General features: G+C 38.8%; 1 long non-coding RNA gene and 1 pseudogene across 1 annotated transcript; one reads left to right on the forward strand and one right to left on the reverse strand.

Moving 5' to 3' along the window:
- Positions 1-8,225: 8,225 nt before the first annotated feature.
- On the reverse strand, positions 8,226-97,417 carry LOC122050672 (annotated as a pseudogene).
- A 26,974-nt stretch (positions 97,418-124,391) lies between these two features.
- On the forward strand, positions 124,392-125,366 carry LOC122054041. The gene is made up of 4 exons (XR_006132531.1): positions 124,392-124,778; positions 124,870-124,976; positions 125,063-125,128; positions 125,323-125,366. It is a non-coding gene; the product is annotated as an uncharacterized LOC122054041 (long non-coding RNA).
- Positions 125,367-144,179: the final 18,813 nt, after the last annotated feature.

A 144,179-nucleotide genomic window follows, 5' to 3' on the forward strand; every position in this document is an offset into this window, starting at 1 on the left:
AAATATCAGAGAAAATTTCTAAGTTAAGAATAACTTTTGGAAAATTTCTAAGTTTTCACCATAAAAAAAAAATTTCTAAGCCCAAAATTTTATGCAAGAAAATTGATAATATTAAAAAAAAATTCTATGCATTTATTTATTTATTTATTTTATTCTAATACTTTTATCAGAAAGTTTTAAATTTCTATTTCAATATATCAAAACTTCTTAAATCACACTTTTTCAGATTTAAAGTAAATAATATTAAACATGCAGAAAATTCTTTTGACGAAATATTTGGTAAAAGATCTTTTAAACATGTTTCAAGTTTGCAAGATTCGTTTGACAAAGTATTTTGTAACTTGTAAGACTCTTGTGACAATACTTTTATTTGGCAACATTCTTTCAGCAAAATAATAGGTAAAAATGTTTCAGCAATTTTTCTGTTTTACAAGATTCATTTGACAAAAGATTTTTTAATTCAAAAATTTTTTCCGACGATATAAAAAATTCTTTCGGCAATGTGCAAGATTCGTTCAAAAAAATATTTTGTAGTTTGCAGGAATTTTTTAACAAAAATTCTAATTTGCAGGAGTCTATTAATAATAGATTTCTTAATCTAAAAAACTTTTTCGAAGATTCAATTTCTGATTCGAAAAAATCTTCAGGCAATTTTTCGATTGATTGAACCAATTGATCAGAAGTTCGAGTCCATACCTGACTTACCTTTTCGATAGTTGATTCTCCCCCTGTCGAGTTGCTTTCTTCCGAAGTTTCTCCCCCTTCATCGTTGCTCATCTGGGATGGGCTTGCTTCGGGATGGAATTCGACCATTGAGTTTGTTGGGGTTGTCTCAGTAATTTCTTCCGTCTCGGATTCTTCTGATGACGGCACGATGTCTATTGAGGAGACGGTTTCAACCGGTTCTTCGTAGAGCTTTAAGAACTTTTCCCAAATTTCTTTCGCGGTTTTGTACTATCCGACTCTGTCAAAATCTTTAGTTGGTATTGCGCTTAGAATGTGAAATTCTGTCCGACCGTTTGCCATTGACTCGTCACGTTGCTTCTTGTTCCAGAGGCGTAGATCGAGTCTTTCTCCGTTCGTGTTCTTCGGTTTTTCATAACCAAATTTTAATATTAAAGAAATACCAAAATCTGAATTAAGGTATACCTCTATTTTTTGTTTCCAGATGGAAAACTCCCCCTCGAATGCAGGTGGGTAGTCGTTAGCTTCGACCATCGTTTTGTTGCTTCAGGTGGCGGTTAGTCCTGCTGAGGCGTCTCGGCTCTGATACCACTTGTAGGACCGTTGGGCTAGCTAGGAGAGGGTTGTTGGATAGTCCTGTAAACACAAAAAGCAAACAACAACCTTCCTCGAACTCTTTAAGCTAACACTTGCATAAATAGATTAAGCAGTAAATTAAAAGCATAAAATAAGAGGCACGAGTGTTTACTTCGTTACAACTAATGTGGTTGTTAATCCAAGGAAGATTAAGCCCAATATCAATCTCCTTTAGGCGGAGAAGCCTCTTACAGTGTTGGCGTACAAAAAGAAAGAAGCTCAACTAAAATTCTAAAGCGCACAAGCGTTGGATTTACAGTTCTGAGTTCGTTGAAAAGCTTCTGGACCAAGGCTATATTTATAGCCTTGATCGGGGCGCCCTGGGGAGTTAAAACTTTATCCCCCAATGTTCAGATCGTATAAATTGCGATCCTAGTCAAAATCAAGGTCCGAGTGCCCAGAGGGGTTCCGAGCGCCCCGGAGGGCTCCGGGTGCCCCGGAGCCCAAAGTCAACAGGTGTCGACTTTTTCATCCGGGACCTCTTCTCTGGTTCAGTCCCACCTCTGGCCGGTTCTTCTCCTCCGGATCCGCTCGCTTGGGTGATCTCTGCCATCCGGAAAAGAGCTCACCCGAACCCAACTTCCGGTCTTCTCGAGCGGGCTTCCCTCCGACTTCTCGTCCCTCGGAATTGCCGCGTGTTTCCTTCTCGTCCGCCGGAGTACTCATCCGCAGTATTCGTCCCTCGGACGCACCGCATGCAGTCCTTGTCGCTAGCTGCGTCTCTTGCTCCTCGAGCAATCTTCCGCTCTGACTTTCGTCCCTCGGAACCACCGCACGCTTCCTTCTCGTCCGCCGATGTACTCTTCCGCAGCACCTCGTCCCTCGGACTGCCGCCCTTCTCGCTAGCTGCGTCTTCCGCTCGACTACCTGTGCTCCTAAGCTCCTGCACACTTAGACATCAGGTTATAAACACACATGACCTAACTTAACTTGTTGATCACACCAAAACAACCTTGGGGTTCCAACAATCTCCCCCTTTTTGGTGTGATCAACCCAAGTTAAGATAAGGTTAAAATAGACATTAAATAAAATTACTTAATTTAAAATTTAAGTGTAAAAAGATAGAAAAGATAAAAAAATTAAATCTATCTTCCTCCCCCTAGACTTATACTTTCCCTTCTCCCCTTTTGATCACAAAAAAAATGGGGTTTCAAGAAAAACAATCTAAGGGTTAAAGACTTAGAAAAAAATTATTTAAAGAAAATATTTCTAAGTTAATAAAAATTTCTAGGTAAAAAAATATTTCCAAGTCATTAAGACCTTTTTTTAGCAAATTTTGAGAACTTTGAAAATTTTACAATAATTTTCACAACAACAATATCAAAATATCAGAGAAAATTTCTAAGTTAAGAATAACTTTTGGAAAATTTCTATGTTTTCACTATAAAAAATATTTTTCTAAGCCCAAAATTTTATGCAAGAAAATTTAAGAAAATTGATAATATTAAAAAAAATTTCTATGCATTTATTTATTTATTTTATTCTAATACTTTTATCAGAAAGTTTTAAATTTCCATTTCAATATATCATAACTTCTTAAATCACACTTTTTCAGATTTAAAGTAAATAATATTTAACTTGCAGAAAATTCTTTTGACGAAATATTTGGTAAAAGATCTTTTAAATATGTTTTAAGTTTGCAAGATTCGTTTGATAAAGTATTTTATAACTTGCTAGAATCTTGTGATAATACTTTTATTTAGCAACATTCTTTCAGCAAAATAATAGGTAAAAAATCATTCAGCAATTTTTTTGTTTTACAAGATTCGTTTGAAAAAAGATTTTTTAATTCCAAATTTTTTTCCTACGATATAAAAAATTCTTTCGGCAATGTGCAAGATTCGTTCGAAAAAATATTTTGCAGTTTGCAGGAATTTTTTAACAAAAATTCTAATTTGCAGGAGTCTATTAATAATAGATTTCTTAATCTAAAAATCTTTTTCGAAGATTCAATTTCTGATTCGAAAAAATCTTCACGCAATTTTTCGATTGATTGAACCAATTGATCAGAAGTTCGAGCCCATACCCGACTTACCTTTTCGATAGTTGATTCTCCCCCTGTCGAGTTGCTTTCTTCCGAAGTTTCTCCCCCTTCATCGTTGCTCATTCGGGATGGGCTTGCTTCGGGATGGAATTCGACCATTGAGTTTGTTGGGGCTGTCTCGGTAATTTCTTCCGTCTCGGATTCTTCTGATGACGGCTCGATGTCTATTGAGGAGACGGCTTCAACCGGTTCTTCGTAGAGCTTTAAGAACTTTTCTCAAATTCTTTCGCGCTTTTGTACTCTCCGACTCTGTCGAAATCTTTAGTTGGTATTGCGCTTAGAATGTGAAATTCTGCCCGACCGTTTGCCATTGACTCGTCACGTTGCTTCTTGTTCCAGAGGCGTAGATCGAGTCTTTCTTCGTTCGTGTTCTTCAGTTCTTCATAACCAAATTTTAATATTAAAGAAATACCAAAATCTGAATTAAGGTTTACCTCCATTTTTTGTTTTCAGATAGAAAACTCCCCCTCGAATACAGGTGGATAGTCGTTAGCTTTGGCTATCGTTTTGTTGCTTCAGACGATGATTAGTCCTTCTGAGGCGTCTCGGCTCTGATACCACTTGGTGAACCATTGGGCCGGCTAGGAGAGGGTTGTTGGATAGTCCTGTAAACACAAAAAGCAAACAACAACCTTCCTCGAATTCTTTAAGCTAACACTTGCATAAATAGATTAAGCAGTAAATTAAAAGCATAAAATAAAAGGCACGAGTGTTTACTTGGTTACAACCGATGTGGTTGTTAATCCAAGGAAGATTAAGCCCAATATTAATCTCCTTCAGGCGGAGAATCCTCTTACAACGTTGACGTACAAAAAGAAAGAAGCTCAACTAAAACCCTAAAGCGCACAAGCGTTGGATTTACAGTTCTGAGTTCGTTGAAAAGCTTCTGGACCAAGACTATATTTATAGCCTTGGTCGGGGCGCCCCGAAGGGTTCCGGGCGCCCTGGGGGGATAAAATTTTATCCCCCAACGTTCAGATCGTGTAAATCGTGATCCTGGTCAAAATCAAGGTCTGGGCGCCCGGAGGGGTTCTGGGCGCCCCGGAGCCCAAAGTCTACAGGTGTCGACTTTTTCGTCCGGGACCTCTACTCTGGTTCAGTCCCGCCTCGGTCCGGTTCTTCTCCTCCGGATCCGCTCGCTTGGGTGATCTCTGCCATCCGAAAAAGGGCTCACCCGAACCCAACTTCCGGTCTTCTCAAGCGGGCTTCCCTCCGGCTTCTCGTCCCTCGGAATTACCGTGTGTTTCCTTCTCGTCCTCCGGCGTACTCATCTGCAGTATTCGTCCCTCGGACGCACCGCATGCCGTCCTTGTCGCTAGCTGCGTCTCTTGCTCCTCGAGCAATCTTCCGCTCCGGCTTTCATCCCTCGGAACCACCTCACGCTTCCTTCTCGTCCGCCGATGTACTTTTCCGCAGCACCTCGTCCCTCGGACTGCCGTCCTTCTCCCTAGCTGCATCTTCCGCTCGACTACCTGTGCTCCTAAGCTCCTGCACAATTAGACACAAGGTTATAAACACACAGGACCTAATTTAACTTGTTGATCACACCAAAACAACCTTGGGGTACCAACAATCTCCCTCTTTTTGGTGTGATCAACCCAAGTTAAGCTAGGGTTAAAATAGACATTAAATAAAATTACTTAATTTAAAATTTAAGTGCAAAAAGATAGAAAAGATAAAAAAATTAAATCTATCTTCCTCCTGTAGACTTATACTTTCCCTTCTCCCCCTTTGATCACAAAAAAAATGGGGTTTCAAGAAAAATAATCTAAGGGTTAAAGACTTAGAAAAAAAAATATTTAAAGAAAATATTTCTAAGTCAAGGAAAATTTCTAGGTAAAAAAAATTTCCAAGTCATTAAGACCTTTTTTTAGCAAATTTTGAGAACTTTGAAAATTTTGCAATAATTTTCACAACAACAATCTCAAAATGTCATGCCCCAGAGGAGTCTCTGTCCGAGAAAATTTCGACAGCATCTCCCCTGTACGGTGGACAATCTGAAACTTTCTACATCCTCATATACCTCAGCCACAGGCGGCTGGAATAATAACAATAAATAAAAACATTCACCACACAGTTTATAATGGTAACATCACAATACTACACTGACTCGAAATCCACCCTACTCCACTACACTCGTAAAACTCAAATCCGACGAAACTCACCTCTTCTACCGTCCAGGCAGGCCTGTAGTAAAAACATATCGAATAGAACATCCATCAATATCAAAAGAAAAACATACGATGTCCAAGTATCCAAATATCCAAGTGCACACATAAGCAAATAAAAAACCAAACCAAATGGTAGATAAATCCTCGAGGTCTGCAGGGATCTAGCACTACGTGCAGTGAGGACTAGCGACTGAAACTCCCTCCGGACAGCATCAACCTGAAAATAACAACAATGGAGGCGGGGTGAGTCCAACACTCAGCAGGTACAATTGATATGCAAAGTAAAGAAATAACACCTAACACTAATCATGCGTACAGTCTCCTGATATAAGAAAGATAAAAATATGCATCTGAAGTAAACAGGAGAGGAACTGTACTAACCAGGACTTGTGTATAAGGACAAACAGTCCGAGTGGTATAGGAATCCTGTATGCATGTCAAACATAGGTATCCAAACAATATGCAGCATATAAATGCAGCAAGCACAAACACAAACAATAAATGCATCATGCATATGATGCCAATGATGCGTCCTGGTCACCCCTGACGCCAGTCGATCATCTCACACATAATAGTGAGGCCGAGTGGGTAGGGCTGTGACAACCGTGCACTCTGTCGTCACTACTCCTGATGAGTGACCGAGTGGACGGTACACCTATCCTCCTACCCCAAATCATAAATGGGGAAGCGCAATGCTCTCATCTCCCGGTACTCAAAGACGGGGAGGAATCCCTGCCGGATAACACGTTGTGTCACACTACCTATGAGCGGACCAACGGTGCCTAACAGAGTCCCTGCTGCAACACACTCAGTCTGAATCGACCACTAACCCATGAGTGGTGGTGTGTGCAGATCCATGTAACTGGCGATGTGCTCAATAATAATGGAGCGGACTATCGCACAGCATGCAATCATGCAAATGGTGCATGGCACGAACCACAAAATATCCTGACTTAATCCACATGTATATAAAAATGCATCATAGGTCCACGAATCAAAACAATCCAAAGGTACACGGAAGGTATAAAACCTAGGTCCTGAACATGGTAAAGCATGGTATATCACTACCCCCTATAAGCATGTATAAACAGGTAAAATATACATGAGATGAAAACCAATCAATAAATCAAGCATGTACCAAGATTTGGGTAGTGATTAATCGAAACAGATAAGAAACACAATTAATGCAACATGTTAATTTCATTACTAAGCATATCAAAGACAAAAAGTCAAAAGTACCCGCCTCCAATAAGAAAAGGTCCACTCCGAAATAGATCCCTCGTCGAGTCACCGTCTCGAATCAAAGTCCTGTACCAATCAATATACATATTTTTTTTATTTAGCTAAATTCATAAGAATTTAAATAGCTAAATAAAATCCACGAAACTAAATTAGGGAAAACCCTAATCCACATAACCATCTGCCTACCTAAATTAAATATAACAATTGTCTAGGGTTAATTATCTTAACCCTCGTTCCATTTTAAACCAAACCAATCTACATCAGGGATCCATTATCCATAAACAATTATAAGATCCAAATCCAGATAACCAAATAAATCTACACAAACCTAATGATCAAATAATTATAAATAAATTATGTGTCAACTCATACTTCATCACATATATATTCAATCACCCAATCCTTACCTTAATCTGAAACCTCAGCGGTTGTTCCACCGTAAGACAACGTGCTGCCAAACGAAGTAATTGCTGCTGAAAATCCTCCACACTGACAGGATCACAATAAAAACCCACAGCAACAATTAAATACCCTAGACAACCAATTAGGGCAGCATCCATACCTCTGTAATCTGAGCCCCAAATCAACACTTGCCGGCCAAGACTCATCAGGTTCTGGTGTCACTGCTTGAATCTGTGAGCGGAGAAAGAAGAACAACAGATCGGCAGTGGAAGCTAAGCCGCGGGAGGGAAAAAGAAAACCGATCACCACAGATTTTGAGGAGAAGCCAAGGCTCGGAACTAGGGCACAAATGAAACCCGGCCACCGTCGCTAGGGCATAGAAAAGGTGGCACCGAAAGATGGGTGACGTCGCTGGAATGTTTCGTGCGGGAAGAAAGAAATCGGGCAGAGGCTAAGGAGGCTTGCGCGCTCGGAGAGGTAGAAGAAGAGGTAAGAGCCCAAGCTTATACGCGAGGGATGGGAATGAACCGCCGCTTGTGGCGGTTAGGGCAAGGAGAAGGCCGCGAGATCGGCGTCGGGGAGAAGAGATGAGGAAGAAGTGAAGATCGGCTCGGGAGAGGAGAGGGGATGAAGAATCGCCTCGAGCGGTTAGGGCTCGGAGGCGTCGGGCGCGCGAAGAGGAAGAAGTCGGCACGCGGGTTCAGCGTCGGAGAAAATCGGAGACAAAGAAGAAAAAAGAAAAAGAAAAGGAAAAGGAAAAATTTAAACTTTTCTTCATTAAAACAGGGTAGCCTAAACAGGCTTTTCTGGACCCCGTTTTCATCCCCGTTAACTCGTCCATACGAGCTCCGAAAAATTCCCGAAAAATTTCTAAAAATTTCGAAAAATTCCCTTATTAATATTCACCTATTTCCGGTATTTTACATTCTCCCCCACTAATAAAAAATTTGGTCCCCAAATTTCATTTCTACCATCAGCAAGTACTAACAACAGATATAAAGTATAAATGCTGAACGGTAAACAAATCACATATCTCAAGTGAAAAGATGGGGATATCGAGCTCGGATAGTATCCTCGAGCTCCCAAGTAGCCTCCTCGTCCGAATGATGCTGCCATCCGACTTTAACCAGCCGGATAGTCTTGTTCCACAACTGACGCTCTTTCCGATCGAGAATCCGTACCGGAACCTTCTCATAAGAAATGTCAGGCTGAAGGGGAACTGGGATATCTGTCAGCACATGCGTCGGACCAGGTACGTATCTTCTCAGCATAGATACGTGGAATACATCGTGAACGCTTGCCAAAGACGGCGATAGTGCCAACCAGTAAACTACTGCTCCAATCCTTTCCGAGATCTTGAAAGGCCCAATGTATCATGGAGCTGGCTTACCTCTGAGGTCAAATCTCTTCACCCCTTTCATGGGTGAAACTTGCAAAAATACATGGTCGCCAACAGAGAACTCTAGTGGTCTGCGTCTCCGATCAGCATAACTCTTCTGGTGATACTGTGCCTCTGACATCCTCCGTCTGATAGTACGGACCAACTCTGCATCTTGCTGAACTCTATGAGGTCCCAACAACTGGGCCTCTCCAACCTCATCCCAGAGGACGGGTGTCCGACAAGGTCTACCATACAACGCCTCAAACGGTGCCATCTGGATAGCCGAATGAAAGCTGTTGTTGTAAGCAACCTCTACTAACGGCAGATGGTCCTCCCAACTGCCTCCGAAGTCCATAACACATGACCTCAGCAGGTCCTCTAAAGTCTGAATGGTCCGCTCTGACTGTCCATCTGTCTATGGATAGAAGGCTGTACTAAATCGGAGCTGCATGCCCAAGGCCTGCTGCAGACTCTGCCAGAAACGAGACGTGAACCGGGGGTCTCTATCCGAAGTAATAGTCAACGGAACATCACGTGATTTGATGATCTCCCGGCAAAACAGATCTACCAATCAATCCAGGAAATCAGTCCTCTGGATCGCTAAGAAGTGCGCGAATTTGGTTAATCGATCAACGATTACCCAAATCGCGTCATGGCCTCGTCGTGTCCTCAGCAACCCTACCACAAGTCCATGGTAATGTGATCCCACTTCCACTCAGGAATAGGAATCCGCTGAAGTAACCCTGCAGGTCTCTGGTGTTCAGCCTTCACCTGCTGACAGACAAGACATCTAGCTACGAAATCCGTGACGTCTTTCTTCATGTCGTTCCACCAGTAGGAATGCCTCAAGTCTCGATACATACGGGTCCCTCCCGGATGGATCGCAAATCGAGAGCGATGAGCCTCCTGAAGTAGCTCCTGTAAGACCGGACGAGACTGAAGTACGCATAATCTGCCTCGGAAGTGTATAACACCTTCCTCGTCTCGTGTGAACTCAGTCTGTTGCCGGAAGCTATCTGGCTGCAAATAAACTACAAATACTGATCAGTAGCCTAGGGCTCTCGGATCCTCGTCCTGATCGACGACTGAGCAACCATGGTAACCAGAGTACTATGCTCTGTCTGTCCTTACCCCTCAAGGCCCAAATCGGATAAACCTTAAATCAAGTCTGTGACCACAACTCGGTGGCAAGCTAAAGTCCCTCCGGACTTCTTGCTAAGCGCTTCGGCAACCACATTAGCTCTCCCCGGGTGATAGCTAATGGTACAATCATAATCCTTCAGGAACTCCATCCATCTCCTCTGTCGGAGATTAAGTTCCTTCTAAGTAACCAGATATTTGAGACTCTTATGGTCAGTGAGAATCTCAAATGTAACGCCATATAAATAATGTCACCAAATCTTCATGGCAGAAATAATGGTGACTTGCTCAGATCATGTACAAGGTAGATCTTCTCATGCTCCTTCAACCGACGAGAAGCATAGGAGACTACCATATCGTGCTGCATCAGAACAGCGCTCAAACCCTGAATAGATGCGTCGGTGCAGAGGACATATCCGTCCTCTCCAGAAGGTAAAAATTCAAAATCGGAGCCGACACTAGTCTCCGCTTCAGCTCCTAGAAGCTGGTCTTGTCATCTTCAGTCCAAGTGAACTTCACGCCTTTCCAGGTCAGGCGTGTCAGTGACATAACTATCCGAGAGAAACCCTCAACGTATCTCCGGAAATATCGAGCCAAACAAAGGAAGTTGCGAGCCTCTTCTATAGACTCCGTCTACTTCCAACGGTAACAACCTCAATCTCCTGTGAAACCACGGTATACTCCTACTGGTGACCGTGTGTCTCAAACATCTCACAGAAGACAATCAAAATACGCGCTACTGATCTTCACATCTAGACGTTTCCATCGAAACATCTCTAGAACTATGTAAAGATGATGTGCGTGATACCCCTCAGATCAGGAATAAAACACCACGTCGTCAACAACGATAACGAATTCTGATCCAATATCCTAGGGATACCCAAGTCATCTAGTCCATGGAAACATCTAAGGCTCCACAAGCCCTAATGGTAAAACCAATACACATAATGTCCGTATCACAGACATTCCCAATCCATAAGATCCTCGACAATAAACAGATCTGATCACCAACGATATAAATCACCAAAGAATAGATCCTCCAGTGTGAGAGCAACGCTCCATCACAGAAAATACCATATATGTGGGAGCAACGCTCTACCACAATAAATCCTCAATATGTGTCTACAATATATATAAGGGAGCAATTCTTCACTACAAGAAATCCACAATATATGGGAGCAGCGCTCCACCAAAAACAGTCCATAATATGTGGGACCTACGCTCCACCACAACCATCTAAAATATGTGGGAGCGACACTCTACCACAAACAAACATAAGTGCCTAAAGCACCCTACTATCTAGCCAGAGACTGCATGAGGTCGCTCTACCACAGACAATCCATAAATGACCAAGATATCTAACTATCCAACTAGAGTCTGTACAAGATCACATTACTACATATTACTGTGGCAGCCAAAGGTATAATAATCCAGCAATCACATCAAACTCATCGTCAAATCTATCAACATCGTAGTGAGTCACCCACTGATAAAAATATGGGTTGACAGGGTAATCTAACAAATGACATAATGCAAACACTCTACATCCTGCATTCAACATAAGTAGAATCATGCTGCTACCAACAATACACCTGGCACACTTGCTCACACAACATATGTATGATCAACATAATCCTCCAATTATTATACATCAAACTCACACACACAGGTATAAATCAGTGTGATACCTGTTGGTGCAACCTTAAGGTCAAGGTTGACCTGGTTGACCTGACTCGAGTTGACCTGACTCGAGTTATGTTTTGATGTTTGACGATATTTGACGAGAAGAGAGTTGTATTCTTGATGTTTGACAAGAATAGGTGTTTGGGAGATTGTAGGTGCAACCTTAGGTCAAGGTTGACCTAGTTGACCTGATTCGGGAAAAGTCCAAGCAGGTAGTTTGGCACACGGAAAGTCCAAGTATGGAGACTTGGCACGCGGAAAGTCCAAACAGGGAGTTTGGCACGGGGAAAAGTCCTGGTGAGTGAAGCCAGGCAGTCGGAGAAGTCCTGGTGAGTGAAGCCAGGCAGTCGGGAAATCCTGGTGAGTGAAGCCAGGTGAAAATCCTAGTGAGTGAAGCTAGGTGAAAGGGAAAACCCTGGTTAGTGAAGCCAGGTAAAAGTCCTAGTGAGTGAAGCTAGGAAGTTTGGAAGTCCTGGTGAGTTAAGCCGGGCAAGGGAAAATCCAGATGGATCAAGGGTGATCGGACATCTGGTGTTGGGAAGTCCAAGTAGATCAAGGGAGTGATCGGATACTTGGCACGAAGAAGAAAGTCCAAGTGGGTCAAAGGGATTGACCGGACACTTGGTGGGGAGTCTTAGCAGGTCAAGGGAGTGACCGGATGCTAAGCATGATGTACCAATAGGTCAGGGTTGACCGGATATTGGTTTGGAAGGTTTGGGACTTGGTTTGGGCAAAAACCAAGCTCGATCGGCTTGCAGATCGATCAGTTGATACGTTAGGTATCCGATCGGTCCGGGACCGATCGATAACAAATGTAAGGCACGATCGATTCGGAGCTACCGATCGGTCCGGGACCGATCGGATGGAGCTCGATCGGTCCGCAAGACCGATCAGTATTCCTCAGCGCTACTGACGATCATCTGACGGTCCTCGGACCGAGGAACCAATAAGCCTCGATCGGTCCAGACCGATCGTGCCATACCGATTGGTCCCCACGACCGATCGAGCACGATCGAGCTAGCGGAGTTCGAGAAAGCGCCGATCGATCCGTGGACCGATCGGGCACACTCGATCGGCCGATCGGCACTAGCCGCTATGACGCAACCGCTATATTCCTTCGTGTTTTCTTCGCAGTATAAAAGAAGCTACGGGCTTCGCTGTGCTACTTCTTCATTCTTAGAACTTCTGTTCTTGTGCTCTAGAGCTTTTGCTCTTACCGCTATCGAGCTGTTGAGCTCCTGGTGCTCAAGCTTCGCGTGAGCTTCTCGATGGATTCTCGTCAGCTGCTGCTGGTGTGAAGCTGCTGCTTCATCACTCCAGTCAACAAGAAAGGCAAGCAAGTGTTTCATATTGTCTTTTGCTTTCTTGTATCTGTTGTACTCCTATCTTGCTTGTGCAAGAAACATTGTGGCGAGGTTTCTCCACCCAGAAGGAGTATATTGTATTAGCCGGTTCTCCGGGGACTCATCCACCGACGGATTGGTAGGCTTCGTCCATCTTACGGACACGCCGAGGAGTAGGAGTTCATCTCCGAACCTCGTTACATCCATCGAGTTTGAGGTTTGATCTTCTCACCGTTTCCTTTCTACTGTTTTATTTCCGCTGCGCTAACACGTTTTGTAGAAAGAAACGACGATTTGGGGTCGGCTATTCACACCCCCCTCTCTAGCCTCCGTACGAAGGATCCTAACAATACCTCCAACAATACCTACCGAACCCCGTGTGCATATATCAACATGGGTATAATCGACAATACACCTCAAACCACCTCACATGGCATATATACACCTATGCCAAGAGTATAATCAACGTAATACTTCCAACAAAGCATACTAAACCCAGGTGCACTCAAAATCAAACAAAATAAAAAAAATACCTCAGATACCACATCAAACCCATATGTACTTATCACAACATCGATGTAATCGACAAAATACTTCCAATTAAGACACTCAAACACATGCGCACATACTACGACACAGATTAAATCGATAAGATATATCAAGAAAAATATCTAAACTCATGTGCACATCCCACAACATAAATTAGATCGACAAGATACCTCCATCAAAATACCACAGATGTACTTATACCACAACTCGGATTTAATCGATAAGATATCTTCAATAATACATTCAGATACATACATCGAACTACATAACTATGAATCACAAGGAACCCACAACCATATGAGAACATGGATACATATACTACTCGCAAATGGGCAGTCTACCATAGGACTCCTACAACACATAACAATCATAATATACATGCAACATAGACATGCAAAATCAGCATACCAGCTCAATCAAAGAGACCAACCTTATGCTACCAACACTCATGGTTTTCGGGTATATCTAAACAAAATTCATGCATATGTATCAAGCATGAATACATCAATCAAAAGCAACCCAAAATAAAGCAGCCTAATCATCCAGTAACAACCCTGCTCTAGGTTCAAAGGAACTAATATCGGACAAGGAAGATATACACACCATGGTATAACATTGCAAGTCAATGTCGTACACTACCAAGACTATATCTAATGGGGAAAATTTATCATCTTAAATCCAAATGTACTCTCCCAGTATACACTAGTAACGATTGTATCCCATAAGTGTTAAGCAATTAGCTCTACACTTCCTTACATCAGCGGGGTCACATATCCCAATGCACTTTCTGAGTCATCCAACCGGGTATATACAGTCCATGGTCAAAGTCTTCATGGAATAGGATACATTGATCCTCTATAAACTATCCAAGCCGACAATGGTATATGGCTAAATCAATCCTTTCCACCTGATCACCAACTATAATCATCAAACCTGTGAACATCAAACATGACACTCACTATGTCACCATCAACGACAACCCAAATAATAAATCATCAAAATAGTTATCCACTAATAGATCATCAAACAACCACATAACATTTACTCTCATAAATCATTAGAAATCAACACATCACAATATCTGATCTCCCAATATTCCTCAACCTCAAATCATTCTCAACAATGATCAAACATGATAACTCCCCAAATGACCAATTTTTATCGTATCGAATACCCTAATATCCAAAAAAAAAATATGAGTATAAAAACTTTACTGGCTAAGTCAACAGGAATATGTAGGTATCATCCATTAGCCAGCTAACAATAGCAGAGGCTGGTATGTGCCTCCAACTCCTACTAGTAGTAACAGAAACTAAAACTACTGGTGGTATGATATGAAAAATCACCAGAGACTATAATCCTTGATCTCTATTAGGGTCGACCATGATCAGTGGCTAACCCATCACATGTAATATGGCTACAACAACCAGACAGGTAATAAAGATAAAGTGCTAATAGATGTCATAACTATCATAAAATAAACATCATACCTATTTTCCGTCTGGAGATGTTCCATCGCTGTCCAGTCCCCAACTTCTGACCTCAAAATTCCGAATGAGAAAATCGCCGGAAATCCATATAAATCCGAAACGGAAATCCGAAACATAACCATATCGAAAATTCGAAAATGCCCAGTTTGACTCGCAAACCAAGCTAACCAAATATCCAGAATACCAACAACAGGTATCCGATAAATCTCCAGCACACCAAAAGCAGGTATCATAACCCGCTCTGATACCAATAAATTGGTATCAGATAAATCTCGAAAATCCATAATACAAAAATCCAACAAGTATTGCCAAACTTGGCGCTCTGATACCAAATAAATAAATTGGTATCAAGTTATCCCAAACATCCAAAATATGAAAACAAAAGATCGTATAACTGTGCTCTGATACCACTAAATTGTCACGCCCCAGAGGAGTCCCTGTCCGAGAAAATTTCGACAGCGTCTCCCCTGTACGGTGGACAATCTGAAACTTTCAACATCCTCATATACCTCAGCCACAGGCGGCTGGAATAATAACAATAAATAAAAACATTCACCACGCAGTTTATAATGGTAACATCACAATACTACACTGACTCGAAATCCACCCTACTCCACTACACTCGCAAAACTCAAATCCGACGAAACTCACCTCTTATGTCGTCCAGGCAGGCCTGTAGTAAAAACATATCGAATAGAACATCCATCAATATCAAAAGAAAAACATACGATGTCCAAGTATCCAAATATCCAAGTACACACATAAGCAAATAAAAAAACCAAACCAAATGATAGATAAATCCTCGAGGTCTGCAGGGATTTAGCACTACGTGCAGTGAGTACTAGCGACTGAAACTCCCTCCGGACAGCATCAACCTGAAAATAACAACAATGGAGACGGGGTGAGTCCAACACTCAGGAGGTACAATTGATATGCAAAGTAAAGAAATAACACCTAACACTAATCATGCGTACAGTCTCCTGATATAAGAAAGATAAAAATATGCATCTGAAGTAAACAGGAGAGGAACTGTACTAACCAGGACTTGTGTATAAAGACAAACAGTCCGAGTGGTATAGGAATCCTGTATGCATGTCAAACATAGGTATCCAAATAATATGCAGCATATAAATGCAGCAAGCACAAACACAAACAATAAATGCATCATGCATATGATGCCAATGATGCGTCCTGGTCATCCCTGACGTCAGTCGATCATCTCACACACAATAGTGAGGCCGAGTGGGTAGAGCTGTGACAACCGTGCACTCTGTCGTCACTACTCCTGATGAGTGACCGAGTGGACGGGATGCTGTCGGAGTACACCTATCCTCCTACCCCAAATCATAAAGGGGGAGCGCAATGCTCTCATCTCCCGGTACTCAAAGACGGGGAGGAATCCCTACCAGATAACACGTTGTGTCACACTACCCATGAGCGGACCAACGGTGCCTAACAGAGTCCCTGCTGCAACACACTCAGCCTGAATTGACCACTAACCCATGAGTGGTGGTGTGTGCAGATCCATGTAACTGGCGATGTGCTCAATAATAATGGAGCGGACTATCGCACAGCATGCAATCATGCAAATGGTGCATGGCACTAACCACAAAATATCCTGACCTAATCCACATGTATATAAAAATGCATCATAGGTCCACGAATCAAAACAATCCAAAGGTACACAGAAGGTATAAAACCTAAGTCCTGAACATGGTAAAGCATGGTATATCACTACCCCCTATAAGCTTGTATAAACAGGTAAAATATACATGAGATGCAAACCAATCAATAAATCAAGCATGTACCAAGATTTGGGTAGTGATTAACCGAAACAGATAAGAAACACAATTAATGCAACATGTTAATTTCATTACTAAGCATATCAAAGACAAAAAGTCAAAAGTACCCGCCTCCAATAAGAAAAGGTCCACTCCGAAATAGATCCCTCGTCGAGTCACCGTCTCGAATCAAAGTCCTGTACCAATCAATATACATATTTTTTTTATTTAGCTAAATTCATAAGAATTTAAATAGCTAAATAAAATCCACGAAACTAAATTAGGGAAAACCCTAATCCACATAACCATTTGCCTACCTAAATTAAATATAACAATTGTCTAGGGTTAATTATCTTAACCCTCGTTCCATTTTAAACCAAACCAATCTACATCAGGGATCCATTATCCATAAACAATTATAAGATCCAAATCCAGATAACCAAATAAATCTACACAAACCTAATGATCAAATAATTATAAATAAATTATGTGTCAACTCATACTTCATCACATATATATTCAATCACCCAATCCTTACCTTAATCTGAAACCTCAGCGGTTGTTCCACCGTAAGATAACGTGCTGCCAAACGAAGTAATTGCTGCTGAAAATCCTCCACACTAACAGGATCACAATAAAAACCCACAGCAACAATTAAATACCCTAGACAACCAATTAGGGCAGCATCCATACCTCTGTAATCTGAGCCCCAAATCAACACTTGCCGGCCAAGACTCATCAGGTTCTGGTGTCACTGCTTGAATCTGTGAGCGGAGAAAGAAGAACAACAGATCGACAGTGGAAGCTAAGCCGCGGGAGGGAAAAAGAAAACCGATCACCACAGATTTTGAGGAGAAGCCAAGGCTCGGAACTAGGGCACAAATGAAACCCGGCCACCGTCGCTAGGGCACAGAAAAGGTGGCACCGTGAGATGGGTGTCGCGGCTGAGGCTGGGCAAAGAGGCGACGTCGCTGGACTACTTCGTGCGGGAAGAAAGAAATCAGGGCAGAGGCTAGGGCAGGAGGGAGGTCGGCGGTGTCTCGTCGGAGGGGTAGCCGGCCACAGTGCTAGGGCACAACCCAATCGGCACTAGCGTTGCTGGACGGTGTCGACCGAGAGCAGTGGGGAAGGTCGGCTGCCGGCGCTCGAAAGAGGAGGAGAATCGGGTGGTGGCTCGACCGGCTCGGCAGAGAAGGAGAGAAAGATGAGAAGAGGGAAGAAGTGAAGATCGGCTCGGGAGAGGAGAGGGGATGAAGAATCGCCTCGAGCGATTAGGGCTCGGAGGCGTCGGGCGCGCGAAGAGGAAGAAGTCGGCACGCGGGTTCAGCGTCGGAGAAAACCGGAGAAAAAGAAGAAAAAAGAAAAAGAAAAGGAAAAGGAAAAATTAAAACTTTTCCTCATTAAAACAGGGTAGCCTAAACAGGCTTTTCCGGACCCCGTTTTCATCCCCGTTAACTCGTCCATACGAGCTCCGAAAAATTCTCGAAAAATTTCTAAAAATTCCGGAAAATTCCCTTATTAATATTCGCCTATTTCCGGTATTTTACACAAAATATCAGAGAAAATTTCTAAATTAAGAATAACTTTTGGAAAATTTCTAAGTTTTCACCCTAAAAAATATTTTTCTAAACCCAAAATTTTATGCAAGAAAATTTAAGAAAATTGATAATATTAAAAAAAAATTCTATGCATTTATTTATTTATTTTATTCTAATACTTTTATCAGAAAATTTTAAATTTCCATTTCAATATATCATAACTTCTTAAATCACACTTTTTCATATTTAAAGTAAATAATATTAAACATGCAGAAAATTCTTTTGACGAAATTTTTGGTAAAAGATCTTTTAAACATGTTTCAAGTTTGCAAGATTCGTTTGACAAAGTATTTTGTAACTTGCAAGACTCTTGTGACAATACTTTTATTTGGCAACATTCTTTCAGCAAAAAATAGGTAAAAAATGTTTCGACAATTTTTCTGTTTTACAAGATTCGTTTGACAAAAGATTTTTTAATTCGAAATCTTTTTCTGACGATATAAAAAATTCTTTTGGCAATGTGCAAGATTCGTTCGAAAAAATATTTTGTAGTTTGCAGGAATTTTTTAACAAAAATTCTAATTTGCAGGATTCTATTAATAATAGATTTCTTAATCTAAAATCCTTTTTTGAAGATTCAATTTCTGATTCGAAAAAATCTTCAGGCAATTTTTCGATTGATTGAACCAATTGATCAGAAGTTCGAGTCCATACCTGACTTACCTTTTCGATAGTTGATTCTCCCCCTGTCGAGTTGCTTTCTTCCGAAGTTTCTCCCCCTTCATCGTTGCTCATCCGGGATGGGCTTGCTTCGGGATGGAATTCGACCATTGAGTTTGTTGGGGCTGTCTCGGTAATTTCTTCCGTCTCGGATTCTTCTGATGACGGTTGAAAAGACGGCTTCAACCGGTTCTTCATAGATCTTTAAGAACTTTTCCCAAAGTTCTTTCGCGCTTTTGTACTCTCTGACTTTGTCGAAATCTTTAGTTGGTATTGCGCTTAGAATGTGAAATTCTGCCCGACCGTTTGCCATTGACTCGTTACGTTGCTTCTTGTTCCAGAGGCGTAGATCGAGTCTTTCTCCGTTCGTGTTCTTCGGTTCTTCATAACCAAATTTTAATATTAAAGAAATACCAAAATCTGAATTAAGGTATACCTCCATTTTTTGTTTCCAGATGGAAAACTCCCCCTCGAATGCAGGTGGGTAGTCCTTTGCTTCGGCCATCGTTTTGTTGCTTCAGACGGCGGTTATCCCTTCTGAGGCGTCTTGGCTCTGATACCACTTGTAGGACCGTTGGGCCGGCTAGGAAAGGGTTGTTGGATAGTCCTGTAAATACAAAAAGCAAACAACAACCTTCCTCGAACTCTTTAAGCTAACACTTGCATTAATAGATTAAGCAGTAAATTAAAAGCATAAAATAAGAGGCACGAGTGTTTACTTAGTTACAACCGATGTGGTTGTTAATCCAAGGAAGATTAACCCCAATATCAATCTCCTTCAGGCGGAGAAGCCTCTTACAACATTGACGTACAAAAAGAAAGAAGCTCAACTAAAACTCTAAAGCGCACAAGCATTGGATTTACAGTTCTGAGTTCGTTGAAAAGCTTCTGTACTAAGGCTATATTTATAGCCTTGGTCGGGGCGCCCCGAAGGGTTCCGGGCGACCTGGGGGAATAAAACTTTATCCCCCAACGTTCAGATTGCGTAAATCGCGATCCTGGTCAAAATCAAGGTCCGGGCGCCCGGAGTGGTTCCGGGCACCCCGGAGGGCTCCGAGTGTCTCGGACTGCTCCGGGCGCCTCGGAGCCCAAAGTCAACAGGTGTTGACTTTTTCGTCCGGGACCTCTTCTCTGGTTCAGTCCCGCCTCTGTCCGGTTCTTCTCCTCCGGATCCTCTCGCTTGGGTGATCTCTGCCATCCGGAAAAGGGCTCACCCGAACCCAACTTCCGGTCTTCTTGAGCGGGCTTCCCTCCGACTTCTCGTCCCTCGGAATTGCCGCGTGTTTCCTTCTCGTCCGCCGGCGTACTCATCCGTAGTCTTCGTCCCTCGGACGCACCACATGCCGTCCTTCTCGCTAGCTGCGTCTCTTGCTTCTCGAGCAATCTTCCGCTCCGGCTTTCGTCCCTCGGAACCACCGCACGCTTCCTTCTCGTCCGTCGATGTACTCTTCCGCAGCACCTCGTCCCTCGGACTGCCGTCCTTCTCGCTAGCTGCGTCTTCCGCTCGACTACCTGTGCTCCTAAGCTCCTGCACACTTAGACACAAGGTTATAAACACATAGGACCTAACTTAACTTGTTGATCACACCAAAACAACCTTGGGGTTCCAACAGTTAGCACACTGAGTAATTATTACTTAGAAGATTGTTATACCTTACATAGCTACTCTATAGAACGAATTAGAGATATCAATAACTTTCCTTTGTCCTAGATTAAATTATTTACATCAATATGAATATTTCTAATCCCTCATAATGACTATTATGTCATGAGCATATTCAACATCTCCAATCAACATAATTATTCATAATTACATTTTATGTATTAAACAAAGATGTAACTAGTACAAGTGAATAAATGTCACAGATGTAAATTAATCTTAATCTCCCTTTTTTGCTAGAATCTATTTATTCTAATCAATCACTTTCCTAGTTATGCTTCATAGACTGAATCATCTATAGCCAATAGAAAATATGCTAATGTAGCATACATTGATCAGAACTTCAAGTAGACAGCTAAATAGTCACTTAGGGCAAGTTTGAGATTAACTTTATCTCAAGGGTCTTACATGATAGAGAAGAAGAGATCCACTCTCCTACTACCCTTCTTGTCGCTATAGCACATGTGGTATGAATCACATGCTACGATATTATTCTCTTTACTAAAAAGAGCGCATATTATTTTTTATAAAAATCTAACATTGTACAGATTTCAATCTAGACATACCTAATGTCTAATCTTGAATTTAACGTATGAATCCTGAATTCAACATATGAATTTCAATTTGGATCTAAACAGAATCAATAAATGGTGGATACATTTACTCCAATCATTACATAAATGATCTCAACTTGACACAATTATCAAGGCAGCCTTAACTTATGAGTATGTCTCTATTAGGGGTGTAAATGAACCAAGCCGCTCGCGAGCTATTCGAAACTCAATTCGATAAAAGCTCGTTTGAGCTCGTTTAATGAGGCTCGTTAAGATAAACAAACCAAGCTCAAGCTTCGCAATATTCGGCTCGTTAGCTCGTGAACACGTTCGTTAAGCTCATTAAGAAACTTTTAAATAAAAAAATAATAGTTTTAATATTAAATTTATAGATTTTACACTTTATTTATGAAAAATATAGACAAATATATTAAATTTATTTATTATAATAAAATTATAAATTTTAATAATAATATTATAATTATCTCTAAATATATAATTTAGTTTTTAATGAATATTTAAATTTATGATTTTTATTTATTAATCTCGTTTAGGCTCGATAAAAGCTCGAATAAGCTCGTGAGCCATGAATATATTCATTAAATAAAGCTCGAGCTCGGCTCGATTATAAACGAGCCCAGCTCAAACATTCAAGAGTTCGGCTCGGCTCGACTCGATTACACTCCTAGTCTCTATTCATAGCTACATAACTTGTCCCATAAGCAACGATCTTACCTCTATTTATAGTTAATAAATAGAGATGATTATCCATGTGAGTAGACTAATCTCAATCCGCCAACATGCTTATCGAGACTTTATTCAAATGTGACAAAGACATATACATTGAATAGATCATGACATTTTTATTTATCTAAATGTCTTTACAATAAGTTAGATTCTTCGAAGTTCCAAAGACTTCACATGCCCTTGAAATGACTCTTTAGTCAATGTCTTAGTAAAAGAATCGACAACATATTACGTGTAGGGATGTACTCAAGAACTATCTTTTTCTTATCAACACTATCCCTTATAAAATTATACTTAATTTCTATATGCTTGCCTTTACTATGATATTTGGAATCTTTGGAAAAAGTTATAGTAGCTTGACTATCATAGTATAGTATAACAGGACTCCCACTATTCTCAGCAATCTTCAGATGCTTTAGGAACCTTCTTAACTAGACAACCTCTTGCATAGCCACTACATAAGCCACATACTCAACTTTCATTATCAACAGGGCTACACAAGCCTGCTTCTTTTTGTTCCATGAAATGACGCCACCATTCAGCAAGAAGGTATAGCCAGATGTGAACTTTCTGTCATTAAGGTCCTCCGCCCAATCTACATCTATATAGCCACTCAGGCTCATATCTGATCCTTGGAAACAGAGGCAATAATTCGCTATCCCTTTGAGATATTTGATTATCCTCTTCATCGCTTTCTAATATCTTGATCCTCGATTTGATTAGAAACAACTAACTAAGCCAACAACATATCTTATATCAGGACGAGTACACAACATAGTATACATTAAACTACCAATAGCACTAACATATGATTTTTTTTCTTCATTTGACTATTTCTTCAAGGGTCTTGGGATATATACTTTTGCTCAAAACAATATCTCTCACTACATGTGTCTATGCAATGTTGCAATCTGATATATTGAAGTGTTGTAGCATCTTAGTGATATAAGCCTCTTGAGGCAAACTTAAAAGTCTTTTCGATCGATTTTTAATGATCTTCACTCTTAATATGTACTCTGCTTCTCCCATATCTATTTTGTCATATTATGATGAAAGCCATGATTTGACTTCTATCACACACATTATGTCATTTCCAGCTATTAGCATATCATCAACATATAATGATAAAATGACGAACTTTTCTTTTCTCTTTCTTAGGTAAATACAATGATCCTCATTGATCATTTCAAAATCGTAAGATAAAATGATTTCATTAAATCTTATGTTCCATTGTCTTGACGCTTGTTTTAGCCCATATATAGACTTCTTAAGTCTACATAGTCTATTCTGTTGGCCTTCAACAATGTAACCTTCTGGCCATACCATATAGATTTCTTTATCAAGATTACTATTAAGGAAAGCTATTTTTACATCCATCTAATGTAATTCTATGTCAAATTATGCTACTATAGCTAGGATGATACGTATTGACATAAACTTCACAAGTGGGGAGAATGTCTCTTCAAAATCAATACCCTTCATTTGAGTATATCCTTTTGCAACTAAACGAGTTTTGTATCGATTAATCGATCCATCTGTTTTTCTCTTTACTTTGAGAATCCACTTATTCAAAGTTTTGAAGCTGTAACTTGAGAAATTCATAATCTAGAGACCAGTTTTGGTTATGAGTTTGACCTTTTGAATCTAGTTGCTGAAATGTGAAATGCATAGCTTAATTATACTTTAGAGAACTTTTGGATAATGTTAGTAACACTATTAAATTCTTGAAGATACTTGAAAGTTGAGTCATCAAAAGAGTGAGAGGCAAGGAAAAGTGTGTTTGAAGCTGAAATCGTTGCTCTGGTAATTGGGTTCATTGCTGGTGTGAGATTGGTTTTGTTTAAAGTTGGACTATAACGAGCTGGTTAGGAACTAATAAAGCTGTACATGCCTATTTAAGTGAAGTAAACATGGTGAATTGTGTTTGGCCACACTTTATCATTATTTCAATTACTTCCTCTACAAGATATTCTTTGATGCACACCAAGTGGTTAACTAATCAGGTTTATTCTTCCAATATTCTCACTCTCTCATTGTTTTCTTTTCTTTCAATCATTTTGTTTGCTCCACTTAGTATCTTTTTGACTACATTGCAATTCATAATAAATCCTTTTGATTCATGTATGCTATATTTTATAATGGCGGAGAATAAGAAAATAAGAAAGCTTATGATAGTGAAATGTTGTGAGTGACATTGGGTGAGCTTCACTTATACATGTTTGAGTGTGAGAGTTAGAATAGGTGAATACCTTGTGAGATTACATCTTGCTTAATTCTTCAATTGGATTGAAATCACCATGCTTACTGATTATTATTTGGATTGAATTCATGATTGTTTGTGATCTTTAGATGATCTTAGTTAAATTTCTTTTATGATCCTCCTAGTATTGCTATGGAATTATTGTGGAGATGAATTTTAGTTCTTTCTTCTATTTTGTTTGCTTGTTCAGAACGAACAAGAATAAGTGTGGGGGGATTTGATAACCATGATTTTCTCATAATATTTTAATTCATAAACGCATGCTTTTATGATTTTCTCATAGGTTAAACTCATATTTACATCACATTTCATGAATTACATTTATTCTTAGACTTAATTGTAAACTATCTCATTATTGCTACATATGATGCTAATATTTGGATATATTCTTTGTAGGCATCAAAGGGGTAAAGACTTGATCGGATCATACCATATTTGTGTTCAAATTTAGGGCTAATTGAAGAGATCAAGCTCTGAAGTAATATGGGCCGTCCATTCAAGATTAAGAGAGATCTGAGCCATCCATCAAGGATCTGGTCCATCCAAGCCAAGGGAGAGTAGATCAGGACCTTTGATCAAGATCAACACCTTTGGACCAGATTTTGAGCAACTTCCACCATTGGATAGATACAGAGAAATCTCAACCGTTGATTCAGATCTCAAATCTGATTGAAATGAGAAGCTATAGTGCTAGCTTAAGGCGTTAATTTCTACATTGTACTTGTGTCAAAAACAGAGGGGCGTGATCCTCTCCAACAATCCTCTTCCTTCCGATCCATCGCCGACGGTCAAGAGAGGTAAAGGACGCCCCTTCTGTAAAATACTAGAAAATAGGCGAATATTAATAAGGGAATTTTCCGGAATTTTTGGAAATTTTTCGGGAATTTTTCGGAGCTCGTATGGACGGGTTAACGGGGATAAAAACGGGGCCCGGAAAAGCCTGTTTAGGTTACCCCATTTAAATGAGGAAAAGTTGAATTTTTCTTAATTCTTTTCCTTTATTTTATTTTCCTTTTTCCTTTATTTTTCGTCGGTTCCTCTGTTTCTCCTCCCCGAAAACCGCCTGCGCCCTCTTCCCTTCTCTCACGCCGAAGCCCTAATCTCCCTGCCCTAGCCACCCGGCGCCGCCGACCGCCGACCGCCGACTACCGCAGTCTCCGCCGGCCATCCCGTGCCTTAGCCAAGCTTCCTCCTGCCGAGGCTGCGCCCTAGCATCCTCTCCTGCCACCACAGCGAGCGCCGGAGCCGATCCCTAGCAGCGTCGCCGCCACTCCGACCCGACGCCACTGTCGCCGGCGACGCACGGAGCAGCGCCTCACCTCTGGTGCCCCAGCATCGACCACCACAGTGTATCGAGGCCTAACGCTGATTTCCTCTCCTCCGACACCCTCTGCCCTCGTCCAGCCGCGTGCCCTAGCCGGAAAACCACGACCACCAGCACTCTACGGTGGCCACAGCTTTGCATACTTCAGCCCTAGCCACTGCCTATTTCTTGAAGTGGTGCCGACACTGACTTCTTCTTCTCTGTGCCACTGTTTTCCCTTTGTGCTACACTGCCCTTCCAGCTCTGGATCTCAGCCTCGGGTTGCTGTGAAGTGCAGACAGTGAGTAAGGTGATCAGACCCCCCAAGGTGAGCCTTGATTTGGTCTTGCATGGTTGAGCATGTACACACTGTGAATTAGACGTTTGATTTGTCTAGGTGCTGATTTGAAAGGGCTGACTGGCTAGGCAATGGTTCCACCTCGCTCCGGATAGGATTATTGGCAGCAACTTTGTCTACTGTGCTGCAACAGCGAATCTTCTCCAGCTGTGATTTGAGGTGAAAATGTGTTTTATGTATGAATCGATACGTACCTAATTTGGTTATAGGATGATACATTGATGGCGGATCCTTGTTGTTTCTCCTTGTCAAGTAGTATTCGTTTGATCTGTGTTGGATTACAGATCCAAGCAGTGACACCAGAACCTGTTGAGTCTTGGCCAGCAAGTGTTGATTTTGGGGCTCAGATTACGGAGGTATGAGTTGGGTTCTGGGTTAGATTTATGTGATTGTTGATTAGGGTTTGTGCCCTAATCTAGTGTAGGAGATTTTTATTTAGCTATTTATTAGGTATGTGATGAGTTATGATTTAGGGTTTTGCCTAGATAGTTTTAAGGATTCTATTTAGCAAATCATTGGAATTTTAGCTAAATAAAATATATCTCTGTTGGTATTACAGGACCTTGACGCGAGACGAGTTTCTCGACGTCCGCATTTGGATTGATTGGACCTTTCTATTTTCGGAGGCGAGTACTTTTGACTTATTGTCTTTGATATGCTTAGTAATTAAATTAACAAGATGTATTAATTGTGTTTCTTACTTGTTTCGGTTAATCACTGCCCAATACATGCTACCTGTTGATTGATTGTTTGTTTACATCTTGTATGGATATGTACCTGATTCCACATGCTCATGGGTAGTGATATAACCATATTTTACCATGTCAGGACCTAGGTTGGATACCTTATATGATCAGATACCTTGATATGATTCATTTGCTTTGGTGCACATTATGATATGTCCAGAGATTGGTTTAGTATATTACCATGTTTAGTGACATGCACCATTCGCATGATTGCATCTTGAGTGATTGATTGCTCCTTTATTGTCGAGCACTTTGCCGTTTCATCACTGTTTGGTGCTCCGTGGTAGTGGGACACGCGTGGTAGCACGTCGGTTTGGCTCTTCGGTGCTCCGTTGGTCCGCTCATGGGTAGTGTGACGCAGTGTAGCACGTTAGAGATCCCTCCCGTAACAGGGAGTTGAGAGCATTGCGCTCCCCATTTATGATTTGGGGTAGGAGTACGTATGTACTCCGGCAAGATCCCGCCCACTCGATCACTCATCGGAGTAGTGTTGCGAGTGCACGGTTGTCACGACCCTACCCACTCGGTCCCACCGTTGATGTGAGTTGACTGGCGTCAGGGTGACCATGACATTGGCATCATATGCATGATGCATTTATTGTTGTGTTTGTGTTTGTTGCACTTATATGCACATTGCTTGGATACCTTGATTGACATGCATACGGGTCTTCTATACCTTTCGGTTTGTCCTTTTACCGGGTCTGGTTAGTACAGATTCTCTCCTGTCTTCTTTGGTTTGTAGTTACCTTTATCTTTATCAGGGACGCATGATTAGTGCTAGGTGTTATTTCTTTACTTTGCATATCAACCTGAGTGTTGGACTCACCCGCCTCCATTGTTGTTATTTTCGGGTTGATGCTGTCGGAGTTCCATCGCTAGTCCCACTGCACGTAGTGCTACTCCCTCTGGTTTTGAGTTGTTTCATTTTAGCTTTTTCGCAGACTTTATTTTAGTTTTGTTTTGGACTTACATATGGATATTGTATGGAATCTTTCCGTTGGATGGACTTTTAGTATGATTTGGATTTACTCTACTACATGCCTGCCTGGACGGCAGAAGAGGTAAGAAAAATCGGATTTGGGCTTTACGAGTGTAGTTGAGTAGGGTTGATTTCGAGTCAGAGTATTACTATGTTGTTTATTTTATTAATTGCGTGGTTGTGACAGCCAAAGGCTGAATACATATATAAACTGCGTGGTGATTGATTTTATTTACTGTTATTATTCCAGCCGCCTGTGGTTGAGTATTTAGTGCTTGTAGAAAATTTTGATTGTCCGCCGTACAGGGGAGATGTTGCCGAAATTTTCTCGGACAGGGACTCTTCTGGGGGCGTGACAATTTAGTGGTATCAGAGCACAGGTTTATGATCTTTGTTTTCGTATTTCGGGATATTTGGGATAACCTGATACCAATTTATTTGGTATCAGAGCGCCAAAGTTTGGCGATACTTGGTGGGTTTCCGTGTGTTGGATTTTCGAGATTTATCTGATACAAATTTATTTGGTATCAGAGCGCCGAGGTTGGCGATACTTGTTTGATTTTTCGTGTTACGGATTTTCGAGATTTGACTGATACCAATTTAATGGTATCAGAGTGGATTATGATACCTGCTTTTGGTATCCTGGATTTTTGGGATTAGCCAAGTTTGCGAGGCAAACTGGGTAGTTATTTTGGATTGCATGGATTTTTCCATTACGATTGTGTTTGGAACTTCCGTTTCGGATTTATATGGATTTCCGGTGTTGTTCTCGATCGGAACTTTTGAGGTCAAGTTGGGGACTGACAGCGACGGAACATCTCCCGACGGCATATAGGTATGATGTTTAATTTCTTAGTTTATGACAGGTATTAGCATTCTTTATTTAGTACCTGTTTGATTGTTGTAGCACATATTACATGTGATGGGTTAGCCATTGAGCATGGTTGATCTTAATAGAGATCAAGGATTATAGTCTCTGGTGATTTTTCTTATCATACTACCAGTAATTTTAGCTTCTACTACTACTAGTAGGAGATGGAGGCACATACCAGCCTTTGCTATTGTTAGCTAGGTAGTGGATGATACCTAGATATTCCTGTTGACTTAGCAAGTAGAGTTTTTATACTCATATCTTTTGGATATTAGGGTACCCGATACGATGAAAATTGTTCATTGGGGAGTTATCTTGTTTGATCATTGTTGGGAATGGTTTGAGGTTGAGGGATATTGTGAGATCAGATATTGTGATATGTTGATTTCTAATGATTTATAAGAGTAAATGTTATGTGGTTGTCTGATGATCAATTATTAGATAATTATTTTGATGATCTATTAGTGGATAACTATTCTGATGATTTATATTTGGGTTGTCGTTGATGGTGACTTAGTGAGTGTCATTTATGATATTCACAGGTTTGATGATTATGGTTGGTAATCAGATTATAATTGGGTGCTGGAGAGTTTACGGTTGAATGTGCCTATGAGATTTTAATAAACCTGGTTGGTTATGGATAGTTAACAGGATGATATTAAAAAAAAATGATATATGCTTCCTCTGATATGGGACTATGTGGATAAATAATGATTGATGTTTTGAATGCTAACTTGTCCTCATGGGGAATAGAGATTTATTCATCTGATATAGCGTGGGCTGATGTTTTTGAGGATGAAGATGAGAGTGTCTTGATGTTCTTAAATTCTGACTTTTTCTTTTGGGTCGTACACATTTATACATATGATATTATGTGGTTGGATATACCTTAGTTGCTTGTGGAGGATTAAGGTATTCTTGATTAGTTAGTAGATGAATGATTTAGTTTTGTTGGTTGATCAGTAGAGGATTGTCATACTCTATTTTTAGAGGTTCGAACCTTTAGGTTATTTGTGCTTAGTTATGTATCTAGAGCACATTTGAGTACATGTTTTGTACTGACGTGAAAATGACTGATGTAGCCATATATCATTGTCGGCTTGGATATGTTATTAAGGATTGATGTATCCTGTTCCATGAAGACCTTGACCATGGACTGTATATACCTGGTGGGATACAATCGTTACTAGTGTATACTGGGAGAGTACAATTGGATTTATGATGATAAAATTTTCCCTATTAGATATAGTCTTGGTGGTGTATGACATTGACTGGCAATGTTATACCACGGTGTGTATATTTTTCTTGTCCGGTACCAGTTCCTTTGAACCTAGAGCAGGGTTGTTACTGGATGATTAGGCTACTTTATTTTGGGTTGCTTTTGATTGATGTATTCATGCTTGATACATATGCATGAATTTTGTTTAGATATACCGGTAACCCATGAGTGTTGGTAGCATAGGATTGGTCTCTTTGATTGAGCTGGTGTGCTGATTTTGCATGTCTATGTTACATGTATATTATGATTGTTATGTGTTGTAGGAGTCATGTGGTAGACTGCCCATTGGCAAGTAGTATATGTATCCATGTTCTGATATGATTTGAAGGTTTCTTGTGGATCATAGATATGTAGTTCGGTGTATGTATCTGGATTTATTATTGAAGATATCTCGTCAAATTAAATCCGAGTTGTAGTATAAGTACATCGGTGGTGTTTTGATGGAGGCATTTTGTCGATTTAATCTGAGTTATGATATGTACATATGTGTTTGGTGTGGTATCTGAGGTATCTTGTTGATTATGTTTGATATGTGAGTGCACCTGGGTTTAGTATGCTTTATTGGAAGTATATGTTGGTTATACTCTTGGCATAGGTGAAGATATGTCATGTGAGTGTTGTTTGAGGTGTATTGTTGATTTTACCTACTTTGATTTTGCACACGTGTTCGGTATGTATTGTTGGAGGTATCATACTGAATATACCTGAGTTGTGAGTATGTTTGGTGTATAATAATTGGAGGTTATTGTTGATCATACATATGTTGTGTGAGCATGTGTGCTAGGTGTATTTTTGGTAGCAGTATGATGATTCTACTTATACTGAATGCAGAATGTGGAGTGACTGCATTATGTCATTTGTTGGATTAACCCATCAATTAATTTTCCTATCAGTGGATGACCCACTAAGATGCTGATAGAGTTGGTGATGGATTTGATTAGTTACTAGGTTGTTATAGCCTAGGCTAACCACAGTGAATTGTGGTAGAGAGATCTTGTACAGCCTCTAGCTGGATAGTAGGTGCCTTGGGGTACTTATGTATTATTTTGTGGTGGAGCGTTGCTCCCACATATCACGGATTGCTGGTAGCGGAGCATTGCTCCTATATTTAATGCAGATACATATTTCATATTATTTGTGGTGGAGTGTTACTCCCACATATTGAGGATTTCTTGTGGTAGAGCGTTGCTCCCACATATGTGGTGTTTCCTGTGATGGAGCGTTGCTCTCACCCTGGAGGATTTATTCTTTGGTGATTTATGTCATTGATGATCAGATTTTTCGATTTATTATTGGAGATCTTATGGATAGGAATGTCTGTGATACGGACATTATGTATCTTGGTTTTTGTCATATAGGCTTACAGTGCCTTAGATGTTTTCAGGGACTCGATGATCGTGGTATGTCGAGGATGTTTGGATAGGTGTCCATTATCTTTGTGGACGATGTTGTGATCTATTACGGATCCGAGGTGAGTCACGTACACTACCTTTGCATAGATCTAGAGATGATTCGACGAGAACATTTATATGTGATTATCAGTAGTGCTGGTTTGGATTGTCTTTTGTTATGATGTTTGGGACACACGGTCACCAGTAGGAGTGTACCGTGGTTCCACAGGAGATAGAGGTTGTTGCCGTTAGGAGCAGCCGAAATCAGTGTAGGAGATCCGCAGTCTTTTGTGACTCGCAGGATATTACAGACCTTTTGTTGAGGGTTTTTTCCGCATAGCTATGCTACTTTCACGCGTGACCATGAAAGGCGTGAAGTTTACTTGGACTGAGGATTGCAAGACCAGCTTCTAGGAGCTGAAGCGGAGACTAGTGTCGGCTTTGATTTTTGGTTTTTACCTTCGGAAGAGGACGAATTTGTCCTCTACACCGACGCGTCTCTACAGGGTATGGGTGCTGTTCTGGTGCAGCACGGTAGAGTATTCTTATATGCTTCTCGATAGTTGAGGGAGCCTGAGAAGAAAATACTCAGTTCATGATCTGGAGTTGGCCGCTGTTATTTTTGTCCTGAAGATTTGGCGACAGTACCTGTATGATATTACATTGAGATTCTCACTGACCATCGGAGTCTCAAATATCTGTTCACTCAGAAGGAACTTAATCTTCGACAGAGGAGATAAATGGAGTTCCTGAAGGATTTTGATTGTACCATTAGCTATCACCTGGGAAAAGCTAATGTGGTTGCCGATACACTTAGCTAGAGGTCCAGAGGGACTTTAGCTTGCCACCGAGTTGTGGTCACAGACTTGATTCAGGGTTTATCCGAGTTAGACATTGAGGAGCAGGGTTAGACCGAGCAGGGTATTCTTGTTACCCTGGATGCTCAGTCGTCGATCAGGACGAGAATCCGTGAGGCCCAGTTGTTGGGACCTCATAGAGTTCAGCAGGATGCAGAGTTGGTCCGTACTATCATACGGAGGATGTCAGAGGCGCAGGATCGCCAGAAGAGTTATGCTGATCGGAGACGCAGACCACTAGAGTTCTCTGTTGGCGACCATGTATTTCTACGAGTTTCACCCACGAAAGGGGTGAAGAGATTTGGCCTCAGAGGTAAGCTAGCTCCACGATACATTGGTCCCTTCGAGATCTTGGAGAGGATCGGAGCGATAGCTTACCGGTGGCACTACCACCGTCCTGTCGCGTGCACGATGTATTTCACGTATCTATGCCGAGGAGATATGTACCCGATCGGACGCATGTCTGGCAGATATCCGTTCAGTTCAGCCTACATTACCTATGAGGAGGTTCGATACGGATTCTCGACCGGAAGGAGCGTCAGTTGCGGAACAAGACTATCCGGCTTGTTAAGGTCGGATGGTAGTATCTTTCGGACGAGGAGGCTACTTGGGAGCTCGAGGACACTATCCGAGCTCGATATCCCCATCTTTTCACTTGAGGTATGTGATTTATTTACCGTTCAGCATTTATACTCTATATATGTTGTTGGTACTTGCTGATGGTAGATAATGAAATTTGGGGACCAAATTTTTATTAGTGGGGGAGAATGTAAAATACTGGAAAATAGGCGAATATTAATAAGGGAATTTTCCAGAATTTTTGGAAATTTTTCGGGAATTTTTCGGAGCTCGTATGGACGGGTTAACGGGGATAAAAACGGGGCCCGGAAAAGCCTGTTTAGGTTACCCCATTTAAATGAGGAAAAGTTGAATTTTTCTTAATTCTTTTCCTTTATTTTATTTTCCTTTTTCCTTTATTTTTCGCCGGTTCCTCTGTTTCTCCTCCCCGAAAACCGCCTGCGCCCTCTTCCCTTCTCTCACGCCGAAGCCCTAATCTCCCTGCCCTAGCCACCCGGCGCCGCCGACCGCCGACCGCCGACTACCGCAGTCTCCGCCGGCCATCCCGTGCCTTAGCCAAGCTTCCTCCTGCCGAGGCTGCGCCCTAGCATCCTCTCCTGCCACCACAGCGAGCGCCGGAGCCGATCCCTAGCAGCGTCGCCGCCACTCCGACCCGACGCCACTGTCGCCGGCGTCGCACGGAGCAGCGCCTCACCTCTGGTGCCCCAGCATCGACCACCACAGTGTAGCGAGGCCTAACGCTGATTTCCTCTCCTCCGACACCCTCTGCCCTCGTCCAGCCGCATGCCCTAGCCGGAAAACCACGACCACCAGCACTCTCCGGTGGCCACAGCTTTGCATACTTCAGCCCTAGCCACTGCCTATTTCTTGAAGTGGTGCCGACACTGACTTCTTCTTCTCTGTGCCACTGTTTTCCCTTTGTGCTACACTGCCCTTCCAGCTCTGGATCTCAGCCTCGGGTTGCTGTGAAGTGCAGACAGTGAGTAAGGTGATCAGACCCCCCAAGGTGAGCCTTGATTTGGTCTTGCATGGTTGAGCATGTACACACTGTGAATTAGACGTTTGATTTGTCTAGGTGCTGATTTGAAAGGGCTGACTGGCTAGGCAATGGTTCCACCTCGCTCCGGATAGGATTATTGGCAGCAACTTTGTCTACTGTGCTGCAACAGCGAATCTTCTCCAGCTGTGATTTGAGGTGAAAATGTGTTTTATGTATGAATTGATACGTACCTAATTTGGTTATAGGATGATACATTGATGGCGGATCCTTGTTGTTTCTCCTTGTCAAGTAGTATTCGTTTGATCTGTGTTGGATTACAGATCCAAGCAGTGACACCAGAACCTGTTGAGTCTTGGCCAGCAAGTGTTGATTTTGGGGCTCAGATTACGGAGGTATGAGTTGGGTTCTGGGTTAGATTTATGTGATTGTTGATTAGGGTTTGTGCCCTAATCTAGTGTAGGAGATTTTTATTTAGCTATTTTGTCACGCCCCCAGAGGAGACCCTGTCCGAGAAAATTTCGGCAACATCTCCCCTGTACGGTGGACAATCTGAAACTTTTCTACATCTCATGTACCTCAGCCACAGGCGGCTGGAATAATAACAAGAAATAAAAACAATCACCACACAGTTTATATATATATATTCAGCCTCTGGCTGTCACAGCCACGCAGTATATAACAGTAAACAACAATAGTACTCTGACTCGAAATCCACCCTACTCAACTACACTCGTAAAGCTCAAAACCGACGAACTCACCTCTTCTGCCGTCCAGGCAGGCATGTAGTAGAATAAAAACCAAAATCCAAATCCATCGATATAATAAAATCTATACCATGTCCATAAGTAAATAAATCCAGAACATAACAAGTTCAAATAGTCTAGAACAGAAAAGGAAACCAAACGAAAAACCAATCACATCCTCGAGGTCTGCAGGGACCAGCAACTGGAACTCTCTCCTGACAGCATCAACCTGAAAATATCAACAATGGAGGCGGGGTGAGTCCAACACTCAGCAGGTACAATTGATATGCAAAGTAAAGAAACAACACCTAGCACTAATCATGCGTACAGTCTCCTGATAAGAAAGATAAAAATAACTACAAACCGAAGAAGACAGGAGAGAATCTGTACTAACCAGGACCCGGTAAAAGGACAAATAGTCCGAAAGATATAGAAGACCTGTATGTATGTCAATCAAGGTATCCAAGCAATGTGCAGCATATAAGTGCAACAAACACAAACACAAACAGTAAATGCATCATGCATATGATGCCAATGTCATGGTCACCCCTGACGCCAGTCAGCCAACTCACAACAACAGTGGGACCGAGTGGGTAGGGCTGTGACAACCGTGCACTCTGCAACACTACTCCTGATGAGTGATCGAGTGGACGGGATGCTGTCGGAGTACATACATACTCCTACCCCAAATCATAAATGGGGGAGCTCAATGCTCTCATCTCCCGGTACACTATGACGGGGAGGAATCTCTAACGTGCTACACGCTGTGTCACACTACCCCTGAGCGGATCAACGGAGCACCGGAAGAGTCAAACTGACGTGCTACCACGCTGTATCTCGCTACCCATGAGCGTCACAACGGAGCACCGAACAGTGATGAAACTGGCAATGTGCTCGACAATAATGGAGCAAATCTATCGCACAGCATGCGATCATGCAAATGGTGCATGTCACTAAGCATGGTAATATACTAAACCAACCTCTGGACATATAATAATGGGCATCATAATGAATAGATCATATCAAGATATACAGATCAATAAGGTATCAAACCTAGGTCCTGAACATGTGAAACATGGTTATATCACTACCCATGAGCATGATAGATCGGATACAAGATCAATACGAGATGCAATCAAACAATCAATCAAACAGGTAACATGTAGTGGGCAGTGATTAACCGAAACAAATAGGAAACACAATTAATGCAACATATTATTTTCATTACTAAGCATATCAAAGACAATAAGTCAAAAGTACCCGCCTCCAATAGAAAAGGTCCAATCCGAAATTGATCCCTCGTTGAGACACCGTCTCGAATCAATGTCCTGTACCAATCAATATATATATATTTTTATTTAGCTAAAATTCATAAGAATTTAAATAGCTAAATAAAATCCACGAGACTAAATTAGGGAAAACCCTAATTAACATAACCAATTGCCTACCCCAAAATTAAATCTAACCCAGATATAACCTAATACCCTATACAAAATTATACAGCATGGAACATCCTCCATAGGAACCCAACCAAATTCACTAAACATGCTCACCTAAGTGTACGAAATATGATCAGATTCCTCAGCTCCAACAACAGCTTAATCCCGTTGACACCAAACCTAGATATCAATCAACCACATCTGTGAGTTATTTCTGCATCCAACCAGTGATCAAATACAAAAAACAACAAAGGTAAGCTGCTTACCTCACTCACCAGCAAGGGGAAAACCTAGGGCACGGCAGTGAAGAACAAATTAGGGCTCGGCAGATTTAGGGCAAGGAGCTAGGCTGCGATCAACCAAACAGCGCACAAGGGAGGCTGCAGTGGCCGATTGCTGATCCAGAGCACAAAAGAGGGCAGCAAGGCAGTGTTAGGGCACGGAAACAAGCAGTCTCCAGTGATGGTCGGCACTGCTCGGTCTGTGGCCGGCGGCAAGAGGTGAGGGGATGTGTCGGCGGCGGTGCTAGGGCATGGCGACGGCGGCTGACGCTGAGAAACCGGTGCCGGCAGTGGCGTCGGGGCTGAGTCTAGGGCACAGGCCGGAGATGGGTGTCGCGGTGGCCGGCGTTGTTTCGGTCCAGAGAGGATGAGGAAGAAGACTTCGGTCGGGGTGACTCGTCGGACCAGAGAAGAGAGGTCTCTGCTCGGCTGTGCTCACGCGTCGCCGGCACTTGGACAGGGAGGAGGAAGGGGGTCCCGGTGTGCGGCGAGGAAGAGCGGCAGTATGGCTCGCGGCTCGTTAGGGCACAACAGAAGAGAGTCGGCGTCGGCAGAGGAGAAGAAGAAGAAGAGGTTGTGCGCGCTCGGGAAGGAAGAAGAGGTAATGGCCGAGGCTTATACGCGAGGGAGGGAGAAGGAAAACGGCTCGACGGTTAGGGCTCCGAAGGAGAAGCCGCGCGGCGGCGTCGGGGAGAAGAAGGAAGGGGTGCGGGGAGGCTCGGGTTCGGCGACAAAAGCAAGGGAAAAGAAATAAAGAAATAAAAAGGAAAAGGATATATAAATATAATCTTTTCCTCGCTTAAATCGGGTAGCCTAAATAGGCTTTTTCGGACCCCGTTCTTGTCCCCGTTAACTCGTCCAAACGAGCTCCGAAAAATTCCCGAAAAATTTTCAAAAATTCCGAAAAATTCCCTTATTAATATTCGCCTATTTCCGGTATTTTACATATTTATTAGGTATGTGATGAGTTATGATTTAGGGTTTTGCCTAGATAGTTTTAAGGATTCTATTTAGCAAATCATTGGAATTTTAGCTAAATAAAATATATCTCTGTTGGTATTACAGGACCTTGATGCGAGACGAGTTTCTCGACGTCCGCATTTGGATTGATTGGACCTTTCTATTTTCGGAGGCGGGTACTTTTGACTTATTGTCTTTGATATGCTTAGTAATTAAATTAACAAGATGCATTAATTGTGTTTCTTACTTGTTTCGGTTAATCACTGCCCAATACATGCTACCTGTTGATTGATTGTTTGTTTACATCTTGTATGGATATGTACCTGATTCCACATGCTCATGGGTAGTGATATAACCATATTTTACCATGTCAGGACCTAGGTTGGATACCTTATATGATCAGATATCTTGATATGATTCATTTGCTTTGGTGCACATTATGATATGTCCAGAGATTGGTTTAGTATATTACCATGTTTAGTGACATGCACCATTCGCATGATTGCATCTTGAGTGATTGATTGCTCCTTTATTGTCGAGCACTTGCCGTTCATCATCGTGCTCGTATGGGTAGCGGGACACGGCGTGGTACGTCGGCTTGGCTCTTCCGTGCTGGTCATGGGTAGTGTGACGCGTGTAGCACGTTAGAGATCCCTCCACGTCATAGCGAGTTGAGCTGCCCCATTTATGATTTGGGGTAGGAACGTGTACTCCGACAAGCATCCCACTCGATCACTCATCGGTAGTGTTGCGAGTGCTTGTCACCCTCGGTCCCACCGATGTGAGTCGCGTGGGTGACCATGACATTGGCATCATATGCATGATGCATTTATTGTTGTGTTTGTGTTTGTTGCACTTATATGCCGCATGCTTGGATACCTTGATTGACATGCATATGTGTCTTCTATACCTTCTGTTTGTCCTTTTAGGTCTGGTTAGCTGATTCTCTCTTGTCTTCTTTTTAGTTACCTTTATCTTTATCGGAGAGCATGATTAGTGCTAGGTGTTATTTCTTTACTTTGCATATCAACTGTACTCGCCGAGTGTTGGACTCACCCCGCCCATTGTTGTTATTTTCGGTTGATTTGTCGGAGGGAGTTCCGATCGCTAGTCCCCTAGTGCTACTCCATTCTTGGTTTTTGAGTTGTTTCATTTTAGCTTTTCGCTATCAGACTTTATTTTAGTTTTGTTTTGGACTTACATATGGATATTGTATGGAATCTTTTTGTTGGATGGACTTTTAGTATGATTTGGATTTACTCTACTACATGCCTGCCTGGACGGCAGAAGAGGTAAGAAAAATCGGATTTGGGCTTTACGAGTGTAGTTGAGTAGGGTTGATTTCGAGTCAGAGTATTACTTTATTTACTGTTATTATTCCAGCCGCCTGTGGCTGAGTATTTAGTGCTTGTAGAAAATTTTGATTGTCCGCCGTACAGGGGAGATGCTGCCGAAATTTTCTCGGACAGGGACTCTTCTGGGGGCGTGACACCTTCCTCCAGTCATCATCCACCTGTCACTAGCCGGCGATGCCACCTAAACCATCTGAACACTAATTCTGCCATGACTTCGTGCAAAGAAGAAGAAGCAGGGAAAAGGAGAAGCAAGCGGATTTGATCTGGTTTCTTTATCTCTCTGCCGACGATTTTCTTCCTTGAAGCTTGGAATGCATCCAATTGGATAGGAGTGTTTGCTTCTACTTCCATTGGTTCTTTATTGCTACTACTGATTATGACATTTCTGAATTGAACACCGATGCTGTCACTGGATAGGAATCGATCATTTGAATTGATCGATTCTTCACTGATTTGAGAGTGCTCGGGATTCTCCAGCTCACCTTGGTTTATCACTTCTTCCGGATTTTATCACTGCAATCTTGTTTTTTTTTCCAATTTCCAACTCAATTCTATTTTCTTGCTTGTTCAGTTTAGTTAGGGTTAGATGAAGGTTTGGATCTATTTTCTAATCTTTAATTCATTTGAATGCTTGTTAGCTCCACTGATGGAGATTTGAATATGTTTTGATATTATCCAATTGCAAGAATCTGAATTGTTTGATTTGATCTTGTTTTGTTCTTGTTTAGTTCTTGTTTAGTTTTCAATCTGTTTGGATCTATTAATGGTATAATCCATGGCATAAAGTGACATTATGTTGTGAGTTCATGATTAATAGATAGATAGGATTTCTTTTATTGCATTAGATTTAGTTTCACACTTGTCTTACTATTTCGTTCCTTAGTTTAATTCCGTTGATGATGATTTTCATAGCGTATTGAATGGTAACAATACGTTGTGGATTCATTGTCGATGATTAGTTATGATTTCCTTAAATTGCATTAGGTTTAGTCTCATTATTTACTTTACTCTTCATTTGTTAGTTTAAGAACTCAACTCAACTCCAAAACTCCATGTTCTAATAAATTGATCCTAAGATTTAATCATTGTTTACATTCCTTGAGAGAGGCGATCTGCGCCATTCCCTATTCTTCATTAGGTTAGAGGGGTTTAGTGATTATTTGATGTCAATTCATGACAAAATTAGGTTTTTCAAGGTCCATGATGGCACAGAGCAATTTACCAATCTCTTATTGGGGGGATGCGTTATTGACTGTAGTCTATGTCCTTAATCGTGTTCCAACAAAATCCGTGGTTAGCACCCTATACAAACTTTGAACAGGGAGACAACCTGTCCTTAGTCATCTTAGGCCATGGGGTTGTGCTGCGTATGTTAGAGATTCCTCACACAAGTACGACAAGTTAGGTCCGCTGGGAAAGAAGTGTATCTTCATCAGATACTCTGAACACTCCAAAGGATATATGTTCCTAGGAGAATATACGGACGACACAATAACTAAGATTGAATCTTGTGATGCCATGTTTCTCAAGAATAATTTTACTAAGGGAGGAGAAATCGATCGAGGCTACACCTTTTATGAGATGGATGAGCCTAGTGGTATAGTCGAGCCTCATAACGGGATTCAAGACTTGGTTATGGATCTTGGTCTTATTGGGAGTGTTCCATATGAAGGTGGGGAGGCTTTCTCCTCGTAGGAGTGAACGGGGAAATATACCTCATCGTCGTTTCCCGATTGAGAATAAGATTTTCATTGTGACTCCAAAGCACGATGATGAACCAAGAACCTTTAGAGAGGCTCTCAAGGGTTCTGAAAAAGACCGGTGGTTAATGGCTATATAGGAAGAAATCAATCAACAAAAGTCAACAAGGTTTGAGACTTAGTTGACTTACCTAAGGGTCGAAAGGTTATTGGGAACAAGTGGGTTATCAAAATCAAGAGGAAGGCCGATCGATCGATTGAGAGATATAAAGCTCGTCTAGTAGCTAAGGGTTACATACAAACAAAGGACATTGACTACGAGGAGACTTTCTCCCCAATAGTCAAATTTATATTGATTCGTTTACTTTTAGTGATTGTCGCTAGTTTAGATCTAGAGTTATACCAGATGGACGTTAAGACCCCTTTCCTTAATGGAAGTTTGAATGAGGAGATTTACATGGAACCACCCTCTGAGTTCGTTTTAGTAGGTCAAGAAGATAAGGGTTATTGATTTTAAAAGTCGATATATAGCCTAAAGCAATCATCCAGGCAGTGGTACCTAAGATTTTATGAGGAGGTGATATCTTATGGTTTTACAATGGTAAAGGATATATATACATATATATATATATATATATATATATATATATATATATATATATAATGTTTTGTGATATAATAGATATGTCAGGCAAGTAAGATCGACTCTATCACACGAGTGACTACCTTCAAGAGTGGGGATAAGACAGTTTCTAATTGTAAGAGATTCTGAAAGTAGCCTTGCTAGAACTTAAGTCGCCTTGATATGTGTTTAGGATGAGGTCATGTGTGATATGATCGGCATGGGCATAGTCACATCTATATTGCCTGTAAGAAGCCAAGTTTGAGATCTTAGATGTCACCTGCAAATTTTGATATGTCTTTGAGGTACTCTCTCAGAGATCTCTGGGCAGAGTCTTATGTATAGACTGAGTCCTATACTTGCACAATATTAAGGAAAACTGACATATGCCCTTCTAAGAGATGGGGAATTAATATTGTGACACATGTTCCATAGCACGTGTGATATGATGACTGGGATAGTGGGAGCCATATTATAAGAGACAATAACTCTATATCCCCGAACCCCACTGTGTGAAATCCGAAATCCCATAGGTGGGATTTCTTGTGTCCTTATTACTTTTGGCTATTTCTTGATGCCATGATTCAGTGTTTGCTACGTTAGCCTGTTTACCGATGACTCGAAAGATAAATTGAGGTATGAGGGACAGATCTAAGAAAGCAGCTGAGTTGAGATTAATAGACTTAAGTTTGGAAAAAGAAAGACCAATTAACAATACATCAACATATAATATTCACTGACTAGTCTTTTATGTTTATCTATGTAGAGATTAAAACATATTAGTGAATATAAAATCGAGCATCATCTGGGGATTACTTTTGATGAGGAAAGTAACTTGATGGATGTATTAAGTCTTGGATTTGGGCTACAGCAAGATTTTGTATCTTATGATACAATGATGACTACTCAATCATCCTAACTGATGCAATAAGTAGTTTTGTATGCAGGTGTGTTTGCAAGTTGCACGACATTCAACTTTGTATGGAAGCCTAGTATGGTGATATGATGGGTCACATGAGTTGTGATCTAGTGATGAAAATTAAATGCCCTTGCGTGCAAGTAGGAGATGTTAGTTGTTGGTGCAGGAAGCAACAGACGATCAAATCTGTGTTTTGATAATGACAAAGGATTCAAAAGTTAAGATGTCTTGTTGTCTAATAAGGTTAATTGAGCTTGCAAGAAAGTCCTAAGTAGTCTTAGGCAAGAGTCCTAGTGAATTCTAGGCAGGTGGAAAACCGTAGGAGGAGGTAACCCTAGGGGCGGTAACCCTAGGTGATGGAGAGTCCTAGCTGTAGTTAGGCAGGTGGAGAATCCTAGGGGGTGGTAACCCTTGGTCCTAGGCGTGATAACCCTGGGCAGAAAGTCCAGTCGATCTGGAGGACTGATTTGGCAACGGGTAAACTCTCCTAAGAGGAGTAGGTGAGGGCGTGTTCCCCTGTGAGGGAACAGTAGGTGTCAGTTTGACCTAGGATTTTCGGAGGAAATCCGAAGTCAGAACCGGATAGTCCGAAGACTGTCAAATATTTTTATTTACATATTATCTGCTATGTGCTAACTCTGCTTTACAGGAGACTAACATTTTGTGTAGGGTTAGATTCGACCTTGATTGGTCGACCGAATCCAAATACAGCAAACCAAGTTCGATCGAGGGATTGGTCGACTGAACCTGGGGATCGGTTGACCGAACCGAAGATAAGATGCGACTTGGTCGAGCCGGGTGGATCGGATCAGATAGATCAGGAAGGTCAGCGAGATCGGTCGACCAAACGTTAGGATCGGTCGAACGAACGAAGACTTATCCAGGCGACAAAAGTATGTGGACGAGAAGCTAGGCAGGTTCAGAGGGTTCGGTCTACCGAACACCTGGATCGGTCGATCGATTATAGTCGGGTCAAAGATTGATCCCGAGATTAGTGGATCTGGGTCAGGTCTACCTCGGCTATAAAAGGAGGGTCGACCAGCAGCTTCGAGAACAACACACTTTCTGAGATTAAGAACAAACAACTGCGCACACTCCGGCAACATCTAAATGCTGCTCCAACGACTATCAAGTCAGAAGATAGATTTTATCAAGTCGTTGGTAACAAGTTGCATTTCATATCTGTAAAGCTTCATACTTGTATTATTCTTTTGTAAAGCTTTCCGAACTGATAGTGAATTGGCCAACGAAAGCGATCAACGATTGTGGGCCTTGGAGTAGGAGTCGCCACAAGATTCAAACTAAGTAAAAGAAGTCTTGTTAGCGTTGCTTGTCTTTTCATCCTTTTATTCCGCTGCATATTCTGTTTGTTTTAATAAATGAGTGAAAAAGCAACGTGTACTATTCACCCCCTCTAGCACGTCTACGATCCTACAGTAATAACTTATGCCCACTATGAGGCATTTATCAATATTAGTAACTTTTGCCCACTATGGGATATTCATATATGTTAGTAACTTATGGCCACTATGGAGCATTCATATGAATGTTAGTAACTCCATCTCATGACTCCACTAACATAAATAAATCCATTAACATAAGTGAATATTAGTAACCCCTAATGTTAGTAACCCCTCATATTCTTATCTTATCCTATAAATTTATACTTCTTGTGTGAAGTATGGGTGAGAGAAAAAGAAAGAAAAGGGAAGGGAGTGTAAGAAAGAAGAGAGTTGTAGTCTCTATCTTGTTGAGAAGAACAAAAGAAGGCTATCATCACACATCACCAGGTTAAGAGTTGAAGCGTTGTGACATAACGTTGATAGTTTGAGATACATGACTATCATCTCGACTTCGAGCAGTATGTGGCTAGAGTTCACAATAATTTTGAAGGTTTGTAGCGTCGGAGATTGGTGCATCATCAACTAAAGTACAAGATTTAATTTCCACAAAGTGGAAGTAAACTTTATCAACATCCTACACTAAGGGTGCTTACAATTCGAGCTAGGGCAACCCAGCTCATTTGGTCAGATCTGATGCAAGGATGAAGAAGAAGAGATGCTCGATAGAGGTGGATGAAGTTGATTGGAATGATGGAGCAATAAAGATGGTCGCGGTTGTGAGGAACGCCGAAGGAATGGAGATGTTGTCCCAAGGAAGGAACTGATGCTCTCGTGATGACTAGCAAAGTGGAGTGGGAGGAAGACGATCCACATTCACCTCCCTTGTTTTGACGTGATCCTCCGAATTCACAGTGCTTTGTCAATTTAACTATAGCTTCTCATTTGAATTGAATTTGAACGAATAGTGTAAATTAGTCCAGATCTGATCCAACAGTGAAAATCGCTCTACATCTGGTCCAATGACATTGATCTTCATTAAGGGACCTGATCTACTCTCCCTTAAGTTGGATGGACCAGATCATGATGGATGATTCAAATCTCCTTAGATTTTGGATGGACAGTCTATATTACTCCAAAGTTTGATATCTTCATTTAAACCCAAATTCGAGCTCAATTTGGTCTAATCTTACTCGGATCCATGATCCTTGATGCCTATAAAGAATACATTAAAAAATTAGCTTCAAATACCACAAATAGGATATAATTTGCATCAAACCCCAAAATGAATCCAAACTCTTAATGTGTGATATAAATGCAAATTTAAACACACAATCAACTCAAAAACATGAGTATAAGATCCTAAATAATACGATAATTATCAAATCTTCCACACTTATTCTTGCATGTCTAAGGCAAGCAAACAAAAATAAAAAATAAACTAAAAATCATCTCCTTAATTTCTCTAGTAATACTTCGAAGATCATAAAAGGTAATTAACTAAGACCATCTAAAGATCAAAATAATCATGAATACAATCTCTATAATAATTAATAAGCATGGTGATTTCATCCATTTAAATAATTAAGAAAGATTCAATCTCACTTGTTAGATGTACCTACTCTAACTCTCACAATCATGTATATAAGTGGAGTTTACTCAATGCAACTCAATGACATATTTCACTAGAATATTCTCCACCACCATAAAACATAGCATGAATATTTCACTAGAATATTCTCCACCACCATAAAACATAGCATGAATACTTTTTGAAAATTTGAAATAGAGTCACAAGGAACTAAAGAAGGCAACCAAAGTGATTGAAAAGAAAGAAAGCAATGATAGAATGAGAGAATTGGAAAAATAAAGTTGATGAGTTACCCAAGTCGATATGCATTAAAAAATATATTCTAGTAGACCATCATAACCTAACTCAATTTCATAACTTGGAAAGGAATGGAATGGAACTCAATTTCAAATAGGTCCACGGGTTACATCATTCATAGCTTGGAAAGGAATGGAACAACAAATGATTCATCTCAACATACCCAAGGAAAAGTTCAGAATCCATTTCATAACCTAACTTTTTCAGATATCCAAAAGATAGTTTAGAAGTTCAGAGCTTCAGATACTAAATTCAGACATCAAAACAGCAAGCATTCAAATAATTTAAACTGTTTAAGAGTTTCAAAAATCCAAAAATCAGATTCACAGCCCAACTTCTCATCAATAGCAGATTCAAACATGCTGAACTAATTTTCAACATTTGAGAGTTGAGGTAATTTCAGCTTGAGCTATGAAGCATTTAGCTTAGAAGAGAATGACAATTGGCACTGAATTAATAGGAGCTCAAATTCAAGTTGGTAATAGTGAGAAACGACATAAAGATTTGACACATGGAAATCAGAATAATTCTTTTCTTCCTTTCCTGGACTCAAGAGGTCAAAAGATCCTATTCAGCAATCCGGATTCAACAAGAGCTCATAGAATTTAAGATGCTAAAGAGCTCCAAAGTTACTATTGATTTCTGATATAGAATTTAAGCACATTTATTTCTGAAATCTGATCAGCTGTTCAACAGTTAAATTAAGGAATCAAGAATTCAGAAGGTTCTCGATTATGTCATGAAGAATTTGTGTCATTCCTAACTGTTTTTCATACTAAACATGGAAACATTAAAGATTGTTTGCTTTGAAAGAGCTCGCACTTCAAAGCTGACTTAATTTTCAGTTTCAGAATCAGTTTGCTTCTGTATTTCCATTTTCTGTATTTTCAGTTTCAGAATCAGCTTCATGTCCAGATTTTTTTCTATTATTAATTTATGCAACTTCTATTTCCTTTTAGAACCTCAGAAATATTCTCACAACAGCCAAGAAAACTATAAGCTAGAATCATTCTCTGTGATTTAGGAATTCGAACATAAAATGACTTCTTTTCTGAATTCTGACTTTTCTCGACCTCAATATCAGAATCTGGTGTTCAAGGAGATTACAGCTTGATTCATCAAAATTTCAGCCTGGGATAAGGTATCATTTGACCATGTAATGATGGACACTTAAATTCTCATTACCTCTGGATGGAAACATCTTGAATGCTGATCAAGATCAGCATGAAGAAATGAATCTGAATTTTGAATTTGGTTCTGAAATCCTGGGTTTTCAGACTTTAAATTCAGAGTTTGAATTTAAAGGGATGTGCAGTATATGTGTAGTTTCAGATGTCTTCTCTAGGATACACATCCAATGAATTTACAAAAACTAAATAGCATAAGTTGACTGCACAAATTCCAGATCATTTAAAAAGTTCACAATTACAGAATTCAATGACCAGCCAATTCTCTCCATTTTTTTCTCTTCATCACATCTCCTCATCTCTTCTATCTACTCTCTTATTCTTCTTTCATCTCTTATAAACTGATGCCCTAAATTCAAAAGTCAACTTTGGAGCTAATTCTGATTTCATGATGGCTGATTCCCGGAATTCCAGTTTCTATGTTCAGAAATTCCAATCCATTCCTACATTTCACCAGTTTCGGAAAAACAAGTTCAGCACACATTCAGTAATCAAACTAATCCAACTTTCAATATTCTCTGAATTCAGACTTAAATCCAAGCTTGAGGAACTCCTACAATTTAAAAACTCAGTGATCAGGTCCATAGACCCTGCCACAAAAATTCCAGAATTGACATTAGCCTCTACACTTTTGTTGCTTCCAATTTCAGTCTCAGATATTGCAATTCGAAAACAGTTTAGGCTTGAAGAATGAGGGCTCTTACAGAGGATATAATACCATTTAGCACTGAGTTGATAAGAATCTCAATCGAGATAATTGCTGGTTAGAAAACAGAAATCAGCTTTTGCACCAAACAGAATTTTTTCCTTGCTGATACAGTTTCAGAAATCCAGACTTTCATAGCAGCACTGAGTTGAATAGATTTAGGACTAGTTTTGATCTTGCTTATACTTTCCTTCAAGGTCTTCTCAAGTAAATGTATCTGCTAGTGTTTTGAACATTGCTAAATTCTGAAATTTTAATGTAACCAGTCCAAAATCTGAAACATTTTTCTGCTGTTAGCTTTCTTAGGTTCAACAACTCATGAACATTTCCTCCTGTAGAATTTACCAACTTCCTTTGAATATAATAACTTAGAAACATATATTTGAAACTCAGATACTCAAGTAAAGAAATCAAGTTCAATGAAATCAGGAAACACCCAATAGTTTACTTCCTCATCACTCTATACCTCTTCAAACTACTGTCAGAATTCTTTCCTTTTTTTTAACAGATAAACTCCTTGAGATGGCCACTGCATATACACCAAATAATTAACAACCCAATCATTAAAGTGCTATGAGCTAAAAACTAACAACCAAAACAGCTGATACCATCAATTTAGCTTATCATAAATGCAGTTTGCGGAATTTCTAGCTTCTCATTTTTTTCCCATCAAATATCGCTTGATATCCTTGTACTAGACTGATTTCCACCATCCTCAATTAAAAACAAAGCCTACTACCAAGCCAAAAGTAGAACCTTGTAATTCCAACCTTAATTACCGTACATTGTATCAAATAACAAGAATCAAGATCCATGTTTGAAACTCCCACATCACCCTCAAAAATCACAATTCACTACTTATGAAACCATCTGAAATCTTCAAGATCACTAAGCCCAAGCAAACCCTCCCCCACACTTAGAATTTTGTCCAACCTAACTCATCAAGAAATCAATCCAAAACTCTCAATGGAATTAAGGCAAAGCAAGGGTGGTAAAAGATAAAAGTGTTGAGTGAGTTATTCGACTAGCATTTGAAAGGAAAAGAAATCAAAGAATAGAAAAGAAATATCCTTCATCATGTTCACACATATGATATTATAATTTTGAAAAAAAGCAAAGAAAGTTCTAAAGTTCAATTGTCATGAGTGCATATCACACAAAAAAGAGAATAAAAAAAATGATGGGTTAGGTAACATCGAACCCGGGGTCACCAGTCCGACCGAGCCCCACGGAAGTTTCCCATCAGCCTCCTTGGTAAATCGAGAAAATGCACATGAAGTCCATCCTGACAACCAACTTTCTCGTGTCCGCTACCCATTAGGAAGAAATGTTGGTCCCTTGACAGCCGGCTAGAGGGGAGTGAATAACCTGAAATAAAAATAAAACCTTTCTCATCTTTTCAAGCTAAATTAAGAAACACTTGCATAAAAAGAAACTTAATTAAAGAAAGAAGGAGGTAGATCGTTTACTTGGTTACAACCTAGGTGGTTGTTAATCCAAGGCAAGTAAAGCTCACTAAAAAGTCTCCTTCAGGCAGAGAAGCCTCTTACAGTAGTTGAAGCACTCAATTACAAAACTAAACAGAAAGAGAATTGATTACAAGTGTTGTTGTTTAGCTTCTGGGATCAGGTATGTATTTATAACCTTAATCGGGGCGCCTGGAAGGGTTCCAGGTGCCTAGACGTGGATAGAACTTTATCCTCGTCGCAACGAATCATGCCATGTTGCGAGTTGATAGAATTTCTGGTCTGAGCGCTCATAAGGGTTTCGGGCACCCGGACCCAAAAGTCAACATCCTATTGACTTTCGGTCCGGGTCTTCTACTCTGGTTCCCCTCACTTGGGTCCGAGTCTTCTGCTCCGGTTCCGCTTGCTTGGGTGATTTCGGCCATTCGGAATAGAGCTCACCCGGACCCATCTTCCAACCTTCTCGAGAAATCTTCCGCTCTGACTTCTCGTCCCTAGGAAACGCCGCGCGCTTCCTTCTCATCCACCAATGTACTCTTTCACAATACTTTGTCCCTCGGACGCACCGAGCCCGTTGAATCTCTCCCATGCCGTCCTTCTTGCTAGTTGCATCTTTCGCTCGACCTCCTATGCTCCTAAGTTCCTGCACACTTAGACACAGGACATCAAAACATAATAGGACCTAACTTAACTTAGTTGATCACATCAAAATTACTATGGGGTACTTACAATCTTTTCCTTTTTGATGTGAGCAACCCAAGTTAAGTTAGGGTAAATCAAACATAAATAACAGTAAGGTAATAATTTTTGCAAGTACAAAATATGCAAAAAAATTAAGTAAATTTACCCTCCCCTAGACTTAATTTTACTTCTCCCCACTTTGATCACATTAAAAAAATAGGGTACTTTAAAATGACTTGGAAGTCAGTTCAAAACAAAGTCTAAGGGAAAATACTATAATAATTATTATCCAGGAAATCATGAAAGTTTAAATTTCGACAAAATCTGGATTTTAATAAGGTATAAACGAATTTTGAAAAATATTTTTAAGTATGAAAAATTCTAAAAGTTTTAATAGGGGTTGAACAGACATATAAAGCAGATATAAAATTTTACACAAATGAGTTAACTTAAACAGAAAATAAATTAAAAAAAAACTTAAAATTTAAAAACTACCCTTTTTGAATAAATAACAAATATTTTTAGATTGGGCAAATTAAAAAAAAATTATAACAACTAACTATTTAACAGTTAGTTAATTAAACATTCATTTTAATAATTGGCTTCTAGGCTGTGGCGAGGCACTAGGCTTTCTTGGATATTGGAACAATAACCACTTCTAGACAAAGCCTTTTAAAGAAATTAAACATTTAATTTTCTTTCTGTAAATTTTAACCTTAATTTTTTTAAATTTATTCTAAGCAAGATTTGGAAACCTAATATAGGTTTCTTCCTACTGGATTGATCAAGTATCTTTTAGGAATATATTTTGGTAATAACTTTCTAATTTGACCCTTATGGTATCTAAAATATCAATTTAATCCTTGATAATATCTAGAATATGAGCATGCAAAATTTTTTAATTTTCTATTTGTTCCTTTAAATTAGCATTTTCAATTTTTAATTTACCAAGTTCCTCTATTAAGCATGATTTTGCTAAGGTTCTTTTTATTTCTAAATTTTTATTTTTTAATGTATCATTTTTAGTTTTCAATTTGCACATTGATTTTGCCATTGATTTAATCCTGAAGTACAGTTGATCAGGTGGTAAGAGGCATACCTCACCTACCATGTCAGATCTGAAGTTTGATTCTCCCCCTGCTTCGTTGTATTCGTCTGAAGTCGCTCCCCCTTCATCGATACTGGCTTATGAGGTGCTTTGTTCTTCGTGGCTAGCCATTAGTGCTAGACCAGCGTATGCTTCTATTTCTGACTTGGATGATGAGCTTTCGTCCCAAGTGGCCTTGAGATTCCTGTGCTTGTTTTGCTTAGGCCTCTTGTCTTTTTCCTTTTTGAGTTCTGAGCAGTCCTCCTTTATGTGTTATTCTTTTTGACACTGGTAGCATCGAACCTTTCTTCTATTTCTTTGATTTTTTCTGTTCTACAATTCTTTAAATTTATTAGACTTATTTTTTAAAAACTTTCTTACCATGTACGCTTCTTGTTCTCCTTCTAGATCTAAATTTGACTCGGGTTCATCCTTCTTGTGGCTTTTAGTGTCAGATTCTGGCTTGACTCTATTGTTGTACTTGCACATCAAGTCTCATGTAATTCTAAAGTTGAAAACAAGTCCTCTAGGGTACTTACCTCCAGGTTCTTCGAGACATAGTAGGCATCTACGATCGAAGTCCATTAAGGGGTTCTGGGAAAGTCGTTTAGTGCGTAGCATACCAAGTTCTGATTGGTTACCGTTTCATTGAGGTTGCCCAGTTCGGTGATCAACTCCTTGATCTTCGCGTGCAATTTGGCTACCTTCTCACCTTTTTCTAGACGGATGTTTGTCAGTTTGTTCTGAAGAATGTCTTGTCATGTGAGTTTCGCTTCAAATGTTCCTTCATGGAGTTCTAGGAACTTCTCCCAAAGGTCTTTTGCTGATGTGTAGCTTCCGATGTGATTTACTTCTTGAGGCGGTAATACACCAATGTTGAAAAAATCAGACCGGACCGATCGGTCGAACCTCGAACTGGTCCTTGATCCGGTCCAGTCAACCATTAAAGCCGAAAAAATGAATTGACCCATCAAAATCGATCAACAACTGGGAACCAGCGGTTCAACCGGGATATGGTGAACCGGCGATTCTTTTCTGGTTTCCCTGCTTTTTGGCTTTTTCGTCTGGAAAGTGGAAACCTAGCAACGGCTTTATGTTGTTTTCTTTCTCGACAACTCTCATAGCTGCAGCCTCCACTCCAGCGAGCTTCTTGCGGAATCTCACGCTCTCCTTTTTTTCTTCTCTTCCAATTCTATAATCTATACATAAGTCTCAACTCTCAAGTCTCAACAAAAGGCTTTAGATTTCAGCTTCTTCAAAGCTTGTTCAAATCCCTAAGGTTAGTTTTTTTTTTATTTCCATTAACTTTTAGTTTTTTTAATCTTCCATTCATTTATTTTTTTCCCAAGCTTAATCTATTTTATACGGCTGATTCAAAGAGGCATTTAGTTATCTGGGCTTGATTCCTTCTTTCTTAAGTCTCTTAAGTAGATGAGTGCTCCAATAGTTCTTGATTACATTGTCACTTTTTCAGTTCGGCCTGACAATCTTCCTGCTATGAGTGACCAACAATTTATATGTGTTTTTGTTTCCTTATCTTTGTAAACATATGAACTGCAAAGGTTCTTATTTTCATTAACATACCCTTTGTTAAATTCTTCCAATTTAATACTTAAAACTAAAGGAAAATGAGAATATTAGGAAATCTAGCCACATTACTTCCAGATCATCTGTTTACTAAATGCTAGAAGATAACCCTTTCAAAGGGGCAAAGAAATAGAGGAAAAGAAAGGAGAGTAAAAATCTTCTCTAGTAAAACAAAAATATTCACCAAAAACAAAATCAGTATACACTTGAGAATATAAACTAGTGGAAAGTTTTTATTTTTTTATTATAGCTCTTTTATGATATTCCAAGGGAAAGTTTTCATTTTTTAATTTTTATTTGCCTTTTGTTGTAATAGTTTGTCTTATGCATTATCTTAGCCTAATCACGTGCACACTCGTCTTTTAGTTTGTGTATAAGAATGTTATTTTTTTCTTATATTCCTACGTTTTCATATTTCAGGATAGTGGATGGTAGTAGTGGTACTGGTAGCAATGCAAATTCATTTGCCGGACCATTTACTAGTGAAGAATCTGCAAGCCAAAGTCATAGACAGAAAGTGGATATAGCATGAGTTCATGTTTCTGAAGGTGTAAATGCAAAAGGAAGAAAAACTATGACATGCATTTATTGTCACAAGACATTTGTGGGTGGGGGCATATTTCGGATGAAGCAACACTTAGCGGGAGCAAGGGGTAGCATTGTTTCCTGTCGAAAGGTTCCACCAGAAGTTAGGCATGCTATTTCAGTAACCTTGAAAGATATTTTTGAGAAGAAAAAAGAAAAAATAAAAAGAAAAAAGAGGAGAATTTGGGGTAGAAAATCCATTTGGTCGATCTGTAGATGAATTTGATGGCGATGAAGTCCAAGAGATTCCCATTATTCACACTAAAGGAATTACAATCAATGAGGCAAGTGCATCATCCGATAAAGGAAAGTGAAAAGTCACTACACCATGCCCAGGTATACATAATTTCTTTAAAGGTGGACATGATAATTCACAACCCACTATCAAGGCTATTTTGCAAAGTAAAGAAAAATGACACAACTGTGATATGGCTATTGCCCGTTGGTTTTATGATGCTTGCATTCCTATAAATGCTGTTAACTCTCCATTTTTTCAAAAAGCTATTAATCAAATAACATCAATGGGTCATGGGTATAAAGCTCCATCTTATTATGATCTGCGAGTGCCTTTGTTGCGAGAAGCTAAGAAAGATTTGACTTTACTTATTGATTCATTTCGAAGTATTTGGACTGAAACTGGTTACACTATAATGGGTGATGGGTGGAAAGACAGTAGACAAAGACCATTGATTAATTTTTTGGTTTACTGTTCTAAAGGTATATCTTTCATCAAATCTGTTGATGCATCTGATGTTGAGACAAATGCACAAAATTTATGTAATTTATTTGCTGAAATTGTTGAAATCGTTGGTCCAAGAAATGTGGTGCATATGGTTATTGATAATGCTAGCAATTATAAGGCTGCTAGAACTCTACTAAGTGAAAAATACCCAACCATTTGTTGGTCTCCATGTGCTACACATTGCATCAATTTAATTTTAAAAGATATTGGTGAAATGAATGATGTGAAAGCCATAGTATCACTTGCTTCAACTGCGACTGTATTTGTGTATAACCACAAGTACACTTTAAATTGGTTGAGAATGACAGCAGGGTGGAAGGAGATTATTCGTCTAGGAGAAACTAGATTTGCAACTACTTTTATTGCATTAAAAAGTTTGCATGATCACAAAGATAGTTTGCAAGCTCTAGTCACCAGTGGAGATTACAAAAAGTTCTTGAAAATAGACAAAGGAAAAGAGGTCAAGCAAATTGTTTTGGATGAAAAGTTTTGGAATAATTGTTTGATTACAGTGAGGATTATGGGCCCACTTATTCGTCTTTTGCGTGTTTGTGACACTGATGAAAGACCTTCTTTGGGTTATGTCTATGAGGGCATGTATAGAGAAATTAATGGCATCAAGAAGCTCTTTAAAAACAAAGAGAGATTCTACAAGCCTTATACTGACATAATCATGCTGCTTTTCAATATGATCCCACATTTTCTACCCATCCAGAGATCACAAATGTTTTGTTTGATTACATAGAATCAAAGGTAGATTGGTGTAATTTGGATGTATTAACATATGAGATTGGTATGTTTCGTGATCGCCAAGGGAGTTTTGGGCGAAAATCTACTATTCTTAGCAGCCAAAAAAATCGTCCAGGTAATAATTTTTTATTGTATTAAGTCTTTTGAAAAAAATATTTATTATTTAGTTTTATTTATCTAATATTCTAATATTCACTGTGATTGTGGTAGAGAGTTGGTGGAAGCTCTTTGGTTGTGATGCTCAAAATTTACAAAAGCTTGTAATTAAGATTTTAGGTCAAACAACTTCTTCTTCTGGATGTGAACAGAATTGGAGTGTTTTTGAACGTATTCATACAAAAAAAAAGGAATAGATTGGAGCATCAGAGACTTAATGATCTTGTATATGTGCATTATAATTTGCGATTGCAATATAGGTACATCTGAAATTATTCTTTTTTTTTTTATTAATTTCATTATTTTGTATCAAAAATTTTATCAATGTATTAATAACTCATGAAATGTGTTGTAGGAGTGAACAACTAAAGAGAAGTTATGATCCCGTTGATTATGAGTCCATTGATAAGACAGATTTTTGGGTGGTGGAAGAAACGCTAATAGGAGAGCTTGATTATGATGAGTTGGAAGAGGAGCTTGAAGAACTTCCAATACCTTTGGAAAGTTCGAATTTTCAACAATTTGAAGGTTGTTTTGATATGATATTGTATTATTAACTATAAAGATATAACTATTTTTCTTGAACTAAGTGTGATTGTTTTTTTCCTTTTCAGATGATGGAGATGAAGCTGAGCCTGAGGATGTTAATTTGGACTTATTTCAACGTAGAAGTGTTCTTGTTGATGAAGATGATTGGATATGAATGTGATAATAGAGTTGTAAATTCATGATGAATTGGTTAGTTTTAATTATGTGTTGCTGTTAAGAATTATTGTATTTGTAATGAATTATTGTCTTTTTTTAAATTGAATTGGACTATTTAGTAGTTATGTTATTGTTTAGTATATATTTATTTGCTAGAGTTATAACTTTGATGAATTTAATGCTATAATTGAAGCATGTCTTATATGAAATAGGATAAATTGTTGGTACAATAGGTTTCCTCTCTTTATTTTGAAGCGGGAATTTTTTTAACTATTGAAGCATGATATATATATAGATCGACCGGTCACTGAACCGATGAGGTTATCGGGTCGAGATTTTTTAGGTTCAATTGGTCGAACCGGTGGTTCAACCATTATATATATATATATATAATGGTTGAACCACCGGTTCGACCAATTGAACCTAAAAAATCTCGACCCGATAACCTCATCGGTTCAGTGACCGGTCCGATTTTCAAAACATTGTAATACACATAAAAGGTGATATTCCGCTCTGTTGTTGGCTATGAAATCACTTTGCTCCTTTTTCATCTAGAGGTACTCTTCTTTCTCTACGTCTTGTTGATCTTTTGGAACTGCAAAATTGTACTTAATTATTAAAAGAATTTCAAAGTCAGTTTTTAGAAATACCTCAATTCGACGTTTCCAGTGTGTGAACTCCCCCTCGAACTTTGGTGGGATGAGGTTTGGTCCAACCATTATTTTGCTTTGGTCGATGATTAGTCCTTTTGAATCATTCTTGCTTTGATACCAATTGTTGGTCCCTTGGCGGCCGACTGGGAGGGGGGTGAATAGCCTGAAATAAAAATAAAACCTTTCTCGTCTTTTCAAGCTAAATTAAGAAACACTTGTATAAAAAGAAATTTAATTAAAGAAAGAAAGAGACAGATCATTTACTTGGTTACAACCTAGGTGGTTGTTAATCCAAGGCTAGTAAAGCTCACTAAAAAGTCTCCTTCAGGTGGAGAAGCCTCTTATAGTAGTTGAAGCACTCAATTATAAAGCTAAACAGAAAGAGAATTGATTACAAGTGTTATTGTTTAGCTTCTATGATTAGGGCTATATTTATGGACTTGATCGGGGCGCCTGGAAGGGTGCCAGGCGCTTGAACATAGATAGAATTTTATCCTCATCGCAACAGATCATGCCACATCGTGAGTTGATAGAATTTTTGGTCCGGGTGCCCAGAAGGGTTCTGGGCACCCGAACTCCAAAGTCAACATCCTATTGACTTTTTGGTCCGGGTCTATCGCTCTGATTTTGTTCGCTTGGGTCTGGGTCTTCCACTCTGTTTCCACTAGCTTGAGTGATTTCAACCATTTGGAATAGGGCTCACCCGAACCTATCTTTCCACCTTCTCGAGTAACCTTCTGCTCCGGCTTCTCGTCCCTAGGAAATGCCACACGCTTCCTTCTCATCCGCCAACATACTTTTCCGCAGCACCTCGTCCCTCAAATACACCGAGCCCGTTGACTCTCTTCTGTGCCATTCTTTTCGCTAGCTGCGTCTTTCACTCAACCTCCTATGTTCCTAAGTTCCTGCACACTTAGACACAGAGTATCAAAATGTAACAGGACCTAACATGACTTTGGTTGATCATATCAAAACTACCACGGGATACTTACAAGAAAATCCTCCATAATACGCTATAACTGAACTTTGAACTCTAGCTGTCTAGTTTATCACTGGAGGGCCTAACCATGACACCTTGCTCCCGAGGGCTCACAAAAAAAAAGAGAATAAAGCATAGGTATATAGTAGTCCTCTCTAGGTAATATTGGCAATCAAATTCAATTAATCAAACTAGAGTCCACTACCATACTAACCAATAGCATGCAAATAGAGCATTCAATAATATAAAATGACCTAGAATTTGATGGTCAAACTTAAAGATTTTTTATGATTTTCAAGGTATTACTAGACAAATTAGAGATGTTTATTCAAAAATGAAATGCTATGTAGACCAAACAAAGTACAAAGTATGGAAGCAAAATATGGAAGTAAAGTGTGAAGAAAAATAAAAGTATAAAGAAAAAGAAAAGACAAGAAAAGAAAAGAAAAGAAAAGAAAAGAATGGACTCCCTTTTATTCTTGGCGGTTGAAGGCAATTCAGAAGTAAGATCCATGCTGGTAGTGGGATGATCCCAGTAAATGAGAGAGCTCTCCTCATTTGGTTAGTGTCGTGGAGATATGCTCCCTTTATTATTGCCTCCTCGATAGTACTTCCAGGTGGTTGAAGAGGGTTCAGATGTAGAAACCACTCTGGTATTGGAATGATTTGCAATGAAGTATGAACTGCTCCTTCCATCATTGCCTTCTTGAAAATTCTTCTCGGAGGTCAAAGGTGGTTCAATTGGAGCACCCACTCTAGAAGCCTATGGAAACCGGCAAGACTATAAAGAGAAATTTCCTCCCACATGTATACATGGTAAGAAAAAAAATTAAATACAATCAATCTTCATACAAAATGTATCAAGAAATGCATCACATCCAATAAAATCAATCTTAGGTATCTTATGAGATTTTCTAAAAAAAAAAATAGGAGAAATTACTGACTTGAATAAATGAATATGACCTCCTCCTGCTCAGGTTATGGCTTTATCTTTAGTGAATGTACAACCAAATGAAGTGATTCCTAGGGTTCTACCTCCACAACACAAGTCCCTACACTCTTCTCATCAACAAATGTATAGTTAGGCTTAGTGGCCTCCTCAACATCACCAACAACACCTGCATCAACAATATCTATAACAACAATATTATCAGAATTAGAATCCAACTATAACATCATCACACAAAAGGGTAGAGGAGTCCTATAGAGCCGCACTATCCGAGGCAAGACTATCACGAGCTTTATAATCTATCTCCTACAATCCATCTCCTCACTGGAGTATTGTGCTTGTCATTGGGTGTCAAATGCTATTAGTTGATCTAACTGCATTTGCAATCTTTAACTCGACTCAACAACTTCCTGTTTGGTCCAGAAAGTATAAGTTACTTGTTGCAATGAGAATTGTTGTTGTAGTGTCATTTGATGTTGATGCACTCTCAGTAGTGTCCTGACAATTTAGGTTATTTAGGGGAAGGAACTTCTTCACTAAAATCTTGAAATATCCCAGGGAGTTGGCTCGGTCTGATAGAATAACTGCGGCCATGTAGGCATAGAATCATCCTAAAATCCTTGTGACCTCTGATATGCTAGATATGGCTCAGTAAATTTTCCTTATGCGTCCTCATACTTGAAATGTGAATGATCCACTTGAGCAGATCTATTACAAATTTCCAATGATTACTGATAATTATACCTTACTTATTAGATGGGTTTTGATATGTGCATTTATTATGTCATTTATCATTGAGGACATATTTCCTATTTGTTAGACTGTATACTTTAATCTCCTTACACATTTGACCATGCACTATGTATTTTCCATTACCCGCTGAGTCATTTAGACTCACACCACATGTATACTTTCTTTTTTCAAGTAGCAGGTAAATGATATATGTATTGAAGTCACTTGGAGGATCCTTTCTGCTAGTCCCAAATCACATTTGAGAATGTTTTCCTTGTTATTTACTACTATTTTACTTGCACTTTGATTTTTGGACTTAGTTATGTAATAATTGTCTTGGTTGTAGATTTTAACCTAGTGGTACTATTTTATTCGGTTGTGATATCTGTTATGTGTGTAAGCCATGCCGATATACAGTCATCTTATGTTTTCCATATTTTTAAGTGGATTGAGTAAATCCCTCTATTGTGTAGTTGATTGTCTTATTATATCTTCTGCTATGTATTTATTCCTGATTTATGGACTTATATCATGTTGTATCAAACATTGTCACAAGGGGGTACCATTTGTTTCATCGGACAAGTATAATGATAGTACGTTAGGAAGCCATGGTCTAGGAGTCAACTAGGGTAAGACATACCCTATTTGGTCTACTTAACTAAGTGGAACTAACCGAAACTACCTCGCCACATCTTAGATTAGTTAAACTAGGGTTTTTCAAGAAGAAAGTTAAGTGTATAATTTCTTAAAAAGGATTTGTTTAGAAGCGGTCTTTGTTCCGATACCCAAGAATGCTCGTGTACCTTGCTACAGTCTAGAAGTCAATTTTTAAAATGTGCACTTAACTAATCAGTTGTTAAACCTGAATCTAACTTAAATATTAATCAATTCTTAGAATTCAAATTAAATTAATATAAAATTAATAAACCATCTCACATAACTTATAAGGTCCCTGTTTAAAAATCTAGAAATGGCTGAGATGATTTAGGACTAATTTAAAATGAGCTTAATCAATTCAAAATTTAACTTAAATAAATCTTAATCAATTAAACCTTAATTAAATAATTAAAATTAATTAAACTTTAATTAAATAATCCAACCTTAATTTTAATTTAACTTAATCAATTCAATTAACTTAAACTTAATTAATTCAATTAACTCAAAATTAATTAATACTTTTCACTTTACTTAATCTAACTTATAATTTTAATCTGAAATTAATTCATAATAAAGCTTAAACATAAGCTTAATTAAACCTAAATTTAAAATTAATAATAAACTTAACCACTTAAACTTATTTAACCTAATTAAGCTTACTCAATAATTAGAACTTAAATCCAAATTTAATTAACGTAACTCAAACTTAATTAAAAATTCTAAGAGTGAAAATAATTCTTAAGATAAACTTAATTACATAAATTAACTTAATTAAACCTAATTAATAAATTTAATTAACATAACCTAAATTAATCAATTTAATTAATTCAACCTAATTAACTTATTTAATTAATCTAATTCAATTAAAACTTGATCAAACTGATTTAATTATTCAAAATTATATTAATTAATTAACCTAAAACCAATTAATTAACTTAATTAATCTTAACTTAACTAATTAAAATCTAACATAATTAATTCAAAATTTTATAAATATAATTTTAATTATCCTAAAATTCATTTAATTAATCTAATTGAATCAACTGTAAAAATAATTAATTGTATTAATTCAAATACTCCATCTTAAATCAAACTTAATTAATTAATTTGACTTTAAATTGAAGTCTTAATTTAACCTAAACTTAATTAAAGCTTAATTTAACTTAAAATTTAAATACAATTAATAATAATAATCAAATAATCCAAATCCAATTAATTTAATTAAAATTTAATTAATCTAATTAATTCAATTAAAACTTAATTAATAAAATTCATTTAATTAATCTAATTTAATCTAGTTAAAACTAATTTAATAAATTAAATCTAAACTAATTAATAATCTACTTAATTAACTTAATTAATGTAAATCAATTCAAATTTAACTTGATTAATCTAAACCCTAACTAAATATAATTCTAAATTCAATTATCTGCTAGACAATTTATTATTAAAATAATACATGCTTGGATTATAAGGACACAATTAACTTTGCTTAAATGTTTCTTAAATATGTTTATTTATGTAACGCCCCGGCCCGGGCGGGAACCCCCGGACGGAACCAGGAACGACACCAGAATTACCTATCGGTTTGATGACTAGCTCCACAGACCACCGGAGGTCCTTTCAGCGTGCTTTGTCCTCACTCGCACGCACCTTGGAAAACTTCCCAGGAGGTCACCCATCCTCAGATTTCTCCAAGCCAAGCACGCTTAACTTTGGAGTTCTTAAGTTTGGGCTTCCGAAAAGGAAGGTGCACCTTGATGATATGGATAGTACCATCTAACCTTTTAAGTCATACTTAATCAGAATCTCAGAACCGGGGTATTATAATTTAAATTTAAGCTTACTTCTTAGATAGATAAAATTTTATTCTTACTTTTAAACAATGTTGAAAAATAAAATTTTGGGTACTTTTATTTATTTATTTTAAAATTAACTAGTCTTAAAAAAGTTTTGACATTTTGAAAAAGGTTTTTTTTTTCAAAAGGTTCCTATTTTTACCTTGACAAATTGTCAAATGCATGTTTTTTTTTTGTTAAAAAAGTGGTTCAAAATTTACCTACGATATGTTTTCAAAAAAGCCTAGGTTAAAATGTTTTAAAAAGATTTTCAAAATATGTCTTTCTTTAAATGTCTTTCAAAAAATGACTATGTAACGACCCACCTTCTACTACTAGGCTGTAAGGCGAATCGCCACAGTTATTGCTAAACTATACTGTGCGGAAAGCTGATCTAATTAAATTTTTCTACTAAACTGATCAAAACTTAATGCTCTGGGTGTACCTAGGAGTTGTACACTTGCTAGGGGAGACAACCTATGCCTCCCGAATGACCTGCTAGCTGTAATCAGGTATTTCAATCGATCCACAGATCGATTGGGCTGTCGGATCGATCACGGGATCGATCCAGCTTGATACTGGCACGGTAGAAGTCTCTGGATCGGTCGGCGGACCGATCCAAAAGCTTTCTCTTCTTCTTTCGCTTCTGTACGCACCTGGATCGGTCTGCCGACCGATCCAGGACCTTACTGATCGGTTGGACTGACCGATCAGCGAGCCTCCGTGCGTCTGCTGCGTTGGGCGCAGCTGAATCGGTCTACCGACCGATCCAGGGGCACCTTGATCGGTCGGTAGACCGATCAGTTCACCTCCGATGTTTCTGTTCGCCTCTGGATCGGTCGGCTGACCGATCCATGAGGATACAGTAGCATACTGTATCTGTCTGGATCGGTCGGCTGACCGATCCATTGGCACAACCAGGCCCTGATCGGTCTGAAGACCGATCAGAGTTCTGATTTCGAATCTGAACTCTGATTTCAGCCCCTGGGGTGTGCCAAGACTCCACCTATCAACTATCCCATGCATACTAACTATTCTAACAACATGCAATAACAATTTTAAACTTAAGCTAGAGTAACGTTCACTGGTTCATGACATTTTAAGTCACTAAGCACACCTAACAATTGAAAGTGTATGAAGATAAAAATTTTGCTAAAGTTCTAATTGGTTAAACTTGCTAAGTCCCCTAAGGACCTTTGATTCCGGTTCCTGCCACACACACCATCTTTGCATTGCCCTCCAGCTTCCTCTGTTAGTCCATCTTTCCTTTACCTTTATCTGCAGTATAAGGAAAAGTAGAATCTGTAAGCTTAAAGTTTAGTAAGAAACCATTTACCTCACAAAATCATGCATTCGATGCAGTATGCTTTTAAATCATGCTATTTGAAAAATATGCACTGAACTTACTAAGACATGGTATACTGAAATCGTAAGGCATAACATATAAGCATGACATAAGCACTGAATCATGGCATAGCAACCAAATAAACACTGAACTGAATATAAGCTAAACTAACTGAACTAAATCTGTAACTGGAAACAAACTCAACTAGCATCACTGATTTTGAGTTTTGAAATCTAATACATAATAAGTGAAAATACTAAACATGCTGTTGGGCCCGGCAACTGTACTTGCTGTGCGCGCAAGTCCCGAATTTAGAGGGTTGTCTAGGCTATCTGAACCTAGGGACGACTGTGGGAGTCCAACCCAATGGATATCTAATCCGATGCAGTGCCACTGAAAATAAAATACTGATATATAGCTAAACTATAATGTCTTTCTTTAGGTTGTCTGAACCTAGAGCTAGGTTATCTGAACCTAGAGGCGACTGTGGGAGCCCACCCATTGGACCGTAGTCCCATACAGCTAAAATAAACTGATTTACTGTTTTAAACGCTTCTAATGCATTTAACTGTAGTATTAAAATGCCTAGGTTGTATTTTTACGGATCTGGTTATTTTATCGAACACTTAGTGTGCCCCAACTCTCCTCTTTATTAGGGAGACCACCTTTAGGCACCCGACAACGTCTACAACCCCAACTGAAGAGGGTAGGCGTGTCCGGCCCATCTAAAGGTGCTCAACTAAATCCCTAAATCTGAGAGGAGGGTTAAAACACCCTACATGTCAACAAAATCTGCATATTACTAATCTAATGCATAGAAAATCCAAACGGAGCTATTATACTGCAGGTGAGGGGTTTCTTACCTCTTGATCGTAATTTCTTACGATCTATTCGCTAGAGTTCCGGTGGAGATGATCCTCTCGACGACCCGATCACGTCTTCGCGTTCCTCTCGCGGAGAAGAACCTCTTTCGTGTTGGAGTCGTCGCCGGAAGGTGAACCGATGGACCTTGGGCTTGGCGTGCCGTGCGTGAGGAAGAGGAGAAGAAGAGGGGCGCCGGCGTGAGGGTTTGAGAGGAGAAGGTGCCGAACCAAAATAAAAATAACCCAACTCCAACTTAAGTTTATTATTTATATTAAGTGGTTTAATGAACCCAGCTCTAATATAAATATATTTGGTTCTCCTTTCTTTCAGCACGGCCCTGCTGGGTTCACCGGTTACTAAACTTATACCTAAACCATAGGTCTCGGGTTCGATTCCCACCTAAGCTATTTTACGGTTCTAATTATTTTTGCTACTTCCGCTACTCGGAAAATCCCGGAAAAATATCTAAAAATTCCAGAAAAATCATATTATATTTCTAAAATAGTTTTGAGAATTTTCGGGCTTTACAGACTATCTTTCAAAGAGTGTCTATTTTTTTTTGTGTTCTTCAAAAAGGAAATGGCTATAGTAAAATAATTTTTAAAAGGAAGATTTCCAAAATGCCTATGTTTTTGAAATAAGTCCATATTGGAAATTGTATTTTTTTAAAATATCTATCTTATTTTTTAAATATCTTTTCCTTAACAAAGTTTGTTTTTTTGATATATGTCAATGGAAGAGATTAACAGTTAATATTTTAGAAAAAGTTAATATTAGAAAGAATATGTAAATTCGCAAGATGTGTTGATGGATTTTCAAAATATGCATGCGTTCAATCTCTAGGGGGAGAGTTTTTATTAAGGGTAGCATATTTGAAAATTTTATACTTTGAAAATTAATTTAGAAAATGATGTTAGCACTTGAAAAAGATTTTAAAATTTTTTTGGAGTGTTAAGTGTGTTTCAAAATACTATGTTTTCCTTAACTCTAAATCATGTTGCCATAAATAAAAAAGGAGGAGATTATTGGTGCTGAAAGCACCAGCTAATCGAACTTGTGTTTTGATATTCATAAAGGTTCAAAGTTAAGGGTTATTATGATCTAACGAGCTTAATTAAGTGTGTAGAAAAGTCCTAGTTTAAACTAGATAAAGAAATCCTGGTCGAGTGGATAGGGCAAGAAGTCCTGGTCTGTTGCCTCTAATATGCATGACACACAAGATAAAACATGTAAACAACTCATAGTGATCTCTCGAGACGATATTTATCTCTGCTTGATGTCGGAAGCATGATCATGCTTCCTCTCATTTTTCCTACTCTTCTAGATCTTCATGGCTTGGATGCACTTATATATAAGATGACTGAGGAAGACGAATAGGAAGGGATGCCCCTTCATCTCCTTGACATTTGCAACAATGAAGGAGATGAAGGGGAAGCGGTGTACCTTCGTCTCCTAAACGTTCAACATCTCCCACTCATCGAAGTCAATCAATAAGGTTATATGGTCACAAAGACCATGTAAGTCACTGTAACGCCCAAAAATTCTCAAATAAACTTTAGAAATATTCTACGATTTTTCTGAAATTTATGGATATTTTTACAGAATTTTTAGAGTAGCGGAAGTAGCAAAAATAAATAGAAACGTAAAATAACTTAAGCGGGAATTGAACCCGAGACCTAGCAAACTCTACGTCTTATAGGGTGACTCTAGTAACCAAGTGAACCCAGCAGGACCGTGCTGAAAGAAAAGGGAATCAATTATATTTATATTTAAGTCGGGTGAATTAACCACTTAATATAAATAGGAAAATTATTAAGTGGGGAATTGTTTTAATGCAACTTCCTCTCCCTCAAACCCTTACACGCCGCCCCTCTCCTTTCTCTTTTTCTCTCGGCGCACCAAGCCAAAGGGGGCTAGGGTTCCGTCCCGAGGGCTATAGGAGCACTTTACGGTGACAACTCCGGTACGAGGACGCTCCCCTCGGTGAGAAGAACACAAAGACGTAGGAGGATCGTCGAGAAGATCGTCTTTCCGGAAAACCTAACGATTGGATTGTAAGGAAATCTAGCGCAGGAGGTAAGAAATCCCTCACCTGCAGTATAAGTAGCTATTCGTGTGTTTTATACATTAGTTTAGTAGTATGCAGGTTTTCAGTTCGTAGGGTGTGTTCTAGTGCACACCAAGTGCTTGATAAAATGTTTAGCTCAGTAAAATGCTACTGTAGGCATTTTAATAGATCAGTAAATGCAGTAGAAGCATTTAGAGTAGCATATTTAGTCTTGCTACAACTTTTATGGGGCTACGGTCCAATGGGTAGGCTCCCACAGTCGCCTCTAGGTTCAGATAACCTAGTAAGAGCAAGATAAGGTATATTAGCTACAATCAGTATTTTACTTTTCAGTGGCACTGTACTGGACTTCAGTTGTCCTTGGGTTGGGCTCCCATAGTCGTCCCTAGGTTTAGATAACCTAGTAACTCTGCTAAATTCGGGACTTGCAACCCCGGGTCTAGTTAGAGATGCACGCACAACAAGTACAGTTGTCGGCCCCATCAGCAGTATGATTATGTATTTTCATCTATTTATGATAAATAGTTTTCAAACCTTCACAATATAGTTTATGTGAATACAGAGCAGCTTAGCATCAGTTAGCAGTAGTGTAGCTTAGCTTCCACTTCAGTTTTGGTTCCTTATGGATTTATAGGATAGTTCTATGCTTAGCTATGATTGCCATATATCGTATGTGATTATGCCATGTTTTAGAATCCATGTTTAGCAATGTTCAGCATATATTTCAAATAGCATGTTTTAAAAACATAAATTGCATCGTATGCATGTTTTGTGAGCTAGATGGTTTCTTACTAAGCTCCCAAGCTTACAGATACTTTTCTTTTCCTTATACTGCAGATAAAGGTAAAGGAAAGATGGACTAGCGTAGGTTGGAGGTCAATGCTACAAAGATGTGTGTGGGCAGGAACTTGGAATAAAGACCCTTGGGAATTAGTAAATTTAAAAAGAATTAGAACCCTTTTGTTCTTTTAATGTTTATGCACCTTTGGAAGGTTTAAGAATTCTGAATTGTGAAACCATGCTTATGCCATGCCTAGGACACTAGTTAGCTTATTGATGAGTAGTAAATCATGCATAATGTTAGTGAAGACCTATTACAATGTTCTCTAGGCATTTCAGGTTTATTATTGTGAGTTGTGTATGATCGAGCTCTGAAATCGGAGTTCTGCAGCGAAATCAGAAACTCCAATCGATCGACCGATCGATTGGAGGGACCTCAATCAATCGGTTGATCGATTGAGAGCTGATTTTCGTGAACAGTAAGCTCTGGAATCGATCACTGGATCGATCGAGGAATTAGCCTCGCGAACAGAGAGCTTCTGAATCGATCACGGGATCGATTGGTATAGCTGGATCGATCAGCCGATCGATCCATAACTTCTCCTGTGCACAGTAGCACGCTGAATCGATCACTGGATCGATTAGTCATAGCTGGATCGATCAGTCGATCGATCCATAAATTCTTCCGTGCACAGTAGCACGCTGAATCGATCAGGAGATCGATCAGATGACTCCAATCGATCAGCCGATCGATTGGAGTGTCTGATTTCAGCTGGAAGGGTCTCATTTCAGTCTTTTGAGCAAATAGAAAGTTTGGGTTTCTTCCCCAATGTATGTACGTCAAAGGAAAGGTCTTTGAACCTAATCTTACAGGCTATAATAGTCATTAGCAGAGTAAGATTTTAAATAGCACAGATTTCTGCACCTTATATTTAGCACAGTATAATGTGACGGTCCGGCCTCGCAGCCTAGTTAGTAGGAGGTGGGTCGTTACAGTCACATATACTATGATATGATCATGTCACAAAATATTAGTTGGTTACAAAGATCAAATAAGTCACATAGACTTTATGATGATCATGTCACAAAGACTAGAGCATCAATTAATTAGTCAAAAAGACCAAATAAGAACATCCATTCCATACATTAGGAAAAATGGTTCGTGTGATAGTAAGCACACTAAGCATGCATTGCCAAGAAAATTGTTAGACCTTACATAACTGCTCTATAAAATGAATCAGAGATATCAAAATTTACCTTTACTTCAGATTAAATTATTTACATCAATATGAACATTTCTAATCCCTCATAATGACTATTATGTCAAGAGCATGTTCAACATCTCCAATCAATATAATTATTCACAATTACATTTTATATACTGAACTAAAAATATAACTAGTACTAGTGAATAAATGTCACAGATGTAAATCAATTTTAATCTTTCTTTTTAGCTATAATTTATTCATTCTAATCAGTCGCTTTTCTAATTATACTCTATAGACTGAATCACCCATAGCCAATAGGAAACATGCTAAAGTAGCAGACACTAATCAGAACTTCAAGTAGACAGCTAAATAGTCAAGTAGGGTAAGATTGAGATTAACTTATAATCACAAGGGTATCACATAGTAGAGAACCAGGGATCCATTCTCCTACTACTCTTCTGTTAGTGCAATATCCTTTGGGTCAAGGTTGATTAGGTTGACTAAGCTTGAGTTGACTTAAGCTTAAGTCTTGATGTTTGAGTTTCGATGTTTAACAATACATGGAGATTGCAGATGCAATCATCCATTTGGGGGGATTGCTGGTGCAATTCCTCTCTAGTCAAGGTTGACCAGTTAGTAAGTGAAGAAGAGTCAAGTAGGTCAAAAGGTTGATCAGATACTTGACTGGAAAAGTCTTAACTGGAGGCTAGGTAGATGAAAAATCCTGGTGAGTGAAGCCAGGTGAAAACCCTAGTGAGTGAAGCTAGGTGAAAGTCCTGGTGAGTGAAGCCAGGTGAAAACCCTAGTGAGTAAAGCTAGGTGAAAGCCTTGGTGAGTGAAGCCAGGTAGATGGGAAGTCCTAGTGAGTGAAGCTAGATAGATGGAAAGACCTGGTGAGTGAAGCCAAGCATGTGGAAATCCAGGTGGGTTAAGGTTGACCGGACACCTAGTGTTTGGAAGTCCAAGTAGGTCAAAGGATTGACCGGATACTTGGCAAGAGAAAATCCAGATGGGTCAAGGATGACCAGACATCTAGTGGATGGTAAGTCCAAGTGGGTTAAGGCTTACCAGACACTTAGTACGAGGAGAAAAGTCCCAGTGGGTCAAAGGGATTGACTGGACACTTGGTGAGGAAGTCCTAGCAGGTTGAGGGTGACTGAATGCTAGGCATGATGTCCCAACTGGTCATGGTTGACCGGATGTTGATTTTAGGGGCTTGGGACTTGATTAGGGCAAATCAAGTTGAAATCAATTGATCAACCGATCGATTGAATCATGCCCAATCGATTGATTGGGTGTGTCCCGCGATAAACTCTCCTCCCAATCGATCCACTGATCAATTGGGAAGCTGGGTTTGTCGCACAGAAGCCCTCCCGATCGATCACCCGATCGATTGGGAGCCTCCAATCAATCGGGCAATCGATTGGAGTGTTGGAAAATCGCGAGGGTTAGTGGATCGATCGGGTAATCAATTCAAGCGAGTTCTAGAGAGCACAAAGGCACTCTGGATCGATCGACTGATCGATCCAAAGCCTCTCCAATTGATTGAGAGCAATTCAATCGATTGTGATCCGACCGTTGGCGCTGGATAAAGCCGCTGCGAGCGTTTTCTTCAGCACTTCTTCGCCCGATTCTTCTCCGATCTTCACAGTGCCTTCTCCACCACTCACTTCCAGATCTTGAAGCTTCTTGGAGCAAGGTGTTTTTTCACTTCCAAGGTCAAGAGACATTCCAAACAAGAAGGAGAAGCTAGCAAGGGGTTTATGCTGTAAAATCTTGTAAGATTTACTTGTATTTGCTTCTTCTTTTCTTCTTCTTGTTGAGTGAGTTTGTACGAGATTTCTCCACCTATGGCTACGACTGAGAAGGAATGTTTCATAGTGGAGAGTGCGTGTCGTGTGTGGATCCTTGGATTAGTCACCTCTTCTTGAGGTGGATACTAAGTAAATCCTTGTGTTAGCGTTATAATCTTGTTTCTTGTATTTTTCGCTGCATATCATCACCAAGAAGCAAGACGACGAGCGCATGACGAGCTATTCACCCCCTCTAGCACATTTTGACCCCAACAAGTGGTGTCAGAGCGAGGTCACTCTTCACCGAAATCATCGCCGGAAGGGGCAACAAAGCTAGAGGGTGAAGAAATTGGAGCAAAATTCTTCAAGTCAAAGAATTCATCAAAAGCTCAACTTCAAGATGGAATTCTAAGATGGACTTGGATTAGCCACATGGGTGCCTCCACCATTCACAATGATAAGCTTCAATTCTTGGAAATCAAGAATCAAAAATTTCTAGATGATGGAGATAAAGCAATGGTTTGCTCTAATGGAAGGCTTTGAAGCTCCAACAAGTTCAAAGGGTAAAATTCTCAAGAGAAGCAAGTGGAGCCAAGAGCAAATCCAAAGATGTGAAACCAATGATAAAGTGACCAAGTTATTGGTCAATTTATTGCCTAGCAACATCTTGAGCCAAATTGGAGAGTATAAAGACGCCAAAGAACTTTGGAGCAAATTGGTGAAGATTTATGAGATCCCCTCTACTGTACAAAATCAAGAAGGATCTAAAGAGGGTGACTCAGTGGATCAACAACAAGAGCAAGTGGACTCCGAAGTTGAGAGATGCTCAACTTCCGAAGAAGAAGTCCAAGAAGCCTCATCTTCAAGGAAATGCAATGAAAAAGATAAGGAGGGAGCATACTCCTTATATCATGCAAACGAGGATGATGATGATGAAGCCTCCACCTCTAGGGTTGAGGGGGAGAGACCTTCATTGACACCGGATCAAGAAGAAGGAGAAGCTTCTACTTCCGGGTCAAGCAAAGAAGAAGAAGAAAGTGTCATCCCTACACATGAAGGTATAATTATTTCAATTAATAATAAAAATCATATTATATGTTTTGAGTGTAGGGAACATGGACACTACAACAGCAAGTGCTCCAAATTGGCCAAGAAGAAGGGTCAAGTGGCACCTAAGGGCAAGGAGAAGCCCAAGAAGACCGTCCCCACAACAAAAAAGAGCAAGGAACACATTGTGTGTTTTTTATGTCAACAAAAAGGACATTATCGGAGTCAATGTCCTAAAGGGAAGAAGGCGGTCAAAGCCAAGGGAGGAAGCTCAAGTCAAGGGGGAGCCTCCAAGGTATCATTTATTGAGCCTATCCCCTTAACTCATGGTAAAAAGCATGCAAATTCTAGTTTATATAATTTTAATGCTATTTACCATTAAAATAGGAAGCATGATAACATTAAGGAAAATCATGTAGCTTATCATGCTAAAACCACACCTAGGGTTAGGAAAGTAGATAGAAACTTAGGTGATAACACTAAGAACCTTAGGTATAAGCCTAAAAATAAAAATGCTCAAGGATTTAATGAAAAACCAAAATCTAAGGATTTATGGAAAGAAAATCAAGTCTTGAGGTTAAGACTTGATAAAATGGAAAAGACCCTAAAAATGATGGAAAATATCCTAAAAGGGCAAAAAGAGCAAAACCTAGGTCTAGGAGTACAAAAGCCATCCAATGGCCATAAAGGTTTGGGATACAAACCTAAAACCAAGAAGGATGTGCCTTCTTACCATAGGGTTCCATATAGCTATGGAACTAAGTCTAGGTCTAGTGGTCAAGTCAAAAATACTAGGGAAGTTATCCCTAAGAGTATTTTTGTGACAAATGTGATTAAGACTTCTAAGAAGTCTAGGAAAGTCACTAAGAAGGTCACAAGGGAAGCAATCCCTAGAGTTGACCTAGAGAAAGTGACCAAGGTTTCTAAGAAGCCTAACAAGGTCATTAGGAAGGTATCTAGGGAGGTTATCCCTAGTGAGTACCTAGAGCATCCAAGGAGCACCAATAGGTTTTGGGTTCCTAGGAGCATTTTCTCTATCCCTTAGATGGGTTAGAGAGTGTCAATTCTAATTAGAAGGATAGTTAACACAACCATGATGAAGTTGACACTCGAAGAGCATTTTCAAGGTTATTATTAACCTTTGAAAATGAAATGGATTATTCAGTTACTCTTTGAAAGAGTTAAATGTGCCAAGTTTTGAGAATTATGTTTAATTTAAATTGGCACAAATTAAGAAAATTAAAAGAAATGTCAAAATTAGATTTTGACATTTTCTCAAGAAAACATGGGCAATCTAGGTTAAATTTAGGTTTAGCTAAGGATTAAGGACACTTAGATAGATAATCTAGGTATATTATTTAAGCTAAATTATCATGCTTTGTTTGTCCATCATATATCATGACATCATTTTGGCATTCATGCTTATTATGAAAAATAAACAAAAATACCATGTCATGTCATACATACATCATGTAGTTATAGCAAATATTTTCTTTTGAAAATAATTTTCATTTTGATGTATGCCATATGCATCATGCATTATTTTAAATTTCTTACAATTAAGGACAAATGACATTTACTAACAAGTAACATCCTTGGTGGATGCTCATAACTCTTAAAATGCCTAGATAGAAATGCACGATCCCTAGTTTAGGGCAAAACCAAACTTTACATCTCACAAAGACTTATAAGGTGACTCGTATGTATTTTAGTGCACATTAGATACAAGTGAGATGTTAGGATGATGAACAAAACTCAAGATGTTGATTTAGTGCATCTAGTTGAGTTTTAGTTTCATCAAAACACATAGTTTTGTGTTTTCCAATCATTGGAAAAGCTAATGTACAAGTCATGTGCATTGCGCCCATAGAACATGGTTGGATATTGATTTTGAAAATGATTTTAAAATACTTTTGGAAAACCTTGGTGAAGACTATCTTTTGATAGTAATCATCATTGAATAGTTAAACACAAACTTGGAAGAAACATTGAAGTTTTTGCAAGTTTCCAATTTTGTGTCAATATTTGAAAATAGGATGTATTTTCATAGAAAATTATTTTTCCTTGATAGTCTATACCCTAAGTAATGTCTACACGAATTTTCATAATTTTTAGAATTTTGTAAAATTTTTTGGGGAGTTTCTGAAATTCACTGAAATTGAATTTCAGGTTTTCAGTGCTCCAATCGATCACCCGATCGATTGGAGTTCCTCAATCGATCGGGTGATCGATTGAGAAGGCAGGTATCATGAATAGAAGCTTAATGGATCGATCCACCGATCGATCCACACCTATTGAATCGATCAGTGGATCGATTGGGTCAGGTTCAATCGATTCAAACCCCAATTTCAATCGATTGAAGTGTTGATTTTGGCTGGGAAAGCCTGTTTTTAGCATTTTAGACCATTTTTGTCAAGGTAACCATTCCTAACCCCTTGAAACCCATTTGTATATATTTAGGGGGAGTTTTCATGATAAAAACAAGGATGTATTGGTTAAGGAAGACTAAGTAGGAGTTTAGGTTGAGGTTTGGTTTCATTATTGAATTTTTGAACCTCAAAACTTCTAAATGTGTGTTTCCTAAAGATTTAGGGATTCCAAGTCATTGTTGGTGCATTGACAGAAGTTTGAAGTATGTCTTTAGGGGGAGTTACCCTTTAAGGACATGAAAATCTATTTTTCGACACTATTGAAGGTGATTAAGCCTTCGTTTAGAAAAACAATGCTCAAGATTGAGCGTTGAAAAATAATGGAGAGTGGATATCTTCATTGTGGGGTTATGGATACTCTAGGATGAGCATCATAACGTGGAGTAATGCTCAAGCGTGAGCTTTGGAGATAATGAAGGGTATGAGACCTTTATTATGGTGTTGTAAACAACGAGTGAATTTGTAAACAATGGTGAGTAACTCTTTAGGGGGAGAGTTTTTGATGTATGTCAATAAGGGGAGAATGTGTGGTTTAAGTTAGGCCTTCATTACCTAAAGAGGGAGTTTTCCCTCTAGGAAAGGGGAGAATGAAGGGAACCCTCATTCATATATTGGCATGAAGGAAGTTGAGGCTATAGGATCAGCTTAACTTAAATGTATTGTCAAACATCAAAAAGGGGGAGATTGTTGGTGCAATATCCCTTGGGTCAAGGTTGATCAGGTTGACTAAGCTTGAGTTGGCTCAAGCTTGAGTCTTGATGTTTGGGTTTCGATGTTTGACAATTCATGGAGATTGCAGATGTAATCGTCCATTTGGGGAGATTACTGGTGCAATTCCTCTCTGGTCAAGGTTGACTAGCTAGTAAGTGAAGAAGAGTCAAGTATATCAAAGGGTTGATCGGATACTTGACTGGGAAAGTCCTAACTGGAGGCTAGGCAGATGAAAAATCCTTGTGAGTAAAGCCAGGTGAAAATCCTAGTGAGTGAAGCTAGGTGAAAGTCCTGGTGAGTGAAGTAAGGTGAAACCCCTAGTGAATGAAGCTAGGTGAAAGTTCTGGTGAGTGAAGCCAAGCAGATGGGAAGTCCTAGTGAGTGAAGCTAGGCAGATGGAAAGACCTGGTGAGTGAAGCCAGGCATGTGGAAATCCAGGTGGGTCAAGTTTTACCGGAGACCTGGTGTTTGGAAATCCAAGTAGGTCAAAGGATTGACCGAATACTTGGCAAGAGAAAATCTAGATGAGTCAAGGATGACCAAACATCTGGTGGATGATAAGTCCAAGTGGGTCAAGGTTAACCGGATACTTGACACGAGGAGAAAAGTACAAGTGGGTCAAAGAGATTGACCGGACACTTGGTGAGAAAGTCCTAGCAGGTCGAGGGTGACCGGATGCTAGGCATGATGTCCCAATAGGTCATGGTTGATCGGATGTTGGTTTTAGGGGCTTAGGACTTGATTAGGGCAAATCAAGTTGAAATCAATCGATAGATTGAATCATGCCCAATCGATCAACCGATCGATTGGGTGTGTCCCGGGACAAACTCTCCTCCCAATCGATTCACTGATCGATTGGGAAGCTGGGTTTGTCACACAGAAGTCATCCCAATCGATCACTCGATCAATTGGGAGTCTCCAATCGATTGGGCGATCGATTGGAGCGCTGGAAAATCACGAGGGTTAGTGAATCGATCAAGTAATCAATTCAAGCGAGTTCCAGAGAGCACAGAGGCACTCTGGATCGATCTGTTGGTGCGGGTAGCACTAACGGTCTAACCCAGGTTTTGATGAATGACAAATAGGTTAAGTTAGTTTTGTTGTTGTCTGACACTTTGATCAAGTGTGCAGGAAAAGTCTAGACAGGTCGACGGGCTGACCGGATGTCTGGCACGAAGTCCAGCTATGTCGACGGGCTGACCGGATAGCTGGCGAGAAGTCCAAGCGGATCGACGGGCTGACCGGACGCTTGGCAAGAAGTCCAGCTAGGTCGACGGGCTGACCGGATAGCTGGCGAGAAGTCCAAGCGGGTCGACGGGCTGACCGGACACTTGGCGAGAAGTCCAGCTAGGTCGACGGGCTGACCGGATAGCTGGCAAGAAGTCCAGACGGGTCGAAGGGCTGACCGGATGTCTGGCAGGTAAGTGAGGTAAGTCACTTGAGGGGAGTGACTGCGAGGACGCGTTCCCGGGAAGGGAACATTAGGCGTCGATCCGGCTTAGATCCATTTCGGATATCTAAGTCGAGATTGTGACTAGATTCCGGTCTTGAAAAGACGGAATCTAAGTCATACTCCTTTTTGCTAATTCATACTCACTTTGCTGTTGCTAACAATCTGTGTTGCAGGGTAAAATTGCCTCCGGACTAACGTTTGTCTTGCAGGACGGATTCTGCGGGAAAACAGGGTCCGGGCGCCCGGAGGTCCGGGTGCCCGGAAGGGATCCGGGCGCCCGGGAGGGAAATTTCATCCTGATCGCGCGTCGCCACGTGGAGCTCGCTGGTTGGACTTGCCACGTCTCACCAGGGCGCCCGGAAGGCATCCAGGGCCCCCCGAGCCTCATATAAAAGAAGGGTCAGAGGAGAGCTTCAGGACAACAATGAAAAGAAAAGTCTTCCACTGCTCTGCACTTCTGCGACGCGAACAAAGCTCCGACACTACGCTCCTTTCTTGTCTTTATTGTCGGTATTTGCTTTTCATTTTCATTAGCATTCATTGTACTATTTTTTGTAATCATTATTTCGAACTGCTAGTGAATTGCCCAACGAAAGTACTCACGGAGTACGGGCCTTCGAGTAGGAGTCGTCACAGGCTCCGAACGAAGTAAAAAACATTTGTGTCTATTTTACTTTTCCGCTGCGTTTATACTCGTCTTTTTCGAATCGATATTCACCCCCCCTCTATCGAATCGAACGGTCCTACAAGTGGTATCAGAGCAGGTACCGCTCTGATTTGGTGCAACCACCAATCAGGCAAAGGGGGGACTTTTTGAAAGAAAAATTAGATATCGTTTGTCTTTAAAATAAAACCTTACGCCTTTCGTTTTTTTCCCTCCAAAACTGGTTTTGAAAAATACATCGTCATCTTTTCACTATTATTTAGTATCGACAAAATATTACATTTTCAAAAATTTGAGATAATATTTTTTATTAATATTTTAATAATATTTTATTATTTAAAAAAAAAATTAGTAGTGAAATATTATTTTTTTCCAGCACTGCTAATCGAAGACCAAGTCTTGAGATTTTGTCTTTGTTTCATTGTGTGCAAGAATAATGTCTTTTCAAGAAGGATGGAACCCCAATGAACCACCACCGTACGATGAAGATTTCAACTACTGGAGGCAAAGAATGGAATGCTTCTTAGGAAGCGTAGATATCGATTATATGCTAATATTGAAAAAACCTTCTCAGAACTGGGAGCTGAATAAAAGCGTAAGTAAAATTATTTATAATATTTTACCTAACAATATTATATGCAGACTAGAAAAATACAAGAATGCATATGAGCTATGGACCCAGTTGATCAAGCTTCACGAGACGCCAATGGAGCTAGAAGATCAAGTTAAAGTCGAATCCGGACTCGAGTCAGATCCAACGGAGAAGCCTGCTGAATTAGGGGTTGCGCTCAAGGTTAGTAATAATTACCAAAACACCCTTGCTAGTAGTAGTTTAAAATATGTGCATGTTAATTTGGATATGTCTGAAAGTATATGTGGAAATAGTATACATGACAATACTTGCGAAAATACCCCTAGGATATTTTCTGATAAAATAAATATAATTAATTTAGAAAATACAGAAAATCTAAAAATAATCAATAAATCTAAAAATTTGAATTTAAACCTAAAAAAATTTGAAAATTCGAACAAAAAGGATGACAAGGTCAATATTAATCTAGACATAATTAATAAATTATTTAATAATCTAGACAATATCAATCTGGAAAATTCTATCCAAACCCAAGATAATTCAATTAACAAAAAATTAAATTTTAATGATAAGACTTATTTAATAAATTCCACTAATTATATCAACTTAAAAGGTAAAGAAAATATAAGGATAAAATCAAACACTTTGATAAAATCAAAATGAAAGTTAACAAACTTAAAATTAAATGTTAAAGATAACATATTAAACAAAAATAATCTAGAAAATTTAAAATTAACAATTAATAAAAAGTTAAAAGATAAACCTTTAAAGAAATATAATTCAAACAATTTAATTAACTCAAAAATAAATAAAAACCTAAACTTTAAAAATAAGCTATTAAAGAAAGATAATTCAATTAACCCAATAAAATTGAAAGAAAATTTAAATGTTAAATATACTCTTTTAAAGAAAGATAATTTGACAAATTTAATTAATTCAAAATTAAAAACTTAAATTTAAATTACAAATTAAACATTAAAACTTAACTAAAACCAACTCTAATTATACAAGAAATCTTAAAAAGAAAAATCAATAATTTAAGGGGAGACTCCATAATAGCTGACACCTCCAAAAATAACTTACCCGACAGGGTAACCCAAATAAACTAACCCGGCAGGGTAATTAGGATTAGTTAAAAAGGGACTCAGTTTAACTTGAATCACGGTACGGGTAAAGTTTTTGGATGATAGTACGTTAGGGAAGCTTGGGCATCGCATGTCTAGAAAGATATGACTTCGATCTGGTGCATTTGGCCAAGTGGAACTGACCGAAGCTACCCTTAAACAGAACCTAACTAGTTAGACCAAGGTTTAGTACTAAGCTCCATAGATAAGACTATTCGGAAAACCTCAAAAGGTTGGTTACTTCTAATGACGTCCAAGTGACTCGCCAAGCTTAGAAGTTTATCCGAAGAATGCCTATTTGTTGATACCAAAGCTAAACCTGAATCTAACACAAGTTAAATCAAACTCTATAATTAAATCTAATTCATCTCACAAAATTGTAGGATTCCCTGATTGAAAATATAGATCAGGTGAGATGACTAAGGACCTAAAAGAAATTAATTAAATTAAATTAAATTAAAATTAAATCAATTAAATTAAAATAACATTTTCTCTAATTTAAAAATTTATTTTAAAAATTAAATTAAATTTTCTTTTACTTACAAATTTATTTTAAAAATTAAACTTAAATTATCTTAATCTAAAAATTATTTTAAAAATTCTTTTAAAAACTTTTAAAACTTATTTTGAAAATTATTTTAAAAATTCTTTTAAAAATTTTTAAAACTGATTTTAAAAAATTATTTTAAAAATTCTTTTAAAAACTTTTAAAACTTATTTAAAAAAAAATTTATTTTAAAATTTTTTTTAAAAACTTTTAAAACTTATTTTAAAAAAAAAAATTATTTTAAAAATTATTTTAAAAACCTTTAAAACTTATTTTGAAAATTATTTTAAAAATTCTTTTAAAAACTTTTAAAACTTATTTAAAAAAAAATATTTTAAAAATTCTTTTAAAAACTTTTAAAACTTATTTTGAAAATTATTTTAAAAATTCTTTTAAAAACTTTTAAAACTGATTTTAAAAAATTATTTTAAAAATTCTTTTAAAAACTTTTAAAACTTATTTTAAAAAAAAAATTATTTTAAAAATTATTTTAAAAACTTTTAAAACTTATTTTGAAAATTATTTTAAAAATTCTTTTAAAAACTTTTAAAACTGATTTTAAAAAAAATTATTTTAAAAATTATTTTAAAAACTTTTAAAACTTATTTTAAAAAATTATTTTAAAAATTCTTTTAAAAACTTTTAAAACTTATTTTGAAAATTATTTTAAAAATTCTTTTAAAAACTTTTAAAACTGATTTTAAAAAATTATTTTAAAAATTCTTTTAAAAACTTTTAAAACTTATTTTAAAAAATTATTTTAAAAATTCTTTTAAAAACTTTTAAAACTTATTTTAAAAAATTATTTTAAAAAATTTTAAAACTTATTTTATAAATTATTTTAAAAATTCTTTTAAAAACTTTTAAAACTTATTTTAAAAACAAAAAAAAAATCATTTTAAAAATTCTCAAAAAATCACTTTTTCAATAATAATAAAAAAAAAACTATTAAAAATTATGATTTAGACTTTAGGCATATTTTTAACATTAAACATTATTGTAACGTCAAACATTATTTTAAGTTTAAAATTAAAGTTAAAACTTAACATTAAAACTTTAAAGTTAATTTAGGTTTAAGACTTAAATATAATTTACAATTAAAATCAAACTTAAATTGCCTTAAAAAACTATTTTAAGAATAAACTTAAAACTAAATAACATTAAATAATTAAATTCAAAATTACATTGGAATATGTTGTTAACAAATAATTAAAATTTGATTAACTTAAGATTATAAACTAAGTTAAATACTTAATAAGTGAATAATTGAAATAAGAACTTAAAAAATTAACTTACACCAAATAGTTAATTAATTCTTAATTTAACTCAATAAATCTTAATTTTAACATTAATCAAAATCCTAATTTCACTATAAATTAAATCATAAGTTATCCTTATTAACTATTAATTCAAATTGAACTTTAACTATGTTTAATAACTTTAATAAATTGTACTTCAAATCACTACTAACTTTAAACTAAGTTAATCCAACTTAAAAGAAAGTAAATGAAAAAATTGAATTATAACTAATACTTTTATTAACCAATTCAATTAATTAATACAAAGGTTAACTCATTTTAAATAAATATTAAATTATTAAATCATGTAAAAATTAATCAATAAATTATTGGTAATGGTTAACTGTTATTGAATTAATAAATTCTTTTCGTATTTAACCTTAAGCTTAAAAGTCTGAATCTAAAATTAATTATTGATTAATCAAACTCAAATAAACAATTATGGGGGATAATAAAATAAGGAAGATTAATAAATTAAGGGAGAGTAATAAATAAGGAGGATTAATATATTAAAGGAGTATCAAATTCAGGGGGAGGTTTATTTATCTCCTTAAATGTTAGTTCTTAATCTTCTCTTTAAAATCTCTCTAGAAAATTCTACCTCAATTTAAAAAAAAAAAATTACTTTGAATATTTTTAGCAAATACTTTCAAAATTTTATGTCAAGTTCAGGGGGAGGGATTAATTAAAATTTTCCCTTTATTTAAAAATATTTTAAAATTTGTGTTTGAAAATTGTTTTCTTAAAAAAATTTCTTAAACCTATTTTTTTAAAAACTAAGATGTTTTACTTTTTATTGAAAATTGGTTAGATTTAACTTAGTTTTTGAAAATTGAATTTAAAACTCTAGTTCTTAAAATTTGATTTTACTTAAATTTGACATTTTGATTTGAAAGTTAACTTTTACAAAAATTAGTTTTAAAAATTGCTTTGTTATTGAAAATTGTGGAAATTAGATTTCTTTCAAAACTTAAGTTTACAAACTAAGCTTCTCAAAATCATTTTCCTAATTTTGAAAATTGAATCTTTTACAAACTTAGTGAATTTCAATCAGTTTTGAAAACTTAGTTTTGGAATTTTGATGTTGAAAACTTATGTTTGAAAACTATAGTTTTTAACTTTGACCATAAAAACTATACCTGAAAAATTAGCTATCTTTCAAACTTAGTTTTGGAATTTTGATTAGTTATGGTTCAAAACTTAGTTTTTTTTCAAAGATTTAAGAAATAAAAGCAAACTTTGTCTGAAGCCTATGTCTATGCTTACTTACTCCATGCTTATTTTTGATGAATGTCAAAGGGGGAGGGTTAGGTGGTTAAGTTAGCTAAACCAATTTGAAAATACAGACTAACTTTAAAAACCACATCATAAATGCATGTTGTTTCTTGCATATGTTTTCACTAACTTAACCAAGTTGTCATTCCATCAAAAAGGGGGAGATTGTTGGTGCGGGTAGCACTAACGGTCTAACCCAGGTTTTGATGAATGAAAAATAGGTTAAGTTAGTTTTGTTGTTGTCTGACACTTTGATCAAGTGTGCAGGAAAAATCCAGACGGTCGACGGGCTGACCGGATGTCTGGCACGAAGTCCAGCTAGGTCGACGGGCTAACCGGATAGCTGGCGAGAAGTCCAAGCGGATCGACGGGCTGACCGGACGCTTGGCAAGAAGTCCAGCTAGGTCGACGGGCTGACCGGATAGCTGGCGAGAAGTCCAAGCGGGTCGACGGGCTGACCGGACGCTTGGCGAGAAGTCCACCTAGGTTGACGGGCTGACCGGACGGCTGGCAGGTAAGTGAGGCCGGACGTCTGGCAGGTAAGTGAGGTAAGTCACTTGAGGGGAGTGACTGCGAGGACGCGTTCCCGGGAAGGGAACATTAGGCGTCGATCCGGCTTAGATCCATTTCGGATATCTAAGTCGAGATCGTGACTAGATTCCGGTTTCGAAAAGACGGAATCTAAGTCATACTCCTTTTTACTAATTCATACTCACTTTGCTGTTGCTAACAATCTGTGTTGCAGGGTAAATTTGCCTCCGGACTAACGTTTGTCTTGCAGGACGGATTCTGCGGGAAAACAGGGTCCGGGCGCCCGGAAGGGATCCGGGCGCCCGGGAGGGAAATTTCATCCTGATCGCGCGTCGCCACGTGGAGCTCGCTGGTTGGACTTGCCACGTCTCACCAGGGCACCCGGAAGGCATCCAGGGCGCCCCGAGCCTCATATAAAAGAAGGGTCAGAGGAGAGCTTCAGGACAACAACGAAAAGAAAAGTCTTCCACTGCTCTGCACTTCTGCGACGCGAACAAAGCTCCGACACTACGCTCCTTTCTTGTCTTTATTGTCGGTATTTGCTTTTCATTTTCATTAGCATTCATTGTACTATTTTTTGTAATCATTATTTCGAACTGCTAGTAAATTGCCCAACGAAAGTACTCACGGAGTACGGGCCTTCGAGTAGGAGTCGTCACAGGCTCCGAACGAAGTAAAAAACATTTGTGTCTATTTTACTTTTCCGGTGCGTTTATACTCGTCTTTTTCGAATCGATATTCACCCCCCCTCTATCGAATCTAACGGTCCTACACGATCGACCGATCGATCCAAAGCGTCCCCAATCGATTGAGAGCAATTTAATCGATTAGGATCCGAACGTTGGCGCTGGATAAAGCCGTTGCGAGCATTTTCTTCAGCACTTCTTCGCCCGATTCTTCTCCGATCTTCACAGTGCCTTCTCCACCACTCACTGCCAGATCTTGAAGCTTCTTGGAGTAAGGTGTTTTTGCACTTCCAAGGTCAAGAGGCGTTCCAAACAAGAAGGAGAAGCTAGCAAAGATTTTATGCTGTAAAATCTTGTAAGATTTACTTGTATTTGCTGTTGGTGCAACCTTAGGTCAAGGTTGACCTGGTTGACCAGACTCGAGTTGACTTGACTCGAGTTGTGTTTTGATGTTTGACGAGTTATGTTTGACAATGTTTGACGTGAACAGAAAAGTTGTATCTTGATCTTTTACAAGGATACAAGTTTGGGAGATTGTGGGTGCAACCCGTGGTCAAGGTTGACCTGATTGACCCGAGGTGAGTTGACCTGACTCGGAAAAGTCCAAGCAGGGAGCTTGGCATGGGAAAAGTCCAAGCAGGGAGCTTGGCATGGGAAAAGTCCAAGCAGAGAGTTTGGCATGGTGAAAAGTCCAAGCAGGGAGCTTGGCACGGGAAAAGCCTAAGTATGGAGACTTGGCACGGAGAAGTCCAAGTATGGAAGCTTGGCACATGGGAAGTCAGAGAGGGCTCGGTAGCTCATTCTCCGAACTCTGGTCAGAGAGGGCTCGGTAGCTCATTCTCTAGACCGGATGTGGAAAGTCCTGGTGAGTGAAGCCAGGCAGACAGATAAGTCCTGGTGAGTGAAGCAGGCAGTGGGAAAGTCCTGGTGAGTGAAGCCAGGCAGTGGGAAAGTCCTGGTGAGTGAAGCCAGGCAGTGGGAAAGTCCTGGTGAGTGAAGCCAGGCAGTGGGAAAGTCTTGGTGAGTGAAGCCAGGCAGTTGGAAAGTCCTGGTGAGTGAAGCGGGCAAGGGAAAATCCAGATGGATCAAGGGTGATCGGACATCTGGTGTTGAGAAGGTCAACTAGGTCAAGGGAGTGACCGGATACTTGACACGAAGAGGAATATCCAAGTGGGTCAAAGGGATTGACCGGACACTTGGTGGAGAGTCTTAGCAGGTCAAGGGAGTGACCGGATGCTAAGCATGATGTACCAACAGGTCAAGGTTGACCGGATGTTGGTTTGGAAGGCTTGGGACTTGGTTTGGGCAAAAACCAAGCTCTAGATCTATCAGTGGATCGATCCAGTGATACACTGGGTATCTGGATCGGTCTGGTGACCGATCAGTAACCAAACAGTAGCCTACTGAGTGTTATCTGATCGGTCTGTAGACCGATCAGGAAACAACGATCAGAAGGCAGGAAGTTCGGGAGAAAAGGAAGGGACATGCATGCTGATTGGTCCCTGGACCGATCAGAGGAAGCTCTGATCGGTCCCCAGGACCGATCAGGGTCTTCCTGGACCGATCAGGCTGAAGCCTGATCGGTCCAGAACTAGCCGTTGGCTCACAACGGCTAGTCTTCTGTCTTCTGTTCTTCGCAGGTGCAGTGTAGGTTATAAAAGGAGTTCAAGGGCTTCTATAGTGCACTCTCGCTTCTCTTCTTCTTCCTACTCCTGACTGTGATCGAGCTTTGCTGAGCTCTTAGCTTACTGAGCTTCATGTGAGCTCCTTCTTGAAGCTTCGGGTGAGCTTTCCTCGACTGATCAGCTGCTGCTGTGAGTTTCCTGAAGTTGCTGCTTCGGATTCCAGTCGACAAGAACAGTAGGCAAGCTTTGTTTTGTACATTCATATTGTCTTCTGTTTTGTGCTGTATTTTTGTACACCTTTCTTGCTGTTGCAAGAAGTTTATGTGGCGAGGTTTCTCCACCCAGAAGGAGTGTTCTTATTAGCCGATTTTCCGGGGACTCATCCACCGACGGATTGATAGGCTTCGTCCACCTTACGGACACGCCGAGGAGTAGGAGTTTCATCTCCGAACCTCGTTACATCGACGAGTTTGAGGTTTGCTATTCTCCGTTGTCGTTTCTATTGTTTATTTCCGCTGCGCTAACCTTGATTTGTAGAAAGAAACGAACGATTTGGGGCGGTTATTCACACCCCCCCTCTCTAGCCGCGTCCATCGATCTTAAAAAGTGGTATCAGAGCGAGGTCGCTCTTCGTTGGATCAACACCCGGGGGAGCACGAGCTAGAGAATGGAGTTATTTGGAGAAGACGTCATAATTCCACCTTTCTACGATCGCGACGACTTCGCGTTTTGGAAGGTAAGAATGAAGTACTTTCTTATGACTAACCTTGAAAATTGGAGTTGTGTTCAATTAGGTTTCAAGCCTCCGATGGACAAGAAAGGAGAAACCCTAGAGAAGAAGGAGTGGACCAAGGAACAAGTCCACCAATCCCTAGTCAACGATGAGGTATTGAAAATTTTTGAATTTTCTTTACCTAATGATGTTTTGTGTAGGATAGGTGGATATAACGATGCCAAGGAGTTGTGGAACAACTTGGCAAAGTTCCATGAGGAGAACTCTACTTCAAGTCATGAAGAGGAGTCAAGTGAGCCAAGTAGCTCACATCATGGAGGCATGGATTTAGAGGTTGAGGGCTACTCAACATCTAAGGAAGAAGAGGAGGAGAGTTCTTCTTCAAGATTGGAGCAAGAAGAAGAAGCCTCTACTTCTGGAAGGGATGAATAAGAAAACATACAACCATCCTCAACCCTAGGTAACTCAAGCAATTTAAGTTCTAGTAAATTGCATATATTATGCTTTGAGTGTAGGGAACTTGGACATTACAAGAGCAAATGTCCAAAGAGGGTTAGGAAGACTCCACCGGCGCCAAAGATCAAGGAAGCTGGAGTTCTGATACGCAAGAGCAAGGAGCACGTGGTGTGCTTCCAATGCAAGCGAAGGGGACATTATCAGAGCCAATGTCCGAGGGGGAGGCAACCTCACAAGGACAAGAAGACGAGCACATCGATAGGGGGAGCTAAGGCAAACCCTAAGGTAATCTCTAAGGCACATTCTTGCAATTCTAGTATGATGCATGCTAGTAGCCTTATTGCTATTGTCAAGAATGATAAGCATGTTAATTATAGGAATAAATACATGAGCTTAGGAGCCAAACATGTTAACCTAGATAAGGACAACTCTAGAAATGTCAACCCTAGGATTAACTCATCTAAGGTTAAGGAGAACTTAGATAGGAATCCCAAAACTACTAGACATATGCCTAGAAATACCTCAAGAAAAATGAAAAATTTAAAATTGAGGTATTAGAGAAGGAGAATCAAGTCTTGAGGTCAAGACTTGATACTTTGGAAAAGGCTCTTAAGAACTTGGAGAAGTCATCTCTAGGGTTTAAGGGTCAAAAACCAATGTCCAAGGACAAGAAAGGTTTGGGTCACAAACCTAAGTCCCAAGTGGTCAAGCCTACTTATCACAATGTTCCATTCAATTATGGAACAAGACCTAGGGCTAGAAAGACCATCACCAAGGTCACAAGGGGAGTCACCCCTAGAGTTGATCTTGATGAGTCGCAAATGACCAAGGCTTCAAAGCCTAGGAAGTCATCCCTAGTGAATATTTAGTGAACCCAATGAGCTCCAATAGGTATTGGGTTCCTAGGAGCGTGATTTCATCACGCTAGATTAGTTAGGGTGTGCCAACCTTACTTGAATAGGTAGTTAACCTAATCATGGCAAAAGGTGACACTTTAGGAATTTTCAAGGTGTAATCAAGCCTTGAAAATGAAATTAAGAATTATTCCTAAGGTGATTAGAATGTGCCAATCAAATTTGAGGAGTTTTCTAGAGTCAATCTAATTGGCACATAGTGATCTAAAAATCTTTGGTATAAGATGCTAGGTCTATTACACTTAGGAATATAGAACCTATGGCAAAATGATCAAAATTATCAAAAATGGCAACTAAGGCTAGAATTAGGTATTTTCTATACCTTTATGTGCTATTTACCATATATTGTTTGTCATATGCCATGTCATGACATCATATTTATTTTATGATCATTTAAAATGTCATGATGATGCTTAGGTTAGTTAAATGTCATGCTTTATTTAAGTTTCATACTTTATGCCATGACATCATGACATTAGCACATGTTTCCATTTATGATACAATTATATGCCATGTCATCATCTTGTGCATTAATGATCGTTGAAATTGATTTAAGGACTAAAACACAATTTGATATGGAGATCAAATTGTTATTTAGAAAAATGCATGAGAACTTAGATTAAGCTAACCTAAACCCATATCTCACATCAAAATTGACTTGGATGTGTTTGATACACCTTAGATGTGTGTGAGATATTAGGATGATGAGTTAGGATCAAGGTGCATGGTTCTTGTACCTAGATGAGCCTAATTCTAAATTGGGGATCATAGGGAAAGCTTGTGTATAAGTCATGTACATTTAGCCCTAAGATTGTGGTCCTAAATTAAATGGTTTAAAATCATTTTAAAGTTGATTTGAAAAACCTTGATGAAGCTTTTCTAGTGATAACATTCATCATTGAACAAGGTGATACAAAGATGAGTTAACTTTGAGCTATTTCAAAGACTTGTGAACTTTGTATCAAGATTGAAAAATGGAAGTTATTTTCATAGAAAACTATTTTTCCATGATAGTATATGTTATGAGGAATGTATCCTCAAAATTTCACAATTATTGGAATTTTCTGTAATTTTCTAGAGGTTTTTGAATTTCGTGGGGAGAAATAAGAACTTATCAGACCTTTATCAGGTTTGTGGACCGATCAGAAGGGTTTCTGATCGGTCCAGGGGATCCTGGATCGGTCACTGTGACCGATCCAGAGGGAGCCTGATCGGTCTGGTGACCGATCAGGGCGTGCCAAATTGCTGAAATTCGACTGGTTGTCTGGAATTTCAGCTCGGGAGTTGGTATTTTGAAAGTTTGAAACTCTCCAAGACATTGTTGGTGCAATGGTCAAGGGGGAGTTGACCTTTAGGGGGAATTTTACCTATTAGTCAAGGGGAGTTGACTTTTAGGGGGAGTTTTTACTCCTAAAGACTTGAGTGATATGAGATTATCACTAAGTTAATTGTTGGACCTTAGTATCAAGGGGGAAATTAAGAGTTTCAATGAAAGGTATAAGACTTTCATTAGGAAGAAACTCTTGACCTTGATTCACTCTTTTTGATGTGTGTCAAAAAGGGGGAGAGTAGAAAGGAGAATGGAGAATGTCTAGAGAATGTTCAGGGAAGAACATTGGAAAACCTAAGTTAGGTTATCGGGTTAACCTAACTTGATTATGGGTTTTGTCAAACATCAAAAAGGGGGAGATTGTTGGTGCAACCTTAGGTCAAGGTTGACCTGGTTGACCAGACTCGAGTTGACTTGACTCGAGTTGTGTTTTGATGTTTGACGAGTTATGTTTGACAATGTTTGACGTGAACAGAAAAGTTGTATCTTGATGTTTTAAAAGGATACAAGCTTGGGAGATTGTGGGTGCAACCCATGGTCAAGGTTGACCTGATTGACCCGAAATGAGTTGACCTGACTCGGAAAAGTCCAAGCAAGGAGCTTGGCACGGGAAAAGTCCAAGCAGGGAGCTTGGCATGGGAAAAGTCCAAGCAGGGAGTTTGGCATGGTGAAAAGTCCAAGCAGGGAGCTTGGCACGGGAAAAGCCCAAGTATGGAGACTTGGCACGGAGAAGTCCAAGTATGGAAGCTTGGCACATGGGAAGTCAGAGAGGGCTCGGTAGCTCATTCTCCGAACTCTGGTCAGAGAGGGCTCGGTAGCTCATTCTCTGGACCGGATGTGGAAAGTCCTGGTGAGTGAAGCCAGGCAGACGGATAAGTCTTGGTGAGTGAAGCCAGGCAGTGGGAAAGTCCTGGTGAGTGAAGCCTGGCAGTGGGAAAGTCCTAGTGAGTGAAGCCAGGTAGTTGGAAAGTCCTGGTGATTGAAGCCGGGCAAGGGAAAATCCAGATGGATCAAGGGTGATCGGACATCTGGTGTTGAGAAGGTCAAGTAGGTTAAGGGAGTGACCGGATACTTGACACGAAGAGGAAAATCCAAGTGGGTCAAAGGGATTGACCGGACACCTGGTGGAGAGTCTTAGCAGGTCAAGGGAGTGACAGGATGCTAAGCATGATGTACCAACAGGTCAAGGTTGACCGGATGTTGGTTTGGAAGGCTTGGGACTTGGTTTGGGCAAAAACCAAGCTCTGGATCGATCAGTGGATCGATCCAGTGATACACTGGGTATCTGGATCGGTCTGGTGACCGATCAGTAACCAAACAGTAGCCTACTGAGTGTTATCTGATCGGTCTGTAGACTGATCAGGAAACAACGATCAGAAGGAAAGAAGTTCGGGAGAAAAGGAAGGGACATGCATGCTGATCGGTCCCTGGACCGATCAGAGGAAGCTTTGATCGGTCCCCAGGACCGATCAGGGTCTTCCTGGACCGATCAGGCTGAAGCTTGATCGGTCCAGAACTAGCCGTTGGCTCACAACGGTTAGTCTTCTATCTTCTGTTCTTCGCAGGTGCAGTGTAGGTTATAAAAGGAGTTCAAGGGCTTCTACAGTGCACTCTCGCTTCTCTTTTTCTTCCTACTCCTGACTGTGATTGAGCTTTGCTGAGCTCTTAGCTTACTGAGCTTCGTGTGAGCTCCTTCTTGAAGTTTCGGGTGAGCTTTCCTCGACTGATCAGCTGCTGCTGTGAGTTTCCTGAAGTTGCTGCTTCGGGTTCCAGTCGACAAGAACAGTAGGCAAGCTTTGTTTTGTACATTCATATTGTCTTCTGTTTTGTGCTGTATTTTTGTACACCTTTCTTGCTGTTGCAAGAAGTTTCTGTGGCGAGGTTTCTCCACCCAGAAGGAGTGTTCTTATTAGCCGGTTTTCCGGGGACTCATCCACCGACGGATTGATAGGCTTCGTCCACCTTACGGACACGCCGAGGAGTAGGAGTTTCATCTCCGAACCTCGTTACATCGACGAGTTTGAGTTTTGCTATTCTCCGTTGTCGTTTCTATTGTTTATTTCCGCTGCGCTAACCTTGATTTGTAGAAAGAAACGAACGATTTGGGGCGGCTATTCACACCCCCCCTCTCTAGCCGCGTCCATCGATCTTAACATTTGCTTCTTTTATTCTTGTTGTTGAGTGAGTTTGTACTGTTAGATCGAGACCGCGCTAGAGGGGGGGGGGGATGAATAGCGCTCGCGGCTATTTCGTTCGATTCGTAAAACACTCGAGTAAAGACGTAGCGGAATAAAAACAAACAACACAAAGACACAGGTTAATTTTACTTCGTTCGGAGCCTAAGGCGACTCCTACTCGAAGGCCCGTGATCCTTGATCGCTTCTGGTGGGCAACAACTATAAGTTTGAAAGTATACAAAAGATGATTTACAAGTAATGCAGTAAGTAATCTTATACCGACAATGGAAAATACTAAATTGAAGCTTCGGGTTGTCGGTGTCGAGTTGCAGCACTTCGGGACGAGTTCGTTAGCAGCTAAATGCAGAGGGAAGACTTGAATCTTGTTCACTTGAGTTGCTGGTCGAATCCTCTTTATAAACCATGTTCAAGGTGCCTTAAACAAGCTCCAAGGCGCCTTAAATGAGAATTTTATCCCGATCTGCTCGCTGGGATAATCCTTTGATTGCCGCGACCTGAAGGCGCCTTAAACCCTTTCAAGGCGCCTCCAAGCTGTCTAAGGCGCCTGTTGGTGCGGGAAGCATCCGACGATCGAACCTGAGTTTTGACAATGGCAAAGGATTCAAAGTTAAGGGTTATTGTTATCTAACATGTTGAATGAGTGTTTCAGGAAAGTCCTAACTGTGGTTAGGCAGGTGAAAATCCTAGGGGGTGGTAACCCTAGGTCCTAGGGGGCGGTAACCCTAGGTGGAGAAAAGTCCTAGCTGCGGTTAGGCAAAGGGAAAACCCTAGGGGGTGGTAACCCTAGGTCATAGGGGGTGGTAACCCTATGCGGAAAGGCTTGGCAGGTCGATGACTTCAGGCAAAAGTCCTAGGGGGTGGTAACCCTAGGTGGAAAGTCCTGGTGTCGCGAACCAGGTGAAAGACTGGACTAGCCGGGAAGCGGATGTCCAGCAGAAAGTCCGGAAGCATCGAGTGCTGAGCAAAAGTCCAGGCGATCTGGAGGATCGCACTGGCAGCAGGTAAATCTCCTGAGTGGAGTAGGTGAGGACGCGTTCCCCATAGAGGGAACAGTAGGCGTCGGGTCGACCTAGGGTTTCCGGTCGGAAATCCGAAGTCAGACCCGGGCAGTTCGGAGACTGTCATAATATTCTTTATCATATTTATACTGTTGTTTTATACTAACTTTGTGTTGCAGGATATTGTTTGGGACTAACATATCTTGCAGGTACAAAATAATGATGTTTTCCCTCGGATGAACAGTGTCCGAGGCGCCTCCATGGAGCTTGGAGGCGCCTCGGGTGCAAAACCTGAAGCTGGCTGCGAAGTGGAGCTGGAGGCGCCTTCATAGGGATTGAAGGCGCCTTGGACCATTGAAGGCGCCTTGGAGCTTTGATGAAGGCGCCTTCAGGTAAGGATAAGCAGCAGTCAGCGGAGGTTATCACAGCGCAGGAACAGGGATAAATTTTGGGGTTCAAGGCACCTTGACTGGCACTGGAGGCGCCTTGAACGTCCAATAAAAGGACATCTTGACCAGCAGCTTGAAATATCTTCTTCCAAGTGAACTGTCTGCTACAAGCTGCCTACGAGACGATCCCGAAGTGCTGTAACGACACCCCGACAACCCGGAGCTTCAGATTTAGTCCTTTGTTGTCGGTATAATCTTTTTACTGCTTTGAATTGTAATTAGTTTGTAATAGTTTTTACGAGCTTATAGTTGTTGCCCATGGAAAGCGATCAAGGATCGCGGGCCTTCGAGTAGGAGTCGATCAAGGCTCTGAACGAAGTAAATTCTCCTGTCTCTGTATGCTTGTTTTCTTTATTCCGCTGCGTTTTAACTCTTACGATTCTGATAATCGAACGAAATAGCCGCGAGCGCTATTCACCCCCCCTCTAGCGCGTCTCGATCCAACAGCGCCTTCAACCCATCCAAGGCGCCTTAAGCCTGCTCTTCGCGCCAGCTCAGGATTTTGAACCCGAGGCGCCTCCAAGTCCCATGGAGGCGCCTCGGACACTGTTCATCCGAGGTAAATCTTCGTTATTTTGTACCTGTAAGATATGTTAGTCCCAAACAACATCCTGCAACACAAGGTTAGCACAAAATAACAATATGGATAATAAAGAATGTTTAAGACAGTCTCTGGACTGTCCGGATCTGACTTCGGATTTCCGACCGGAAACCCTAGGTCGACCCGACGCCTACTGCTCCCTCTACGGGGAACGCGTCCTCACCTACTCCATTCATGAGATTTACCTGCTGCCAGTGCGATCCTCTAGATCGACTGGACTTTTGCTCAGCACTCGACGCTTCCGGACTTTCTGCTGGACATCCGCTTCCCGGCCAGTCCAGTCTTTCACCTGGTTCGCGACACCAGGACTTTCCACCTAGGGTTACCACCCCCTAGGACTTTTGTCTGAAGCCATTGACCTGCCAAGACTTTCCCATAGGGTTACCGCCCCCTATGACCTAGGTTTACCACCCCCTAGGGTTTATCCCTTTGCCTAACCGCAGCTAGGACTTTCCTGAAATCCTCAAGGAGACTTGTTAGAATACAAAACACCTTAACTTTGAATTCTTTTCCATTATCAAAACACGAGTTCGATCGTCGGATGCTTTCCGCACCAACAATCTCTCCCTTTTTGATTATGGCAATTCAAATTCAAAGTTAAGTAAACAAACGAATAGATAACCATTTAACACTGGAAAATTTGCTAATTATAGGTGAACACATTAACCAAAGCAAATTTGCTAAACTATATGCTCCCCCTTAGCTATTGCTCCCCCTTAACTGATGTTACCCTTTTATTATTGAATTTTGCTACTCTCCCCCTTTGCCATATATCAAAAATAATAGACTTTTGAATAACTTAGATACTTAACATTCAGTTCTTATTTATAGTTAAGTGAAAAAGATGTATCTTTTTGATAGATTTTAAAGGCTAGGAGAAAAGTAATCTTTGAGGGTAAATAAAAAGAACTCTGCAGGTATTTACAATGTTAGATTTCAAATTTAGCTAGGTTCAGCAAGGATTTGATCATTAAGTTTTTAGCTTAGATCTTTAGAAGTAGTAAACTTTAAGTTTGAACAAATATTTAAAGTTGGTTTAGGTTATTCATTAAAATTCAGTTGGACCTTAAGTCCAAGCATGAGTTATAATCAGTAGATTAATTTACTATGTATCAGAGCCCTAAAGATTAAAACATGCTTAAGCAAAAAACTAAGTGTCCTTTTACCAACTGTCTAACCTTTAGCTCCTTGCTGACTACCAATAGGGCAACATCTTTCACATGGTTAGTCAAGTCAAGTTGATTTGGTCCAGTTAGATTTGACTAGAGCTAGAAGACTCAACTTGATTAATGTATATTGCGTATTTAACGCTCAGACTCATATTGATGCACAGATATAAGCATTCTTGAGTCCAGGCTGTACCCTATGCATCTCACGCCGTTCTATGACTTTCAAACACAATCAAGGTAAACCTAGGTGTTTGTGAGATGCTCTGGCTTAAATCTAGGGGAACATGATTTCTAAGGAAAAACTTAAGCTAATTCCAGAATTTTGAAAAATCTAGGAAATTGGAAATTTTGAAAATTATTTTTCCTAGTATCTGAAAAATGATAAGTAAATCAAAAATTTTGAAAAATCTAGGAAATTGGGAATTTTGAAAATTATTTTTCCTAGAATTTGAAAAAATGATGAGTAAACTCAGGGTAGTACTAAACTTATCAAACTGACTAAGCATGCAAGTAAGTACATAACCCGTCAAGGAAATCTATGTCACGCCCCAGAGGAGTCCCCGTCCGAAGAAATTTCGGCAGCATCTCCCCTGTACGGCGGACAATCTGAAACTTTCTACATATCTCCATACCTCAGCCACATGCGGCTGGAATAATAACAATAAATATAGCACAACCACACAAACATCCACGCAGTTATATATAATCAAACAAAGCAGTAATACTCTGACTCGAAAACCACCCTACTCAACTACACTCGTAAAACTCAAATCCGACGAAACTCACCTCTTATGCCGACCCGGCAGGCATGTAGTAGAATAAGACCAAATAAAATCCATCGACATCACAATAATAAATACAACGTCCAAGTATCAAACAAATCAAGTCTAAACATAGACAAACGAGAAGAAAACTCAAAAGTCAATCAATCCTCGAGGTCTGCAGGGGATCTAGCACTACGTGCAGTGGGGACTAGCGACTGGAACTCCCTCCTGACAGCATCAACCTGAAAATAACAACAATGGAGGCGGGGTGAGTCCAACACTCAGCAGGTACAGTTGATATGCAAAGTAAAGAAATAACACCTAGCACTAATCATGCGTACAGTCTCTTGATAAAAATAAAGGTAAATGCAAACCGAAGAAGACAGGAGAGAATCTGTACTAACTAGGACCCGGTATAAGGACAAACAGTCCGAAAGGTATAAAAGACCTGTATGCATGTCAAACATAGGTATCCAAACAATATGCAGCATATAAATGCAGCAAACACAATCACAAACAATAAATGCATCATGCATATGATGCCAATGTCATGGTCACCCCTGACGCCAGTCAGCCAACTCACAACAAAAGTGGGACCAAGTGGGTAGGGCTGTGACAACCGTGCACTCAGCAACACTACTCCTGATGAGTGATCGAGTGGACGGGATGCTGTCGGAGTACATACGTACTCCTACCCCAAATCATAAATGGGGGAGCGCAATGCTCTCATCTCCCGGTACACTATGACGGGGAGGAATCTCTAACGTGCTACACGCTGCGTCACACTACCCCTGAGCGGATCAACGGAGCACCGGAAGAGTCAAACTGACGTGCTACCACGCTGTGTCACGCTACCCGTGAGCATCACAATGGAGCACCGAACAGTGATGAAAACTGGCAAAGTGCTCGACAATAATGGAGCAATCTATCGCACAGCATGCGATCATGCAAATGGTGCATGTCACTAAGCATGGTAATATACTAAACCAACCTCTGGACATATAGCAATGACCACCATAGTGAATAAATCATATCAAGATATACTGATCAATAAGGTATCAAACCTAGGTCCTGAACATGTGAAACATGGTTATATCACTACCCATGAGCATGATAGATCTGGTACAAGATCAATACGAGATGCAAACAAACAATCAATCAATCAGGTAACATGTATTGGGCAGTGATTAACCGAAACAAATAGGAAACACAATTAATGCAACATATTATTTTCATTACTAAGCATATCAAAGACAATAAGTCAAAAGTACCCGCCTCCGATAAGAAAAGTCCAAATCTGACTCCGAGATACTCGTCTCGCGTCAAAGTCCTGTGGCATCAAACATAATGTCTAGTTTAGCTAATTTATCATACAACCATTAGCCAAACTAAATTCTAATCCATCGTCCAACTAGGGTTAGCTTCATTAACCCTAATTACACCTTTAGATTTATTTCTAAACTTAAGTTAACAACTGTTACTAACACTACTAGAAATCATCTACAACGAAGACCACAACCCTAAACCTTACCTCAAGTTCCACAGCTTATTCAAGAACAAGAAGATGCTGGAATTAAAGAGTTACTGCCCCATTTAGGTTGATTGCTGCTGGAACAAAGGAATGCTGGAATGAGGGCTGCCGTTAAGGGCTGTTGGCTGCTGGAACTCCTCACTGTTCGGATCAAAAAGACCAAGAAATCAACTTCCAAACCACAACCAAATTTCCAAAATAACTTGAGCACTTTACCTCTTCCTTTACTGCCTGAAATGACCAAAAACCGGACAAAGCTGCCACTGGAAGCCCTAATGCCAGAAACTCAAGCCGATAACAAGGTGTTTTGCTGGCACTCACGGCTAGCCGACCGACGTTAGATCACAAGGGCAGTGGCGAGCGAAAGACACTGCAGGAGGGCAGTGTCAGTGATGGCTAGGGCAGAATGGGACGGCGGCGCTGCAAATCTAGGGCACAGCGTTGCCCTAGTCCGTAGGCGTCGACTGTGGCGCTGCTTTGTTGAGAACAAGCGGCGGCGGTTGGCCGTGATCCAGAGAGGAAGTCCGGCAATGGTTCGGCAAACCTGTGGCCGGCGCTCGAAGCTCCTGTGGCCAAGGAATCGGCGTCGGAAGGCAAAGAAGAAGAAAGAAAACAAAGAGGAGTGCTCGGCTTCTCCCTTGATCACATCTTAAACGCTTGGAGGAAGATGGAACCGTCGAGTGTGGTTAGGGCAAGGAGAATAGGCGCGTGTGGGTTCGGCGAAGAAGAGGAACGGAGGAAAAGAGAAATAAAGAAAAGAAATAAAAGAAAAATAAAGGAAAAAGTAAACTTTTCCTCACTTAAATGGGTAGCCAAAACAGGCTTTCCCGGAACCCAAATCTTATCCCCGTTAACTCGTTCATATGAGCTCCGAAAAATTCCCGAAAAATTTCCAAAAATTCTGGAAAATTCCCTTATTAATATTCGCCTATTTTCCAGTATTTTACATTCTCCCCCACTAATAAAAATTTGGTCCCCAAATTTCATTATCTACCATCAGCAAGTACTAACAACAGACAGAAAGTAAAAATGCTGAACAGTAAACTAAATCACATACCTCAAATGAAAAGATGGGGATATCGAGCTCAGATAGTATCCTCGAGCTCCCAAGTATCCTCCTCGTTCGAATGATGCTGCCATCTGACTTTAACCAGTCGGATAGTCTTGTTCCACAACTGACGCTCTTTCCGGTCGAGTATCCGTACCGGAACCTCCTCATATGTAATGTCAGGCTGAACTGGAACTGGAATATCTGCCAGCACATATGCATCGATACGTGAAATACATCGTGAACGCCTGACAGGGACGGTGGTAGTGCCAGTCGGTAAGCTACTACTCCGATCCTCTCCAAGATCTCGAAAGGGCCAATGTACCGCGGAGCTAGCTTACCTCTGAGGCCAAATCTCTTCACCCCTTTCGTGGGTGAAACTCGCAAAAATACATGGTCGCCAACAGAGAACTCTAGTGGTATGCGTCTCCGATCAGCGTAACTCTTCTGGCGGTCCTGCGCCTCTGACATCCTCCGTCTGATAGTACGGACCAACTCTGCATCCTGCTGAACTCTATGAGGTCCCAACAGCTGGGCCTCTCCAATCTCATCTCAGAGGACGGGTGTCCGACAAGATCTACCGTACAATGCCTCAAACGGTGCCATTTGGATAGCCGAATGAAAGCTATTGTTGTAGGCAAACTCTACCAACGGCAGATGGTCCTCCCAGCTGCCTCCGAAATCCATAACACATGATCTCAGCAGGTCCTCTAACGTCTGAATGGTCCGCTCTGACTGTCCATTTGTCTGTGGATGGAAAGCTGTACTGAAACGGAGCTGTGTACCCAAGGCCTGCTGCAGACTCTGCCAGAACCGAGACGTAAACCGTGGGTCTCTATCCGAAATGATACTCAACGGAACACCATGTAGTCTGATGATCTCCCGGCAATACAGATCTGCCAATCGATCCAGGGAATCAGTCCTCCGGATCGCTAAGAAGTGCGCTGATTTGGTTAATCGATCAACGATTACCCAAATCGCGTCATGACCTCGTCGTGTCCTCGGCAACCCTACCACAAAGTCCATGGTAATGTGATCCCACTTCCACTCAGGAATAGGAATCCGCTGAAGTAATCTTGCAGGTCTCTGGTGTTCAGCCTTCACCTGCTGACAAACAAGACACCTAGCTACGAAATCCGCGATGTCTTTCTTCATGCCGTTCCACCAATAGGAACGCCTCAAGTCTCGATACATACGGGTCCCGCCTGGATGGATCGCAAATCGAGAACGGTGTGCCTCCTGAAGTAGCTCCTGTAAGACCGGATGAGACTGAGGTACGCATAATCTGCCTCGGAAGAATATAATACCCTCCTCGTCTCGTGTAAACTCGGTCTGCTGCCCGGAAGCTATCTGCTAATATACATCCTAGGGCTCTCGGATCCTCGTCCCGATCACTGAGCAACCATGGTAACAAGAATACCTTGCTCTGTCCTCTGCTCCTCAAGATCTAACTCAGAAACTCTGAAAGTGACTGAAGTCCGGTGGCAAGCCAAAGTCCCTCTGGACTTCCTGCTTAGTGCATCTGCAACCACATTAGCTTTCCCCGGGTGGTAGCTAATGGTACAATCGTAGTCCTTCAGGAACTCTATCCATCTCCTCTGTCGAAGATTAAGCTCCTTCTGAGTGAAAATATATTCGAAACTCTTATGATCAGTGAGAATCTCAAATGTGATACCGTATAAATGATGTCGCCATAGCTTCAGAGCAAAGATGATGGCAGCTAACTCCAGGTCATGAACTGGGTAATTCTTCTCATGCTCCTTTAGCTGACGAGAAGCATAAGAGACTACTCTGCCGTGCTGCATCAGAACAGCGTCCAAACCCTGAAGAGATGCATCGGTGTAAAGTACAAATCCGTCCTCTCTAGAAGGTAAAATCAAAACTGGAGCCGACACTAATCTCCGCTTCAGCTCCTGAAAGCTGGTCTCGCAATTCTCGGACCATATGAACTTCACGCCTTTCCGGGTAAGACGTGTTAGTGGCATAGCAATACGTGAGAAGCCCTTGACAAAACGTCGGTAATATCCGGCCAATCCCAGAAAACTGCGGATCTCCTGAACTGACTTCGGCTGCTCCCAACCGGTGATAGCCTCGATCTTCTGAGGATCAACTGAAATACCTCTGCTAGAAACCACGTGTTCCAGAAAACCAACTGAGGATAGCCAGAATGCACACTTGCTGAACTTCGCGTACAACTGATGTCGTCGAAGAATCTCCAAGACTGTGCGAAGATGCTGTGCATGCTCCTCCTCGGAACGAGAGTAGACCAATATGTCATCAATGAAAATGATAACAAACTGATCCAGATACTCCAGAAAGATGCAGTTCATCAAGTCCATAAACACCGCTGGAGCATTGGTAAGCCCAAATGGCATTACCAAAAATTCATAATGACCATATCTGGTACGGAAAGCTGTCTTCTGGATATCAGAATCTCTGACTCTCAACTGATGATATCCGGATCACAGATCAATCTTAGAATACACTGATGTACCTCTGAGCTGATCAAACAAATCCTCGATCCGTGGTAATGGATATTTATTTCTGATGGTCACTGCATTCAGCTGCCTGTAGTCAATATACAACCTCATAGTACCATCCTTTTTCTTGACAAACAGAACTGGAGAACCCCATGGTGAAACACTAGGGTGAATAAATCCCCTGTCTAAAAGCTCCTGGAGTTGAACCTTCAGCTCGTTCAACTCTTTTGGTGCCATACGATACTGAGCTTTTGATGTCGGCGCGGTTCCCAGAATCAGCTCAATAGCGAACTCCACTTGCCTTCTGGGAGGCAAACCTGGCAGCTCCTCTGGAAATACATCTGGGTACTCCCGGACTACAGGAACATCGGAGAGCTGCGAACTACTACTGTCCTCAGTACTGATCAACGATAACAAAAAACCATGCAGCTACTGAGCCTGAATCGCCGAAATAATCGAGATATCGTCGTCTCGATGCCGGTGAAACTCCACGAGGTTGGTTCGAGGTGGAAGGTGACCACCCTCGTATGGGAATCAACGGTAGCATGATAAACTGACAGCCAATCCATGCGAAGTATGACATCAAACTCGACCATCTCCAATACTAGAAGATCTACCGTAAGTATCATGTTGCCAAAGTCTAATGGCAACCTCTGATCTCCTGGGTGACTTCTAAAGTATCACCGGACGGTAGCGAGACAGTCAATCGCTGGGGTCTGCAAGTGGGTAATCTACCAATCTCCCGCATAAAGGTACGGGATATAAAAGAGTGCGAACTACCAATATCAATCATATCAGCGGAAAATGCATAAATGGAAATCATACCGGAAAACGGATCCGTCGGCTCGCATCCTCCCTGGTAATCGCATGAACTCGTCCATCTGGCGGAGGAGGAGGAGGTGCCGCGATCGGGCGTAAGCTCGCCATTCTTGGACTATGTGCAGATAAGACCGAGAGGATGGGGACGATATCATTGGTGGGGACCGAGTATGGTACGAGTCGGATAATAAGGTCTCGAAACAAAACTACAGGGTGCTGGCACCGAGTACTCTGTCCAAGCATGCCAAATCGCTGCTTCTTGAGGGCTGCCTCCCGTGAGGGTGTGAATCTCCGCCCTCCTCGTCGAGACACCGATCGACTAGGCTGTCCCTCTGCTCGACCCTCAGGAGTGTGCCTTGAGCCTTGGTGACAATCTCGGCTCTGGTGCCCGGCGGTTTGCAATAAAAGCAAACTAACTGTCCCAGTGAAGTGATGTGGTCTCTGGAACCACATCGGAAACATCAGATATCGTTGGTGGGTATTTCGATCCTGCCGAGGAGACCGGAAGCGTCCGAGGAAGATCACGACTTCGAGGCCTACGAAACCCGGAAGAACTACGACCGATCGTCGCGACTACTCGATGTTGTCACGCCGCGTGTCTGCTGGACCTACGATGTCGGACCCGTATGCTTTCTTTTCATGTCGGATACTGTCTGCCGAGCTAACTCTATCATCAAAGCTCGATTCAATGCATCGAGTAAGATGTAATCCCTAATCCGCAAGTCGTATATGAGATAACCATCCAATCCAGATAAATCATGCGAGTTACATCCTCCGCAACTAACTCGACAAAAGCTGAGCCACCGGAGGAATTCAGATTATACTCGGTCGGCGATTATTACGCCTCGACTCATAAAATCTGTCGAGCCATCCGATAGGACGGTGGAAAGAAACGACTCTCAAAAGCCTCTGAACCTGGTCCATGTGACGTTGCGCTCACCAATAATAGAACGCTGAGTAACCCACCAGGCATTAGCTTCATCCCGTAAATGGTAAGCAGCCAGCTCTGCTTTCTCCCACTCGGAGCAAGCCATATAGAAGAAAGTCTGCTCCATAGTCTCTATCCATGACAGAGCCATACTCGGATCGAGATCTCCGCGGAAAAGAGTGAAACGAGTCTTCATCGACTCAGCCAGTGCAATATCAGTGAGCTGTGTCGGGACGGCTGCAGGAACTGGCGGAAACACTGGAGCTGATACTACAGGTGGTACCGCGGAATAAACCGGAGGAGGAACTCCCGGTGCTGCTGTATATACCGGAGCATAAGCCGTCGGTGGTACTGCCTGGGGAACAAAAGTGGTGGCAGCTGGAGGTACGGTAGGTAATGGTACCGGATATGGTGCAGCTGCTGCTACTGTAGGCACTGGTGTCGGGTACACTGTAGGTCCAGGTGGCGGTGGTGCCGAGTACGTCGTAGGCTGCTCTGGAGCAAATGTCGGGTACGCCAATGGTACACCTGATGGTACCGTAAATACGGTAGGAGTGGATACCGTCGGTGTGGCCAAAGTAGGTATCTCTACAGGAGCTATCGGGATTTGAGAGCCCGATGCTCCCGCTGTATCCTGAGTCTGTCCCTGACTGACAAGCTCACTAACAGTGGGCATCTCTGGCATATCCAGAGATCCCGTGGTCCTCGCACGTGGTCGTTCAGCACCACGTCTCGCAGCAATACGAGTAGATCGTCTCATATCTGTTAAATTAAATTACAGATATCAATACCAATATAACAAACATAAAATAACAACATACCTATTTGCCGTCTGGAGATGTTCCGTCGCTGTCCAGTCCCCAATTTGACCTCAAAATTCCGAACGTACATATCGCCGGAAATCCAAATAAATCCGAAACGGAAATCCAAAACATAACCATATCGAAAATCCGATAATGCCCAGTTTGACTCGCAAACCTGGCTAACCCAAATATCCAGAATACCAACAACAGGTATCCGATAAATCTCCAGAACACCAAAAGCAGGTATCATAACCCGCTCTGATACCAAATAAATTAGTATCAGATAAATCCCGAAAATCCAAAATACGAAACAAAAGATCTTAAAACTTGGCTCTGATACCACTAAATTGTCACGCCCCAGAGGAGTCCCTATCCGAAGAAATTTCGGCAGCATCTCCCCTGTACGGCGGACAATCTGAAACTTTCTACATATCTCCATACCTCAGCCACATGCGGCTGGAATAATAACAATAAATATAACACAACCACACAAACATCCACGCAGTTATATATAATCAAACAAAGCAGTAATACTCTGACTCGAAAACCACCCTACTCAACTACACTCGTAAAACTCAAATCCGACGAAACTCACCTCTTATGCCGACCCGGCAGGCATGTAGTAGAATAAGACCAAATAAAATCCATCGACATCACAATAATAAATACAACGTCCAAGTATCAAACAAATCAAGTCTAAACATAGACAAACGAGAAGAAAACTCAAAAGTCAATCAATCCTCGAGGTCTGCAGGGGATCTAGCACTACGTGCAGTGGGGACTAGCGACTGGAACTCCCTCCTGACAGCATCAACCTGAAAATAACAACAATGGAGACGGGGTGAGTCCAACACTCAGCAGGTACAGTTGATATGCAAAGTAAAGAAATAACACCTAGCACTAATCATGCGTACAGTCTCTTGATAAAAATAAAGGTAAATGCAAACCGAAGAAGACAGGAGAGAATCTGTACTAACTAGGACCCGGTATAAGGACAAACAGTCCGAAAGGTATAGAAGACTTGTATGCATGTCAAACATAGGTATCCAAACAATATGCAACATATAAATGCAGCAAACATAATCACAAACAATAAATGCATCATGCATATGATGCCAATGTCATGGTCACCCCTGACGCCAGTCAGCCAACTCATAACAAAAGTGGGACCAAGTGGGTAGGGCTGTGACGACCGTGCACTCTACTCGATGAGTGATCGAGTGGACGGGATGCTGTCGGAGTACATACGTACTCCTACCCCAAATCATAAATGGGGGAGCGCAATGCTCTCATCTCCCGGTACGCTATGACGGGGAGGAATCTCTAACGTGCTACACGCTGCGTCACACTACCCCTGAGCGGATCAACGGAGCACCGGAAGAGTCAAACTGACGTGCTACCACGCTGTGTCACGCTACCCGTGAGCATCACAACGGAGCACCGAACAGTGATGAAAACTGGCAAAGTGCTCGACAATAATGGAGCAATCTATCGCACAGCATGCGATCATGCAAATGGTGCATGTCAGTAAGCATGGTAATATACTAAACCAACCTCTGGACATATAGCAATGACCACCATAGTGAATAAATCATATCAAGATATACTGATCAATAAGGTATCAAACCTAGGTCCTGAACATGTGAAACATGGTTATATCACTACCCATGAGCATGATAGATCTGGTACAAGATCAATACGAGATGCAAACAAACAATCAATCAATCAGGTAACATGTATTGGGCAGTGATTAACCGAAACAAATAGGAAACACAATTAATGCAACATATTATTTTCATTACTAAGCATATCAAAGACAATAAGTCAAAAGTACCCGCCTCCGATAAGAAAAAGTCCAAATCTGACTCCGAGATACTCGTCTCGCGTCAAAGTCCTGTGGCATCAAACATAATGTCTAGTTTAGCTAATTTATCATACAACCATTAGCCAAACTAAATTCTAATCCATCGTCCAACTAGGGTTAGCTTCATTAACCCTAATTACACCTTTAGATTTATTTCTAAACTTAAGTTAACAACTTTTACTAACACTACTAGAAATCATCTACAACGAAGACCACAACCCTAAACCTTACCTCAAGTTCCACAGCTTATTCAAGAACAAGAAGATGCTGGAATTAAAGAGTTACTGCCCCATTTAGGTTGATTGCTGCTGGAACAAAGGAATGCTAGAATGAGGGCTGCCGTTAAGGGCTGTTGGCTGCTGGAACTCCTCACTGTTCGGATCAAAAAGACCAAGAAATCAACTTCCAAACCACAAGCAAATTTCCAAAATAACTTGAGCACTTTACCTCTTCCTTTACTGCCTGAAATGACCAAAAACCGGACAAAGCTGCCACTGGAAGCCCTAATGCCAGAAACTCAAGCCGATAACAAGGTGTTTTACTGGCACTCACGGCTAGCCGACCGACGCTAGATCACAAGGGCAGTGGTGAGCGAAAGACACTACAGGAGGGCAGTGTCAGTGATGGCTAGGGCAGAATGGGACGGCGACGCTGTAAATCTAGGGCACAGCGTTGCCCTAGTCCGTAGGCGTCGATTGTGGCATTGCTTTGCTGAGAACAAGCGGCCGGCGGTGTGCGGCTCGGGAGAAAATATGAAGAGGAAGATGGCCGGCGTCAGTGGGTAGAGATCAGATTTCCGGCGAGCCCCTGTTGGCCGTGATCCAGAGAGGAAGACCGGCAATGGTTCGGCAAACCTGTGGCCAGCGCTCGAAGCTCCTGTGGCCAAGGAATCGGCGTCGGAAGGCAAAGAAGAAGAAAGAAAACAAAGAGGAGTGCTCGGCTTCTCCCTTGATCACATCTTAAACGCTCGGAGGAAGATGGAACCGTCGAGTGTGGTTAGGGCAAGGAGAATAGGCGCGTGTGGGTTCGACGAAGAAGAGGAACGGAGGAAAAGAGAAATAAAGAAAAGAAATAAAAGAAAAATAAAGGAAAAAGTAAACTTTTCCTCACTTAAATGGGTAGCCAAAACAGGCTTTCCCGGAACCCAAATCTTATCCCCGTTAACTCGTCCATACGAGCTCCAAAAAATTCCCGAAAAATTTCCAAAAATTTCGGAAAATTCCCTTATTAATATTCGCCTATTTTTCGGTATTTTACAATCTAACAAAATGAATAGGTAGTGCAGGTGTTCATAGTACAATGCATAAAATAGTCATATCAACTAGCGGGATCATCCATGTGAGGAGCATCAGCTGGAAGGTCATTAGTGGAAGGTGGTCCATGGGGATGCTCGGGTGTTGGCTGACCCAGACGTCGTATCTCATCACGAAGGGACATAAATCCGGCAGCCATCTCGGATCGAATAGAGAGAACTATCCGTCATGTCTGGATGGACTCGACCTCGAGTCGAGCAAGTCTGTCCTCGATGGAGAGTGATGTAGATGTCGAAGGTCCAGCTGAGGTGGATGGTCTGGCAGACGGGGAAGGATCTGAGAAAAGAGCCTCAGCTAAGAAATCAGCCCACTCCTCTCCCTCGCCTGGTATATCCTCGGCTGCTGGAGCGATAGGGGCAGCTGCTGGCCGTGGTCGTCCTGTCCAGGCTAGAACTCCATCAGCTGTGATATCAGCACCGGCTAGTCTACAATTACGAGATCCTAGCTCGTCATATATAGTAAGAGGAATGACTGTTCCCCTGGTCACATCTATACCCTCTATAGTCGAAAAGAAGCGTGTCAAAATATGACAATAGGGCATGTGTACTGTCTTGGAGGTGACTGTCCTGTTGGTGCAGGAAGCATCCGACGATCGAACCTAAGTTTTGATAATGGCAAAGAGATTCAAAGTTAAGATTCTCTGTTATCTAACATGTTGAATGAGTGTTTCTGGAAAGTCCTAACTGCGGTTAGGCAGGGGAAAATCCTAAGGGGGGTAACCTTAGGTCCTAGGGGGTGGTAACCCTAGGTTAAGGAAAATCCTAAGGGGGGATAACCTTAGGTCCTAGGGGGTGGTAACCCTAGGTGAAGGAAAATCCTAAGGGGGGGTAACTTTAGGTCCTAGGGGGTGGTAACCCTAGGTTAAGGAAAATCCTAAGGGGGGATAACCTTAGGTCCTAGGGGGTGGTAACCCTAGGTGAAGGAAAATCCTAAGGGGGGGGTAACCTTAGGTCCTAGGGGGCGGTAACCCTAGGTGGAGGGAAACCCTAAGGAGCAGCAACCTTAGGTCCTAGGGGGTGGTAACCCTAGGTGGAGGAAAACCCTAAGGGGTGGCAACCTTAGGTCCTAGGGGGTGGTAACCCTAAGTGGAGAAAAACCCCTAGGGGGCGGTAACCTTAGGTCCTAGGGGGTGGTAACCCTAGGCGGAAAGTCCAGTCAGTCTGGAGGACCGGACTGGCATTAGGTAATCTCTCTTGAGGGGAGTAGGTGAGGACGCGTTCCCCGCAGAGGGAACTGTAGGCGTCGGGTCGACCTAGGGTTTCCGGTTGGAAACCCGAAGTCAGACTCGGACAGTCTGGAGACTGTCTATACTTCATTTATCATATTTATTGTGCTAACTTTGTGTTGCAGGATAGTGTTTGGGACTAACGTATCTTGCAGGTGCAAAGGAGCAACCTAAAGCCTCGGATGAACAGTGTCCGAGGCGCCTCCATGGAGCTTGGAGGTGCCTCGGGTGCAAAGGATGAGCTGGCTGTGAAGAACCATTGGAGGCGCCTTGAAGAAGGCAGAAGGCACCTTGGAAGGCGCCTTGAGTGAGGTTTAAGGCGCCTTGAATGGATGAAGTTCGACCAGATCAGATTTGATCCACGCGGAAGACCAAGCAGCATGGAGGCGCCTTGAACAGCCTTCAAGGCGCCTTGAACACCCTTTATAAGGGGGTTTCGACCAACACTTCAGAACAACGAATATCAAGTGATCTCTCATCAACGTGCTGCTCCAAAAGACACTCCGAAGTGCTGCTACAAGTGCCCGACGACCTGAAGCTTCAGATTTAGCATTTCTTGTTGTCGGTATAATACTTATAGCTTTTAATTGTACTCATAATTGTAATCTTTTAACGAGCTTATAGTTGTTGCCCACCGGAAGCGATCAAGGATCGCGGGCCTTCGAGTAGGAGTCGTCACAGGCTCCGAACGAAGTAAATCTCTGTGTCCTTCTGTTTGTGTTTGTTTGTTTTTAATTCTGCTGCTTTAATCACTCTAACGCTGTTTTCGATTCCGATACGTACAAAATAGCCACGAGCGCTATTCACCCCCCTCTAGCGTGTCTCGATCCAACAATTGGTATCAGAGCGGGGTCGCTTCGAATAGGTGAAACCACCATTCAAGCATTTCTTTTGTGGCTTTTTCGTCTTTATAGCCTTTCATTTTTTTTCCCTCCAAAATTATTTTCGAAAAATTCATTTTCATCCTTTCACGGTTTATTAGTATTGATAAAATATTGAATTTGGCAAAATTTGAAATAATATTTTTTAAAAATATTTTTAATAATATTTTATTATTATTTTATTATTTTTTTCTCGAAACTTGTGAACTTCTATTTCTATCCTTCCATACCGCACTGCTAATCCAGGATCAAGTCCTGGTACATTTTTTTTGCTATTTTTTGTGTGCAAGGTTCTTTTAAAATGGCATTCCAAGAAGGATTCTGCACCGTCCGACCGCCGCTCTTTTCTGGCGAGAACTTTGGATATTGGAAGAACCGGATGGAATACCACCTCAAGACGCAAGTCGAGATGTGGATCATCATCCAGACCAGACTCGAACTTCCACGTGATGTCACCGGAAAACTTATCTCATGCATCAACTGGGATTCTAGCACAATGAGAAAAGTCGAAGCCGATGCCAAAGCGACCTGCATGCTACAATGCGGCCTAACCGATGAAGAACTGAACCGCATCGGCCCCTTTGCAAGTGCAAAAGAGTTGTGGCAAAAATTGATTGAGCTACACGAAGGTACTTCCGACGCTCAAGTAAGTAAGCATAATTTAATAAATGATTTATTTGAATTAGATGAGCAGAAAAATACTACTTCGGCCGAGGAAGGTATTACGATGGTTGCAGGTACAAGTAAGACAGAGGAAAAGATGTTGAAGGCGATATGGTCCGAGTCTTCAGATGAATCCGGGTCCGACGAAGAAGAACCGACGAGCTTCCTTGCTTTACCAGTACTAGCAACTGTGGTGGAAACTGAGTCTGAGTCCGAATCCGAAACCGAGAGCGAGTCGGACACCGAGTCCGAGCAAAGCCACGGATCCGCATCCGTTTCCGAAGGACCGAACCCCACTGTAAGTTCACTACTTGCAGAATTTTAATTAGATAACTTGCATGAATTATTACCTTACTTAGTAAAAAAGTTGGCTAAATCCAACGTCCGGGTTAAGTCGCTCCAAAAGGAGGTAACAACCCTTAAGGAAGCGACTGACTCGAGCTCTTTAACTGAGTCAGTTCAAATTGGAAGTTCAACTCAAGTCCAACAACTTGAGGAAGAAAATTCCAATTTGAAAGCTCAAATTAAAGAACTCAAGGACACGTTGGAACGGTTCACCTTGGGCTCCAAGAATCTGGATCTGATTCTTAGAAAACAGCGAGCCGTTTACAACAAAACTGGACTTGGATTTAAAACTAAAATAAAATACAAATCATATTTATCGCTAGTTAATAGAAATAATAGAAAAATTCTCCAAGCATGGGTGCCAAAATCCAACTTGGTTAATCAAGTTAGAACTGGTCACTATTGGGTCCCCAAGGATCAAGTCTATTACCTTGATAGACCATATCGAGGCTATGATCCAGGGGGAGCTAATAGAAAAACAATATTAAGAACATAATTCAAATTAATATTCAAATTAAATTTGAAATTAAATTCAAAATTAAATTCAAAATTCAAAATTAAATTCAAAATCCAAAATTCAATTAAAAATTTGAAATTAAATTAAATTCGAAATTAAATTCGAAATTAATTCAAAATTAAAAGTAAATTTCAACTTAAGTTAAATAAAAATAGATGGAGGATCCAGACTCGCTGGCACCCCCAACTGAACTACCCGACAGGGTAACTGAACCTAATCTACCCGAAATGGGTAAAACAAGAGTAGATTACCCGGCAGGGTAATTAAGGTTAGATCAAAACGGGCTAGGTTTAACTTGACCCACAGTACTGGTGAAGTTTTTGGATGATAGTACGTTAGGGAAGCTTGGGCATCGCATGTCTAGGAAGATATGGCTTCGACCTGGTGCATTTGGCCAAGTGGAACTGACCGAAGCTACCCTTAAATGGATCCTAACTAGTTAGACCAAAGTTTAGTATTAAGTTCAATGGGTAGGATTATTTGGAAAACCTCGAAGGCATGGTTACTTTAATGAGTTCCTTATGACTCACCATAGCCCAGAAGTTTATCCAAAGAATGCTTACTTGTTGAACCCAAAGCTAAACCTGAATCTAACACAAAGTTAAACTAAACCCTTAAATTGAACCTCAATTCATCTCACAGAAATTATAGGATTCCCTGATTGAAAATTTAGATGGGTGAGATGACTAAGGAATTTTAAAAATTCAAACTGATAATTATTTAAATATATATATATATATATATATATATATATATATATATATATATATATATATATATATATCTAAAACTTAATTTCAAAATCATTTTTAAAATTATTTTAAAATCTTTTCAAAATTATTTTAAAAATCTTTTAAACTTAATTTCAAAATTATTTTCAAAATCATTTTAAAAATCTTTTAAAACTTCATTTCAAAATTATTTGAAAAATCTTTTAAAATCATTTTTAAAATCTTTTCAAAATTATTTTTAAAATCTTTTAAACTTAATTTCAAAATTATTTTCAAAATCATTTTAAAAATCTTTTAAACTTAATTTCAAAATCATTTTAAAAATCTTTTAAAACTTCATTTCAAAATTATTTTAAAAATCTTTTAAAATAATTTTCAAAATCTTTTCAAAATTATTTTAAAAATCTTTTAAACTTAATTTCAAAATTATTTTCAAAATCATTTTAAAAATCTTTTAAAACTTCATTTCAAAATTATTTGAAAAATCTTTTAAAAATCTTTTCAAAATTATTTTAAAAATCTTTTAAACTTAATTTCAAAACTTTTTTCAAAATTATTTTAAAAATCTTTTAAACTTAATTTCAAAACTATTTTCAAAATCTTTTAAACTTAATTTCAAAATTATTTTAAAAATCTTTTAAACTTAATTTCAAAATTATTTTCAAAATCATTTTAAAAATCATTTAAAACTTAATTTCAAAATTATTTGAAAAATCTTTTAAAAATCTTTTCAAAATTATTTTAAAAATCTTTTAAACTTAATTTCAAAACTATTTTCAAAATCATTTTAAAAATCTTTTAAACTTAATTTCAAAACTATTTTCAAAATCATTTTAAAAATCTTTTAAACATAATTTCAAAATTATTTTCAAAATCATTTTAAAAATCTTTTAAAACTTCATTTCAAAATTATTTGAAAAATCTTTTAAAAATCTTTTCAAAATTATTTTTAAAAATCTTTTAAACTTAATTTCAAAACTTTTTTCAAAATTATTTTAAAAAGCTTTTAAACTTAATTTCAAAACTATTTTCAAAATTATTTTAAAAATCTTTTAAACTTAATTTCAAAATTATTTTCAAAATCATTTTAAAAATCTTTTAAAACTTCATTTCAAAATTATTTGAAAAATCTTTTAAAAATGTTTTCAAAATTATTTTAAAAATCTTTTAAACTTAATTTCAAAACTCTTTTCAAAATTATTTTAAAAATCTTTTAAACTTAATTTCAAAACTATTTTCAAAATTATTTTAAAAATCTTTTAAACTTAATTTCAAAATTATTTTCAAAATCATTTTAAAAATATTTTAAAACTTCATTTCAAAATTATTTGAAAAATCTTTTCAAAATTATTTTAAAAATCTTTTAAAACTTCATTTCAAAATTATTTGAAAAATCTTTTAAAAATATTTTCATAATTATTTTAAAAATCTTTTAAACTTAATTTCAAAACTCTTTTCAAAATTATTTTAAAAATCTTTTAAACTTAATTTCGAAACTATTTTCAAAGTCATTTTAAAAATCTTTTAAACTTAATTTCAAAACTCTTTTCAAAATTATTTTAAAAATCTTTTAAACTTAATTTCAAAACTATTTTCAAAATCATTTTAAAAATATTTTAAACTTAATTTCAAAACTATTTTCAAAATCATTTTAAAAATCTTTTAAACTTAATTTCAAAACTATTTTCAAAATCATTTTAAAAACCTTTTAAAACTTCATTTCAAAATTATTTGAAAAATACTTGAAAAACTTATTTAAAAAATCCTTCGAAAAATATTTGAAAAACTAATTTCAAAACCTTTGAAAAATACTTGAAAAACTAACTTGAAAATCTTGCTCCCCTAAATTTACGAGACTTACAAGGAAATGGAGATTTGAAGCTTGAGCATGCTCATACTTTAGGGCTCTGATACCTGAACAAAACAATCTGGATTACTTAAAATCTATTTAACCTCATGCTTGGACTTAAAGACCAACTAAAATAAATAACCTAAATTAAACATTTAGTCACTCCCTCTTTGTCCAAAAAAAAAAAAAGAAAGAAAAAATAACAAATTCTTACTCTTATCTTTTCAAAATTAAGTTTTAACGCTAAGTACCTTTTAAACTGAACCTACATTCTCAAAATTCATTGTTTGCAAAAGGCTTAGCTAAAGTGACTCATATAGCAACCTTCAAACTTTCTCAAACTTAGCCACCTTATAAATTTTAACTCTAAATGCTAAAATACTTTTCTAAGTTAAAAGTATTAAAAAGCATATTTCTTAACTTGCATTTACTTGCAAAATTTAACTCATGGCTTTCAAAAGACTTTTGCTAAGTAAATTGAGACTTCAAATTTCTTTACAAACAATTTGGCTCCAAAATTAAAAAAAAAAAATCTAGCTAAGTTTTTCTAACTTTAGTTAGGTATGTCTTTCTAAATACAACTAAGTCTCAAAAGTGGCTAAAGGCATCATTCGAAATCATCCATATATTAGCCTTTTAAACTTAGGTGAAAAATATTCCGTTTAACTAAGTTTCACAAGCCTTCTTCTTCCTTCTCTCAAAAAGATTGTTTTCTTAAAATCTTAAAACTTACTTTCAACTGATTTTTGATATATGGCAAAGGGGGAGAGGAGAAGAAAATTCAAAGAATTGAAAGAAATTCAAATTTTAAAAAGTGAGATTTTATTAAGGGGGAGTCTTTATATTAAGGGGGAGCTCTGCACTTAATTTAGCTCTGCACTTAACTATCATTATGCTTGTATTTTCATGCTTATCTTTTAATGGAATTATTTTCTTAACTTTGAATTTTTGTTGTCATAATCAAAAAGGGGGAGATTGTTGGTGCAGGAAGCATCCGACGATCGAACCTAAGTTTTGACAATGGCAAAGAGATTCAAAGTTAAGATTCTCTGTTATCTAACATGTTGAATGAGTGTTTCAGGAAAGTCCTAACTGCGGTTAGGCAGGGGAAAATCCTAAGGGGGGGTAACCTTAGGTCCTAGGGGGTGGTAACCCTAGGTGAAGGAAAATCCTAAGGGGGGGTAATCTTAGGTCCTAGGGGGTGGTAACCCTAGGTGAAGGAAAATCCTAAGGGGGGGGGGGGGTAACCTTAGGTCCTAGGGGGCGGTAACCCTAGGTGGAGGGAAACCCTAAGGGGCGGCAACCTTAGGTCCTAGGGGGCGGTAACCCTAGGTGGAGGAAAACCCTAAGGGGCGGCAACCTTAGGTCCTAGGGGGTGGTAACCCTAAGTGGAGAAAAACCCTAGGGGGCGGTAACCCTAGGTCCTAGGGGGTGGTAACCCTAGGCGGAAAGTCCAGTCGGTCTAGAGGACCGAACTAGCATCAGGTAATCTCTCCTGAGGGGAGTAGGTGAGGACGCGTTCCCCGCAGAGGGAACAGTAGGCGTCGGGTCGACCTAGGATTTCCGGTTGGAAACCCGAAGTCAGACTCGGACAGTCCGGAGATTGTCTATACTTCATTTATCATATTTATTGTGCTAACTTTGTGTTGCAGGATAGTGTTTGGGACTAACGTATCTTGCAGGTGCAAAGGAGCAACCTAAAGCCTCGGATGAACAGTGTCCGATGCGCCTCCATGGAGCTTGAAGGCGCCTCGGGTGCAAAGGATGAGCTGGCTGCGAAGCACCATTGGAGGCGCCTTGAAGAAGGCAGAAGGCACCTTGGAAGGCGCCTTGAGTGAGGTTTAAGGCGCCTTGAATGGATGAAGTTCGACCAGATCAGATTTGATCCACGCGGAAGACCAGGCAGCATGGAGGCGCCTTGAACAACCTTCAAGGCGCCTTGAACACCCTTTATAAGGGGGTTTCGACCAGCACTTCAGAACAACAAATATCAAGTGATCTCTCATCAACGTGCTGCTCCAAAAGACACTCCGAAGTGCTGCTACAAGTGCCCGACGACCCGAAGCTTCAGATTTAGCATTTCTTGTTGTCGGTATAATACTTATAGCTTTTAATTGTACTCATAATTGTAATCTTTTAACGAGCTTATAGTTATTGCCCACCGGAAGCGATCAAGGATCGCGGGCCTTCGAGTAGGAGTCGTCAGAGGCTCCGAACGAAGTAAATCTCTGTGTCCTTCTGTTTGTGTTTGTTTGTTTTTAATTCCGCTGCTTTAATCACTCTAACGTTGTTTTCGATTCCGATACGTACAAAATAGCCACGAGCGCTATTCACCCCCCCTCTAGCGCGTCTCGATCCAACATGTCCCAGATGCACAGATAATGTTCTGAAACATATGCAAGGCTATATCGATGTCAAATCGATGACACAAGGCGTACAGGAAAAATGAATGTGAAGGTCTCATCTTCGGGACATCCCGAGATGAGATCGGCAAAATACATGCTGTCAGGACCCTATAAATCACATAGTCCTGAACCCGAAGAGAGACTGACTTGAACTCAGTCAGGCCAGCAGGTCTCTCTTCCCCGAAGAAATACGTGTAGATAGTATCTAACGTAATGTGGGAGTAAGGATCGCCAAATGGCAGGTCCCTACTGGGGTAGCATAAGAAGGTAGACTCTGAAGCCCTAAGACCTAGGGTGGTGCGTAGCAAGGTGGGAGTCAGCTCTATGTCAACGCCAGCAACTCTGGTGGAGTACCTATTATCATCAACCCTCTCAAGGTTGTGATAAAACTGTGCACATAACTCCTGATTTACTGTATCAGTGCAGTAAACCAATTGGTCCATTTGATAGTGCTCTATCATTTGGATACATGGCTGACAGAACTGGGTATAAAAGATCCTATTTACATATCTAGGTTTGATAGGTTCAAAAATGTAATTGGCAAAGGTATCCCTAAGATGTATAGTGGGGAATCTGATATCTGCTGATGGAAGTCTATCTGGATTAGGATCAACGTGTCGGTGTTTCCTATTTTCAACGATTTTACCAAAAATTGACAAAGATAAACATAAATTTTATGTAAAACTTGATTGGGAAGGATTGGGATTATACCTAGGAGGCATTGCCAGGCGTTGAGGGAAGATTAAACGGGTAGAAGGCACCTTGGTTGCTAGGAATCGTACGCAGGAATGTGCTCAGCGTCGGCAGAAGATCGAACAGAAAGACTCTGTTCGTTTTCTAAATCTGAGAATTTAAGGCGCCTTAAGAGTGTTTAAGGCACCTTGAGTAGGTTTAGAAGGCGCCTTGGATCGATCCGAGGCGCCTTAAAGTGATGCGGCGGGAACTTTCCCGCCGCTCTTGGAGGCGCCTTCCAGTGTGGGAGGCGCCTCTATGAGGCGCCCTCCCCTTTATATATATTTTAAATAAGGTTTTTAGATTAAGAAAAAATTTTAAGGTTTAATGGATTTTGTAAAATAATTTTGAAAAAAAAATATTTTTGAAATTCAAGTTTTTAAAACAATTTTGAAATTTAAGTTTTTTTTTAAAAAAAAACAATTTTGAAATTTAAGTTTTTAAAACAATTTTGAAATTTAGATTTTTAAAATAATTTTGAACTTTAGATTTTTAAAATAATTTTGAACTTTAAGTTTTTAAAACAATTTTGACATTTAAATTTTTAAAACAATTTTGAAATTTAAATTTTTAAAACAATTTTGAAATTTAAGTTTTTAAAACAATTTTGACATTTAAAAAATTTAGATTTTTAAAATAATTTTGAAATTTAGATTTTTAAAATAATTTTGAACTTTAAGTTTTTAAAACAATTTTGAAATTTAAGTTTTTAAAAAAAAATTGAAATTTAAGTTTTTAAAACAATTTAATTAATTTAATTTTAATTTCTTAGTCATCTCACCCGATCTAGATTGTCAATCAGGGAATCCTATAATTGTTGTGGGATGAATTATTGTTGAATTTAAGGGTCTGGTTTAACTTTGTGTTAGATTCAGGTTTAGCTTTGGGTTCAACAAGTAAGCATTCTTTGGATAAACTTCTGTGCTATGGTGAGTCACACGGAGCTCATTAAAGTAACCATGCCTTCGAGGTTTTCCAAATAGTCCTACCCATTGAACTTAATACTAATCCTTGATCTAACTAGTTAGGATCCATTTAAGGGTAGCTTCGGTCAGTTCCACTTGGCCAAATGCACCAGGTCGAAGCCATATCTTCCTAGACATGCGATGCCCAAGTTTTCCTAATGTACTATCATCCAAAAACTTCACCGGTACTGTGGTTCAAGTTAAACTCAGCCCTTTTTAAACTAGCCTTAATTACTCTGCCGGATAATCTACTCTTGTTTTACCCATTTCGGGTAAATTAGGTTCAGTTACCTTGTCGGGTAGTTCAGTTGGAGGTGCCAGCTAGTTTGGATCCACCATCTATTTTTGAATTTTGAATTTAATTTTTAATTTTTAATTTTGATTTTGAATTTTGAATTTAGAATTTAAAATTTAATTTCGAATTTTTAATTTTGATTTGAATTTAGAATTTAAAATTTAATTTCAAATTTTTAATTTTGATTTTGAATTTTGAATTTAGAATTTAAAATTTCAAATTTTTAATTTAAAATTTTTAAGATCGTTTTCCTTTTAGCTTTCCCTAGATCATAGCCTCGATTTGGTCTATCGAGGTAGTGTATTTGATCCTTTGGAACCCAGTATTGGCCAAGTCCAACTTGATTGATCAATTTAGACTTGGGGACCCATGCTTGGACTAATTTACTACCTTGTTTGTTTATTAAGGATAATAAGATCTATATTTCTTTTTACTTTTATATCCCAGCCCAGTTTTGTTGTAGACGGCTCTTTGTGTTCCAAGAATTAGGTCCAAGTTCTTGGATCCGAGAGAAAACCGTTCTAAAGTATTTTTTAAATCTTTTACTTGATTTTTCAAACTAGAGTTTTCTTCCTCAAGTTTTTGAACTTGAGTAGAATTTCCAGTTTGAACTTGATCAGGTAAAGAATTAGTGTTTTTCACTTCTTTAAGGACGGCTACTTCCTTTAGAAGTGATTTAATCCTAAGGTTTGATTTAGCTAGTTTGCGAAGTAAGTAATTAACTAAATTATTAAGCCTTGGAATGCTTACAGTGGAGTTTGGCCCTTCTGAAATGGATGCGGATCCGTGTCTTTGCTCAGACTCGGCTTCTGAGTCGCTCTCGATGATCTGGTCCCGGGCCATCAGTGCGAGTAGACTTGTTTGATCAAGTTCATCGTCGTCCTCTGAAGAAGATTCGTCCCAGGTTGCTTTCAGGGCCTTCTTTCTTCTTTGCTTTTTGGCCTCCTTTTGGTTGGGACAGTTGGCTTTGATATGCCCCTTCTGGTTGCACCCGTAACAAGTGACTTCGAACTTTACCTTTGAGTTCGGTTGGGCCTCCCTGGACTGAACTGCCTTCTTCAGATCTTTCTTGTTGAAGCCCTTCTTCTTCTTGTAGAGCTTCTTCACAAGATTCACGAGTTCGCTGGTCAGTTCATCCTCTGAATCTTCTGAGTCGGGTTCGTCTTCTGATTTCGATTCAATTTTTTGCTGTACTCTTGATTCCCGTGTTCGACTCGTACCTGCAACCAAAGCAATACCCTTCTCGGATGGCTGTGCATGAGTTTGTTCATGAAGTTCAAATTCAGAAAATAACTCGTCTAACTTTAAAGAAGATAAGTCTTTGGAGACCTTGTAGGCATCTACCATTGATGCCCACAATGTACTCCTTGGAAACGAATTTAATGCGTACCTTATGACGTCCCGGTTTTCGACTCTCTGTCCAATTGCATGAAGAGAGTTAAGAATGTCCTGGATGCGTGCGTGAAGCTGGCTCGCCGTCTCACCTTCCTGCATTTTTAAATTATACAATTTATTAAATAATAAATCTCTTTTACTTACTTTTGTGTCTGTGGTGCCCTCGTGGAGTTCGATCAGCTTTTCCCAAGTTCCTTCGCGGTTGAAAAGGGACCGACTCTGTTGAGCTCCTCCTTAGTAAGACCGCACTGGATGGTGCAGGTAGCTTTGGCGTCGGCTTCCACCTTTTTGATGAAGGCTGGCTCCCAGTTCTCACAGGATGTAGGCTTACCGTCCGTATCAGTTGGTAGTTGAAGTCCTGTCTTGACTATCATCCAGGTGTCGAACTGGATCTTCAGATATATCTCCATTCGCCCCTTCCAATATCCGAAGTCTTCTCCGGAAAATAGTGGGGGACTAACAGTGCTATATCCTTCTTGTTGAGTCATTTTAGACCTAAATAAGCAAAAACAAAAAGATCTATTCCAAGACTGTGTCTTGGATTAGTAGTGCGGAGGAAGTAGAAAAATAATGAGCTCAAGTGGTATTGACCAACTTTGAGCAACACTAATAAAAAAAATTAGAACTTTAGCTAATTAGCTAATTTCTAATTGACTCCGAAACAAAATACCACGATAAAAAAACTGTTTTGAATGGTGGTTGCACCAATTCAAAATAACCCCGCTCTGATACCAATTGTTGGATCGAGACCGCGCTAGAGGGGGGGGTGAATAGCGCTCGTGGCTATTTCGTTCGATTCGTAAAACACTCGAGTAAAGACGCAGCGGAATAAAAACAAACAACACAAAGACACAGGTCAATTTTACTTCGTTCGGAGCCTAAGGCGACTCCTACTCGAAGGCCCGCGATCCTTGATCACTTCCGGTGGGCAACAACTATAAGTTCGAAAGTATACAAAAGATGATTTACAAGTAATGCAGTAAGTAATCTTATACCGACAATGGAAAATACTAAATTGAAGCTTCGGGTTGTCGGTGTCGAGTTGCAGCACTTCGGGACGAGTTCGTTAGCAGCTAAATGCAGAGGGAAGACTTGAATCTTGTTCACTTGAGCTGCTGGTCGAATCCTCTTTATAAACAGTGTTCAAGGCGCCTTAAACAAGCTCCAAGGCGCCTTAAATGAGAATTTTATCCCGATCTGCTCGCTGGGATAATCCTTTGACTGCCGCGACCTGAAGGCGCCTTAAACCCTTTCAAGGCGCCTCCAAGCTGTCTAAGGCGCCTTCAACCCATCCAATGCGCCTTAAGTCTGCTCTTCGCGCCAGCTCAGGATTTTTAACCCGAGGCTCCTTCAAGTCCCATGGAGGCGCCTCGGACACTGTTCATCCGAGGTAAATCTTCGTTATTTTGTACCTACAAGATATGTTAGTCCCAAACAACATCCTACAACACAAGGTTAGCACAAAATAACAATATGGATAATAAAGAATGTTTAAGACAGTCTCTGGACTGTCCGGGTCTGACTTCGGATTTTCGACCGGAAACCCTAGGTCGACCCGACGCCTACTGCTCCCTCTACGGGGAACGCGTCCTCACCTAATCCACTCAGGAGATTTACCTGCTGCCAGTGCGATCCTCCAGATCGACTGGACTTTTGCTCAGCACTCGACGCTTCCGGACTTTCTGCTGGACATCCGCTTCCCGGCCAGTCCAGTCTTTCACCTGGTTCGCGACACCAGGACTTTCCACCGGTTACCACCCCCTAGGACTTTTGCCTGAAGCCATCGACCTGCCAAGACTTTCCCATAGGGTTACCGCCCCCTATGACCTAGGGTTTACCACCCCCTAGGGTTTATCCCTTTGCCTAACCGCAGCTAGGACTTTTCTGAAATCCTCAAGTAGACTTGTTAGAATACAAAATACCTTAACTTTGAATTCTTTTCCATTATCAAAACACGAGTTCGATCGTCGGATGCTTCCCGCACCAACATGTACGAGGTTTCTTCACCTCTGGCTGCGACCGAGAAGTCACCTCTTCTTGAGGTGGATACCAAGTAAATCCTTGTGTTAGCGTTGTAATCTTGTTTCTTGTATTTTCCGTTGCATATCATCACCAAGATGCAAGACGACGAGTGCACGACGACCTATTCACCCCCCTCTATCACATTTCGACCCTAACATCTTCTTGTCGCCATAGCACATATGGTATAAATCATATGCTATGATGTTATTCTCTTTACTAAAAAGAGCGCATGTTTTTCTCAAAATTTAACATCATACAGATTTTGATCTAGACATACCTAATGTCTAATCCTGGATTCAAAATATAAATTCCAATATTACCTTAAGTAGATTAAGAAAATAGTAGGTTCATTACTCTGATCATTACATAAATGATCTCATCTTGACACAATTATCAAGGTGACCTTAACTTATGGGTATGTCTCTATTCACAGCTACATAAGCTATCCCATAAGCAACAGTCTTATTTTTATTTATACTTAACAAATAGAAATGATTATCCATGTGAGTGGACTAATCTCAATCTGTCAACATTCTTATCGAGACTTTTATTTGAATGTAACAAAGACATATACACTGAATAGATTATGAAATTTTTATTTATCTAAATGTCTTTACAATAAGTTACATTCTTTAAAGTCCCAAAGACTTCACATGTCCTTGAAATGACTCTTTAATCAAGGACTTAGTAAAAGGATCCATAAGCATATTATGTGTAGGGATGTACTCGAGAATTATCTTTTTCTTGTCAACAATATCCCTTGTAAAATTATACTTAATTTCTATATGTTTACCTTTATTGTGATATTTAGAATCCTTGAAAAAAACTATAGCAGCTTGACTACCACAGTACACTATAGCAGGACTCCCACTGTCCTCAACAATTTTTAGATGCTTCAGGAACCTTCTTAGTTAGACAACCTCTTGCACATTCACTGCACAAGCCACATACTCAGCTTTCATTATTGATAGGGCTACACTATCCTGCTTCTTGCTGTTCCATGAGATGGCGTCATCATTCAACAAGAAGGTATAGCCAGATGTGAATTTTCTGTCATCAAGCTCCATTACCTAATTTACATATGTGTAGCCACTCAGGCTCATATCTGATCCTTGGAAATATAAGCAATAATCTACTGTTCCTTTGAGATATCTGAATATCCTCTTCACCACTTTCCAGTGTTTCGATCCTGGATTTGATTGGAAATGACTAACTAAGCTAACAATATAGCTTATATCAGGATGAGTATACAATATAGTGCACATTAAACTACCAATAGCACTATCATATGATTTTTTTCTTCATTTCGGCTATTTCCTCAGGAGTCTTGGGATACATACTTTTGATCAAAACAGTACCTCTCGCTATAGGTGTCTGTTTATTACAATCTGACATATTGAAGTGTTATAACATCTTAGTGATATAAGCTTCTTGAGACAAATCTAAAAGCTTTTTTGATCGATCTCTAATGATCTTCACTTTTAAGATGCACCCTACTTCTCCGATCTCTATTATATCAAATTGTGATGAAAGTCATGATTTGACTTCTATCACACACTTTATGTCACTTCCAACTATTAGTATATCATCAATATATAATGATAAAATGATAAACTTTCTGATAAGCTATTATTTGATACTTTCTTTTGGATTGATATTGGGTGTATTACACTTAATTGCACATGTTATATGCACTTTTTATCATGTTTATTCATGGAGATTGTTTTGGCTCAAGTGTACATTTTTTTTCTCTTAATGATATTATTCTCCTAATTTGAATTTGGTTTTGTAGGACACTTGAGTTGATTCAATTGGTACATGATCAAGGCAAACAAGTTTGGTTCATCCAATAAGGGAAGAAGCTCAAACCAAATTGATTCAACCCATCACAAGGAGTCATCTCTCAAGCTTAACCCAAGTCAAATCCTCCCCAACAAAACCCTAAAACCCCACTTGAACCCAACCTAAACCCACTTCTAATTCTGGTTCAAAATTTGATATAAAAACCCAAATTTCACGGATGAACAGTAGCTCGGGTTACTGTTCATATCCATGATTTTTTGCCTGTAGCTCCCGATTCCACCTCCGATCAACTTCTCAAGTGCCGATGATAGAGAGGGAGTTTCAAGGCAGCTTCTAGACCATCTTTCGACCAGGTGGAAGTTCATTTGAGAGAGGTTTTGATGATGAATTTGCTGTTGGTCTGAATTCTCTATTTTCACCCTGTTCGGAGGAGTTTCTCCATTCCAGCGGCTCCGCCTCACAGCAGTGAACACTGGAGGCATTTCCCCTATGTTACTAAGTTCATTCCGACACCCTTTCACCCATCATCAGATCCCCTCTTGGAGTAGAAATTCAGATCGGCAGATTCCAGTCTTGTTCTTCCAAATTTGATTCGATTCTTGCATTCTTCATTGGATAGGTCTCTGTGGTGAAGATTGCAAGATTCGTATTGATTCCAGAGTTCAGAAGTTACTTGTGCATCTTCTCCAACGACCAGAGTTGGGAGGTTTCATCTCCGGCCTCTTGTGTGATGGAAAGAGTATGATGTTTGTGTAGTTGGTTGTGAATTTGGATCAGTTTCATTTCATTCCTTAGTTTAGTTTTTGTTTTAGATTAGAATTCATTTATGTCTTGCTATTTCATAACTTAGTTTAATTGTGTTGATGATTAAACCCATAGCGTAGAGTGATAATGCATTGTAGATTAATTGTTGGCACTTGATTAGCTTTCATTCATGCATTAGATTAGTTTCTTACTGTTTTACTTTTTCATTTGTTAGATTTAGAATTAAAATCAACAACCCCCATTTTAATGATGAAAACCCCAAAAATAGTTCTAAGCCTAAGACAAACATCCGATTATTAGCTCCTTGAGAGATTCGACTCTAGGCTCTTTATTACAACACCATTGTATAGTTAAGGAGTTCATTGAATATAAATTGTTAGTTTGATTTGCGGGTGTGACATACTTGATATCAAATTTTGGCACCATTGTCGGGGACACATTGGTGTTTAGTGATCTTAGGATTATTTTATTATTTTGTTTGGTGCCTTGATTCTCATTTATTTTATATATCCATGTGTTTGGTATTTTAAGTTTCCTGTGCCTGATGATTTTGTTGGTTTCATTGTTTCAGGTCAGGCTAGGATATGTATTAAGTAGTCATGGATCCATTTGAGGCTTTGATGATGGAGGGAGCTAAACTTGACGATATTGATCACATGAAGAAGAGGCTCACTACCATTAAGTGTATTCCACTTCTGCATTGGCTCCTATTACTGAACCGTATTCGATCATCAGAAATTCAGGAGAGTTTGTTCCAATCCACCTTTTACTTTTCATTGTAAATACCATGTCTTTACTTTGATGCATGAATAATCTCTTAGTTTACTTTAGCAATCTTATTGGTTTTATAAATAGTTTTTTTTTTTGGTTTTGAAAATAAAATGTACTCCTTGACATTTCTTTATATCATTTTAGAGAATTTTGAAAGCTAGTTAAATTTGATTGTTAAGTTTTAAAATGTATTGTCATAATTGGATTCTTGGATTACATGAGGTTGCTACTTAGTGATGGATTCTAGATCGATGAATTGAGATGATAATTTGAATACCTAGTGAGGATTAAGCTTTATTGTGTGATGCATTTGTGTTTGTGTCACTCTAGAACTTGTTTTGATTCTTTTAAAATCACAATACCATAAATTGAATCATTCTTATGAAGGTGAATCTATTTGTTTCTCTTTCTTCCACACAATTTCTTGCTAATCTTTTTGTTGATCATCATATCATTCCATTTTTTTCTTATTTATGAATCTTTGGATGTGGATACCTTGCTTGTTATATGATGAATTATTTGACCAAGATGGACAAAATTTTGAGTGTGGGGGAAGTGTATAGTATTTTTGGAATCTTTGAATTAACATTTCTAATGATAAGACTCATTTCAGTTTTTGATGAGTGATTTTCGAAGTTAAACATTATGTTCTTGGTGCTATTCGAGTTATTTGAAGAGCATAAATGTTATTTGATTGAGTTGAGATTGAATCCTAACCTTGGGGACTTGAATTACACATGTTACAATTTGGATGAAAATTTTGGAAGTGCAATGGTCCAAGATTAATAGTTTCTGATTTTCAAGGAAATAGATTGCTATTTTAAGACTGAATGATGTTCTATTAATTGCAAGATAATTCTCCATTTAACAAATTTATATTCTATGAAACAACCTATTGATTATTTTACTTGAAATGAAGAAGGCTTAAGCAATGGATTTAAGAAATCAACTCAAATTTTGGAAATCAGAATTATTTTTGTGGGAGTTATTTGTGTCAATTGGTGATGCTATTTTTGAACAGCAAGGTTTAAAATCCAAGCTCTTAATATTACAGTGCCAAATGAAAGCATTCCTTGAGCTTAATTCTTTATGATGCAAGCTAGAGTTGTTTTGAAATTTAGGAATTGTAACTATGGAGTGGTGGTGTAATCTATGCACAACAGATTTGTTTAGAATTGAGAAATTTAGCTTGATTTGGACTCTCAAATGTTGAAATTCAATCCAGCAAGTTGAATCTGCTACTGTTGAGAAAGTGAATTTTGAATCAAATTTTTGAATTTCTGAACTTTCTGGCACCTTAAATTCTTTAAGCTCTTTACAATGAAGGAAGTGATGAATTAAGAGAGATTTGAGCTCAATTCTTAAACATTAAGTAGAAGCAATGAATGAAGTTCTAGACTTCAAGAATTCAAATTTTGAAATTAATTTATGAAACTTGCACAATGCAGAAAGTTAATTGTGGTACCTTGCTTAGACGGTGTTGGGCTATCTTCACATTAGCTTGAGGGTTGCACTACTCGAAATGCATATCAAAATTGAAGGATTCAGAAATGTAGATGTTTTACTTGAAGCTACTACATAATTTGTTATGTTCAGAATTTGACAAGACCTATAAGTTACTGAAATTGCAGTCAACAAATCCAGATTGGGAAGTTAACTAAGCTAGGGAAGAACTTACACAAAGTACAATCAAAGGAACTGCAACTACAAATAAGAATGGAATCACAAAGTTTCAATGCATAGGGTTTCATTTGTACTTGGTATTGCATGATTGAAATTCTGATTTCTGGTTCTGAAATGCAAAATCTACAAAAATTCTATTGGGTAAGGAAGCTACTCTAAACTTGGCAGATTTAAGATGATGAAAGGCATTCTAGCTTTGATCTTGATGAAGTACCACACAAGGAAGGTGCTAGAAGCTACTGAAATTTTATTCAGCTTGCTATCAAGTTGATGTATGAAACAGAAATATCAGTAGCTTTCAAAACAGTTAGGTGAAATCTGCACTACACTGCAGTTTTATTTGAAGAGTTGTACTAATTCCATATTAGCAGCTCTAAATTAAGTGAGGAATTTAATGAAGATCTTGTACTTTATGTAACAAATGGGTTCTCATTTCATTCCATGCCTTTTTCAAATTAATTTTACAGAATATGAAGTATCAAGTTGTTTAAAATAGTGAGGGAAACTGGAAAACTGTGATGTTGATTTGCTGGTAATTTGATCATTATGGATCAAAATTCAAAATTTAATTGATGAGTACCATTCCACTCATTAAGAATTTGAAGATGGTATCCTAAACTCTGAAAAGTTGAAGAAAATGGTAGTAATTGACACTCAAAATAGTGAGTGTAAAGCTGAAAAATAGAATTCAATTTTTGAGTTGTATCATGTATATACCAAAATCTTATCAGCAATTCTCAAGTCAGTGAGAAACTAAGTGAATATTGTATATTTTTCAGCAACAAATGAAGTTCATTTATTTCCAATGTCTTTTATAATTTGGATGACATTCATTTGTGTTTTTTGGAAACTCTCAAATTGCTGCATATCCAATGGTTGCTGTGTAGAAATTACAAAAGAGTGCTGATGGAATTGGAAGTTGTCTGTATTTTCTATTCATTTGAAATGAGACAATGCCCCAGCTAATCTAGACATAGCTGCAAGTTGCAAATGAAGAAAAGATTCTAGAAGTTTAAATGTTAAGGCTGGAAGGGATACAAAATAGAAATAGCATATCTAAAATAAACTAGAAATTCTTCACTGTGTAAAATCCAAACCAACTCTCTATCAGCTCTGTTCAGAATCTATGCAGAATTGAAGGCAAACTAGACTAGATTGAATGTTAAATCAGATGATCTATTGAGATTAAAGCTTCAAGAGAATTCAATTTTAGAGTTACATCAAGTGGGTATCAATCTTTTATCACCAACTTTCAAAATAGTGAGGAAGAACAATTAAACTCTTGTATTATCTTTAACAAATGGCGTTTCATCTTTTTATGTGACTCACATGGCACTAAAAGGTGATTTCTGAAACTCTCAAGTTGCTAAAATGCAAGAACAGTGAGTTGTTAGAGCTGTTGGTAACTTGATTAAGAACAAAGATTCAAACTAAAATTGGGAGAGTACCATTCTATTCATGAAGAATTTGAAGAGAGTATCATTTAGTCTACATTGATACTCAAAGAAGTCCAAGTGTTAAAGCTGAAATTTGTACAAAACAGAAACACAAAGTAAAAGTTGTACAGGTTTCATGCCAAACTGTTATACTGATCTTTCTGAGATGAAACTAATTGAATTCAAGCTGCTGTTGATTAAGTGCTAAATGAGATGTCCTTTAGAAATTAAATGTAAATCTTGATTAGAAATCAGTAAGATTAGATTTCAGAGTTTGGATTAATGTTCAAAAAATTCAAAATGTTAGTTTTTGTGAGTTTCAAATTTGAGATGGAGTCCTTGATCTTTATTTCTAGAAATTCCAGCTGAATTAATGGAGGAGCATATAAAGGCTTGATTCTAACAATTTTTGGAAGAAAAACCTAATTATTAAAGTCTGAAACTAAAATAGAATGCACATTGCTGAAATTGCAAAATGCTGAAAAAGGAGTTGTGATGAACTGTGTAGGCTGCTATGATGGAATGTAAGTTGTTTGATTTCTGAATAATGCAAATTGTGATCATTTTCAAGCTAATCAAGAGAGGGAAGTCAATTGTAAATGAAGAAATGTAAATGGAAGATCAAGAGTTCAAGCTGAAATCTGTCAAAGAAGTGATAAATGCAGAATTCGAAGTGGAATGCAGTGTGTGGAGTTCAAGTTATTAAGCAAGTTAGAATTATTTTGAAATTAAGGGATTGAAACTATTGAGTCGCTAAATCTAGATACAAAAGTTGAGTTCATTATCAGTAATGTAGAAAAGATTTGTTGAATCTGAAATGCACATTCTATGTACAGAATTTCAAGAGCTACCTTGACTCAAAACACTAGGAGACATATGATGTAAAATACCGGAAAAAAATGACGATTATTAATAAATGAATTTTCCGGAATTTTTGGACATTTTTCGGGAATATTTCGGATCTCGTACGGACGAGTTAACGGGATAAAAATGGGGTCTGGAAAAGCCTGTTTGGACGACCCATTTAAGCGAGGAATTGTTTCTTTTATAAAAATTCTAATTCCTTTTTCTTTTTCATTTATTTTCTTCCCCCCCGTGTTCCTTCTCTCCCAAGCCTCACTCCCGAACCCGACGCCGAGAAAAAAAAAGCCCTAACCGCCGGCGCCGGCGGTTTCTTCCCCCTGTGTCCTCTGCCCTAGCCACCTCACGCCGCCACCATAGCCGACAGTCGGCCGCCACTGAGCCCTGCCGAAGCCGCTGCACTCACTGGACTTGAGCAGCGCTGTCGCCTCTGCCTAGCATCGCCGTCGCCGTGCCCTAGGTGCCGAGCGCCACTGACCACCGTAGCACCGCCGCACCTTTTACTCTAGCGCCGGCCTTCTGCCCGCGATGCTGACCCCCTCTGCCGCCGGTGACGAGCCACCTCTCCGACTTCCCTGTGCACCGGCCGAAGTTTCCCTTCCTTGTGTCTCTGATCTAGAGTGATTGCGGCCTTGTTTCTGCCCTATGCGACGCCGCCTCTGTACACTATGCCTAGGTCGCCGGAAATCAAGAGCTTAAGAAGGTGACAGGGGGTAGTTGTAACCCGGCCAGTGGGACTGAAGGTGAGGGCTTAGGGTTTGTTTTTGTTTTTAATTCTGTGCTTTGATTCTTATCCTGCCGTGAGCAGCACTTGGGTGTGGGATGGCTAATTTAGTGTATAGGGTTTGGTGGACAGCGGCTTCACCAACTTCTGATTCTCGCTGTCATCATCGAAGAAGAGGTAATGGGAACAAATTATTACTGGACTTTAATTGTTAATAGAGTGTCTTGTGATTTCTTGATCATTTCTTCTTGATCCGATTGGTGGACAGCAACTTGATCAGGGCAGTAGGTTGTTACGTCTGGCCAGTAGGTTTGATTTGGGGCTGTTGGAACTTGTCGTGGCAATCTTGCTTTGGTTGAGGGCATCAAGGAAGAGGTAAGGTCAGTAGGTTATGTTTTGAATTGAGTTATTTTGTTGATTAGTGAGTTTCCTTCTTGATTGTTTTGCAAGTGGATTTCCAGCCACTCACCTTGTTCCAGCAGCAAACACATTCCTTGATTATGGATTAATCACGGCCGTGAATTGAGGTAAGGTTTAGAGTTTTGATTTTCATGGTAGATTATTGCTAGTTGTGTTAGCAATAATTAATAACTTAAGTTTATAAGTTATATAATAGTGTAATCAGGATTAATGAAACTAACCCTAAATGATCAGTGGATTAGAAATTAGTTTAGCTATTTGTTTAAAAATTAAATTAGCTAAACTGTGCGAATTGATTCAGGACTTTGACGCGAGACGAGTATCTCGGAGTCAGCTTGGACCTTTCTATTTTATCGGAGGCGGGTACTTTTGACTTATGTCATTTGATATGCTTAGTAATTAAATTAACATGTTGCATTAATTGTGTTTCTTATCTGTTTCGGTTCATCACTACCCAGATCTTACATGCTTGATTGATTGATTGGTTTTGCATCTCAGGTATATTTTTACCTGTTTATACATGCTTATAGGGGTAGTGATATACCATGCTTGACCATGTTCAGGACCTAGGTTTTATACCTTCTGTATACCTTTGGATTGTTTTGGATTCGTTGACCTATGATGCATTTTTATATATGTATGGATTAGGTCAGGATGTTTATATGGTTATTGCCATGCATCATTTGCATGATTGCATGCTGTGCGATAGTCCGCTCCATTATTGTTGAGCACATCGCCAGTTACATGGATCTGCACACACCACCACTCATGGGTTAGTGGTCGATTCAGGCTGAGTGTGTTGCAGCAGGGACTCTGTTAGGCACCGTTGGTCCGCTCATGGGTAGTGTGACACAACGTGTTATCCGGCAGGGATTCCTCCCCGTCACCGGGAGTTGAGAGCATTGCGATCCCCCATTTATGATTTGGGGTAGGAGGATAGGTGTACTCCGACAGCATCCCGTCCACTCGGTCACTCATCAGGAGTAGTGATGACAGAGTGCACGGTTGTCACAGCCCTACCCACTCGGCCTCACTATTGTGTGAGATGATCGACTGGCGTCAGGGGTGACCAGGACGCATCATTGGCATCATATGCATGATGCATTTATTGCTTGTGTTTGTGGTTGCTGCATTTATATGCTGCATATTGTTTGGATGCCTATGTTTGACATGCATACAGGATTCCTATACCACTCGGACTGTTTGACCTTATACTCAGGACCTGGTTAGTACAGCATTCTCCTGTTTACTTCAGATGCATATTTATATCTTTCTTATATCAGGAGACTGTACGCATGATTAGTGTTAGGTGTTATTTCTTACTTTGCATATCAATTGTACCTGCTGAGTGTTGGACTCACCCCGCCTCCATTGTTGATATTTTCAGGTTGATGCTGTCAGGAGAGAGTTCCAGTTGCTGGTCCCTGCAGACCTCGAGGATAGGATTTGGTTTCCGTTTTGGTTTCTTTTCTGTTCTAGACTATTTAAAACTTGTTATGTTTTAGATTTATTCCACCTATGGACGTTGTATGGATTTTATGATGTCGATGAAATTGGATTTTGGTTTTATTCTACTACATGCCTGCCTGGACGGCAGAAGAGGTAAGTTTGTCGGATTTGAGCTTTACGAGTGTAGTGGAGTAGGGTGGATTTCGAGTCAGAGTATTATTACTGCGTGGTTGTGTCAGCCAGAGGCTGAATATATATATAAACTGCGTGGTGATTAGTTTTATTTATTGTTATGATTCCAGCCGCCTGTGGCTGAGTATTTAGTGCTTGTAGAAATTTTTGATTGTCCGCCGTACAGGGGAGATACTGCCGAAATTTTCTCGGACAGGGACTCCTCTGGGGGCGTGACATATGATGTAGAAACACGTTGAAAAGCTAAGAAGTTGCTAGAAGTACTTGATAAACATTTGAATCAATAGAAGTAAAGCTGAAAACATGAAGTATGAAGCAGAATTTGGTGAAGCTGTGAAAAGAATGTATCAATCTTAGTTTTATTACTATTTTTTAATGGAATTGTTGTTCACGCTGAAATCTAATTTTTAGCAGCAACTCACTGGATTAGTAGCAATTTCATGTGAAGTTCTTGTAGATCACTAAAGTTTCTCGAATGTTGCAACTAGATGCAATGTTGGTACAAAGCATCAACAAAGGATTTTTCTTTTGTCTACAGGAATGAAGGCAAGGGAAGTACTACTCCATTCAATAGGTGAAGTACTACTCCATTCAAGAATAACTCTGGAGCATAATGTGAGATTTGAAATGAAAAAGAAAAAATGGAGACAAGGGAAGTAATCTAAAACTGAAAAGAAGGAAATGCTGAAATATGCAGTTTGTTGAAATCTGAAAATTCATAGGCAGAAATTTAAAAACAAAAGCCAAATATTACCCTGTGCATTGAATCAGACTCCTTCAATGGATACAAGTGTTGAGTGCTTTTGAATGGAAGGTATTATAAGTTACAAATCAGAATGCAAAGAAGAAGACAAATGCTGAAAGTGAATTCTATGAGGAATTTTACAGAATTGCAGAAATGGGCATAATGATCTTTTTGATTAGAAGGAATTGAAGGGAAAACTAACTATGATTGGAGGATAAATAAGATAGTATTTTGAAGGTTCAAGTTCAATGTTTGGCTGAAAATTCAAAGAAGATCAAAAAAGAAAGAAATTTCAGAATTTCTGCAAATGAAGCATTTCTGTGCCATTTTGGAATAGGAGTTATAACAAGTTAGAGTTACTAAAACCTAGAAATCTATGGAGAATGAATTGATAGGGATCTTAAGAGGATAAGTGAAAAGGAATTGAAATTTTTGGTGGCTAAATGATGACTAGTTGGAACAAAATCAGGAAGCTGTACAGAAATTTTGGAAACCTGCAAGTTCCGTGCTACATGGTGTTTTGAGCCATTGGATCACTAAAAAAATTATAATCCAGCTATTGTTCATGCATTGTTAAATGATGATTTTGCTTCTCCATAGTTTACAAGATTTTTTTTAGATTGAGAATTGGATACAAAACATAAACACAAAGCAGGGAATTGAAATTGCAAACCAATTCTACAGTTTAGGTTTTGGACTGTAATTGCAACAGGTGGAAGTTAAAATTTGAGCTAAACTTTTGTACTATTGCAAGGAAAGAGGTTAAGTCTTGCGGCCAATCAAGTACAAAAGAAGATGTAAAGAAAAAAAAAATGAAAGAGATAAAAGAAAGATACATGTTCTTGAACCACTGATGATTGAATGAGTGATGAAATATAAAATTGCTGAAGTCTAGCACTGTGCAGAATTCTGTGAAGTTATAAAACTTTTTAAATTGTGAAGTTGTAGGAATTTGCAGAAATATGGTGAAATCAATAGTAGAGAAAACAGAATAGAATAAAAACTGCAAATATGTTCCTATGACTATTGTATCCACTTGGGGAGTTATTGATGAATTTGTTTGCCTAGGATGGACAAATTCTAAGTGTAGGGGATGCTCACCAGAAAGTCCATTATCACGGTTTTCATATTTTGAAGATCTTGTGGATGGAAGGATGAAGAAATTGAGTGGTGTTGCATATATAAGGAAAAAATGCAATAACTGGAGCTAGAAATGTACACTATTCTGGAAATCTATTTGGTATAAAACCTATTTAATTTCTTAAGCAAACCAAATGAGATCATTTTTCAGCTAAAAAAAGACTAGTATTAAGGGTGAAGTTGTTACTGGGAGGTAGTAGACAAATATGTAAAATGTCAGAAGTTGGAATCTCTACAAAACAAGAATGCAGTTTTGAACTTTGTAGGTGTTGTGCCAATCTGTAATTTGATCTTTTGAGCTGAAACAAATTGAACTCAAACTTTTGTTGATTGAGCATTAAATGAGATGGTGTCTTATAGAAATTAGATGTTAAAGCTTGATTAGAAATCAGTAAGATCATATTTTGGAAATGAATAAGGAAATCCTGAAATTTCAAATTCTATTTAGTTTTTGAATCTAAGATGAAATCTAAGTGATTAGTAATCCTTCAACTCCAGGAATTCTATAAGAATAAGAAGCATATAAGGGCCTTACTCTCTAAATTTTGGGAGAATACCAAGTTGGGTCAAAGGATCACTAACACATAGTGCTAAGAAACAAGAAGTGTAGCTGCTAAAGGAAATAATTGGAGCAAGTATTCATATAGTAGAACTGAATTCTAATTTCTATCATCTCAATACTAAATGAAACTCTTTTCAAAGTTGAATCCTAGATGAGTTAAACTAGATTGCACTTAAGTTCAAAATTATGAAATTGAAGATTGGAGTAGCAAGGCTTAGGTATCAGTTTAATATCTAAAACTTTTCAAAATGTTTTACGAACCTATTTCCTGGAATTCTAATTATAGAAACTTCCTAAGATGAGTATGGAATTTATCTCTTAATGGATGAAACTATTTTATTGATTTAAAATCTTTGGGAGCTTGTTGAATTTTGAATACTAAAGGTCTAAATCTGAAATCTGTTGATGCTGCAAATTGAATTTCTGAATTGTGAAATAATTTTTGAATTGAAGAACTGTTGCTTTCTTTTTTCAAGTGAATTTTTTAGCAATCTTAGAATAAATTTGCTGAACAGAAGTGGATGAATACGGAGCATTTTGATCAGTATGTTTAGGAATTTTACTACAACACTAAATCTAGAATTAAAAATTTCAGCCTTAGAACCGGTGAGCTCATTCATTTTTTTCAAGAATTTAGTAACATAAAATCTCTTTTATGATTGATCATGAAGTTTAGAGAAGAAGAGAAAAGAGAGAAGTGTGGCCAAGTATAATGTCTATATAGCATTTCATTGTGTCCATGTCTTCCACTATCAATTGAATCAATTCTTCTTTTCTTTCTTAACACATATACTTTGATTTGATTCATGCTTTCTTGTTAATCAATTTAGACCTTCATAATTATGTATTCTAATGCCTAGGTTAGTGGTGAAGAGTAGAACATTAGCAAGCATATGGTAGTGCATGAAACATGAGTAGCTTGAGTGACTTCACTATTGCTTACATTTGAGATTACGATTGAGAGCCACCAAACTTACCTTGCGAGGATTAGTTTATTTATATCATTCTCAGTTTATTAATGATGGATTGAAGTCATTAAGTTGTTAACCAAGGTAAGAATTGAAACCATGAATGCTTGAATTGTTGAAACTTGACAATTCTAGGTAACTTACTTTCATTATTTTCTAAACATGAATGAGAATTGTTAGGGGGTAGAACTTTAGTTGTTTCTCTAGTTTTGTTCACTTGCAAGAGACGTGGATGAATAAGTGTGGGGGATTTGATAAGCTATTATTTGATACATTATTTTGGGTTAATATTGGGTGTATTTCACTTAATTGCACATGTTATATGCACTTTTTATCATGTTTATTCATGGAGATTGTTTTGGCTCAAGTGTACATTTTTTTCACTTAATTGTTGATATTATTCTCATAATTTGAATTTGTTTTTGTAGGACACTTGAGTTGATTCAATTGGTACATGATCAAGGCAAACAAGTTTGGTTCATCCAACAAGGGAAGAGTCTCAAACCAAATTGATTCATCCCATCACAAGGAGTCACCTCTCAAGCTTAACCCAAGTCAAATCCTCCTCAACAAAACCCTAAAACCCCACTTGAACCCAACCTAAACCCAATTCCAATTCCGGTTCAAAATCTGATATAAAAACCCAAATTTCACAGATGAACAGTAGCTCGGGTAATTGTTCATCAACGATTTTTTGCCCGCAGCTCCCGATTCCACCTCCGATCAACTTCTTAAGCTCCGACAACAGAGAGGGAGTTTCAAGGTAGCTTATAGACCATCTTTTGACCAGCTAGAAGTTCATCAGAGGGAGGTTTCGATGGTGAATTTGCTGCTAGTCTAAATTCTCTGTTTTCACCCTATTCGGAGGAGTTTCTCTGTTCCAGCAGCTCTGCTTCATAGCAGTGAACATTGGAGGTGTTTCCCCTGTGTTACTGATTTTATTCCAACACCCTTTCACCCATCATCAGATCCCCCTTAGAGCAAAAATTTAGATTGGCAGATTCCAGTCTTGTGCTTCTAAATTCGATTTGATTCTTGCATTCATCATTGGAGAGGTCTCTGTGGTGAAGATTGTAATCTTCGTGTTGATTCTAGAGTTCAAAAGTTACTTGTGTAACGACCCAATTTTCCTTATTTCGAGTTCCAAATGTCCATAAAAATATTTGGAAATGCTTTTAAAATATTCTAGAGATTTTTAGAAATTTTTAGAGTATTTTTATGTAATTTTTGGAGTTCATTTGGTATTTTTATCAAGAGGAAGAAGTTTAAAAAAAAAAAAATAAATAAATGCGTTGAAGGCGAGGCTCGAACCCGTGACCTCGGGTCGAACCCAACCTAACCGGACGCAGACGACCAGCTGAGCTACGCGGGTTTTGTTAACCCAATATGGAACGAAACGTATTTAAGTTATGATTGATACATAAATACCTTAGTTTTAAAAAAAAAGGTTGCAGAGAAATTGCCGAGCCGAAGCTCGACCCGGCGACCTGGGGTTTCGGCGGAAACGCAGATAACCAGCTGTGCCAACGAGTTTTTGTTAATTAAGGAAAGAACGGGTTATATTTAAGGTATAGTTAGTAATAAAAAAACCCTAGTTATAAAGGGATTAGGTTTTCCCTTTTCTCGCCGAAAAATTCTTGTTCCTTTCTCCTCTTCCTCCCGACGCGAGCGGCGTTTCTGTGCTTGGGCGGAATCGAAGCCGAGTTAGGTTCCCTCCTCCGGCGGCCGGCGAAGGCTTCTTCCGGCGAACCTTGCGGATCCTTCTCGGGCACAAGAAGAAGCCGGAAAATCTGAGATTTGAGCCCTCCGAAGACCGTAAGGGCCTTCTCCTTCCTCCTTCTCGGTTGTAAGTGCAAGAACAAGGGGTAAGTACTACTCACCTGCGGTAGGAGTTGTTTCCGGCTTTGTTTCTCTTTGTTTTTTTTTTTTTTGAATTTGCCGTGATCTTCAAAGAAAGCATAGGGATGAGTTCTGGTTTTCTACCGTGCCATCCATTCTGGGAAGAATTGTTTCATTTGGGTTTTTCTCCAGAACTTTATTAGTAGAGAATTATGATGTTAGGGTTTGCTGCCGTGAGGTGATTGTTTCGGTTTTTGCTGTGCCTCAGTTCCGAGAGGATTATGTTTTGGATGGCTACAGATTTTGGGCTGTGGGAGATGATGAGGTTAGGGATCTTAGAACAAGTTCATAACACTTCTTGTTTTGTGTCAATCGGATGCAACAGAATTGGGGAATTTAGAGTTGCCTTACAAGAAAGGAGTGAAGCTGTGAATTTTGATGTTTATGCTTGTTTTAGCTTTACAGTAAGTTGAATCTGACCTTATGCAAAGAAAATGAATGAAGAACCGGATTATGTTTTTCTAATAGCAAGTGCAGAACCGGATTATATTTTGCCTATTAGTAAGTGCAAACTTAGTCTAGCTTCTTTAAACAAGTGTAGAATCGTTTATATTGTAGTGTTGTTTCTAATAGCAGTGCAAATTTGGTTGCTTGTTTATTTTATAAACTTGAGCAGTTTTATTGTTATGTTAGTAAGTGCAGAATACATCCTTAATGTCATTAGAAGCAACCTTTCCTTATACTTTGCTTAATTGGAGATAATCCAACATGAGTAGATTTTAGTGATACATGCTTTAGTATATCATGCGTAGATGTTTGATAACAGCAGTATCCCTTCTTATATCTCGGTTTCCATGAAAGGTGCTTATTTCCAATTATGTTAAGGATTATAGCATGTAGTAGTATGCTGATTGAGTTTTCCTTGCCACTAAATGAGCATGCACAACTTAGTGTACTAGTAAGCTTGGATAGATTATTTGTTACTGTTTTAAGGGCAAGAATAACCTTGTTATAACAGTTCAGAGTTAGTTTATTTTGTCCTACTTTACACCATGTATAGAAAGTTTAAAGTCACTTCCTTTTGCTCCATTTTGTAGCATGATTAGCAAGTTTGAGTTAGTTTTCTTTTGCTCTATTTTACGGCATGTTTAGAAAGTCCAAGTTAGCTTTCTTTTGTTCTATTTTACGACATGTTTAGAAAGTCCAAGTTTGCTTTCTTTTGTTCTATTTTATAGCATGATTAGCAAGTTTGAATTAGCTCTCTTTTGCTCTATTTTATAGCATGATTATTAAGTTCAAATTTGCTTTCCTTTGCTTTGTTTTATAACATGCTTAGAGAGTTTAGATCTGTTTTCCTTATGTTATTTTTATATAGCATGCTTGGTTAGTTGTAATCCTATACTTGTTAGATATACCTATAGGATTCTAATAGGCTCCAATAAAGGATTATAAGAAGTATGAGTAAAGAAAAAGACTAAAGTCTAGTTAAAAAGAGATAACAAGTAAATTAAAGTAAGAGGCTAGTACCCGACTTCCGAGGTTGTCGTTAAACAAATCCAGGTGACCAATTCCGAGGTCTTGGCCCTGGTAAGACCGAGGTCTTTATCCTCATAGGGCTGGAAGCTCGCTACCCCAGTCACTATTAGAGAGCGCGCAAAACAAAGATGGTACTAAGCTTGGGCCCAAAGAAGAAAAGAAGAAAAGAAAAGAAAGAAGAAAAGAAAAGAAAGAAGAACAAGAAGAAGAAAGTGAAAAAGAAATTAAAAGATTAATTTCTAGTATAAGAAAAGTAAGAAGAACAAGAAGAAGAAAGTGAAAAAGAAATTAAAAGATTAATTTCTAGTATAAGAAAAGTAAGAAGAACAAGAAGAAGAAAGTGAAAGAGAAATTAAAAGATTAATTTCTGGTATAAAGATATAAGAAAATGAAACAAGTTTATGCTTAGAATCAATAAAAGTTTATTTCTTTAATTCTAAGCCTACAGTAGTAGTTTCATTACTTTCCTACCAGTTAGTGAGCATGTTTAGTATTCAGTTTTATTTCTGTATACCATGAGTACATGCAGCTTTGCTTTAGCATTTCAGTTTCAGTATTATTGCATTTCTTTTATGCGCTTCGAGTTTTTGTGAGATAGATTAGTACTTACTAAGCGTTTTCGCTTATAGATCTTTTTTTTTCTTTCCTCCTACTGCAGATAAAGGAAAAGCTAAGATATGAAAGGGAGACGACAGGATGGTGGTGGTGATGAAGGTGTGTGATGTCTGGACTGTGGAGAGATCCAGAATTAGCTGACAACACTGTTAAGATTGTCTGTTTAATTCTTTTAGATTTCTTTAAGTGTTATTTTGAGTTGAGACTATATTTAAGTTTATTCCGCACTGGTAAGTAGTTCACTTGTATTATTGGTGGAGTGATGTAGTTGGTTGCTTTGCTAGAGTAGTTTTTTCTTTTACTGTTGATTTATTACTGCGTGGTTGTGAATAAAATGTGTTCCAGCCGCCTGTGGCTGCGTATATATTATTTGTATTGTTGTTTTGGTCACCGGTACAGGGGAGACTCTGTCGAAATTTTTCGGTAGGGATTTCTCGTAGTTAAGTAGCATACCGGTTAAGTAGAGTTTGTAATTAAGTAGCCTCCACCTTTAGAGAGTAGTAGTAGTGTAGAAGGTGGGTCGTTACAACTTGTGCATCTTCTCTAACGACCAGAGTTGGGAGGTTTCATCTACGACCTCTTATGTGATGGCACGAGTATGATGTTTGCGTAGTTGGTTGTGAATTTGGATCGATTTCATTTCATTCCTTAATTTAGTTCTTGTTTTAGATTAGAATTCATTTATGTCTTGCTATTTCGTAACTTCGTTTAATTGTGTTGATGGTTAAACCCATAGTGTAGAGTGATAATGCATTGTAGATTAATTGTTGGCACTTGATTAGCTTTCATTCATGCATTAGATTAGTTTCTTACTGTTTTGCTTTTTCATTTGTTAGATTTAGAATTAAAAATCAACAACCTCCATTTTAATGATGAAAACCCCAAAAATATTTCTAAGTCTAAGATAAACATCTAATTGTTAGCTCCTCGAGAGATTCGACCCTGGGCTCTTTATTATGACAACATTGTATAGTTAAGGGGTTCATTGAATAAAATTGTTAATTTGATTTGTGGGTGTGACAGACTTGATATCACTTTCCTTTTTTCCTTTCTTAGGTAAACATAATAATCCACATTGATCATTTTGAAACCATAAGACAAAATGACTTTATTAAATCTTATGTTCTATTGTCTTGATGCTTGCTTTAGCCCATATATAGACTTCTCAAGTCTATAACTCTATTTTCTTGGCCTTCAGCAATGTAACCTTCTGACTGTTCCATATAGATCTTTTTCATCAAGATTATCATTAAGGAAAGCTGTTTTTACATCCACTTGATGTAATTCTATGTCAAATTGTGCTACTATAGCTAGGATGACACGTATTGACACAAACTTCACAACCGGGGAGAATGTATCTTCAAAATTAATACTCTCCATTTGAGTATATCCTTTTGCAACTAAACAAGCCTTGTATCGATTAATCGATCCATCTACTTTCCTCTTTACTTTGAGAATTCACTTATTCCCAATAATCCTTTGGCCTGGAGGAAGATCGATTAAATCCCAAACTTAATTTTTTTCATTTTTCTATTATTGAGCTTCTCAAAGCTTCCTCAACTATTCAAGGTTCCTCATCATCAACTGGGAGAATCATCAATGTCTCATTTTTAATGTCAAACCTTCTCCGAAGAATAATCTAACAACTACTTCTTCGTAGGTTAGACTATTGAAAAACTAACTCATTCTGTAGTAAATTACTCTCACTAGGTTGACTAGATTCAGACATTTCCTGATTTGTTGATAAATGAACATTATCCTCCTCCTCTATCTCATATAGAGGAATAGTTTTATCAACTTCATCTCGTGTTGGGAATTCAGTTTCAAGAAAAGTAGCATCTCTTGACTCTATTTCAGAGATGGTTTCATTTTGTCACTCACCAATGAAGACATAACCCTTAGAAGTCTCAAAATACCTTATAAAGATATACTTCTTACCTCTAGGTCCTACTTTTTCATAATCGTGAGCCTTATCATGAACGTAGGCAACTGACTTTCAAGGTCTCAGATTACTCAAATCTGGCTTTCTGCTTGTCTAACATTCATGTGGGGTGGATTGAACTGACTTTGAAGACACTTTGTTAAGTATATAGGCCGCAACTAATAATGCATCTCCCTAATAGGAGATTGGAAAATTAGCCTGCGCCATCATAGACCTAACTATATCAAGAAAAGTCCTATTTCTTCTTTCAGCAGCCCTATTTTGTTGTGGAGTTCCAGGGATAGTTAATTATCTAATAATCTATTTTTTATTGCACATTGTCTTGAACTGATCAGACAAAGATTCACCTCCATGGTCAGTGCACAAGGTTTTAACCTTACATTTCAATTGATTCTCAACTTCGTTTAAGTAACAAATGAAGCAATCTAATGCTTCATATTTGTGAGAAATCAAATACACATGACTAAAATGTGTGAAGTCATAAATAAATGTAATTAAATAAGAACTCCCATTTTTAGCCTTGAGATTCATTGGACCACAAATATCTGAATGAATTAATTGCAATGCTGATTCAGCCCTAATAACCTTTCCAAATGGTTTCATAGTTGCTTTTTCAGCAAGACAATGCTCACATATAGACAAGTTAATTTTAGCATGAGCGCCTAAAAGGCCTTCTTTAGCTAATCTATTCATTCGTTCTTATCCTATATGTCTTAGTCTAGCATGCCAAATTTCATCATTAACATCAACATTACTAGTAAGAAAAATGTTTGAAAAACAACCATCATTATTATTTGGTTCCACATCAAGAAACATAAAACTATTTGTTAAACCTTAAGTTGGGAGTTGATTGATTTAATTAAACCTTAAGTTTAATTAATTAATTTAAGCTATAAATGTTAAACCTAACTTCTCCATCACCTTATTCCCAATCCCCTTCTCTTCTCCCTCACACGCCGCCCTCTCTCGATTGCTCATCACCGTTGACCACTGAGTTTAATTAATTTAAGTTTTAATTTGAGTTTTATTTAAGGTTTTATTTAATTTGATGTTTTAATTAAGTTAAAGTTTTAATTAAGTTTTAGTTATGTTTAATGTTTAGTTAACTTTTTAATTAAGTTTCTAAATTAGGTGTTCAATTAATTTTAATTATGTTTTTAAATTCAGTGTAATTAATTAATTTAAATTACGTTTTAAAATTAATTTAATTATAATTATAATTTAATTTTAACTTTAACTTTAATTTTATTTTAACTTTAATTTTATTTTAACTTTAATTTAATTTTAACTTTAATTTAATTTAATTAATTTTAATTTTAATTTAATTTAATTTTTATTTTTAATTTAATTTAATTTAATTTTTCTTAATTATCTCACTTGTGTAATTGTTCGACCAAGTTATTTTTATAGTTTTGTGAGATTAATTAGTTATTTGAAGATAGTTTGATCTTCTATTAAATTCAGGTTTAATCGTCAATTAATTAAATATGCATTTTAAAAGTTTTGCTTCTAGGCTGTGGTGAGGTACAGAGGCATTCTTAGGTATCTGAAAAATGACCACTTATAAATAAAGTATTTTTAAGAAATTAGACATTTAACATTCCTATTGAAAAACCTTGGTCTAGCTATTTTACGATGTAGCAAGGTAGCTTCAGTTAGTTCCACTTAGCTAAGTAGAGCAAGCATGGTACGTCTTACCCTACTTGACTTCCTAGACCAAGCTTCTCTAATGTATTATCATCTCGCCCCACTCTGGTACTATGTTGGACAAGAGCCAATTTATCTTTTTTAGTCTAATCTTAATTACCTAAATGGGTAGACTATGTTTTTGAGATGTCAACTAATTTGACGTCTCCCCTAAATTATAGAATCTCTGTTTTGAATTTTAAGTTTTTAATTTAGTTTAGATTTATTATTATTTTTATTGATTAGTTTTATAATTAAAATATTCTTGATTATAACTTAGTTTGTTGAGTTTAAGTTTTAAATTTGACTTAGACTTGTAACCTAAGTCTAAATTTTATGTATTGATAAAATTATTAATAATTTTTTTCTAGTTTATGAATTTTATCTTTCAAAATCTTATTTTATTTTTCTAATTTTCTAAAACTTGAAAATGAATTTGTAAACTTTAAAAAATTATTAAATGATTTTGAATTATTCTTATTTGAATTTGAATTAACTTGATTAATTAAATTATTTGAATTAATTGATTTTTTTGAATAAGCATGCATATCTAATTTTTGAGGAGAATCTAAACTTGATCAACAATGATTAGCTAAGTTACTAGTATGTGTAGAAAAAAAGAGAATTTTTATGTACTGTAAACTTACTAACCTTGATTGCTCCCCCTAGATCCTTGGGTCTTATTTATAGGCATTGACTTTTGTAGTGACTCATCTATTTACACTTGAAACACATGATATACTCCTTCCCTTTCTGGACTTCTGGTTTCAATTTTTCCTTTACCTCCGGTTGTGTGGATTGACTCTTATAAGTGGGGCACTTACTTTTGTAATATCGCCACCATCGCTGGCCACCAAGGTATAGGGCTTTTCCTACCTCGTCCATCTTCATAGCCACCTCTATCGAGCTTCGGTGATTCCATGCCATCTCCATCTCCACTTCATTCCAATCCGACTTTAATTGCAACACCTTCCTCCATCAGTGATTCCTTCATTCAGGTTTAATCACTGAAGTCCATAGCATCTCCTTTGTCTTGATCCAGACATCAACTCCATTCCATCCTCAAGAATAGAACCAACTCCTCTCCCACACATTAGATCACTCATCCTTTTCCAATTAGTTTCAGCCAAGCATCTTCTTCTTCATAGCTATGTCAATTGATATAAGCTTAGGGGATGCCCTAGCTTGAAATCTAAGGATTGATAGATTCTTTCAGTGCTAGTTGTAGTTTCCCTTTTGTGTATTCAATTTGATGCAAGAAATGCTCTATTACAAGTCCCATTTACATTTGGTTTGAAGTTGGTTCTTGATTAGTTGCTTTAGTCGGTTAATTTATATGTTGTTATTCTTGGTTTCCTTTAGTTCATCAAACATGACAATGTTAGATTAATTGCCTCTTAATTGCATGAGTTAGTTCATTTTCGTAGAATAGTTTCCTTTATTTTCTATTCAATGCATATGTTAGATTAGATTAGGTTGTCTTCCATACTTGTCTTTAGCATTCATAACTTAAAACCTAACCTCCAAAACTATTCACAAATAAATTTGATCCTGAGATTTATTGTATACCGACTGCATTCATTGTGAGAGACAATTCGAGTCATCCCTATACTCTAATAGTGTAGAGGGGTTCTGTGATATTATTTGCTACCAAATTGAGACAAAATTAGGTTTATCAGGTACCTTCTCAGTTTGCCGTGATCCACCAGTGCTGGTGGCAATCATGGTCTGTCGCTGTATCCTGGGAAATAGACGACTCGAGAGAACCTCAAAGCATTATCTGAGGTTGGGCGAATCTGCTTCAAGAAAACTGCGTTTAAATTAATGTCGACATTTTATATACATTACAATAGTCAATCAACAATTGATTGGATATAGAGCCATCTGTATAATGGTATATTTAAACATATGCGTTATAGACATACCATTAGACAACTACTCTTATAGGAGTTATCACTGCTGACTATGTGAAGTCAAAGGATAATCTAGAAGATCCATTAACCAAAGGGTTAAATAGAGAGTCATGTTAGGATGTATACTAGAAGCCTAGCTTTTGGAATAAACATTTGTCTAGAAATAAGAATCACATTGGTTAAATGTCTACATTTATGATAAATGTAATTGTTCAATTAATTTATATTATAGATAATATGGTGTGTGGTGTCACACACAGAAGATCATGTTATCGGTTCCTTATAAATTATAAACAATAGCTCACGACCAAGATGGAAAGGAACAAACCATTGGAAGGTCGTAGTGTAATTAGGTATTAGTTTATCTTAACTATATAATTACACTAGTACACTTAGAGTGTATTGAGTAGGACCATTTGAGGTCGTTTCTTTTATACTGACTTTATAAAGGAACAAAGACCTCAGTTATTATGGAAGTGTGTGCTCTTAATCCTAATATAATAACAAGCACATATATTTGATATTTATTTCTTTAATTTATCAATGGGTGAGATTTAGTTCGATAAATCAATAAGCCCGATAAGTTGGGAAATGATATCAATTATAGTGTGTGTTATTGATTATAGAAGGAAACTGTGTCCTAGTGATCTAGGTTGAGAATGTCCCCAAGAGGAGCTCATAAGGATTGTCATGTTAAACCCTGCAGGTGGACTTAGTCCGACATGACAATGAAGTTGAGTGGTACTACTCTTGGACTAAGATATTAATTAAATGAGTTGTCAGTAACTCATTTAATTAGTGGACATTCGGCATCTTAAACATAGGGAGACTAACACACTCATAATAAGAAGGAGCCCAAAATGTAATTTGGGATTGGTGCGGTAGTTCAATAATAGTTCTATAGTGGAATGAATTATTATTGATAAAATTAAGTTGTGTGTTCGGGGCGAACACGGGATGCTTAATTTTATCGGGAGACCAAAACCAATTCCTCCTCTCGGTCCCTATCGTAGCCTCTTAATTATAGAGTACTATACCCACCTATACCCACCTTCTTACCCATTCCATAGGGGCCGGGCAAGCTAGCTTGGAGACCAAGCTAGGGCCGGCCAAAGTTTGGTTCATGGGTGCTTCAAGGTGGCCAACCCTAGCTTGGGTTCAAGCTTGGTGTTGCCGGCCCAAATTAAAATAAAAGGATTTTTATTTTAAAATTTTTCTTATGTGGATAACATGATTTAAAAGAGAGTTTAAAATTTAAATCTTTCCTTTTATAAGATTCTACAAAAGATTAAGAGAAGAGTTAAAATCTCTTTCCTTATTTGTAGATTAAAAGGTTGATTTTAATTTTGGTAAAAACTTTCCTTTTAATTATGTTCATGATTTAAAAGAAAGTTTAAAAATTAAAAATTCTCTTTTATTAGTTTCTACAAAAGATTAAGAAAAGATTTAATATCTTTCCTTATTTGTAGATTGAAAGGAGATTTTAAGTTTTAAAGATAACTTTCCTTTTGGAAATTATCCACATGTTTAAAAGAAAGATTTTAATTTATAAAATTTCTTTTTATTAACCAATCATGAAGGGATTAAAATTATTGGAGAAGTTTTTATAAATTTCTAGAAACAAATTAGGAAGTTTTAATTAAAACTCTCTTTGTTTTGGGGAAAGAGGTGGCCGGCCAAATAAATTGGAGAAGAGAAAATTATTTTTAATTAAATAAATTTTCCTTTTCATGGTAAAAGAATTAAGGAAGTTTTTATTTAAATTTCCTTATTTGCCAAGACCAAGAATTATAAAAGAGGGGGTAGAGGAGGCTTCATGGTGAATAACTCTATTCTTTTTCATTCTCTCTTTTCTTCCTTGGTGTGGCCGGCCCCTAGAGGTTCCCCTTCTCCTTCTCTCTTCTCCTTCTCGTGGCCGAGACTTCATCATCTCTTGGAGGCATAGAAGTGGCCGGATCTAGCTTGGAGAAAAGGAGAGAAAGGAGTCTTGTTTCTTGCATCCCTTGGAGCTTGGTTGGTGGAAAAGGATCTTCATCTTTTTGAAGCTTTGTGCTTGGCCGAAACTTGAAGAAAGGAGAAGAAGGTGATTTGGTGGTTTCTCATCTCGGAAGATCGTTGCCCACACAACGTCCGAGGTTAGAAGAGGAATACGGTAGAAGATCAAGAGGTTTTTCTAAAAGGTATAACTAGTATTTTTCTTTTCCACATCATACTAGTTATTTTTGGAAATAATACCAAATACAAGAGGCATACGATTCTAGTATTTTGAATTTGTTTTCGATGTTGTGTTCTTTTGTTTTTTCTTTTCATTGTGATTTGATTGTTCTTTTTGGTTGACCTAAAGTTATTTAAGGAAATTAAATATTAACTTTCCTTAAAAGGCTTTGTCTAGTCGGTGGTGGTTGTTCCCATATCCAAGAAGACCATGTGCCTCGCCACGTCAGTACTGGGAGCCAATTTTGGAAACTAATATTTAATGAAATTAAAACCTAGGTGATTTGGATCGAACGTGTTAAGTTCCGCAGGAGATCCGAGTCTCAACCTAAAAGAACAAATAGATTAAACTTTGGATCAAATGTGTTAAATCCGCAGGCGATCCAAGTTTAATTTAAAAGAACACATGGTAGCTGTAACGACCCAAATTTCCTCATTTTGAGCTCCAAAAATAATTCAAAAATATTTTGAAATGCTATATAAAAATTCTAGAGATTTTTAGGAATTTTTAGAGTATTTTTACGTAATTTTTGGAGTTCGTTTGGTATTTTTACCAAGAGGAAGAAGTTTAAAAAAAAATAAAAAAAAATAATAATAATATATGTTGAAGCCAGGTTTTGAACCCAAGATCACAGACCCGAACTCGAGTCTTAATGAACCAGCCCAACCAGCTGAGCTACATGATTTTTGTTAACCTTATATGGAGCGAAATGTATATATGCAGTAGTTGGAACGTTTAAAATAAATTGGAATAAAAGTGCGTGGCCGAGGGATCGAAGCCGAGACCTTTAACCCGAGCAAAACCCACTTGACCAGCTGGGATGGCGGCCGATGTTAATTAAGGAAAGGGATGAATAATACTTAAGCAGTAGTTAGATAATAAAATACCTAAGTATAAGGATTTAATCCTTTTCCTTTCACCCGATGCGAACCCTAAAATCCCGTTTTCCCTTTCTTCCTCCCGCGACGGCGCCGTGTCTCTTCTTCAAGCGATCCTTCTCGGGCGAAAACGAAGCTAGGGCTTCGTCTCCGGCGGCCGGCGAGCACTTCTCTCCATGGGTTCTTCACCGATTCGAAGTCTCCTCGTCGAAGAGAGCCCGTAAGCACGAAGGAAAGGTTGAATCTTCAAGTTCTCCGAACCCTAGAGGCTTTCTTTTCCGGCTGTGAGTTCAAGAATGGCAAGGTAAGTTGCTTACTCACCTGCGGTAAGAGTAGCTATCGAGTTTTTGCTTTACTTGTTGTTTTCTGTGATGAATGCCGTAAGGATCTTGTTGTGAGGTTGTTGTCGTGAGTCTCAAAAGGGAACGAAGAAGGGAAAAAGATTGTATTGCTTTGAATTGTAGTTTGATTTCGGTGGATAAGATTAGTAGCTTGTGATCCCTTGCTATGAGAATTGCTGTTTCGAGATGGTTTAGTTTCGTTTCCAGAAATCATTACAAGGTTTTAGGTTGAATTAGCAATTTGTTGTTTCCTGCCCTAACTAGTTATGTTGTTAGGGAATTAGTCCACTTTGTCTTTGCTTTGGAACCTATAACAGATTTAGTCTTATTGGTTGGCTTTCTTGTAGTTTACAAGCCTGCATAGTTTGGTGATTTCAGTTTTGTAACAGTGAGGTTCAGTAGTGATGTAGTGGGGTAGCCTGCCTCCCTTCCTGTGGGTTGTTCATGAGTTATAAGGATGAAGGTGAACTTGGCAGTGGAACTTACTAGGTTCGTATTGCTGCCCTTCTATGTGGTCCTTGATGTACATCTGGATAATGGAGTTGAATTGATGCATTAGTAATTGTACATGCTTTGATGATAGAGTTATTTGAAATGGTGTTGAGGTTGCAACATATGTGTTGATAAATAACTTGATAGTAGAGTAGGTTGGTGAACAGGTTTTAAGATTATGTTTTTTTGTTTTGCATTTGCATCACGTGTTGATAGTTGATGCAAATGGGAGGATCTTGTTGGAATGTATACTGAAAGCCTAAGCTTTGTAAACATTTATTATGAATAAAGAATCACATTTGGTCTAATTGTCTACATTTGTTTGTAGTTGTTCATTTAATTTATATTGTAGATAACATAGTATGTGGTGTCACATACAGAAGATGATGTTATCAGTAGCTTATAAATTATAAACAGTAGCTCACGACCAAAATGGAAAAGGAACAAACCATTAGAAGGTCGTAGTGTAATTAGGTATTAGTTTATCTTGGCTATATAATTACACTAGTACACTCAGAGTGTATTGAGTAGGACCATTTGAGGTCGTTTCTTTTATACTGACTTTATAAAGGAACAAAGACCTCAGTTATTATGGAAGTGTGTGCTCTTAATCCTAATATAATAACAAGCACATATATTTGATAT

Source organism: Zingiber officinale, chromosome 3A, assembly GCF_018446385.1.
Source record: "Zingiber officinale cultivar Zhangliang chromosome 3A, Zo_v1.1, whole genome shotgun sequence".
NCBI classification, from domain to species: domain Eukaryota; kingdom Viridiplantae; phylum Streptophyta; class Magnoliopsida; order Zingiberales; family Zingiberaceae; genus Zingiber; species Zingiber officinale.